The following is a 104,677-nucleotide window of genomic DNA, read 5'->3' as shown; positions in this document are numbered from 1 at the left end:
ATATTTACTTAGTTTTTCTCTGGGAGGAAGTCAGACCTCTCCAAAAATATAATCACAGTCAACTGGAAGAGGCCAGAACTCAGAACTGAGCCAGGCCCACCCCTGTGAGCACCGCCACAGGCACTCTGAAAGCTGCACACATCCACCTGGTGCACCGGCAGTCGTGACGTAATGCTGACCATCGCCCCCTGGAGGATGACTTTGCCAACGCATTGGATCTATTGCGAGACCCAGGGACAGTTTGTTTGGTCATTGCCACTCAGCCAAACTAATTATCAAGAACGCCAATCCTAAAACTCCCACTGGAGATTCTTTAGGGTATAGTGGTGGAATCACGGTTGGAAAGCTATTTTGGTTTAATTTTATCTTTTTTTTTTCAAATTTTGGTATGACTATTATAGGGTTAAAATGAAACACATACACAAAGCCAATAAATAAAAAAATTAAAAACCACACTCACAAAAGTAATAGCTAAAATTTTTTTAGTGTCTGCTTTGTGCCTGGCACAGTTCTAGGTGCATGATAATATTATATCAAAACTTGGAAAATATCAGAAGCAAGTAGAAGGAGATAAAATATGCTACTCTGCTTACATAGCAGACTGTCTCCAGAACTTTCTCTGTGTTACCTAATGTGGGAAATAATACTGCAAGGGAGATATTACTTAAGTCATTTTACTGTCCAGGAAATGAGGCCCAAGGGGTTAAGTTCCTTGCCCAAGGATTCCCTGCCCTCAGGTGGACACTGGCCCCAGGCCTGTGAGGCACAAAGCCAGTGATCTTTCTGAGATTACGTGCTGCATCCAGAAGACTGTTTACCCTTATACACAAGCCTCTAGTTTCTAAGCTCCTAGAAGACTTGAAACTGCACATTTCCCATTCTCCAAGTTTGTTTTCTTTCTTGGACTTTAGACAGACACTGGGAGTCTGTCCTTTGATTGCAATGTTTTTGGTTCCGTTATTCTTAGTTGGCTGGTTTTAGGTCAAATACCTATTTTTGTGATTTTAAGCACAATTCTGTCTCTTTTGCTCCAGTTTTTAATATACAACTGCTCTAGGGCAATACTGGAATGTCAGAGACCAAGACCACTGTTTTTCACTTTCAGCTATTAGTGCCCTTCATAAGGGAGGAGGGGAAGGGCTGCTTGTGATTGGGGAACCCCCATTCTGCGGTGCTCCCCAGCCGTAGCCCTGACCGTTTGGCACAGCGCTCGCTGGCCAGAGGCCGGGAAGCTTCAGCCAGGTTCAGCAGTGATGGAGCAGAGGTGTCCGTTGGCTGTCCTGGGGTAGCATTCAATTCCCCTATCTGGAGGCAGCAGCAACTTTTTGCAGTCACAATTATAATCATTAATTACTGTTCTTTCTCCCCAACCTCACAGTGGGGTCCTCCTCACCACTGTTTCCCCAGAGCCCAGCCCTGGTCTACAAGAAACCTAGCAGTAGACTCGCTCAATACCTGTTAAATGAACGCCCTTTGCATCCCCAGCCCAATAGCACCACAGCCCTACGCTTCTCTTTCTCCCCTCCCCATCACAAAACCTTGCCCAGGCTCTGTCTATCCTGGGCCCACTTTGCTTTCTCCGCTCTCTGTACCCACGGGGAATGGGGGTCTTTTCAGTGAGTTCCGGTCCTTGGATGAAAGGGAATTTTGTGTGGCAGAAAGGCTGGCATCCTTGGGTTCCGGGCTGAACTCAGCCCAGCCATGCCAACATCACTAGACTGGGGATCTCAGTCCCTTCCTCTGAAAATGAAGAGGTGATATGTAGGGTTCCTAGTTCAAGCTCTAAAAGTTCCAAAACAGCCCCTTTAGATAAGGAAGTGGCAGTGCAGGGGTGTGTGTCCTACTACCAGTTCTGCCATGGGCTGGCCCAGTCTTCAAAAAAAAGACATTTAAATCCCCAAATGGAACTAGTTGTCTCGTCTATAAGGTGAGACTAATAATGTTGATGCTACTTACCTACTTAGCACAATGGACAGGGCTGTGCTGCAGAAAGTGCCCTGAACGTACTGTATTAAGGGAGGTCTTTAAGCCTCCTCAGCTCCAGGGTTACCGGGTTAGCCTTCTCCTCTGCTGAGCCCTCCCCCACCTTCCACCTCCTAGAGATGCAGGCCAAGTTCCTCAGTCCCCTACGGGTCTCAGCTGGCGACTTGAAGCTTTTACACTGAAAAGGCCACCCAAGGAGGAGTTGAAATGCAGCAGGAATTCGTCAGTTGCCTTGAGTTGAAAATGTTGCTGCATCCCAACATTGATTGCAGAGGGCCCTGTTCCCTCAGTAAAGACAATTTTAAGTTTAATGCTCCCAAGATCAAGTATAGAAGTACATAAAAGCTCTTCTCAGTAGTACCTGTGAATCCTGGGCATTCACACAAGTGGGCAGTGACGCTGGAATGGCCTCAACTGCTACCAATTCTTTCTGCAGGGGCTAAATCCAATAAGCAGAAATGGATGTAAACGGGATTGTATAAAAGCTTCACATTTGTGTGCCTGGCCAATTAAATAAACGCCAGGCTTTCCTTTAGCAATTGGACTTAAATGAGGTTTAGAAACTACTCCTGACTTTGCACGTGTTTAGTAACAAATTAAATAACCCGGAGGGCTAAGATGTTAGAAGACTCCCGCTCGCGGACGCGCCTCTCCATCTGGAGCGCCTGGGCCCACCAACTAAACCCTTTCTCGGTTCCGTGTGACACACTGAATCTGGGGTGATTCCCGGTGTCGTGGAGCGGGGCGGCGTGGAGATGGAAGAGGCCGCACCGTGGGCGCTGGGAGACTGAGGGAAAAGCCAGGACACGACCCGTGGCAAGGCTGAAATGGCCTCCCTTGCCGGCTGCCATGCTTCTGGAACTTTGTCCTGGCGCAGGCCTGGCAGCCCCGCTGCAGAGCCCCAGCGCCCGCGCCCGGGCGGGCCTCCCCTCGCCCGGCGGCCGCGCCGGCCCTGCTCCCTCCCAGCCTCCGCTTGCAGTTGAGGTCGCCTGCAAGGTACAAGGTCACTGCACCAAGTCGGGAGCCCCCTGGGACGCCCGCCTCACCTTGAACTTCTCGGTTGCAAAATTCCTAGTCTTACCCCGCACACACCTAGCTCCTCGCTCCTCGCCGCGGAGAGCGCGCCTTTCTTGGCCACCCGAGTCGCCCCCGGGTGGAGGACCCGGCTCAACACACTCTTCTTGGAAAAACAAAGATGGAAGCAAATTTCAAGCAATAAAACTTGGCTATAAAATACGGAATGTCTTGAGAGAACCATACGTGGTGTTCAGGTTTTCCTAATTAAAGCAATCACTGTCCACCACTCCTCCAATCTTGAATCACCAAGTTGACAGAGTAATTGATTTACCTTTTTTTTCAAAAGTGAATCTGGTATTTTTAACCTGCAAGCAAGGATAGAGCTATTAAGGCTAAGTAAGCACAGTTTTACAAGACTCCACCTTTTCCATTCTCTCGATTGTTTCGGGTGCTTCCCCGCAGAGTTCGGGCACTGTAACGCCCCGGGCCGCCGCCCTGCCCGCCCGAGGGCCCTCCCCGCCCCCAGGGGTTTGCTGTGGAGCCGGGAGAATTCCCGGAAGGCCGAGTCTCAGGCGCAGAACACTCATTAGGGTCACCAAGCCCCCAGTTTCCCGGGACACCTTGGCTCCTGCTTCTCCTGAGACTTTGTGGGGAAAGCATATTTCTCATCTGGGTATTTTTCATTTTAAATTGCCACTTTCACTTTAGTAAATTAATGTTTTCCTTTGGGTGTTTTGACAATGACTTTCTGAATTAAGCTATGCTAACATTTTTTTTTCCCCTAAACTGTTAAGAGCTGTGGACTACAGGAAGATGGCACGCTTCTCTTCCAGGTATGAGCTAATCTTGAATGTGACTTTTTGACTGCTAGAGATTATTATAATAGTTTAGGAAATAATGTTCCACATCTATTGCTTGGACTTTGTCTTGCTCAAACCTTAAAAGAGTTGCCAACACCACTGCCGGTTTTCCTCGAAAGACCTGGAACTTCGCACAGTTATATCTAACTTTGCCATTGGCTTTTAACATTTTCAATCATATTAATGTCTTTGCCTATGAAATAGTGTTTTCCTAGTTTTGTGTAGGGGAACCGGGAGGGGAATCGGGCCCCAGGACGTGCAGCCAGGAGGAGCCTATAGAGAACAGTCATGGTAGAACATGGAAGCCCTCACGTCCGACTGCTGGCATCCCCGTCGTCCAACAGCAGCCCTGGCTCTGTGCCATGGTCACTCACAGACCACTGGCTGCACACCAGACCCACGACATCAGCCCATGACATGACCTGAACACGTGTTTGTTCACCCACCCCTGGGTGGGGGAACGGAGGAGGAGTCCCATCCCGCTGCCCCTTCAGCCTGACCCCTTCTCCATGAAGCCAGCCCCGGGGCTGGCCGGAGAGCTGCCCTGTGGCCACCTTCGCCCTTCCCGAGCTGTATCTCTTTGAAGCCTGAGGACATGCCTGGGCAGACATGACTGGACTCAGCACTCTCACCCTGAATGTCTGGAAGGACCCCAGCAAGTCCCTTGCCCAGAATAATCTCCCCACCAGTACCACTGCTGGAGAATCTTCCCTGCTGTCATTTTTCTTCAGAGAATGACGTGGAAGACCGGTGAAAATGCTAGTGTGATCCAGGGCAGCTTACTAACTGGTGTCCACCTCACCAGCCAAGCAGGAACTGCTTATCTGAAAGTAATGGAATATGGATCAGATTTATAAAGGAGTTAGAAAATGTCAGGCCAAGGGACACAGGAGCCCAGGCCATGTCAATTTCACAACCCTTATCCTTTGCAATGCACCATTCTAAATGAGGTCCTTGAAGATAAACTTCCAGAGGGACAGGCTCCAATGCCTCCATGTTGGTGCATCACAAAGGGGTCCAGTGTGCCCAGACCACCTGATGGCATGCAAAGCCTGGGAGCAAGACCTCTGGCAGAGTTAGCACAGAATGCTTCTCAGAGAAGGTCCAGTTCCTGGCACTGTACCAGGTGGGGTCTGTGGTCGGCTGAGGGACATGGGGCCTGTGGGTCACTGATTCTGCCTGCCTCTCCCCAGGCTGCCCAGCTCCCACAGCCTGCTCACCTGCAGGCCTCCTCCTTCGCTCGGATCCCGCTGTCTATAGCAGGAGCAGCACTGTTTGGGGAATGCTCCATGTTTGTCTCATGTCTTTTGTTATGTTTGTTGCACTGCTTGTCACTTTTCTTAATCTTCCTTGATAACGCATTAAATTAATGTAATTGAAAGCACTTTGTAAACTAAAAAGTGTCCTACAAAATCTGTATTACATTTTTATGGTTGCGGGACTCACAGTCATGACTCAGGACTCTTAACCTCTCCACTAGGTCAAGAAGCCCCTGGAAGTTGGGATCAGGCCTGGTAAAGGGCTTGCTGAGAGAAGACGGGGAGGGGGGGGACGAAAGATGCTCCACTGCTTCCTACTTAACAGTCTGCTGTGGCCCTAGCAGAGGGGGCTGAGTGTGCCCAAGATTAAAGCCGCTCAGAGACGCTGAAGTAAGAGGCACAGCCCCTCTGTGGGCTATGCATGTAACTTCCAGACCTCCCCTGCATTTGGCCTAGCCAACCAGAGACCTTTTTATTTATGGTGATCATAGTTTACAAAAAAAAAAAAAGAGAGGTATTATGATCTTCGAGGGTAGCATCCTTAAGGGATAATAGGTTCAATATTTGCAGTCAGATCTGTCCTCAAAATATTGAGTGGAAAGGTTACCACATGTTTGTAATCTTGGCCATGTGCACCTACTGTGTGTACTCAGTGATGTGGTATTGGGTGCTGTACACTCATGAAGGTTTCTCGTCTGCCAGTCAGTCCTGGGCCACCTCATAATTGAGGTTAAACACTTGCCCTGCATTTCACAGCTAATGAAGTTGAGCTGTCAGGAGTCACAAGGAGTAAATTGGGTTCCAGAACCCACGGTAGTAGACTCCAAGCCCTAACTCTCTATTGAGCAAACCCCAACTACCCCATTTTTAGTTGGTCATTTATTTGGTCATCTGTTTTTTAATTGACCACAGTGGCTAATAGTTGTTTTCTATTTAAGTATCAAAGATTTAACTTTGAATTCTCTACTTCGTCCCTATTAAATTGATGATCAGACATGTTGACATGTTTTAGTCACATGTAGATCACACTACACAATGTTACTCATGTTTTATGTAGATATTTACAAGTTATGTTTAATGTGCCTAATATATGGGCCAATTTCAACCAGATGCAAACATAACAGCTTCCAGAGCACCTGCATGCTTTGAGATCAGAGTTGAGGCCCAGCTCTGCCATTTACAGCTATGGGATCATGTGCGTGTTATTCAGTCTTTCTTGCCTCAGTTTTTATGTCTAAAACAGGAAAGATAAACCTCACGTGAGGATTTTCAGTGAGGACCACAATATAACATAAAATGCTTCATAATATAACATACATATTAATTTCATCTTCTGCTTTCTCCCTCTTGTAGAAAATTAGTCTCCTATGCTTAAATTTAAACATTCTATCTTTTTACTATTTTTACACTCCTTCTGACCACGAAGTGACAGGATAACTAATACGTCATGGGAAATGCGCTGTGGGATCCTGAGGGGGTGGAGCTCGCCCTGCGGGGCGTACGGAAGAAAGACCATCGTGACGTTAACGGGAAGCCTCACCACCTCACCAGCCCTGGGAAGGCCTTTCGTGACCCAGTCAGTCTAGCCCAGAAGAGCAGCCAGGTAAAGGATGTAAACACCATGTGACCCACATAAATATTCAGGTGTCACAAAACCGACATTACTAAAAGATTGGGATCAGTTGAAGAAATGTTTTGGTTGCCCTCACTCCCGCTGATTTCTGACTTACCGACCTTGAACTTGCCCATAAAAGGTCTAAACACTGTTGAGGGGCAGCCCTTGCATCTCAGCAGTGAATGAAACCATCTTCTCCTGACAAGGGGCTTCTCAGAGCCCCGTCACAAAGGGCAGAGGTAGCCCTTCCTGGGGGCTCTGCCATACCTGCAGGTGTGTTTCCTGCCATCCTTTTCTGGCCAGTGACTCATACCTTCCACTTCCACTCAGTCCCTACACTCAGGACAACAGCCCCCCTTCCTTATAAATGGGTGGTTTCGCAAAGCCTCATTTGTGAGTCTGTCAGCTGGACCAGGTTCCCACTTTCCTGGAGCCAATTAACTCTTGATAGTTAGGATTCCTGGTTTGCAGGCCGGTTTGCAGGCTGGGTTTTCCTTGGCCAGATTGGTGGAGGGTTTTTAAACCTGGGCTGTTATCTTCTGCAAGACAGCCCTCTTTTCATGCTATTTATTCCATTCTCTCCTAACCCCTCCCACCACCACTTCTAATAAATCAGCTCTCAGGGCAAAGAACAAGCTGTGCTGAACGTAATGTCTCAAAATCCAACTGGGCCTTGGCCACCCCTGGAATTTTCTTCCATCATTTGGGGACAGCCCATGGTCAAAAACTGAAGCAGCATAAATCCCCTATTTCCAAGAAAAGAGAAAGAAGAAAGGCCCTATGTGATGACAAAGTAATAGTAATAGAAGCGATGTCTCCATCTACCAGGATCTCGTCTGGGACAGGAGCTGTGGCGGGGAGCAGGAGACAGCGGGGAAGGTAGCTTTATGTTCCGAATGCTCTGCCTGGTGCACATTTCATGAGACTTCTCCTCACCTGTGGCCCCTGCTTCTCTCCTGTCCTCCAAGGACTGCTTCAGCCATACAGCTCTCGCTCCCGCCCTACTTGGCCAGACAGAGCCCAAGAAGGAAGTCGGTGGAGCCCTCAACCCAGAAAATGCCCCATGTCCACCTTATTGGGCTTTCTCAGGAGTAAATGTGACTAGAAACCCACCAAGCAGCACCAGGCTCTGCAGCAGCCCCAAGGCTCACTTCAGAAAGCCCCAGACCCAGGTGCTGAGAGGGCTTAGAGGCTACGGCGCCGCCACGGTGCAGGCACGCCCAGAACCAGGTCTTGGCTTGTCAGTACCTTTCTCCTCTAAAAGGAGCCAGGGCTCCTTGGAGAAGTGACTGATTCCAGGACTGGGACAGGGAGAGTACAAGATGAGACTGGAGCATCTTGTGCCAGAAAGTGAAAAAGAGCTCAAAGGATGATGGAGACACATCAAAGGGACACAGAAGCCAGCTTGAAGGGGTTTCTATTGGCCAAATCTGGGACAAGTTGAGAATCAAAATTAAAAAGGATAATGGATTATAATCCACTGAATAAAATAATAATTTATGACTCCATACCGATAATAAAATAGATGTTTAGGTAAGTAGATCAGCAGGCTCATAGTTGAGAAGAAGAAACTCTTTTCTACTGTAGGATGTCAACTACTATAGAAGGAAAAATGGTGTTAGAAGATTACGTTTGCAACCGTCATATAAAAATTGTTGCAGGCAAGAATTATCAGTGTATGCTAAAACTAGAGGCTGAAGGTTTAATGAGCAGCAAGATATTTGCATAATCTCACAGCATCTCCCTACAAAGTACTTACTCATTTTAAAGGGAGAAATAGTAACTTTAGAGTGGAGAAAACTGGCAGTACCACATTAATCAAGCGATAAAGGTTGACGCCACCAATATTGGAACAAATGGCCATGTTGTGCTTCCTGCTAGGCTACCGCAAGCAGGAAACAACATCATTTCTGTGGCACTCATGCCAAAATCCACAAACTGAATCTAATGATGGTGAAATATCAAGAAAAAGTAAATTGAGAGACATTCTGCAAAAGACTGGTCAGTGTCTTCAAAAATCAGTGTCGTGACAGGCAAAAAGAAAAAAAAGTGGGGGTGGTGCTGAGGAACTGTTCTAGGTTAAAAGTGGCTAAAGAGACACAAGTGAATGTAGTGTGTGATATGGGATTGGATACCAGGAAAAAAAATTGCTATGAGTTGTACTGAAAAAATCTGTAAAACACTTGTATATTAGGTAATAATTGTTAAATTTCCTAATTTTGATCAATGTATAGTGGTTATACAAGGTAATGTTCTTGTTCTTAGGAAATACACAATGAAGTATTTAGGGGTAAAAGGGCATAATGTTTGCAACTTACCTTCAAATAGTTCAAAAACGAAATAGAAGGATAGATAGATTATGTATATATATGTATATATATACACACATATACAGAGAGAGGTAGAAAATGCTACAGTAAATCTGGCAAAATTAACATTTGGTTAATCGTGGTGAAGGATATGGGAATTCTTTGTACTATTCTTACAGGTTTTCTGTTAAATGTGAAATTATTTTAAAATAAGAAGTTTTTTGAAAAGCAAAGCAAAACATGATAAGTGAAAAGAAAGATGCTACATTGCATATATGCGAGGTGGGGATGTAAAATGGCATCACCCTTCTGGAACATAGTTTGGCAGTTTCCTCAATCACTAAACATGTGCTTACCATATGACCCAGCTACCAAGCTCTTGGGTGTTGATCACAAAGAAATGAAAACTTTTGTTCACACCAAAGCCTGTATACAAATGTTCACAGTAGCTTTATTGGTAATAGCCCCAAACTGGAAACAACCAAAACATCCTTCAACAGGTGACTGGTTAAGCAAACTGGTGCACTGACACCATGGAATACTACTCAGCAATAAAAAGGAAAAAGCTATTGATACACACAATAGTTTCGATGGGTCACCAGGAAATGATGCTGAGTGCAAAAAGCCAATCTCAAAAGATCACATACTGTGTGATTCCATTTATATGACACTCTTGAAATGACAAAATCATGAGAATAGATTAGTGGTTTCCAGAGCATGTCGGGAGTTGGAACAAGGGAAGTGGCTGTGACTATACAAGGGCCATCAGAGGGATCCTTGTGATGGAACAGGTTTGCATCTTGACTGTAGTGGTGATACACAACTATACATATATGATAAAATTGCATAGAGCTACACATGCACACACACACACATTGCAGGTGAGACTGGGAAAACCTGAAGAAACCCTGTGATAGTGCCAACGTCAGTTTCCTGGTTTTGATATTGTGCTATAGTTATGCAAGGGCTTAACACTGAGGGAAACTGCATGGATGGTGCACAGGACCTCCCTGTACATTTTTTGCAACTTCCTGTGAATCTATAATTTTTCCAAAATAGGCTGGGCGTGGTGGCTCACGCTTGTAATCCTAGCACTCTGGGAGGTCGAGGCGCGAGGATCGTTCGAGGTCAGGAGTTCGAGACCAGCCTGAGCAAGAGCGAGACCCCGTCTCTACTAAAAATAGAAAGAAATTATATGGACAGCTAAAAATATATATATAGAAAAATTAGCCGGGCATGGTGGCGCATGCCTGTAGTCCCAGCTACTCGGGAGGCTGAGGCAGTAGGATCGCTTAAGCCCAGGAGTTTGAGGTTGCTGTGAGCTAGGCTGACGCCATGGCACTCTAGCCCGGGCAACAGAGCGAGACTCTGTCTCAAAAAAAAAAAAAAAAAAAAAGACAGAGCATGTGTGTGCTGCTCTGCTATGACTGCTAGTGACCCTGCTCCCAAAAGACATCCTGTAGGGAGGCTAGCCTGCACGCTGTTGTATCTTTTTCATTTTGTCTGATAACCCCTGTCTTAGTCCATTGTGTGTTGCTATAAAGGAATGCCTGAGACTGGGTAATTTATAATGAAAAGAGGTTTATTTGGCTCACACTTCTGCAGGCTGTACAAGAAGTGTGGCCCCAGCATCTGCTTCTGGTGAGGGTCTCAAGCCCTCCCATTAGGCCCCACTGCCAACATTGGGGGTCAGATTTCAATATGAGATTAGAGGGGTTAAATATCTAAACTTTAGCCACCCCCAAAACTTTTTATGTAGCCTCAACCCCCTTCTTTATGTATCTCATCAGTAGGGAACGGAGGGTGGAAGTACAAGGGCAGAGACACACAGAAGTCTGGGTGTGGCATTTAAGCAATGAGTCAACTCTATGTGCTAAAGCTTACACTGGATTAAGGGCTTTGAAGTCACTCATACCACTGGATTCACAAACCAACCTGTCACTTACTATTAACAAGATCTCAGATAAGGTGCTCACCCTTTTGTGCTTTAGTTTTCTCATCTATGAAATGATATGATAATAGTACCCATATCATAGGATTGTTGTGTGTGAGTGTGTGTAGCTTAGAACAGCACCAGACACCTAGAAAGAGTTAATAAATGTTAGTTGTTATTTATAATACTAATAAAATAATTGCTTAATATTATTATGTCTCTCTACAGGTTTTATCATTCCTATTTTACAACGAAGAAGCTGAGACTTAGCAGAACTAATTAACTAGAATGGGTCACTTAGTGACAGGACAAAGTTCTTGCCTTTCCAATATGCCTATTTGAGTAAGTGTGTATAGAAACCCTACCAGAAAAAGGAGAGGGAAAAAGCTCAGAAAGCAGAGAAAAGGAAAAAGAATAGCTTCTATTCCAGGAGGAAAGTATGCACAGTTGACCCACGAACAACGAAAGGGTTAGGGTGCCCATGCCCCACGCAGTTGAAAGTCCACATACAACTTTTGAGTCCCCCTAAAGTTAACTATGAATAGATTACTGTTGACTCCAAGCCTTACTGATAACATAAACAGATGATAAACACATATTTATATGTTATATATGTATTATATGTTGTATTTTACAATAAGGAAGATAGAGAAATGTCATTGAGAAAATCATAAGGAAGAAAAAATAAATTTACTATTTATTAAGTGAAAGCGGATCATCTTCACAATAAGCAGGAGAGGAGGAAGGGGAGGAGTTGGTGGGTCTTGCTCTTTCAGGGGTGGCAGAGACAGAAGAAAATCCACCTATAAGTGGACCTGTGCAGTTTAAACACATGTTCTTCAAGTGCCAACTGTAAAAGAACATCTCAGCTGACTTAAACCATAAAGGAAAATAATTTTCACCCTTAACATGAATTTCTAAGGCTGGGAGCATCTGGGATTGGTGAATTCAGCAGCTCAGCAATGTCATCAGTAACGTGGGTCTTTCTGTCTTTCTATTCTGCCAATTTTAGTGATGGTTTAGCTGCTGTTATGGTCCCAACACGACTACACCATTTCAAGGGTCATAAGAAGACACAACAAAATCCAAGGGAGAAGAAGACTCCTCCCAACATGTATTTTTTAAGAAAAGGAAATCTCAACCAGGGCCTCCACCCCAGGAGACGCCATCTTCCAGCACACGAACTAGAGTTGTGTTATGTGCCCAGGGAAGCATGCAGCTGGATGGAGACAGGGGGTGGGGATTACCCAAGCAAAACTGAGGTTCGATCACAAGGGAGAAATGGACAGTGGCTCTTGGGTCGTAATCAATATCCTTCTGTCACCAAGGAAATCACCCTTCTCCTTTGACACTCCCTTATCAACAGGCAAAGTAACAGTTTCAGGACTAAGCAACAACACAAATCGTACAAAGGTTCAGCCAGAGCAGACTTTGTTTTTGACAATCATATTTGATATATGCATGTATCAGTCAAAGAGTCTAGATCATGATGCCATAATAAGGCAACCCACATTTCTGAAACAACTGCAGCAGTTTATTTTTTTGTTTCAAAAACCTCCCCCGGTTGCAGCCAACTTTCCAGGGCCGTCAAGGTCTCACTCAGCATCTCAACCTTACACAGTCTTGCAGCATCTTCAGGGTGCACAGCAGTAGGAACATGGAAAATCTAACACCAGCTCGTAAGTGCTTTGGCCTGGAAGCGGCACATGTTACCCCATATCCCAGCACTTTGCTAGAACTAGTCCCATGCTCTGGTCAGCTGCAGGGAAGCCTGGTAATTCAGTCATCCATGCGTCCAGAAAACAGAAGAGAGCCAGAAACATCCGCAAGTAGTAGTAATAAAGTCAACTGCAGCTCCAGTCCAGGAAGCAAGCTAGGAAGGGGCTCCTGCCCCAGATGGGCTGAGGCACCAGAGAAGGAAACTTGACACAGCCAGGACCAGGCTGGAGCAAGAGCCCACGTACTTTCTTTATCACAACTCTCTCCTCTGGTAGGACCTTTGTCATTCAGTAGCAGTAGCTTGGTTTCCAGTGGGGAATAGCTTGAGCTAATCAGAACAATTTGAAATTAACCCATACAGTGAAAAATGCAAAACTTTGCACAAATCAAAACCACAAACATAAGTGGAAGCATGCTAACTTGGCAAATCGTTGGGCCAGGCCCCTCCTAAGCTGTGACATCTGTTAAATACAATTTTGAATGTTTCCTAACCTATAGTGTCAACAACACTGATTCAGAGCAGAAAGACTTTGTCCTAAACATCTCTCCCCTCTTCCCCACGCAGCCATAAACCCTAAACCGTAAGTGAGCACCTTGGGAACAGGGCCAAGTGAGTGACTTTGGCTAGGGAGGCACGGAATCAGCTACGCTCACCACACCCACCCCTAAAGAGAAATTTTATTCTGTCTCTAGAGTCTTCTTAAACTTCTCAGAGAAAGTCCGTAGCTAACGTGGATTAAGGGCACACCCTCGTTGTCAGTAAGATACTTGGCTGCAGTGCACTTGGCAGTCATTGGTCTGTTTGAGAAGACCCTTGTAGGCATCTATCCATTAAATAAAGTATAAACACAGAATGAAAATTTGGAAACTCAAAAGGTTGTTGATTTCAAATTCTGCTGAACTGGGAAACTTGTAAACGGTTGTCCTTTAAAGTAAACAAATTATAAGGCAAAAACATTCCTGCTAGTGGATTGGGTAGGCTTTTTCAGATCACTTGTGAGCCCAAGGGGAGCAGCAACACTTAATTTTATAAGCTTTTTCTTGGAGTGCTTGCTAATGGATTCAATAAAATTTGAGGAATCTAATGTAACCACAAAGGCTTTTCCAGCATTTAGCGTGCCCATGAAAAAACAAAAGCAAAAACAACCCAATCCTTCAAGATCATCTTCCACCTATTAAATATTCAGCCTCACTGTGGATTTTCTAACAAGGAAATGGGTATTTAAACGTGCACTAGAAATATTTTACTACCATTTTAAACCTATCTTCTCTGTGTATAACATCTGTCAGCAGAAAAACACTAAAAGGAAAATGAATATTTTTTGCCTTTAAATATATTAATACTTCAGTGATATCAGCTACAGCCCCCACACTCACCCCCAAAGAGAAATTTTATTCTGTCTCTAGAGTCTTCTTAAACTTCTCAGAGAAAGTCCATAGCTAACGTGGACTAAGGGTACACCCTCGTTGTCAGTAAGACACTTGGCTGCAGTGCACGTGGCAATCATTGGTCTGATTGAGAAGACCCTTGTAGGAGTCTATCCATTAAATAAAGCGTTGCCCTTAGCATCAACACTGCGAGTTGTGTAACCTAAGTCATAACCAGGCTCGGTGGTGGCAAAGCAGGGTTTGATGACGACCTGGACTGGCTGTTCTCAGACAAGGGTCCATTCCTGAAGTTTAATGTGAGAATACACTGTGCCCCTTGAAATGCCATAAAGGACACTATCAACTGAGAAGCCCTTCTTGGTTTGATGCCTTTTACTGGAAAACAGTCACTGTTTCTGACCCCTCTGGGGGAGGCCTGAGCAGATTGCAAAATGTCATCACCCAGCTCTATCCATGGATTAGCGGCTCCAAAGAGCTACATGCCTCTCTAAGTCATCCTGTAAGGTGACCCCAAAGTGTGACTTGTCACACCATCCCAGGCTCCTTCATTCCCCCGAGGAGTCGAGGGCAGCTTTGCCCCGTGCACCGAGGATTCATGCTCACAGATAATCCAGACCATGTTCTAAACATTAACTCTGTTTCCAGCCAAGTCATGGCCCCTGCAGGACCTGCCAGAGCAGAAGCTCACCAGCCCCCGGGGTGGGCATGGGAGCAGGGAAGGGCACTATTTTCACCAGGAACAAGGCCACCATGTCCCTGGAATGAGATCTCTATAATTCTGCTACTAATTTGGTGCCTGTAACCTTGACAGGCTAAGGCATTTCTGTAACTCCTCCACTCTGCATATAAAAGATTGAGGCTCTGAGGTTTCAGGACCAGGCTGTGGCCTTTGTGAACCCCAGACCTGAGGAAACAAGCGCTGCAACACTTGCCTTCCTTTACACCACACCAAGACAACAGCAGACTCATCTCAACGGTAAAGGATGTTGAACCTGAGTGTGCCTGGGGTGGAGGTTTAGCTTACACTTCTGGGGGGAAGGGAAGTCATCTTTCCTTCTGAGCCCGCTTGCTTGCACCTGCTTGGGAATGACTTAGGAATCGTAATGGGGCTTTTCCATACCCACTTTCTATGATATAATCATGCATTCAAAACAAGTCAAACTCCATGAGAAAGCCAGAAATCAGCATCCAGTGTTCACTTTACAAGGCTCTAATAAGATGAAACACAGTGAAGAAAAAACAGCACATATTGACTGAGAGATGCTGAAACCCCAAAGGGACAAATGCCCTCCAGGAAGGTTCAGATAGAGATGTTCCAGCACAGTGGGCCTCTCAGAAGACCAACACTTAAGAGGACGCGCCGTAGTGTCGGTCTCCGTGATTCTGAAGCAGTGCTTCTTAAACTGTAATGTGCAAGGATCATCTGGGATCAGGTTAAAATGCAGATTTTTGTGTTGATAAATTCTGCATTTGACCAACTCCTAGGTGCGGCCAGTGCTGCTGGTGCATGGGACAATGGGGTAGCAGGGCTCGGTGGTGTTTCGGTGACAGTAAATGCTATTTGAGACTTTTCAATGACTGAGTCTCATCAAATCAACAAAATGTCAAAATACATTTTACTAAAAACGTTATCTATTCTGTTTTTTAAATTTTTATTTTTATATTAACACACAGTGAAAAAATAATTATTTTGTGCCTGCTCAGTTCTGTGAATTTTAACAGACATACAGCTTCACGTAACCACCACCACAATCAGGACACAGAACAACCTATTGCGCCCCCACGTGCTATGCCTTTGCGGTCATACCTCCCCCATCTCCAACTCCAGGCAGTCATTATAGTTTTGTCTTTTCAAGAATGTCATATAAATGGAATCATAGAGAATATATAAGCCTTTTGAGATCGGCTTCTTCCATGCAGCATGATGCCTTTGAGAGTCATCCAAGTTATTGTGTGTGTGGACAGTTTGTTGCTTTTAACTGCTGCACAGTATTCTGTCCTATGGATGTTTGACAGATTTTTCTCCATTGACCCATTGAAGGACAGATTTTTATCTGTTCACCCATCTTTGGCAATCACCAATCGAGCTGCGTAGAGATGTGCAGGTCTTTGCTTGAACATAAGTTTGCATTTCTCTCTGCTAAATACCTAGGAGTGGAATTGCTGTGTCAAATGGTGGGTAAACATTTAACATTATAAGAAAGTGCCAAACGGTTTTACAGAATAATACCTGTGCCATTTTGCATTCCTTCCAGCAATGTATGAAAGTTTCAGTTGCTCCACACCCATCCTCTCTAGCATTTGTCAATATTTTTTATTTTGACCATTTTTATAGGAATGTAGTGACATCACTACATGATTTTAATTTGCACTTCCCTAATGGCTAATGATGTTCAACATCTTCTGATGTATTTATTTGATATCTGTGTATCCTCTTTGGTGAAGTGTCTATTCAAATCCTTCACCCATCTTTCAATTAGGTTGTTTGTTTTCTTACTGATGAGTTTTGAGAGTTCTTTATACATTCTGGATAAAAGTCCTTTGTCATCTATGTGATTTGCAAATTTTTTCCCTTCACTTTGTACCTTGTCTTTTCATTCCCTTAACAGTGTCTTTTGTAGAGCATAAGTTTTGAATTTTGATCAAGGCCAATTTATTAATTGCTCTCTTTCCATTTCACTTGAAGAGTGTTTGCCTTACTTCTTGGAGCATTTTTACAATAGCTGTTTTAGGTCCGTTAGATTATCACATCTGTGTGATTTCTGTTGGCATCTGTTGACTTTCTTTCCTCATGCTAGTTGAGATTTTTCTGGTTCTTTGCTGAGTAATTGTGAGTTTTAGCTGGACATTTTGAAAATTATGTTCTTACACTTTCCGGTCTTGTCTATGTCGTTTGGAGAATATTGATTTTGTTGTTTGTTTTAGCAGGCAATCCATGTGGTTGGGTTCAGGCCTCAAGTTCCAACCAGCCTTCTGTGAGTTGTGGTTTCAAAGTCAGTTGCCTTTGAAATTCTTCGCAGTGCCACATGCGCCCGGGGCCGGCCCCTTAACTGGAAAAGTCTGGTGTGCTGGCTGGGATCACAACCACGCATGCGCAGCTCGGAGGCAGCCGCCACCAGGCGCTCAGGCGCAACCTTCGAGGGGTCTCTTTCCTGAGGTCCGCCCACCTCCGAGGTATCCCTGGTACTTCGCAATTCTCTGGACTCCGCTTTTTCAGTCCTTTGGCCAGGAATGTGGGACTTTAGTTACCCAGTTCTGCAGTGCACTCTCTGCAACTGCACTTACATCTGGGCCAAGTTCCAAGGAGAACAAGAGAGAAAATAAGCAGCAAGGGTCAGCTCCACGCTGTTAGGGCCACCGCCCTCCTTCAGAGAGCAAGACTTTCTGGCCTCAGGGTCTTGTGTCTCTGCAAATCAGGCTGCCATGCAGTTCTGTCCATGCCTCCCTCACCTTGGAGGTTCCTGGAAAGCCAAGTGTTTTCCCCTATTCTCTGAGTATTAGGAGCCCCCTTTCTCCCTGGAATCAGAGGATTTCTTGGAACTCTATCTGTCCATGTTCCCACTTACCGGTTTCTGGTTGCCTTGAGCCTACACTGGGGATACCAGAGTAAAAGTGGAAAATTTAGCGCCAACCGATGGCAACTGTTTTCTCCTCCAAGCTACCTGCTACTATTTGCTTTGCGGAGGCTTCAAACAGCTCACCCTGCATTCTGTCCCGAGCTGTGTTCTTTGGAGGGACAGGTTAGAGGGCGCTTCCTCCATCTTACCTGGAACTGGAGCCCTCCTGTTCTATTTCAAGCCTTGATCATAAAGAAAAATTTTAAAAGTCATTAAACATACTTTTTGAAATGTGAAAAATAATCACAAAATAGTTGCTTTTATGAGGTATTGGGTTTGCAAGAAGTATACAGGTATTATGCACAATCGGCCGGTATCTAGCCAAGAGTCATAAGAACGATCAGTATGAGCCAAAACTCTTTTCTAGAAAAACAACTCTCAGATTTCTCCACTTGGGTTTAATACTCTGAGCAACCCGAGACTTGGGAAATTAAATTGTTGGCACGGTGTCAGGGCTCCGGAGGGACAATGCTCCTATTTCAGTGGGTGCGCTGACCGCTAGGGGACTCCTGGTGCAGCACAGGGGCCTCGCGGATGGTAAAAGGGCAACAGGTTTTGTTCAACTGAATGGATGTCTTCACATCACCTCACGCTGTGGCTCTCTTTAAGCATTAATTAATTAACTTTGTGAAGCAAAATTCATAACTGTCATTGAGGTTATTATGGCTTTTCCAAGTTGGCGGTGATTGACTGGAAGCCGTGGTCCTAATTCTCTCAAACACCAGATTGGGTGGTGTTTTTGGCTGAGGAGATACAGAGGACTAGAGCTATTTATTTATCGAGGACAATCCCCTGTGCTTCCTAAGGACTCTCCAAGTGTTGACAATCTCCTCACCATGCTTCTGCAAGGAGAAGCAGTTGTCCTCATTTCAGACGCCAGGAAACCAAAACACAAGTACTCACAGAAACACGTGCTTTACCTGTGAAGGAATGCGCTAAGGGATAAGTCACTACCAGAGTCCCCCAGCAGGTTAGAGCCAGGGAACTGGGACGAATCTTTAGTCAAAAGACAAGAGAAGAAACTTTCCCCCTACGTTTATTGAGGTATAACTTATGTATGCTACAGTTCCCCCATTTTGAATGTAGAGTTCGATAAGTTTTAGCAATTGTACACCACTTTATAATCACCACTATAACAAGATACAGAACATTTCTGTTACCCTAAAAAGTGCGCCATGTCCCTTTGCAGTCAGTCTCCTCCCCACCCCAACCTCACAAAAGCCCCGATTTGCTTCTGTGGCTCTGGCTCTGCAGGGCTGTCATCAGCACAGCTGTTCACGCTGCATGTCCCTTCCCCCAGGAAGCACCCCAAGCCCCAGACAGGTCAGGGGACTCTCCTTGTGCCCCTATTCCAGTGCCTGTTACATGAAATGCCCATGACGAGTCTGTACTCACCTCACTCTCTGTTTCACCTGAAGTTGCCTCAGGAGGGACCCTGTCTTATCCCAGCATCAGCCCCTGGAAGTGAAGAGGGACAGATACCCTTAATTCCCTCTTTCTGCCTTATCTTATATTTTCCTAAAAGTGTATTTCTGAAGTTGTCATTAATTTTGTTTTGTTGAGGCCACAAAATTAGTGATAGCAGCTGCGACAGTTCTGCTCCTAGTGAGGACAATGACTGAAACAGGATAGTCTGTCTAAAAGTGAAATACATTTTTTAAAAATGTTGTACTTGTTTTCAGTATTGTGTCTCCAGCATCTTCCAGCAAAACAGCTGGTTAGTCTGTAAAATAACATGGTGAAGATGGAGGTGGACATGGACGTTGATCTTCAGCCGAGAGGGAACTCGGCTCTTCCTTGGCAAACATGTATCTTCCTTCTTACACGTGGGACCCTCCCAGTGAGTGGTGCAGTGAGGCCCCTCTGATGGATCAGATGTGAATGGACGTAGGACAAAAGCTCTTACTGAATGCTCCCTTGGGCAGGTCCTATGTGGGATGCTGTTTCACTGTTTGACCTAAGAACGGACCCCTTCCTGTCATCTAAGCATTCTTAAATGGTGGCCAACAGACCAGGGGCAGAGAAAAATAAATCTCAGTCACAGTTCCAAGAAGCCAAACACTTAATGTTATGTAAACAAAGGAGATTACACTTATTTGGGGTTGTCAATGACATTCAATTAGCTTGGGCTGGTGATGTCCCTGTGTCAGATGGCAGCCAGAAAATCAGAGGCCAGGACCAAGCTCATCATTATATTTATTCAGAACATTATAAATTGCCAAACACTTCCACATTTTGATCAGATTTGATCTTTAGAGAATTTGTAAAGATGAGGAAATAGAGGCCGTGAGACTTTATGTGACAAACAGAAGGTATGTCAGAGCCATGGAAACACAGTCTGGCTTCAGGCACATCTTCTTCTCCCGCCCCACTGTCCCCATCCGTCTGTGAGAGAGCTGTGACCCAGACCTTCATGCTGAGTTCCAGGCACATGTGTCAGGTGCCCCTTCAGTGCCCCCCCTGTGTGTCAGCACCCAGGCAACTCAAACCCCATCCTTCTGGCGCTACTCAAGTTCACTCCCCGTAGCCCTCCACACCCCTCCACAGCCAGCACAGCCAGGGGAGTCTCCACGTGGATTATGTAAAGTGACCTCCAGATCCCTTGGGAGCCCACCCGCTCTTGGTCATCTCACCCCTCCCACCCTGGTCACAGCTTCTCCCTGGGCTCCTCCCCTGCACCCACCCTTGCCCCTCCCATCTCATCCCCCAGAACATCTTGTAGAATGCAGGTCTGGACCCACCACTCCCCCACTGACAGCCCTTCCTGGGATGAGGTCCCCTCCCTCTCTGGGGGAAGCCAAGCCAACTCCCCCAGGCTCACGTGTCCCCATACCCCTCTGCAGGGCCCCACCCACAGACAGGAGCATTTGCAGTCTCTGCTGGGCCCACTCAGGTCTGGGAGCTGAGCAGAATTTCTTCATGGAAAAAAGTGGGCATTTGGAGTGTCACATGTCAAATGACAAGTGTCATTCCACACATAGAGCCCACATGTGCACACACACACACACACACACACACACATGTACCTCAAAGCAGCTTGCCCTGGGTGTGTCAGGCACTGGAACCATCTTCTATGGCAAGCCCCTTTAGTAAAGAGCTTGGAAACTTTCAGAAGTATGAAGGCTGCTCTCGCCAGTTATTGTTGGGGGACCGCAGGCAAGTTTTAGAACTCCTCAAACGTCTAAGCTATAAAATGACGAAGGTAACGCCCATCTCATGCAGATATTGTGATAACTGAATGGACGGAGGTGGACAAAATGCCTGGCGCACATTCCCTGCTGAGAAAATGTTGAGAAACGATTCTTCTGTGAGGAGAAAGGCAGGACAGAGGCGTTTGCCAGGTGCCCGGCTGTGGGCAGCCTGCTCGGGCACTGAGCGCTCCAGGTGGGCCGCTTCCGGGTGCACATCTCTGTGTCCTGCGGACTAGCAGCAGGTCCTGGGGGCCACACATGTCCTCCCATGCACACAGGTTCTGTGGCTGGCCAGGGTCCCCTCCTGTCACAGCAGGGTCTTGACCCAAACAGATGGCTGTACCCTGCAGAGTCCGAGGGGTGGTGTTTTAAAGGGGATGGGCTGCTCTCTTCTTTTCCAGGGGATGAACAATCAGTACGCCCGCCGGGAGGTCTTCTGCCGGAACACCTGTCACGAGCTCAAGCGCTTCTGGGAAAGGGAAATTGGCAAACAGACTTGCTACCGAGAGTCGGAGGAGCATCGTCTGGGAAGAAGTGCGCTGAGGAGGTATGTAGCTGTTTGCCTACTCTTAAAATTAACTCATTTTTTAAAATAGGTGTTATTTTTTAGGGCAGTTTTAGCAAAATTGAGCACAAGGTACAAAGTTCCCATTTGCCCTCTGCCCCCCACATACCCAACTGCCCCACTGCCAACATCTGCACCACAGTGGTACATTTGTGACAGTCAGTGAACCTTCAATGACATATCATTATCACCTGGTTTCTTTTGTAAAAGCAAATTTGATTTCCCCAGAAGAATGCCAGATGGATATCTTAGAGCAACAGTCCCCAATCTTTTTGGCACCAGGGGCGGGACCTGGGCAGGAGGATGGTTTCAGGATGTTTCAAGCACATTACATTTATTGTGTGGTCAAACCTCTCTGCTGATGATAACTTGTATTTGCAGCCGCTCCCCAGCGCTAGCATCACCACCTCAGCTCCACCTCTGATCATCAGGCATTAGATTCTCATAAGAAGCACCCAACCTAGATCCCTTGCAGAGTTTACAGTAAGGTTCAGGCTCCTATGAGAATCTAATGCCACCACCGATCTGCCCAGAGGCAGAGCTCAGGCGGTGATGTGAACGATAGGGAACGGCTGTAAATACAGATGAAGCTTGGCTCACCCACCGCTCACCTCCTGCTGTGTCACCCAGTCCCTAACAGGCCACCGGTATTAGTCCATGGCCTGGGGACTGGGGACCTCAGTCTTACAGGGCATGATTAACATTCTGTGCTCACAGTCCGTTAATTCTTATCATTATAAACTGAAACAAAATCTCTCCTTTCTGTCTCCATATCGCCTTTCTAGCACACAAGGGTTACCCTAAATGGGGGGAAGAGGGGGCAACAAATATGCCTGTGAAAAGCAATCAAGCAAAGGAGACAGTGACCAATTCTCAGTGATCATTTGGGTGAAAACACAGGATGCCCCGCGTGATTCCTGGGGGAGGCTGGCAGGGATCTCTCCCTCTGCCGTGCGTCCTTGTTCCTGCTGAGTCCAAACAGTGGAGAACAGTTACTCCTGTGTGCAGAGGAGGGTCACCGTCACCGTGGAAACGGTGCCAGCTGACTGCCCTCACACACACGCTGTGGGAAGCCACCACGGGTGGCAGTGAGGGACAGCCTGTCTGGGTTTTCTCTCCCCTCCAAAGGAGCAGCTCAGCTGGCTGGCTGTTTGCTGAGGCCACAGCTTGTGTACGGTAAGGGACAGTGTGTGCTGACCAGAGAGCAGGGCCCATGACTCATGGCTGCTGGGCTGAGAACATGCCCTAATTCACAGTGTTAAAATCACTGTTCCCTTCCCCAACCCTGTCCTGAGGAGAACCCAGCCTCTTCCACTTACAGAGACCTGCTCAGCCCTCTTCCGGGCCACTGTCCTACCCGCTGAAGTATAGCGTTAGGGCGTCACATCCCGACGTTCCCAGAGAAGTTGAGTTGAGTTGTCAGTCATTTCTTTGGTCCCCACCTTCTTCCTTCCCCCAGGCCAGGCCACTCAGAGTCCTGTACTGTGTGTGTCCCCCAGGGAATTTGCAAAAGGCCTCATGTGGAGTGCAACTGGCTGAGGAAGATGCAGAGACAGAGGCTCCAAGAGACGCACAAGCCAAGGGGTGAACAAAATAGGCTCTGAACCAAATTGTGCTGTTTGTTAAAACATTTATATATACATATATACAGCATCTATCTATGCATATAACGAAAGCCTGCAAGGAAATAGACTTTCTGGTTGGTGGGATGGCAGAGGACCCTAACTTATTTATCTTCCTCCCCCTCTTCTGATTTGAACCGGGTAGCCCAGCTCCAGGGGGCCTCTGCTCCGGTCACCACTCTGGGTTGTCCCTTCACAAAGTGGAAAAGATGGCCCAGATCAGTAGGCTGTTAGGAGGCTTGAAAATGAAAATGTACCTAAAGTACCCGGTGAGGCGCCTGGCCCAAGGTCAGGGCTCAGGAATAGCAGCCCCCCTCCCTCCTCTCCTCTCCCATGTAATCCGGGATCTAATATAGTAGCAGCAAAGTAGCAAAGGAAGACTTGGAGGAGAAAAACAAGACTAAGAGGCAGTGGCAAGAGTGGGCGGGGGCGAGAGTGAGCTCAGAGCCACGCTGAGGAGCAGACCCCTGCTGCAGCCGGGCTGCGTGGTCCACCCCTCTGGGTCTCTGGGGTGAGTTCCCAGGTCTCCCTGGGCCACAGTCTCCTCGTCGTTATTTTTATCATAGAGAAACAGACACTAAGAGAAGTAGGAGAGGTGTTGCAGAGTCACTGCCCTTTGAGTGTGGGCAGAGGGAGTGCGCCCCTCCTCTTCTTTCATTGCAGATGAAGCATCTCAGCTGCCGATGTGCACAGAGGTGTGCACAAAGTTTCCCTGTTTTGGAATTGGTCAGGGAGCCGGCACAGATGCTGCATCTCCCATCTGCCTGTTGCAGCATCTGAGTGCTCCTTTCTCTGGTCCCACGGGGCTCCCAGCTTCAGCTGGTTCACTTGGCCCCTGGGGCGCGGCTGCTTGTAGAGCTGGTGCGAGGTGTGTTGGCACACTGGAGTTGCCAGCCCCCAGGGCTGGCCGCCCTGTCCCCCATGACATCTTTCAGGGAAAGGAAAGTCAGGCGAAATGGGGAGAATGGATAAGAGCATTCTAGGGGGAAGAAATGACATGTGCACATGGCCTGAGGCAAGAGAAGAGCTTGTCACATTTGTGGAACAGAGAAATAGCCATTTTTACATATTTCTTCTGTATTCTCCGAAGTCCCCACTGCAGTGCTGAGCATACACTAGTTGCTCGTGACTGGCTGTATCTATTCAGGACCGTGGACTGGGCTCACTCTGAGCCAGGACCCTCCTCATTCCCTGCCAGGCTGGGATATCTCCTCTGCCCCTACCCCAGCAACTCTCCTCCCTCAGCAGACCCTTCTCCCATGCTGGCCTTTGGGTCCCCTTGTCCTTTGGCCTCTGGCTGGGTTCTGTCGACAGGTGGTGAGAGGACCGGAGGATAAATCCACTTGTGTCTTCCCCGCACCCTCCCTGCTAGGAGTCCTGTTCTAGCAGTGACCTCACGCCTCCTGGACTGCAGCTCCAGCCGGGGGCACCTCCTCCATTGCTGCAAGCTCCAAACACAAATGAAAACGGACAGACAGAAATAAACTACCGACGTTTGGCGACGTCTAATGAAAGTAAATTGGATCTAAGCAAGGATCATCAGTGTCTGCTAACATCAAAGAAAAAAAAAAAAAGAGATACAGCCAGACAGATATGATGGCCATCCATCCTCTCGCCCGTGAAGCAGTCTTTCCAAAGACAAATGAACCTGAATCTAATCAAGCCTCTAGTTTTACCTTCCCATTAACAGAACATACAGGACACAGAGGAATAGGTTAAAGTCACAGAGGAATACAGTCAGCAAAATCCAGACTGCGCAAGCTCTCCAGAACAATCGGGTTTCCAACAAATTGCAAGGGAAGGGGAAAGATGAGGGAGAACTTAAGGATTTAAAGAAATTTAAAAGATACAGCAACAAACAAAAATGTATGTGCTTTATTTGGATTCTGCTTCAACCAGTCAAACTATTAAAAACTGTAAGACAATCAGGGCATTATGAACTGACTGAATGTTTGATGAGATCGAGTACCTCCAGTTAATTTTTTGAGTGTGATGATGGCAAGGTAGTTTCTTTTTTAAAAAGTTCTTATCTTTTAAGGATAAAATAGCTAAATAGTTATTCCGTTTAAAATGTAGGGACAGGGTGATGTGGGAAACAAGATTAGCCACGAGTTGCTGAAGCTGGGGGTGGATACGTGGGGGTTCTAATCTTCTATAATGAAGGTTATTTTAGAAATTTTATCTTGAAAAAAAGAGCACTATTTTCCTTCCTCCTCAGCACCTCTTCATAATCCACATAGTCCCGTTAATTTTCTCTGTATATATTTTGAGGCTCTTAGCTGCATACATGTTGAAAAGTGTAATATTTTTTCATGGTGAAGTGAAACATTTTATCATTAGGCAGTGACTTTCTTTATCCCTTTGTTTGAAAGTCTTTTTATTGGTTATTAATATAACCACACAAACTTTGTTTTTATTAATATTTGCCTTATATATCTTTTTTTCCTCTTTTAATTTTCAGCTTATCTTTGTCCTGATCATTTAGGTGTGTCTTTTCTAAACAGCACATAGTTGGATTAGATGTTTTTCTAATCGGACATATTTCAGTCATTAACTGCTGAGTTTAGTCTTTTTACATTTATTATAATATAATTGATTTGTTTCTACCATCTTAGTTACTTAACGTGTTCTATTTCCCCTTTTCTCTATTCTTTTTTATTCTTTTCTTACTTTTTGAATTGATATCCATACCTCCTTAATGAGACAGGAACTATTCATATTTCACTAGTTTTTTCTCTTCTCTTCATCATTGTCTTCTTCTTACTTTCTTTGGGTTCATTCTTTTGCAGAAAAGTTCCCAATTTTGATCAAGTCTAATTTATCAAAAACAATTTTTATGGATTTTGCTTTAGGTGTTATATATAAGAAATCTTTGCCTATTTCAGGGTTGCAAAGATTATCTTCTAGGTTTTATTTCTAGCAGTCTTATGGTTTTAAGTTTTATATTTACATTAATAATTAATTTTGACTTAATCCTTTAATAAAATATGAGGTATGGATTATCCAGTGGTCCCAGCACCATCTGTTGAAAAGACTGTCCTTTCTCCACTGTATCACCTTTGCACTTTTGTTGAAAATCGATTACTCGTACATGTGTAGGTCTATTTGGGGGCTCTCTTTCTGTTCCATTGATTTATTTGTCCATTGGCACCAGCGACACACTGTTTTGGTTGCTTAGCTTTATAATAATTCTTAAAGTCAGGTAGTGTAAGTCTTACAACCTTTTCTTCTTTTTCAAGGTTGTTTTGGTTATTCTATTAATAGGTCCTTTGCATTTCCATATGAATTTTGGAATCAGCTTGCTGATTTCTATTATTTAAGAAAGCATACTGGGTTTGATTGAACAGAATTGAATCTATTGATCAATTTGAGGAGAATTGTCATTCTAGAGTCTCTGAGATATGAACACAATATATTTCTCCCTTTGTTTAGGTCTATTTTAATTTCTTTCAACAATGGTTTGCAGTTTTCAGTATATAGGACATGTATATCTTTTGTTAGATTTATCCCTATTTCATATTTTTGATGTCATTATAATTGATTTTTTAAATTTTAATTTCTGATGTTTCTTTAATTTATGGGTTATTGAGAATTGTGTTATTTAGTTTCAAAATATTTAGGAGATATTCTATATAGCTTTCTGTTATTGATTCTAAGTTAATTATTATGGTCAGAGAATATACTTTGTATAAATTCAATCCCTTTAAATGTATTGAGACTTGTTTTATAGCCCAGAGTATTTTCTATCTTGGTAAATATTCCATATACATTTGAAAAGAATGTGTGTTCTGCTGCTGTTGTTGGGGGGAATGTTCTACAAATGTCAACTTTGTCAAATTGGTTGATAATGTTGTTCAAGTGTTTTATATCCTTATTGATTTTTTGCATATTTGTTTCTTGATTATTGAAAGATGGGTATTGAAATCTCTGACTATAATTGTAGATTTGTCTATTTCTTCTTGCCATTCTATTACATTTTGCTTCATGTATTTTGAAGCTCTGTTATTAGGTTCACAAATGTTTAAGATTGTTATATCCCCCGGATGAATTGACTCCTTTATTACAAAATGACTCTATTTTTCTTTGGTAAAATTTTTTTTTTTTTTTTTGAGACAGAGTCTCACTCTGTTGCCCGGGCTAGAGTGAGTGCCGTGGCATCAGCCTAGCTCACTGCAACCTCAAACTCCTGGACTCAAGCGATCCTCCTGCCTCAGCCTCCCAAATAGCTGGGACTACAGGCATGTGCCACGATGCCCGGCTAATTTTTTCTATATATATTTTTAGCTGTCCATATAATTTCTTTCTATTTTTAGTGGAGACGGGGTCTCGCTCTTGCTCAGACTGGTCTTGAACTCCTGAGCTCAAACCATCCGCCCGCCTCGGCCTCCCAGAGTGTTAGGATTACAGGCGTGAGCCACCTCGCCCGGCCTTTCTTTGGTAAAATTTTTTGCTATGAAATCTACTTTGTTTGATATTAGTATAACCATTCCAGCTTTCTTTCATTAGGGCTATCGTGGAATTTTTTTTATCCTTTTGCTTTTAAACTATTTGTGTCTTCATATTTAAAGTGGATTTCTTGTAGGCAGCATATATTTTTATGCTGCCTTTTTAAATCCAATTTTACAATCTTTGCATTTTAATTAGATTGTTTATACACCATTAATATTGATTGGTATGATTTGGTTTAATTCTACCATCTTGCTATTGGTCTCCTGTTTCTCTCATCTGTTCTTTATTTCCTTTCTCTTTTTTTAATTAATTTATTTTTTTGAATCTGTTGCCTGGGCTAGAGTGCAGTGGCATCATCATAGCTCACTGCCTCACTGCAAAATCAAATTCCTGGGCTCAAGTGATCCTCCTGCCTCAGCCTTCCAAAGTGCTAGGATTACAGGGATAAGCCACTACATTCGGCCTCCTTTCTCTTTTTCTGCCTTCTTTTGGATCAACTGAGTATTTTTTATGATTCTATTTTGTCTCCTCTGTTGGCTTTTTAAATACACCTCTTTGTGTTATTTTAGTTATTGCTTTAGGATTTATAGTATACATCCTTAAATTATCACAGTCTACCTTCAGGTGATATTTTATCATTTCCTGTGTAGTGTAAGAACCTTACCATGGTAAAATTCCCATTTCTCCCCTCCTGGCCTTTGTGTTATGGACAAAGTACAGTTTTACTTCCATATATGTTATAAATGCCACAATACATCACTAACAGCTTTGCTTTCAATAGTTGATTATTTTTTAAAGAGATTTAAATAGTAAGAAAACAATTATTAATATACACCCATGTAGTTGCTTCTCAGGTGTTCTTCATGGCATTGTGTAGGTCCAGATTTCCGTCTTGTGTCATTTCCTTCTGCTCGAAGGACTACCTTTAACGTGTCACATAGCGGCAGTCTGATGGTGATGATTTCTTTCAGTTTTTGTATATCTAAAAAAATCTTCATTTGATCTGTTTTTTCTTTTTTATTTCAAAATTTTAAGGGGGTGTAGATGTTTTTGTTCCATGGATAGCTTTTATAATGCTTAAGTCAGGGCTATTAATGTGCCCATCACCTGAATAGTGTTTATTGTACCTGTTAGGTAGGTTTTTACCCATCCCCACCTCCCACCTCCACATCCCACCTTCTTAATTTCCAGTGACTTTTACTTCTCTCTGTGCTCAACAATTAGTTCCAAATTATTAGAGAGTACATGTGGTGTTACTTTTTCCATTCTTGAGATACTTCACTTAGGATAATTGTCTCCAGTTCCATCCAAATTGCTGCAAAAGACATTGATTTATTTCTTTTTATACTGAGTAGTACTCCATGGTACACATATACCACATTTTGTTAATCCGCTCATGTATGACGGGCACTTAGGTCAATTCTACATCTTTGCCGTTGTGAATTTGTGCTGCAGTAAACATTCGAGTGCAGGTGTCTTTTTGATAAAATGACTTTTTTTCACCTCTGTTTTTGAAAGACAGTTTTGGTGTACAAAGAATTCTAGATTTATAGGTTTATTCTCCTTGACTTTAAAGATAATTCACTTTCAAAGGAAAATTCAGAGGACTAAGATTAGAATAGTTTTAACAGACCCGACAGTCTGTTCACTCTCACTTATATAAATGAATAAATAAATAAATATAATATATATATTTAAATTTAGAAGTCCTCTGCCTATTTTTTAAAACCTGAACACACACACACACACACACACACACACACACACACACACACACACACACACATACACACACACACACCCCTTCAGGGAAAAAAACAAAAACAGGAAGGAAGTGTCCCTGAAGCAGCAGCCATGGAGATGAATGCTCCATCTGTATGTGCTTTGTGTCTATTTTCAGGCTCCGAGAAGAATGGAAGCAGAGGCTAGAAACAAAGCTGAGGCTGCGGAACAATCCAGATGACACTGAAAAGCGGGCAAATGTTGCCTGAGAGTTTCCTGCTTCATTGACACAAGAGGATGCAAAACGCTGAGGTCACGCTGCTAGGAGAAGTCCATGCAAATCCCTGAGTCCCCTTACTGTCCCAGACAGATCTCACACTATTGTTTCCCCTGCAAGTCCTTCCCCAGTGCTCCATGGGAGTCCTCTCTGCATGGGGGCCAGGTTATCATCCCAAATGTCTCTAAAGACAAGTATATTTGGCATCAAAGCTCCATGCAGCATACTTTATTTCCATATAATTATCTTCTGATTTTGAAATCCAAATATTTTAAATTCTAAGCAAACTGGGGGATTCCTGATCTCGATGGTCATACTTTAAATATTGCACTTGTAGTTTTGCCACACCATTTTACCTAGGAAACATAGTTTTATGTAATCTTTTCTCTTGTTTTCTTTTTATGAGAAGAGAAATGCACCTATCTGCAGAAATAAACTATTGTAAATAGTCATTAAAATGAGATATGAAAATAAATTGATCTAGTATTCTTTTCTCGTCATATAAATTTAATTGGCTTTTTAAAAAACATGTTTGCCAAGAGCAGTAATATCAGGATAATTTGAATAAAACTTGTTTGTCTTGCCAGGACTGTGTATGTGCTCTTCATTTTATTACTTTATTTTTTGGCTCCACATGTTTGCACTAGTCAGCTCTCTGTCAGCCCAGCCAAAGCATATCTGGCCACCCCAACAGAGTGTTTAGCACACAGATTCTGGACTTTGAAATGTCACGGTCACTCCCTCGCCATCTCTCAGCACCAGGGGTTTGTGCTTCTGAGAGTGCAAACCATAACTGGGCTGGGGCAACAATTTCTAACGACGGGAAGGGAGTTTTTTATAAGTTTAAAAAAAATTTTTTTTTTTTACTTTTAAATTTTTTTTGTTAAAAACTGAGACACAAACACACACATTAGCTTAGGCCTCCACAGGGCCAGGATCACCAATATCACTGCCTGGGCACTGTAGAACACCATCTCCCTAGGACACTCTTTAGATGGTATGGAAATTGACATCTCAGGGCCTGTATGGCGTTCTAGATGGGGATAGAGACTTGGCAGAAATCTTGGCTGCTTCCACACTGATCTCCAGGGCGAAGTATATGAGCCATCAGGGTCAGCTCAGACAGAACAATGAACTTGTGGCCAAAGAGGTGGTGAGAGGGAAGATGAGGTTTTGGATTTGGAAAGCCCACTTCCATGGGGAAAAGTTTGATTACTGGTGTGCTGACAAGTGAAATGGTTTATGACTATCCTGTCCCTGAGAATTAAAAAGGGCGTCTGCTGGGAGCAGTGGCTCACACCTGTAATCCCAGTTACTCAGGAGGCCGAGGCTGGAGGATCACTTGAGGCCAGAAGTTCAAGACTGGCCTGAGCAATATAGCAAGAATTTGTCTCTACAAAAAATAAATAAATAAATAAAAATAGAAAAGAAAGAAAAATAAAATAAAATAAAATAAAATAGAAAGGGTATCTGTCCTTTGAAATACTCAAGTATTGCTGAATTCTTGGGGCTCTATCCTGCTTTAGGCCAAATCTTCATTAGAGAGATTTTTATTGATATGTTTGGGTTACAAATGTTTTAGGTGCTTTCTTGTAAAATACATAAATACAAGTAGAATGAAATTACTCTTTAAGGACTGATACATAAAGTCACATTTTTGTGTTTACCTATGTGGATGCAACTCATCATTTTTAAAGCTCCGGTAGTATTCTCTTCTAGGAAAAACAAGTTCTGTGGAATCCGGTAGATGCAAAACATAGGGTTAGTTTGTTCAAGGTCTAAACAGAGGCCTGGAGGGTGAGTGAGACCTTGAAGCCCTCTCAGTCCATTCTGCCTCACGGGCGCGCGGTGACCTCTCAGAGATATGAATAGTCCTTGCTGCTGCTCCTCAGAAACCTTGTCTCCCTGCAGATGAGCAGACACTGCTTCCTTTTCTCTGATCTGTGGAAGGCTCACCAGGTTACAGCCCCTAGTGGGTGTGGGGCCAGCTTTGGGGGAGCCTGAGAAATGCAATGGGAGCAGGCTATGGAAGGGAGTTGTGGCAGCAAGCTCAGGCTTGGGGAAAGGGCAGGGCCACAGGGGCAGGAAGACACAGGACCCACCTCAGGGGGCCCCGAGGCGGAACATCAGCTGCCTTGGCATCTGGTGCAGCCCTAGGGATGGGAACAAGGGTCATATGTTGAGAGACACAAAACATATCTGTTGGGTGAATGAATGGAGTGTTTGCATATAGCACAAGCACATTGCTTTATGAGAAACTTTTAAATAATAACCCCATTCAAAGCAGGGCCGAGAGGACTAAATAGATGCTGCTCAAGGCTTATTTCCTGTCACTTTTAGCAGAGAACTAGCTTAGCTTTCTGAGTTAGTCAACATAAAACACGCTGATAGCAGTTGCTAAGCCTCAGGGGCGTCTCTTCTTACAAGACCACTTCTTGGCCAGGAAGCTTTCAGTATTTCATAATTGCACAAATGTTTCCATTTGGTCCAAAGAATGAGGGACTTCACAGGGGGGTGGTGCGTCTGGAACTTTTCCACGATGTGCCCAGTCCAGCCATGGCAGGCCTAAGCCTAACTCTGGGGTGTGCTTCTCTGCTCATAGTTTCCCCTTAGTAAACACAATTTCACCTGATGTCCTGTGGTGTCTTTAGTGACGCGGTCCAAGCCCCATCTTCTTGACAGTGGCTTCATTCGGGCCCTCCCAGACCCAGAAGGCTGACTTGGAAGATGGTTCCCAAGTGCACAGAGGACGTGAGGCAAGCAGAGGGAAGAGTGTAAAGCAGGCAGGGAGCAAACTGAGGGACAGGGGAGAGACAGTACAGCTTTCTGGGAAGACTCTTGCACAGGGTTTAGAAGAATTCACTCTTGAACATGGTAGTTTCTATCAGGAATCAGTCAGGAAGAAGAAGGAGGAGAAGAAGGAGGAAGAGAGGGAGGGGGCGAGGGAGGCAGTTCAGCAGAGCACATGTATTAATCCTACAGAGGTCTGGTTATAAAGGTACTGGAATAGCTGAGACGCCAGATGGGATGGTGAGGCATCCATCCTCTGTCTCCTTATTCGCAAATAGAATATTCCTGCATCCTGCATTCCTGTTCTTTTACCCATCTCTCTCTCATACTGTATATCTCATTTTTCTTAATAATTTGCTATAATATGGAGAGGGCAGGTTTTGCATATCTATGTATTTGTGCACACCAAGTGTGTGATTTGAAACCCTTCCCTTACGAATGCAGTAGAATCTGACGGATAAATAATGAGGATCGTGTTATTGGGCCTAGTGGGAAGTGAAGAAGGGTATTCTTGTCTGTCACATATATTCGCATGCCAGGCAGAGTGGCAAAGGGCAAACTTATCACTAGCCCAAAGCACAACCTGAAAGGCCAAATGTTTGCTCTCTGTGCCTCCAAAGTAAGTGGATAGGACAGATGGCTGTGCACAAAAGGACACAATTCTTCCTATAGGATGTTCCCACCCAAACCCTAGAACATAGATGCATTCATTTATATAAAATAGAATCCTATTCTACCTGTTTTTGTCATCAAGCAATTTATCCTAAGCAAATGCCCATTTAATGTACAAATACATTATCATGTTAATGATCTCAAGATAGTATAAATCAATGAACTATGATTTATTGACCAGTACTCAAGTATAGAAATATAACTCTAAATATCCGCAGTATGAACGAGCATCCTTGTCCATTTTTCTTTGCATGTTTCTCTAATGAAAAATCATTCCTAGAATGCAAATGCTAGGCCAAAGCATCTGGACATCATTAGAGGTTATGAAACTATTGAAAAGTGCCCAGCAAAAGTGAACCAATTTGCCTTTCCAGAGCCTTATATGAGGTGGGTGTACAGTCCACACGCATTTCCAGAGCCGTGTGTTAGCATTATTTGTAACCTTAGTAAATGTGATAAGTGAACAGTTATACTGGATGGTTCAAATGTTAATTTCCTTACATAACTGTAACAATGCTCCCATTTCCTTTGTCATTCACTTTTATACACACTATTTGTCATTGCTTGTAATGCTCATTTGTCCCCTTTCCTATGGTGAAAATTTTTGCCTTTGATATATGATAGCTTTCTAAAATTTTTTTTTGTTTTTTTTTTTTTGAGGCAGAGTCCCGCTCTGTCACCCTGGCTAGAGTGCCATGGCATCAGCCTAGCTCACAGCAACCTCAAACTCCTGGGCTCAAGCAATCCTTCTGCCACAGTCTCCCAAGTAGCTGGGACTACAGGCATGCGCCACCATGCCTGGCTGATTTTTTTATATATATATTTTTTAACTGTCCATATAATTTCTTTCTATTTTTAGTAGAGACGGGGTCTAGCTCTTGCTCAGGCTGGTCTCGAACTCCTGAGCTCAAACCATCCGCCCGCCTTGGCCTCCCAGAGTGCTAGGATTACAGGCGTGAGCCACCGCGCCCGGCCTAAAATACTAATTACATTCATATTTTATCTGTAATACTGTCAAAAACATTTCCCAATGATTTTTCAATTTTAATTTAATTCATGAGAATCTTGCTATGAAATTATCTCTTTACATTGTCAAATCTTTTATTTTGTCATTCTTTTACTTATATTTTCTGAGTTTGATGTCATGGCTCCAACACTCTAGGTTTACAGAAATATTTATTGATATATTTTAATATCTTTTGTTGTAGTTTTGTTATGTTGAATGCATTAATATTTTGAGGTTACTTTGGGAATGTACAACATACAAATAATAAGTTGAATTTTAATTTCCAGATAATTAACTAGCATCAACTTGTGAATTAACCATTCTTTTCTTATTGCATCAAAATCCCACACATTACCATATCATACCAAGAATATGATAAAATACTTTTGGATCTTTTTCTAGACTTTACATTTCATTTCAACAATGTATCTCTCTCCTTGATGCTGGTAAATGCCATTTTATTTTACCTTATTAATTATTGTAATTCATGCACTTACCCAGAGAAGTCCCTTCATAGTCCATGTTTACAATAATTATCCAGCTATTTTAGCACATTTGTTCTCTCATGTTTACTTTTCATTTATTTTAGTTTGATGTAAAAAAAGGACCTAGCAATAATCTGCTTGGAAATTCCTTGTATGTTATAATTGATCTTAGATAAACCAGACATCTTTATCACATGTAATCTTCACGTCCAATAAAGTGGATTGTATCTCCAAGTTTTTGAGGCTTCTTTTATATTCATCAATAAAAATGGGAAATTTCCATCACATATATCCTGCACATTTTGTTATGTTTACTTCCAAGACATTTCAGATACTTTGCTGCTGTATCTGCATAATTAAGTAGTTATTTAATAGGAAACAGCTAACTGAACTCTGTGATTAGTGCTAATCATTTTTCTCATATTTTACCTTTGTATCTATAACAATAATATTTACTTTCTCCATTACTTTCTTTTTATTCTCTCATGTTATCCCAGGTTAAAGTGGTGTTAAATAACTAGAATGAAAATAGATTTATTTCATTCCTTGTTCTGATGGATTTCCTCTTGTGCAGTGGTTCTTAAACTTTTTCAGCTCTAAACTTCCTTCTGAGAATAGTAACCTGGACTGGCTTTTTATAGTATCTGAATATAAACAGAGGAATTTTTATCACATAAAAGTGAGTAAAAATCTGTGTCACTTGTCCAATATTTATCTAAGGGCAGGGAAAGGACTGCTACACAGAGAGAACTTAATGTAGGTGGGGAAAAATAGAAGTTATTTCAGTTTTACATAAATGAGTCCATTGTATTCAATAAATTAGCTTCTTGTTTCATAATAAAACAGTCAGTGTTGCCAAATGGCCAAGATTATAATTCTTGGAGAAAGACAACTTGACTTTAGCTCCATGACTACAAGCTAACCGTCTAAATCAATTCATGTTTTGTATGGGGATAGTATTAATCCTCAGGGGGCAGGATATTGTGAGGAAGAAATTAAATGAGACAACTCTCATAAAGCCCTAAATTCAATTCCTGGCACTTAGTAAGCTCTTAATGAAGCCTTATTATTGCTGCTGTCGTCACTCTCATTAGTAGCATCATCATCACAGTAACAGAATTAGAACATGTGCATCTCTCAATACAATCTGGGGCATTTTATATTGTACAAGAATTAGCTGAAATTTGTCTGTAAAATCTTGTGGAGCTAAGATTTAAAATTTAGTTTCTTGAAACCCCCCTTGATTTCTTCAGTGGCTACTAAATTTTTTAATTGTCTTCTTTGTCCATGGGTTGCTAGCCTTTCTAATTGAATAATGAAATTACCATCATTATTAATTCATGGCTTTCCCACTGAATTTGACTCTTTAGCATTAGCTTTTTCTCTTTGACATACTCACACCAACCTCTTGTCAATATTTCAGCTGTTTCATAAACTAAAGATCAATTTTAGCAATTTTAAAAAGCAATTTAGGATGCTGAGATCTAAAGGCCCATCATTAAATCAGACCCGAGAGTGGACCACTAGATGCTGTGCTTCCTTCCTGTGGTAGGAGACGCGCGATTTCCCAGTGTTCCCGGACCATGGAACACCGAAAACCTTCACTGAAGTGGCCGGTCTCTGAATACCCATAGGGTTTATCTTTCATCCTCTAGAACTAATGTGCCTTAACAAGGTGTCCGGCACACGAGCCCTCTTTTGTTTGTTCTGTCTAATCAGCACGATGTCATCACTGTAATGAATTTAATGAGATGCTCAGTGGGATGCCCAGACAATCCAGATCTCTTCACACTATATCATGACAAAATGCAGAAGTGTGAACATAGCTGTGAGGCAAAATCACAAGTGAATATTATTGTCTAGTCTACATAAATGCAAACTGTTTTTGATGCATTTTATAATTGGAATGAAAAAGAATAAATTTGTCAAATTAATAACCACATATACCACGGACATGAAGCCTTATTAATCTGCTCTAGCAATGGTTTCACAGCTGTGATCAGAGCTACTAGTTGGCTGAGTTTGTAGTAGTCCAAGTCTTCAAGATCCATTCAGTTTTTGCAGGGTCCAGACTGGTAAATCAAACGGGGATATGATAGGTAATACCATCCAGTAATCCTTTAGGTCTTTAATGGTGGCACCAATTGGCGTTGACTTAAGGATGCAATTTTTTCTTATTTTCTATCTTAGCTGGGGGTACAGTTTTAGAGGTTTCCATTCGGCCTTTCCCACGATGTTAGCTCTTACCCCACGGGCCAAGGACCTGATGTGGTAATTATTCCAAGTGTAAAGTAGACCAATACCAATTATATCCTCATGAACTGTAGAAATGACCACTGGCTGGGTCTCCAGAACTGATAGACCTACAATAAACCGGACTTCATTTACCAAAGCCAGGACTTCATTTCTTACCTAGACCTCATAAGTCTCCACTCTAACAGAAAGGCCATAATGATATTTTGAGTCTTTGGGTGTTAATGTCAACTGAGACCCTGTGTTCAGTAGCCCCCAAGATGTCTGGAGGTTCCCTTTTCTTCAATATATAGCCACCCAAGAAAATGGCTATATGTCTCTTTGAGAAGAACTGGGGCAATCACGTGCTTGCTGCAGTATACATGATCCTTCCTCCTAGGGATTCAGTCACCTCTTCAGTTTATGGGATCTGGATCTGAAAATTAGCTATTTTTTTTTATGCCTCTAAAAACTTCCCTGGTCATGAATTTGGCCTATCCCCTAGGATCTTTTCCAGAGTGGTAAATCTCCTGTTTCAAGATGGTTCTTCCAAGTCAATGAATTCTTTCTTATTCAGTCTACATTCCAAGCTTCCTGATCAAGCACACTCAAAATCCAATACCAATGATAATCCCCTGGTGCCAGCCAGTGCATGCTAACTAATTCTTTCAACTACTTTAGTGTATAATTTCTTTCCTCCCTTATGAAAGATCCACTACATCTCCAGTCAAGTTATTCTAGGATTTAACACTAGTCATTGGACTGACAACCAGGAGAGAAAGTAGAATAGATAAGGAAGACACCTATTGTCTTGTTGGGAAGATCTTTATTATCTTCCCACATAAGGGGAAATGGGAAGTGCTACCTCTCACTAGCGCCACCTCTGCAAGCTCTAACTGTTCGGGCACAGGGGTGGGATGGAGCAGGTAGCCTTCAGGACTAGCATCCTCAAGGACATTCATTCAGGTACAACCATCCCATATTTCAAACTCTCAGGATTTCCTAGCCAAAGTCCTGATCTTACCATAAGAGAGCTGCTTTTGCAGTCAAACATTTCTGGATATCTATGGCTCTAAACTCTCAGATTCCTGGTCTGCCACTTAGCTGTGTCTGGTGTTCCACTGCAGGAGATAAGGCCTCTTTGTCAGCTGCTAAACATGTCCCCTAACTCTGACATTAAGCCTTAACTGCTGGTGAAACTGCTGGTGAATGGCACTTGGTGTCTCATTATCCCTGTATGTGGTATCAACACAACACAGCGGTAACTAAACAATGCCTGTCTTTGTAGGCATTTTTCCCCATATATATCAACCTGAAAGACTCCCTTTAGTATTTCCTGTAAGGCAAGTCTACTAGCAACGTACTCTCTCAGCTCTCTCTCTTTTTTTTTTTTTTTTTTGAGACAGAGTCTCACTCTGTCACCCTGGCTAGAGGGCAGTGGCATTATCATAACTCCCTGCAACCTCAAACTCCTGGGCACAAGTGATCCCCCTGCCTCAGCCTCCTGAGTAGCTGAGACGACAGGCACTCGCCACAGCACCTGGCTAATTTTTCTATTTTTAGTAGAGACAGGGTCTTGCTCTTGTTTAGACTGGTCTTGAACTCCTGACTCAAGCGACCCTCCTGCCTTGGCCTCCTAGAATGCTATGACTATAAGCATGAACCAGGGGGACAGTCTCCCCAGGTGCAGCTATGCCAGACTCAGGGTCTGTGCCAGCACCTCGGGCACCTTGGGGACTTGAGGACAGCCAGGTCTTCAGGACACCAGGGCCTGACTCACAGGCAGATCAGCTAAGTCAAAGCGCCCACACAAAAAACTTTTCAGACTGTGTGTGAAGAAAAAGTCCGCTCCATGGGCAGAGGTGCAGACTGTGTGCTTTTCCTAGAAACTGCCCCCCGCCCAGAATGCACCTGGCTACATTTTCACCGACTGGTAGCCAGTCGCCAGTGGGCTGACAATGTGGTCTGGCACCTGACGAGGGGACAACTGGAGGTCAAGCCCCAACCCCTGCAGGGACAAACATTGTGGCAGCAGACTACACAGGCCCACGCCCTCTGTTCATGACCGAGATGCCCACGGCAATGAACATCAGGGTGACCGACAAGCTGATCTGCATGGCCCAGGTAAGGACCAAAGCCACCTGGATACGTAATCACACGGGGCAGGGCAATCTACCTATAGCTCAAGACTGGGCCCAGATGGAAGCCTAGTGAGGCCAGCGCACGAGGCCAAGCCAGCCCGCAAACATGCTGACTCCGCAGCTGGGGACACAGGCCCTCCAGGGCGCACAGTCCGGCACACTGGACCTGGCCAGTCCTGGCAAACAGACTCTACAGACCCCTCCCCTCCTCCCAGCCACTGGGCACTGACTACAGCAGGTGCCTTTGTGGGTATGACACAGCAACCTGTTTGCAGAGGAGCGTGGGCCACACCACTTAAGGACTCCTATGTGTACTGCCACATATTTGAACTCCCGGAACACACCCGGTCAGACGACAGTGCTGCCTTCGTAGTTAAGAGTGCCAGCCGTGGGCAGCTCTCCGAGGCAGTTGTGGGACATTTCTTCCCCCCATCTCCCATAGGCAGTAGGTGCCATTAAAAGATGAAGGGGATTAAAATTTAAAAACAAAAAGAAACCTGAAAAAAGAAGGGGTCTCTAATTGTGGCAATTCTCCAGAAAAGTGCCACTCATTTAAACAAAATGCTTAATGACAAGGCAGGGACGGCGAATGAGAAAGGCCCACACTAGCTGTACCAGACCCTCCCCGCATGGCCAGGCTGCGTCCCTTTTCCCTCCCTCCTCTATGCCCACCTTCGGGAAACCAGGCTACAGGGACCTTCCAGCAGCAGGCAGAGCTGGGGCGTGGGAGTCACTAACCTGGTGCTTCTCTTACCTCCTGGCTGCGTTTGCTGGGTCCGGGTAGGTGTGGATACTGATAATAACGATCACAAATGTGACAACTCCTAAGAGTCCTGCTGGCGTGGTCCACACGCTAGGATGGTACGTAGAAATCACCCGCTATGAGACGGGGCTGCTGGGTCTCTGCCCAGGCTGGTCTCAAACTCCCGGGTCAGGGATCCTCCCACCTCAGCCTCCCGAGCAGCTGGGACTAGAGGAAAAGCCACCACGCTCAGGCACGGGTGAGGATCTTGAAGAGGGGAGCAACTCCACGGGTGGGGAAGGAATGTCTTAGACCTCAGGAGGGCAGATTTGGGGCCTGGACCATTGGCGCCTTGTGGCTCTCACCTGCAGGACACCTGGCCCAGCCTGTCGTCTCAGAATGCAGTGGTCACCTTGTCCCAGACGATCACCATGGCCCTCACAGGAGACCTTCAACTGAGGACTGTTGAGTTTGGAGGTGGAACAGCCCCCGCCAGAGCAAAGAGACAAGGTTACCTTCTGGACACTGCTGAGATCTCCCTCAGCTTTGTCTTGTTATTGCTGGCGCCCTGTGCTCTTCCTCTACTGCCAAAAAAAAATTTAAAACCTCCAAACAAAACAAACACTCTCTTATGTGCGTTTCCCAGACCACAGCTACTGCTCATCTGGTCACTGCACCTGCCAGCCCCCACCCGACCCTGAGGAACGGACCACACTGTCCCCACCCCACCGCTTCCCCCCCGCCCCCCGTGGACCTGGGGGCCAGGCCTCAGCCAGGGCACATGTGAAGACTTACTGGTCTGGAGGCAACTTCTGTGTGGGAGTGGGGGACAGGGACAGGCGGCCAGACACCTGGGCTCCAGGCTCAGCACCCAGGTGGCACCTGGGCTCTGGAGTGAGACCGTGCGGGTCTGGTGCCCACCTAGCTACTCGGCCCACTGCTGATCCAGGGGAAGAACACGTGCTCCTCCTTCCCCCCAGGGCCTCGGTTTCCTGGGTTGTGATCCCTGGGGCTTCAGTCAGGAAATGGAGATAAGGGGTCCTTAGGGCTCAGCCCAAGCCTGGCACCCTCTTCAAAGTGTCCAGACCCGGGCGGGCTGACCCGCTTGGCTGCCTTTCACAGCACAGGATGCTCCTGACGGCAGAACAGTGGTGCCGGTGCATCTCCTTACAGACCCAGTTAGGGGAAGAACTTGGCCAAGGTCACAGAGAGCCCAAGGTCACAGAGGGACCAAGGCCCTGGCAGCCCGGCCCCCATTCCAGGTTCTTGCCCACAACACGAGTAAATGCCGGGGTGTGTGTCTGTACAACCCTTCGCAAAGCCACCCAGGAAAGCCCCGACCTAATGTGAACTTGATCGCACTCTCACCCTCACTCTAATTCCACGCCTAACCCCTAAATCTAACATGACCCTGACTCTGACCTTAACCCTAATCCCTAACTCTATCCTTCATACTGACTTTGACCCAAACTCTGACCTTTCCCTTCCCCGGTGCCCACAGGAGGGCAGCCCCTGCCCTGGCAACCCCTGTGCTCAGCTGTCCCTCTGGGAGAACCCACGGCTGGGGCCACAGGCCTCCTTAGGGCCTGCTCAGCGAGCGTGTCCTGCATTCAGGCAGTGATGCGAAGGGCCTCTCCAGCAGCCTCTGGCCCCAGCACTCCCACCCCCTCCAGCCCTCTCTGGCACCGCAGTGCACAAGGGGCCACACACAGCGGGTGGCCTGGCTGTGCACTGGCTCCAGCACCCTCAGGTGATCTGAGTAAACAGAGGCATGGTCAGCACTCGGCTCCCTCTGGACGTCCACCAGCTCCCACTGCGGATGAGCTGCGGACCCAGTCTCTCCCAGCCTCCCTTCTCCCTGCCTGGCGAGCGCAGGTAGTCTGTTAGCGCCTTTTCTGGGAGGGGAGAGCCCTCCCTTCTCTGGCTGCGTTCCAGATGGTGCCCCAGACAGGGGACAGGGCTGGCACCAGGGCCCCAGTGAGGCTCGCTGACAGGGAGGGCGGCAGTCCCTCCAGGGGACTTCATGTGGCCACCTGTGCCCTGGTCCCTTTCAGGACAGCATCTCCATGAACCAGGAGTGGGACAGCAGCTGTGACGCAGCCACCACGTGGCATTCCTGCAGCTGGAGCTCAATGCAGAGCAGCAGAGCGGCGCGTGGAGGTGTCATGTTAGACTGGCATCACGTGCCACGTGTGGACGGGGCCCTGGTCTGGGAGCCTCTGGTGCTCAGGCAAGGTTGGCGCCCTGGAGCTAGGCAGGGCTAGAGCATGCCCATCTTTTCTTCTCCTCTCCTAAGGCTTCGGCGTCAGCTTCCCTTCTGCTCCCGGCCCCGCCCTTGGCCAGGCCTCCATTTCCCTGCAGCCCCGTCTGTCCCGGCCACGCCTGAGGGGCTGTTTGCACAGAGGCTTCCCCAGTCTCAGATGCGGACCTGCCCGGGGGTTCTGCCCTCCACAGTCGACGTGTCCCGCATCAAGCTGTGCTTCTGCCCTCGTGTCCCACTGCTGTGGCACACCAGCTCAGGTGACAGAGGGCTGCATGCCTGGGGGACAGAGGGGAGGCAGGCACTCACAGGAGCGGGGTGGGGTCTGGGTAGGGGCTGAAGGGAGGGCACGAGGGCTTCATGTGAGCTGGGCCTGCGCGGATGGGTCAGCCTGGGTCCTAGGGGGATGGAGGGCATTTCTGGGGGCAGAGCAGTGAGCCAGGGGAGCAGATGGGTCTGGCTGGAGAGGGGACGTAGCAGGCGCGGGGGAAACAAGGTGCAGAGTGGGGTGAGAGACTGCACGTGGGCCAGGGCTGCAGCCAGGGCTGGACAGGTCTCCAGGGCCAGGGCAGCACCCGGAGTGACAGCCTGGGACTCAGCCCTCAGCTGTCAGAAATCACCTGGCGGCTGTATTTGAGCAGCGTCTCCCTTGGCCCCTCTCCGCTCTGCCCCAGGTGACTGTGAAGTCCTGTCTGGGATCTGCCACGGAGGATTTTACCACTTCCTCGAGATCATCGCTGAGAGGAGAATCCCTGCCCTGGAGAAGGAGGTGGGAGCTGGGAAGGTGGAGGGCAGCGAGGGCTCGGGCTGGGACCTGCTGGGCTGCTCTTGTCATTGGTGGGATCACCGGGGCCCCGGTGTCCCTGCCTGGCAACCCCCACGTCCAGAGAGAGGACACCGGTGTGCTCTCAGGGCAGCCCAAGGGGTTCCTGCAGCAGCTGGGAGGGGCTGTCGCTGGGTGTGGACAGGCCTGCCTGCAGGTGACCCGTCTCCATCAGCTGCCCTGAGGCCCCACCTGGCTGCAGCTGTCCCTTCTGTCAGTGACGCGCTCACCGCGGCTGTCAATCTCCTCACGCTCTGACGCCAAGGACCCCTGACTGCCGTGCGGGTTTTGTTGTAAGGGTCTGACCCAGCCCTGGCTGTCCTGGGACTCTCCCAGGACCCTTATAAAACACTGCAGTCCCCACAGCCCTGTCCAGAGGCTCCAGTCCGGCTGGTGTCGGGTGAGACCCAGGGAGAGGGTGGGCGGCAGGGTCTTGTTAAATCGGAACTCCAGCAAGGGCTCGCGGAGCCCAGAGGAAGCCAGGAAGTGTGCTGGGGTCTCTGCAGCACTGCATGGGCCCAGGGCTGCCTGTGAAGTGGGGGGTCAGGCTGTCCTCCCTCTTCAAGGGACAAGAACCAGCTGATAACAGTTGGACGGGACAGCGAGCTGCCGCAGTGCGGGTAAGTGTGAACACACACGGCACCCTGGACATCCTGGCTCTTCCTCAGTTCCTGCCCCTTCCAGGGACCTTCCTAGGGACACCACAGGCTCCTGGCAGAACCAGAGCTGAGGCCATTCATTCAGGCTCAGCCAGAGAAAGGCTCTCCTGCTTCCTCAGGGACGGGAGGCGCCTTTCTTGGAGCCTCCCTCGGCCCTTTGCTCACAGGTTGGCGGTGGTACTTGGTGTGCAAGAGGCACCCGTGCAGCCCAGCCAGGAGCAGTGGCCGGGAACAGCAGAGGGACCTGCTACAGCCCAGGGCCTGGCAGCGGGAGCGGAGCGAGCCCAGCAGCGGGCCCAGCCTGTTCTCCAGGGGCGCTCCCTGCACTGATCCACCCTCTCCCAGGCTTCACCCCGATCCCTTTGGGACACAGCCCCACTGCCCGTGGCTACGCGTCTCCTGTTAGGGCAGGGGGCATCCTGCAGGTCACTCGGCCCAAGCCCCTCGATGTGGAGAAGAGAACCCGAGGCCCAGCAGGGTTGGAGCTGGCCTAAGCCCCAGCCCCTGCATCTCTTGGGCCCACGCTAGAACCACTATTTAAATAAAATCCTCCCCTCCCAAAGGTGCCCTGCAGGGTCCTAAGCCCGAGGTGCTTATTGGTCCGGGTTCAGGAAGGCCTGGGGTACCTGGCTGTCCTCCCACAGGCAGGCCCACAGAGGTCACCAGTGTGTCCTCATGGCCAATTGGGGCCTGCTGGCAGTGAGGGTTTACTCTGCCGCCCCCAGCTTGCTCCGCCCTGCCACCTACACTGTGGGTAAGTGGACTGCAGCTGGTGGACCCCCAAGCCCACCCTGTCGACTGCACACCCGGCGAGGGTTAGGGCCTGCCAGAGGTCACCCAGCAGGCTGGGGTGGAGCAGGGGCTCTCCTGCCTCAGCCAGGGGCAGAGCTGGGAAGGAGGCAGGTCCCCAGGAGGCCACTCTCATGGGAAAAGGGCCCATTGAACAGACTGGTCACTAGCGGCTCAGAGCCCTCTGACCAGGAGTGAAGAAACAGGTAAGAGACCAACAGTGACATGGGAATTTCAGTTGCAGCCCAACAGACTACAGTCAGACTTCCAAAGGACTCTGGACTTCAGCAGCGTGGATGGAAGGTCATCTACAGACCACCCACTGCACCATTTTACAGATGGCAACACTGAGGCCCAGAGAGGCTCAACAACTTGGGAGCAAGGCTCAGGCCAAGAGAAGCCTGGGGCTCCTCACCCCTAGACTGTGATCTGCCACAGGTTGAGGGGGTCATCGGAGACTGGCCTAGTGGCCAAGGGAAAACCACCAGCCCGTCACCCCTCACCCTCTCCCCAGTCACAGCAGCAGCAGATCCTCCCAGTGTGAAACAAAATGCCCCTCTCCTCCAAGGGCCCATCCTGCCCTTTGCCTTGGGCGATGAGGGACCGGCTAGGCGGTGCTTGGTCCCAAGTGAGGTGTACAGCGGCCCCTCTGAGCCCAGCACTCTGTCCAGGAGAGGCCAAGCTACCAGAGCTCCCTGGAGTCCCAGTGGCCGGGAAAGCGGTGCAGCCTCATGTCTTCCTTCTGGATGTGCTCGTAACAGGCCTGGCGGGAGAGAGGCGAGGCTGGGGCCAGCTGGCCTACCTGCTCCCAGACACATGCACGGGATCTGAGGCCCAGCAGGCGGGCGCACCCACCTCCCCGGTCGTGTCTCCAGCTCAGCCCTCAGCCACAGTCTGCAAGGGAGATGGGGCCTCCCTCTCCCACTGTGCTCGGGGATGCAGCCTGCTGCAGTCATGACCCCAGGGTCCCCAGGGTCCCCAGGGCTGGGATGCACCGTAGGACCCCTACTCAAGCCCTTTTAACAAGGGCAGGACCAGGGGCGCTGTGAAAACCCTTCCCATGGAGACATGTGAGCAGTGAATTTCAGCTCATCCCCACAGTGGTGTCCGGGGAAGGAAGGGGTCTACCCCCTGGCCTGCAGCCTCCGTCCCTCACCTCCAGGGCTGTGAGCAGGAAGTCATACAGGCCTCCTGTGTGGATGGGGTCCATCATGTCACGGATCAGGTGGATCTCGGCTCCCAGGTGCTGGATCCTGGAGAACCACCCCTCACCAAGACAGCCAGGGAGAGGAGCAGGGAGTCACAGACAGGCGCCATGCAGCTGGGGGGGGGGAGCCCTGACCCAGACGGCTAGACCCCAGGGGTGTGGCCCTGGCTCTGCCTCTGGCACCTACAGGACCCCGGCTAGGACCCTCCCCTTTCTGGGCCTCAGCTTCCCCCTCTGTACTGAGAAAAGCTGCATCCATAAACCCTGATGTTCAGAGACTCAGAGAGTGTCTTGGTTGGGGGCACGGCAGGGTGGGCATGGACCCTGCTGCAGCCCATCCCCAGCTCCTGGCCTGGCCGGGCTCACCGGGCACGCGACACCACGTAGATGAGCAGAGGCAGCAGGTCATCCATGGGCAGCTTGTGCTCCCTGCCCAGCACCCGCGACACAGTGGCCTCAATTTCCCCGTATGTCCTCTCCAGCACCTCCAGCTTCTCCCGGGGGTCCACCGTGGTCCTGCAGCGAGTAGCTGGCTCCAGGTCAAGGCCCTTGGGCTCAGTCCCAGCTGGGAGCCCCCAGCCCTCCCCAAGGCGTGGACTCACATGATCTTCTGCAGGCACTCGGTGGCTGACAGGAAGCACTTGTCCCTGACCAGGGAGTACCTCTGCGTGGTGGGGGGGGCTGGATGAGGCTCTGACACCCGCTCCTTCCCAGGGCCTCAGCAGGCCCTGAGCCTCTGGCCACCCACCCTTCCCCACCGCTGGCTTCAGCACAGCCCTGCCGGGAGGGCTGAGCAACCCAGGGCAAGCCGCAGCTCCACTCTGGGCCTGAGTTCATACAACCGTAAAATGGGGTAAGTAGTCTCCGGGAAGTTGGGAGGATGGAAAAGGAGAAAGAAGGCAATGGCCACTGGGAGCCACGCGGTTCTGAGTACCCACGCCAGCGGCTCCCTGTTGAAACCCGGGCTCCTGGTCCAGCCCTCGAGTTTCTGACTCAGCAGGCGGGTCCAAGAATCTGCTCTTCTAACAGGTTCCCGGTGACCCCGATGCTGCTGGTCTAGCAAGCACATTTTGAGAACAACCCCGTGTGTCCACTTCACCCTCGCAACGATCCTGTGAGGTAGTCCCAGTGCTGGCTCCCTTTTACAGCTGGGGAAACTGAGGCACAGAGCGCAAGTGTCTTGCCCATGGTCACACAGCCAGTGACGGGCAGAGCCTGTGTGGAGCCTGGTCACTGTGGGCCGGCAGCCGCACCCTCACCCACACAGGGAGGGCAGAACAACACATGACGCCGCCCCCTCCTCTGTCCCTCCCCCGCTCCTCTGAAGCCCCCACCCAGCGATTGATTGATCAGATGATCACTCAGGGTTCCGGCCTCCCTCTTACCTGATTGGTCGTCAGCGTGAGGTCCTTGAGGGGCCACAGGTGCCTGTAATTGAAAAAGTGAGCCAGGAGGCTTTGCCAGGACAAAGGGGTAGGGTCTGAGGTCAGAGGGCAAATTCCCGGTGCCACTGCGTCCCCCAGCAGGGCTGAGCACAGGAAAGGGGAGGAAATGAGCCTGAGGCAAGGGGAGAGCGGAGGGCTCCTAGGCACTTGGGTGGGAGAGGAGGGTGAGGGCGGCCCTGCTGGCCAGAGGCCTGCGCGGGCGAGATCGTGGTGGCCGAGCAGATGGTGAGAGCTGAGAGGTCCGGACTCTGTTCCCGAGGCCTTGGTGGGCCCACGCAGGGCGGTGAGCAGGAAGGGTGAAGCCCTCGTGGGACTCAAAAAGAGCGTGTGGAGGAAGGGGCGCGGAGGGGAGGGAGGGACACTTGGGAAGCCCCTGGCAGCCGAGCCTCTGGGCTAGTGACTGGTCAGCTGCAGGAAACATTCGCTGAGGTGACAGGGGAACCAGGGATGGGAGGAAGCACTGTCCCCGTGTGACAAAGGAGACCTCGGCATGGGAGGGGAGAGAGTGTCCATGCCCTCCCTTGGGGACGGGGTCACTCACAGCATCAATGGATCAGAGGGGTGCTGAGGAGAAAGGGTGTTTGTGGGACTGGGGCTAGAAGGGAGGCCCTGGGGTATGGTAAACACCTGCCTGACCTCCCAGAGCAGTCCTCAGTTTCCCCCAGGGACCTCCCCTCCCCACTCTCAGTTCAAGTGCTCAGGGCAGGGACCTTGCCTTAGTGGGGGATATTGGCTGTCAAGAACAGCCAGCATTCGGGGTGGACTCAAGACCCAAGCCAGGCCGGTGCGGGGCTCTGGGCGCTCTGCTGGAGGAAGCGCCAGCTCCCTGTGGGAACTGAGCTGGCAGGGTATAAGCCTCGAGGGGCTGATGCCATGTTTGTCACCACAAGGGGGAGCCAGAGAAAGACCAGCAGAGAGAAAGGGAAGGCACTTCCCATTTGTCATTCAGTTGAGCACCTAGATCCAGCCACACCTGAATGCATAACCTTAGACCTTCATGGGTATGTGAATCAACGAACTCTACCTCCCTTGTGTGCTGAAGACAGTCTTGTACGGAGTGTGTATTGTCTGCCACGCTAGAGCCCTGGCTGACATGCCATGGGGGGAAGGCTTACTTCTGCACCTCCAGGAACTCCAGCAGCTTGGTGTCAGGGAAGAGGCTCAGACTGGTGATGCCCTGGCTGTAGAGGCTGTCCTCCCGCTCGTGAAGCAGCAGGTAGAGCGTGAAGAGCTCTGAGTAGAAGCTGGGCAGCACGAGGGGCAGCACCAATCCACATACACGGAGGTCTCTGAGGGAGACAGGGACGGGGGCAGGGTCACTGCTGGGGCCACCCCTCAAAGAGCCCATAGAGCTCCTGGTCCCACAACAACCAGTGTCCCAGCCTCCAGCCTCCCCCTCCCTAGAGCACCCTTTCCAAGCCTGTTCTCATCTCATCCAACTGATAGCCGTGGCTGCCTCATTCCTGCATTTGACTTGGAGACCTAACGTAGCAGATGGGGTAGGACTGCGATCCCATCCGATTGAAAGGAAATCCCAGGGCCCCTGATGGACAAGCAACTTGCAGCAAAGCTCTCGGCAGCCATTCCGGGCTAGTCCAGTTCTGCCTCCTGGTTTGCTGTGCTTCCTAGGACTCCAGGGGAAGTTCTCCCTAACGTCTAACCCCATTTCCCATGCCTCCTGCAATGCAGTGACCGAAAGGCCTCTCTGCTCAGGAACTTCTCCAGGCCTGGAATCTGAAGGCAAATTGTAAGGTTTGCTCCAGAGACTGGGGAAGACAGATTTAATGACCCACCTAACTCCGGCATGACTTCAGGCTCATCCCCCAGCAGGCCTCGATTTCCCTATCTGTGTGCGGGGGAAGGAGGGTGCCTCGGGAGCTGCTTGCCCTCTGCACACTGAAAGATGAGGCTGGGATCACACGTTTAGAACAAAGATGTGCTTAATGCATTGTAGCAGTGCCCTCTTCCTGGTTGCTCACAGGACAGAGGTCATGGGTCATTCTGATCCGCAAATGATCAATGAACAATGCTTGTTCAATAGTGTGAATGCCCAACACTTTCCCCAAAGTACCCCTTTCCCCTGAGGGAGGACGCAGGAGCAGAACCCGTAGAGGCATGGACAGGTCACCTTGTCTCTGCGTCTTCCTCCTCCTCCTCCTCCTCATCCAGGGCCTGGCCCTTATGCTGTAAGGCAACACGCAGCAGACCCCTGCAAACCAGTGAGAGAGGAATGGTGTGGCTGCCTCCTCCCACAGAACCAGAGCTCCACCTCTCAGTCACCACAGACGACAGTAGGTAGCCTCTGACTCTCAGGGCCGTGGCCCGGGGCCTGCGGAGGCCAGCCTCCCAAACCACAGCAGCTAGAAGGCCGGAGCTACAGGAGGTAAGCAGGAGAATCCTGGAACCCCAGCGACATAAGGAACGACAGCATCTTAGGCTTCCATTGGTCATGTTTGATGGGGAGATGGGGTCTGAGTCCAGGCTCAGGCTCAGTCTACAGTGGGGTTAGAGTGCTGCTGGGGCCTGGTTGGGGCTTGGACCGTGGCTGAGGGCTGCAGCTGGGCCCTTGCTATCACCTCCCCCCCCCAACCCCTTTGCTCCCCAGCTGCTCACTGACCAACCCTCTGGTTCTTCGTTGAGTCAGACGTGAGGCAGAGGCACCAATCCTACCAGGATGCCAGGCAGAGCTGATGCTTGGAAAGGGCAGCACCTCCCCACCTGAGGTCACAGGGCAGTGACTGTTCCCATGTGCCACCGAGCTCACCTGTAGGTGGCCCAGAGTTCCTGGGCATGCTGCTTCACCTCCTCCTGGGCCAGCCCCTGCAGGTGCTTGTTGGCCCCAACTCCTGCGTACGTAGCCTGGAAGGTCAGCATCAGCCTCTGCAGCAGCTTCCCCAGGGGGTGCAGTGAGTTGCTCAGCGCCTGGGCAGGTGCGTAGACAGAGAAGACGTACTCAACCCCAGGGTCTGGAGCACAGCATGCCCAGAAAAGTCCCCCAAGACTGCTCCCACTTCACAGATGGGAACACTGAGGACAAGGGCCCAGAGGCCTGTCCCCTCCACTCAGCCCCTGCTATGAGAAATGGGAAGCCTTCCCCACCGTCACCCCCCTCGGCCGCCCACCCCAGGGCCCTCACCTTCCTAAGGTACTGCTGCAGGGCCTTGGGCTCCCGGTGCTGCAGCAACTCCTCCAGGCTGTCCTTGATTCTGCCCACACTGTCCTCGGGCTGGGTCCTGGGGCACCACACACACAGTCCCTCACCCACGCTAGACCCAGGCCCGTCTCCCCACTCTGAACTGTGGGTGCACACACACCCACACACACCCGGGCCTCACCTCTCGCAGCACAGGTAATCCTGGGACTTGCGCAGCTCCCTCGAGCTCTGCACGTGGAAGCCCAGCAGGGCCTCCTGCAGGTCCCCAGGGCAGCCAGCAGACACAAAGTCCCGGAAGGGGCCATAGACTCCTTGCCAGCGGTTCTCCACGGGGAAGGCGCCCAGCCCCAGCTGCCTGCAGTGGGGGAGGGGGCGATGGGGGCAAGGAGAGATGGAGCTGCGGTGGGCAGGACCCTGTCCAGGCCCTTGGAGGGGTGGGGTACCAGCCTGGCCCAGGTTCAGGCCCCAGGAAGGGTGGATGGATCAGAGCATGCAGATGGGGCTGACCTCCATGGCTCCAGGAGAAAAAGGGACAGAGAGAATTTACCCTGCCATGGAGAAGAGAGACAGAGGCACACGAAGTCCTGAAAAGATGGAGACAGAAGGTGGGCAGATCTGGAGAGCTGGAGGCCAAGTCCAGAGAGTGGGTCTTGGCCCAAGAGAGACTGGTGCCCAGAGTCTGAGATTCTCCTGCCATGATACCCCACTCTGCCTGCCCCCATAGCCAGTTCCTTCCTGTGGTTGACCCCACTCTGGCCAACAGGCTGGGCCTGGCTGTATGTCAGGACACTGTCTGGACACTGTGTGTACATCAGTGTATGTCTGGACACTGTCCAATGAACCCTGCCCTCCCAAGCCACACTCGTAGGTTAGCCTACACCTGCACCCCACCTGGGCTAGGGCCTGCCCCTAGGGATTGCTGTCCACTCCCAAATCCTGCTGTCAGGGAGAAGCTGCTGCCTGGGACCACTTCCCACTAGAACTGCCACCCACAGAGATTCCATCTGTGCAACAGCAAGTCCTTCTCAACAGATATGGCAAGAGTCACCACCTGAACTACAGTTTTCCAAGGAAGAATTCTGTCCTCATGGGAAAAGAAGTCTATCCCCCTCTCAAATACCCTTTGATAGCAAAAGCAATTCCACTTAGCAAGTTTTCTTCTTCACCTTGGCTGCCAGGAAACTCAGGGCCAAGCTAATGCTCAGTCATAATCTTTGTAGGGCCTATCTGCATATCCCTTTCTTTTAAGATCAATTCATGCTTTTATTTTCTTTTTTTTTTTTTCTTGTATGTTTGGTTTGTAAACTGTCTTGTACCCTTTCTAGAAAAACAAAAATAGTAGGGTCTAAGCAAAGCCTACAAATAACATTTTTCTCCAGTTTAGTGGTATAGGGAGTTACCTCCATGTAGCCCTTGAGTCCAAGAGTCTCTGGCTGGAGGGTTATGTGCCTTGGGCTCTTCTCTGAACTCTCTGAGGTGCTAAGAGGAGGTATAGAGAGGCCCCTCTGACGAGCCCTGAGTCCTTGGGGTGGAAACGTAGATACACCCCCAGACAAGCTCCAAAACGTCCAGGCAGATGGACCAGGTTCTTACCTCTTGCAGATGCTGCTCAGGTCCGGTGGGAGGGCAGACGTGTCCAGCACACCGTGTGTGTGCAGTCCTCTCCCTGCCCCACTGCCAAACGAGCCCTCCAGGGTGAAGCCATTGGGGAAGGTGACCTTGCCCTGGAGCCAGGAGAGAGAGGCAGAGATGTCTGTCTGTCCAGCTGCCCTTCCATCCAATCACGACAGGCCTCGTGCCTGTCTATGTGGGCCAGAGAGGATGGGTGGGCTTCCCACCATCCATTCAATCTTCCCCACCCCAAGGGCTCATAAGAGGTGGGCACAACCCCACCCCTACCAACAGCTATGCCCACCTCTCAGGGGCTCACCTCTGAGGCAGGAGAGGGGAAAGAGGGGGAAGGGACACGCAGGGAAGAGTGGGGAGAGCCACCGCTGTGGGGCTGGGCTGGGGGTAAGGCCAGAGACAGGCAGAGGCCTGGGGAGGGCAACTCCTTGCTGCATGGGGCTGCCCCATTCGTAGCACCTCTGCTCTCCATCCAGTCACTATGAAAGCAAAACAGCCCTCACCCTTCCAAAGGCCCCAGCAGGACACTGAAAAACGGTGACTCCAGGGACAGCTGCCCAAGGCACTGGTGGTGGAGGAGGGAGGGCATTCTGAACTAGGGGGGTTCAGCCAGGAGACCACCAGTACCCTCCGGATGCAAGGCAAGTCCCCTCTCAGCTTGCTCCAGAATCCATCACAGGTCCATGGCAGAGAGCAGTCGCTGTGCCCAGCCTTGGAGGTGATGGAGGTGGGAGAGGCCCTCCCCTACCTGCCACCCTCTGCCTGCACCGCCTGCCCTCGGTCCTGGGGGCAGATTACGGACCCCAGCCAAGCCTTTGGCAGGGTGTAGAGTAGGGTCGCAGTGGCCCTTACCTTCCCCCTGAGGGTCAGGTCCTTGGTGAAGGTGCCCTCGTACAGGGAGTCGTCCTCAGAGAGAAGGATGCCCGGGCCCTTGGGAAGGAAGCCGGGGAGGGTAGGAACCGCGGGTAAGAGAGGATCAGGAAACTGGGGGTGCGGAGGGGACGGCAAAAGAGGGAAGGTGGATACTGATCCACGGGGAGAAGGGCCCTGAGCCCTGTCACACCCCCAGGCTGTGTCTAAGTGGGACCCTAGTCCTTGGCCTGTCCCGCACTCGCCCCATGGACCTCATCCCTGGGTGTCCCTAAACAACACCCCAGACCTGGCCCCGCAGCTCCAGCAGCCTCTTCAGGAAGCCCCACAAGCTCAGGAGGTGCTGGGCTTTTCCTGAACCGTCCCTGCTTCCTGCTTGTCCCTGGCCTTGGGGACGGTGGAGCAGACCAGGTTCCCTTGCCACGTTGGCTGCCAGGAAGCTCAGAGCCAAATGGGATACAATTTGTGTTCAACTTATTTCTGAATCTATTTTGTGTGCCTATTCTTGCCTCTTCTTCCTCTTCCCTCGTAGGCCTCCTTCAGTCTCTTCCAGAACAAAGCAGAGTGTAAACAAACAAATCATAATAACGGGTCACAGCCATGAGGCCAGAGCCCCAAGCGCTGGTGGGCGTGGTGCGGTGGAAGGGGAGGGCTCTGAGGGGGCCTCTGCTCTGCCACTCCATAGGCGTGACACTGGGCAGCTTCTCTGGCCCCTCTGAGCCTCTCATTTGTCATCCATACGCTAGGAATGATAATGACATCAACCAGCAGGGCCCTGGGAGGATCCTATGAGATCCTAGCAGGAGGCTTAGCAGAGCCAGGTATCGAGGTAGGGGCCCGCGAATGTCGGTCACTGAGGCTACTGGCAGCATTACCACGAGTGGCATTCTTGCTATTTCACTGAGTCCGCAATAAGAACTATTAACCTGAGTTGCTGATGGGGAAACTGAGGCTGGGTGGGCGTGGATCTGGCCAAGGCCAGGGTGGGTGACAGAGCTGGGGTCCTGCCCAGGTTCCAGCTCCCTCCAGCACCCAGGAACACAGCCCCCTTCTTCATCTACCCCTGAAGAGCCTCACAGCCTCAGGGCCCCCAGAGCAGACGGGGTGCGGGGAGACGGGTAGCTTGGGACACACACAGGTTTCCCCACTCACCACCATCTTGTCCGCATGGAAGGTGCCCTGGTAGCAGACGCCCGCCTGGGTGACCACGACCCCCGGGCCATGGCGCTGGTCTGCCTGCCACATGCCAATATAGCGCTCGCCCCTGTGGCAAGAGAGGGTGGCCAGAGGGGGATCAGAATCGTTCCCATGCACCTTCTGGGTGCTCCACTGCCATGCGGTTGGTGTGGGGATAAGGAGCAGGGACATCACCTGAATCCACTCAACTCAGACACAGGGCAGGTGAGGTCAGGACCCCCAAGAGGACAGAGGGTGGAGGAGGGAGGGAGGCTGCCTGGAGAGGCCACCCTGGGAGGCTGCCCAGTGGACGTGGCAGGAAGGACAGACGGAATGGGGGTGCACTCCTGTGTGTACAAAGCCATGTGGGCAGGAGCATATGACAGATATGTGGGGACATTCGGGGGTCCAGAAAGGCTGGCGGGGTGCACGGGAGACACGGCAAGGCTGTGATGGCCAGGCCAAAGACCCGGGGCTCTGTCCCACGGCCCAGAGAGCCTGACAGGGCTGCAGTCCTTAGATGGCAGCAGATCAGGGGTCAGAAACTGCTCTCCGGCACCTTGAGGAGGGGGCCGGGGACGGGGTGTGGCCCTGCGGCCAGGATGGTCAGGGCTCCCTCATTCCGAGCCTCAGCAACAGCCCAGCAGGCAGAGAGGAAGGGAGGGACTCAAGAGAGACCCTGCGGGGACAAACAGGAGCCTGTGCCCTGAGTCAATCTGGTCTGTGAGGGTCCTCCTGGCCCCTGACAATGGGGGTGGTGGCTGAGGAGCACTCACCTGTCACTGTCATCCTGGATGCCATAGCCGCTCCTCTGGCCCTTCTCCCAGTGGCCCGTGTACCTGAAGGGTTGGGCGGCCTGCGGGGGGCTCTCAAACACCCCAAAGCCATGCCGCAGGCCCTCCTGGAAGTAGCCCTTATACACCTCTTCGGTGCCGTATCTGGGGAGAGTCACGAAGAGCTGGCCCAGCCGCACAGAGTTCTGCCCAGAGGACGTGCCATCCCCCGCCGCCTCCCACTCCCACCCCCGCCAGCCGAGGGTCCCTTACGAGGGTCACTTACTCACAGATGCCATAGCCACTCATTCTGCCCTCCCACCAGTGGCACTTGTAACAGTCGAACCTGTCCTCGGAGGCCTGGGGCAGCAGGCGGATGCCAAAGCTGACAGCGCCGTAGGGCAGGTGGGGGATCAGTACCAGGGCCACCTCCCTGTGCACCCCTCACCTGAGACACCTGTCACATCCCCTCCCTGCCACCCAGGAGTGTCCCTCCCCCAGCGAGCTTTCCAGACCATAGGGAGAGTCTCAAAGGTACTCAGCTCCCTCTTCTACCAAGGGACCCCCCCAGGACACCTGTCTCTCCACCTGCCCCTGTGCACCGGGAGCACCTTCTGGCCCGGTGCCACTCCCTCCGTGACCTGGAGCTGGGACCAACCTGCTATTCAGGGCCTCAGGTCCCCTTGTACAAGGAAGGGAGCTGGACCAGATGGTCTCTAAGTCCTGCTTGAGGTTTGGGAATTTAGGATGGGGCCAGACTGGTGACAGCAGCGGGGAGGGAAGTGCCCCCCTGCCCCCCACCCATGCCAGCCTCAGCCCAGGCAGCCTTACCCATGCTCCAGGCCCTGGCGGAAATCCCCCACGTGATTCTGCCCATCCGGCCACTTCAGGGTTCCCCTGGAACACAGTCAAGGCCCAGGGCCTCAGGCCCACCACACTCATCCCTCAACAGCCTCAGCTGCAGACTTTCTCAGAGGCCCTCCCTTCCCCCTTGGACTGGACTCTTTGTCCCCACCCAGCCTTCTTGCCTGAGCTCCAAGACCCCCAAAGAAAGCCCTTTTAGCCCTTCTCTGTTCCTGGCACAATTGCACCAATAGCCTCATGGGATACACTCACCATATTCTATAAGGAAAGCCCAGGAAACATCTAGGTTCCCTTTTCCCCTTGACCAACAGGAAGCTCAGAGCTAAACTTCAAACTCAGGTTAAATGCTAGTCAGTGGGGTTTCTACCATCCTCCTCCCATATTCTGATATGGCATTGTTTTTTTTCTGTATTTTTTTCCATAAGCCTCCGTAAGCCCTTTCTGGAAGTAGGTAGGGTATTAGAAACTAATGGATGTGCTTGAGAGTGTAACCTTGCGAGTCCCTCCTGCTCTCTGGGCTTCAGTTTTCCCCGCTGTAGCATAGGGGGGAAGGGTTTTCTGCTTGTGGCTGAGGCCAGGCCCACCCTATCACCTGCCCTGAGGCCCTGGGCAAGTCATGCCAGACACGGTGCCGCAGTGCCTGCACCTCTGAAATGGGTAAAGAACACTCGCTAGAAGGTTCTTGTGAGGACAGAGAGAGAAAGAATGTGTGCAAACCATTCGCCACCACCAGACAACACAGGAGGATTCTTCTTCCACCCTCCTAAGAATGGAATGGCACGACTGCGGGCCCCGCAGGCCACCTGGTGGCTGCCCCTTGCTCTCTAGGTGTCACCACCAAGACGTTTTTGACACAGACCTACTCTGGGCCAGGCCCTGTCCAAGAGGACTTAAGAGAGACCCTGAGGGACAAAGAGAATCGACCCACTGACCACTGGACAATAACAGCCTTCGGTGCATGCCCTGAAGGAATGAGGTCCACGAGGCGCCATCTGCCCCTCAGACCCCCCGGGGGAGCCCCGTCTTGACGGCCCAGAGCTCCAGTCACTCACTTGCCGTGGGGCCTGCCCCGGCACCACTCGCCCTCGTAGGTGGCCTGGCAGAACCGGCCCTCCGCACGGAAGGTGTGAGCCGTACAGCGGCAGGCAGGGGGCTCAGAGGGCTCCAGGCCCGCCCCCAGCAGGGGGAAGTCCTTCTTCCCACGCAGGGCCTGGCATACAGCCTGGGTCACCTTCCACTGCCAGACTGCCTGGTGGGGACAGGGAAACACAGGACAAGTCACTGCTGCTGGAGGCCTCCCCTCTAGGAAGCCTTCTGGGGCAGCTCCAGGTGCCACCCCCTCCTTTAGCAGGCTGAGATCCCTGTCTGCAGTTTCAGGGTCTGCCCAGAGGGGTCGAACACGACCACAGGACAGGCCTCAGCACAGGCCCCAATTCTGGCTTCAGAGAGAAAAATACCCTGTTCTCTTTGGCATTCTGGTGCCCGACCCCAGGCTGACCCCTGACTTCCTCTGACCCTGGCCCCAGAGGCCTGCTAGCCCCTCGCCAGCACTCCTGTGGAGCCCCGCAGTGCTGCGCACTTCTACCCTGCTGTTCCCTGTCCCCTGAACCCACTCCCCCAATTCACAGCTCACCCACACTCACATGGCCCTGGGGGTCCTTGGCACGAAAGGAGAACTCTTCTTCAGGTGTAAGGAGGTGAAATGTACACCTAAACAGACGGAGGTGGTGAGTAGGCCCTAGCTCTGTGCGGGAGGGTGTGGGTGTGGGCAGGTGCCATGGGGGTGCATGGAGGGAAGGCCCAGGGCGTCAGCAGAGGGGGTCGCTCACCCGTCCTGCCCAGGATCCACCCACACCAGCTTCAGATCAAAGGTGTGGACATTGTGGCCCTGGAAGAAGATGGACACAGGTGTCATCCAGAACCCAGACCAGAGGCTCACCTGCCCTCTGACCCAGGCTTACCCCAAGCACCAACCTGGTGGCCCTGAGACTGCTCTGTCTGGTGTTCCCGGTACAGAGTCCCTCACCACTCTGGCCTGATCCCCATCCTAGGGGCAGCTTCCCCATGTCCTTTCCACCCCAGAGCCTGGCCAGGGCCCCAGGACCAGCCTCTTATCCCCTGTGGCCACAAGAGTGGTCTTCGGGAAATGCAGCTCAGACCCTGTCCACCCCCACTGGAAACCTCTCTAAGGCTCTCACGCCCTGGGGGCTGGGACCACTGCTGAGCCTAACATTCGAGACCCCACAGACCACTCCAGGCTCGCGTGTTCCTAGCTCTCACCCTCTCTGGCCACTCCACACTGCACCTTCCTGAGTTTACCACAAATTCCCTCACTCTGGACTTCTGCTCATGCTGTTCCCTCTACCTGGAACGCCGTCCTGCTCTGAGAGCCAGACAGAAGGTCCCTTCCTCTGGGAAGATGTTGGCCTAGGCAGGCCAAGCGCTGCTCCACGGCCAGAGGAGGAGGAGGCGTGAGGCCCAGACGCAGGCCAGGGACAAGAGAGGGCTCAGTGGAGACAACAGCACGTGCAAAGGTCCAGAGGTGGGAAAGGACACTAGCACATTAAGGGACAGTATCTCGTAAGTGTACCTGGAGCACACAGTGTGAAGTCGGGGGTGGAGGGAACTCAAACTAAATTGGAACCAACCCCAAACCGGGCTTCAGGAGACACGGGTCTGGACCAGACACGTAGCAGCCCTCCCTGGCCTCAGCCTCCCTGTCTGCAAGGGGCTTTCAGGCCAACATTCTAAGGGGCAGAGAGGACAGTGCTGTGCACCTCACAAGGGCAACAGGAGTTCGGGGGGACTCAGCACAGTCAAGAGGCTCTGGCCGCGTAACAGTCCCAGCCCCCAGGTCTGCCTCCTCCTGATGTCTGTCCTGCTCCTATGGGCACTTCCCCCTGGGGGCCTTCTCGTCCAGCCTCCCTAGTCACCACAGGCCACTCCAACTTCCCTTCGGGGGTTCCTCTGTTATCTGAGCACAAAGGAACTAAGAGTTGTCGGGAACCTGCGGTAGGACAAACTCTCTCACGGCACTCCCCACTTTCCAGGTGAGGGAACCAAGGTGAAGACATCTGACCAAGGACAGCGGCTGGATGCACCTTGGCTGCCTTTCCCCTCAACCCACGCCCTTTGGGGACGGCCCCACTGACGGCCCCACCCCAACGCTCCCCTTTCCGTCCCCGCCCACCTCCCCAAGCCCAAGCCATCAGTCCCAGCAGGTTGTCCCTTTCTTGCTCCTTTTTCAACCAGACCCCAGAACGCTGCTGTGGCCCCAAGACCCCAGGTCAGCCCCACCCCAACCTGCAGCAGGACGAGGGCATCATCAAAGAGCAACACGCGCTCAGCCCGCAGCGGGGTGACCGTCACGGGGACGTCCTGGCTGTCTTGCAAGAGTCGGCGAGCAGGGGTGCAGAGCACATCCTGGTGGGGCAACGAGGGAGGCGCAAGGCTGCCAGCCCCTGCCAGCCACTCTGTTCCTCTCCCTCCACCCCAGACACCTCCCGGAGGCCTCCTCCAATAGACCCGGCGTGACCCCCAGGTCAGTGACAGGCACTGGGGCTCCAAGATATGGGGGTCATTTCTGGCCTTTCCCAGTGGGGTGACACTTCTCTCTAGAGGCTTCAGTGTCCTCTCCCACACCCCACCCCCCTGCCGTGGCCCCAGCCATGCCCCCTCAACCCTCATCTGGGATTCTGCAATCCCTGCCTCCCTTCAGCAATTCCTGTCCCTTCTACCTGTTCTAATTCTCCACACTGGCCCAAGCCTGTCACATCCTCATGGGGCACAGAGGACTCCCTCCCTGCAAGGGCAGTGCATGCCATGGTGGGCAGTGACACATGGGTGTGACTGGTGACATCCCCAGGGGCAGAGTCAGTTCTGCTGGGGAAGAAGACTGCTTCTTCCCCAGAGCCAGTCAGGGCCTGGCCCAGGAGGGCTCAGCAGACGGATGAGGGTGTCTAGACAGCAGGCCCTTGCAGCCACCAGCCCCCTTCCAGATGGGGAAACCAAGGCATGGAGAACACAGAGAGCAGCTGAAGCCACCCAGCAGCCCCATGCCCAACGTGGAACCCCTTTCTGACTGCCCCACACTCACCCTTTGCCGGCGGCTCAGGGTGGGCCACAGGGCCTGTGTGGCCACTGCCTGGTCCAACGCCTGCCTCAAAAAGGACTGTAGGTTCCCAAAGAGGGTGGCCGCGTTCACCACCAGCTCCCGGGCAGGGTGGTGCTGCAGGGGGACAGGGCAGCCAGTGACGGTGGGCAGGACTTTCCTCCACCCTGGGATGGTTGCCCTGGCTCTGCCCTGGCCCCAGCTGGTCAGGAGGCCTGAATCTAGGCCAGCTCCTCTTCTCTTGCGGGAGTGGGGGTATGAAGGGGATTCCAGAGGAGTCTGGACCATTCCATGACTCCCCAAGCTGGGCCCTGGGGCCCTGTGTCCTCACACCCAGTAGACAGTTCTACGTCTGCTCTCTGGTCTCTGCTGGCTCCACTGGGGCAGGCCCATGTGCCTCAGACACCCCAGGGCAGGGCCTGACCCACTAAGTTTCCCCAGGGCAGGACCATGTCCCCTCAGTACCCCAGGGCAGGGCTGTGACCCCCTCAGGCCCCACAGGCACGGCCAGGTCCTTCTTGAACTAGGGTTCCTGAGTACTGGCTGGGCCCCCTAAGCCTGGGCCTATGTCTCCCCTCCCCCACTTCCCCACAGGCTGCTGTCCCTGCACCCACCTCCGGGACAGTGTCCGCGAGGCTCAGCAGGAGGAGCACGTACTGCTGCACATGGTGGGTGAGCGGCTGGCGGAGGGCCTGGATCAGCGCTGTGCCCACCGAGCCCTTTGAGCCCACGCCGGACAGGAGCTGCCGCAGCGCCTTCAGCTGGCCCCGCCAGAACTCACTGCGCATAGGGAGGGCCACACACCCCCTTCACCCTCCCCTCCTCCACCCACACCCACCGCCATGGCCTCCCTGCCCCGGCCCCAGGGCCAGCCCCAGCCCCAGAACTTCTACCCTGTCAGACCAATGACTCAGGATGGGAGCTGCCCTTGCCGGAGGTTTAGTAGCACTATCTCAGAGTTTGAAGGGACCGCGGGTGACAACCAACCAGCCTGAGTGGGAATGGCCCTCCTGCCCTGCCCCAGGCCCGGCAGTGGCTGTCTGGATCTGCTCCTGGCCTCACCAGGCCTTCCTCCCTCTCTTCCAGTGTGGATCAGTGTAGACTTCTTAGAGCTGGGAGTCCTCCAGGATGGATCATAGGCTGTGACACCCGCTGCTCTAGGGATGGGGCTTCCCTGCCTCTGCCCTCGCCCGGACACCCTCACCCAGCCAGGGGCCCACTGAGGCAGCCCCATGCTCACCTCCTCCTCTTTGCTGCCTTCTGAAAGGCCTGCAGCACTATGCAGCTCGTGTAGGACTCAATGTACCTGCAGGCAGCACAGGGGACACCTGCAAGCCCAGCCCCAGCTCCAGCCCCAAGGCCCTGGCCTCCAGGGCCCCCAGATCTCACCCACTGAGCAGTTACAGCCCAGAGAGCCCAGACGGTGGCCTGACTCTGAGTACTGGTGACCTCAAGGCCTGACCAGACAAGACAGTTCTAACTTGCAGTCGTTCTCCCCTGGGAGGCCCCAACGCTCAGGTCTGGAGTGTCTGAGCTTGCTGCCAGGCTAACACCCAAGCCCAGGTGAGGCTAAACCCAGGTGAGTCGCACTCCAGGTGAGCACCAACCCCGGGCTGAACCCAAACCTTTGCCTAAGCCCTGACCCGGATGAGCCTTCATGGCAGGCGACACTCTGAATCCAAGGCCAGGCCCCAGCCCCGCCTCGGTGGTCTTACTCTATGTAGACCTGCAGGACGTGGTCAGCACCTCGCAGCAGCAGCAGGGATTCCAGGCCAGTGGAGCCGGGGTGACGCAGCCTCTCCCGCAGCGAGTGCAGGCTTTCCTCCGTCACCTCCCAGAGCTGCTGGGAGCTCCCGTGCAGCTGCTGTAGGAGCCGCAGGCACTCTCTACTCTGGGGCTCCGAAGGCTCTTGGGCTGGGGCGGGAGCACAGCCACACTGAGTGGGGGACATGGCCACCCCGTCCCCCAGGGAGCACAGCAGTCCGGTGTGTTCACACGAAGGCCAGCAGAACCCCATAGCCCTGTGGCTGCAGCGGGGCCGCATCCCTGGGGACACGGTTGGTGTGTCCTAGAGCTCAGCAGGGGAGGGGCAGGCTGGAGCAGTGGCCAGCACCCCTGAGGAGTACACAGGCCCACGCCCACCTCCTCACAAACAGGCAACTAAGCACACACACTAATCCCCCTGTGTCTCTGGCTTCCTCACCCTCCACTCCTCAGATCCAGGATGTGGAGTCCACAGGGTCACACGACCAGTCCTCTGCCATTTCTCACATGCACAGAGTCCCCCAGAGGAAGAGACCTGCCCAAGGGCACTCCACAGGTGAGACTCAAGCTGGAAGTAAAACCTAGGTCCCTGCCTTCTAGTGGGGCTTTTCCCAGCACCCTCAGGCGGCCAGCGGGGAGTGAGAGGAGAATTCAGGCAGGGGGCTGTCTCCAGGCCCATGCCCTGGGAGAGGGGAATTTCATCTCTGTGCGTAGCCAGGTCTGGGCGACAGTGCAGGTTCATGGCCTGGCCCCTCAGGGTCCCTTTAAGAAAGGAGCAGCCAGCAACTAGAGGCCAGGGCCCCAGTTCCACCAGGAGATGCTGATACCAAGCGTCACCCTCCCATTTAAGGGTGAATAAAGCTGTGGCTCACACAGTCCAGCAAGGTAGGACTCCTGTCCCTGGGATCATTCCTATGTCCCCCCGCCCTCCCCACTGGGGAGCCTAGACGCACTTACCTGCAGACAGCAGGGGCTGCAGAACAAGGCTGTTGACGCGGGCGAGGGTGGCTGAGAAGACCTCCTCTAGCCGCAGCAGGGCTGCCTCCTCAGGGCTGCACATGGCCAGGGTGCCCCACTCAGGGCTTCCTAGGGGGACATAGGTCATGGTCAGATAGCACTGGCAGGAGCAGGGTCAGTGCCCATCCTCTCAGGCCGGTGCCCGCGCACATCAGAACTGAGCAGTGGGCACAGCTCAAAGGGGAGTTTCTGGACTGGCCACTGACTCCTGCTCTGCCTGGGCCCAGTTGAGGGGGGCCTGAAAGAGTGGGAGAGAGGGCTCAGAACTTCCAAGGGAAGCAACCCTTTTTACCCAAAAGGGTAGATGCTCTTCAAGCCCAGTTCTGGCCTGCTCATTCCCCTGCTCAAACACCCACCATGGATCCCAAGTGCCCATCTCTAGTGGCACTCTGACCTTAGCCCCCTTTCTACTGAGTCTCTGCTCAGGGACTCTGCAGTCTCTGGTAACAAGGACATGCTGTCAGAGGAGCCCAGCCTTGTCTTCGAGACCACGGCTCAGAGCTCCCTTTACCCAACAAGGCTGAGTAGGCAAGAAGAGGTCTGGGGCGATGGAGGGAGTCTGGAGGCTTCCTGCCAGAGCCATGAAGGACAGGCAAGGATGAAGAGGAAGGGGGACATGGCATGCAGGAGGGGGATCCGTGAGATCGAAGGCTCATGGGTGTGAGCCCAGCCTCTGCGGGTGGCCCACCAAGCACACCCTAACTGGCCAACAGAGGAGCTAGACTTTGCCTGAGTCGACCATGGAGAGTCATGGAGGATTTCAGAGCGAGGTAATGGTGGGGTCCAAAGTCAGATCTGGGGAGAAGAACTTGGTAGCAGGTGCAGAGGAGATGGTGCCGGGCAGTGAGACAGGAGTCAGTGTGGATGGGAGCCTGGAACCCCCCCAACCAGCCTGAGCCTGCTGGATGAGACCCACTCAAGAGGCAGGGGCCGCTGGGGTGGACAGATGGGCTTGAGCCCTGGGATTTCCTGTCCTGGAGTGAGGGACCTTCCAATCAGGCAGGGATCACCTGCGAATGCAGTATCCTGCCTGGAGTGGCCTGGGCTCAAGCCCAGCCCCACCACCCCCCACCCCCGGCAGGCCGTAGCCTCTACTCAGACAAAGCCCTCCCACAGGACTCTGGGGCTGTCACTTAGCAAAGGAGTTCATCTGAGGGTGCAGAGTTGCAAGGTGCCTCTCCCTGGTCTGACACTCTGAGGCTTTGGAGTTAGCCAACCTGGGTGAGGCAAGCGACATAATCAGGACAGCCGATGATGGGCAAGTGACATAGGCAGACCCAAAAGGGCAAACAGGAAGGGGTCTCAGCCCTCCCAAACCCACGCCAAAGATGCCATGGAGCATCCCAGGCCCCTGGCAGAGCCTGCAACTCCCAGGGAATTGGCTCTGGAGCAGAGTTGGGCGAGCGCCTCAGAATTCTGGCCAAGGGCCCGGGGCCCAGGCATTCCTGCCCCACCTTTCCTGCCGCTGCTGCTTCTCGAGGGTGAGGTTGCTGGAGGGAGAGGCGGGAAAGAGAAGCCACTGGACCCCCAGCTGCAGCCATCTTCTCTCTCTGCTGGCCCCTGCAGCAGCCCCAGCCCCCCGGAACACAGGGGCTCCAGGTCAGCTCAGGCAGACCACGAGAGAATAGCAAAGGGATTAGGGGTGTGGAAAGTGTGGTCTGGGCCTACCTAACCCTCACCCATGTCTCCAGAAACTGATAGAATGGAAAGACTCTTTGGGGTGACATTTCCACTCTCAGCTGGAAGTCAGCTGGAGTCTGAGCTGAGAGGCGAGGACACCCAGGGTTGGTTGGGTGGGCGAGGAGGAGGATGAGACCAGGATGGTGCAGACTAGGAACCACATCAGGGCAAATTAAAAAGATACTGCAGTCAATAACTCACTGCTGGGAGGCCTTAAACACCAGCATCCTCCACACTCACCTGGGGACGAGGCATCCCTACCCCAGCCAGTGCCAAACCCTCAGGCTTCTTCCCCCTCTCCCTCCCTGCCCAGTGTGTCCCAGGACCCATGGCCCATGCCTCAGCTGCTCCCCCAGGAAAGGCTTCTGACCCCCTACCCCGCTGTTCAGCCCTGGCCATGCCCCAGCTTACCCACAGCCCTGCTCCTCTCTGGGCCTCAGTCACCCTGCTATGAAATAGGGGTACCACCAGATCAGAGCTTTTCAAACTATTTTAGTTGTTCCTCAAAAGGACAAACTGACCGAGGGGAGCTTCTCTGAGTGCGGGGACCTCAGACTCCCCTATCCACAAAAGCAGCCTGGGACTGCTGGGGGTTGGTTGGTCGCAAACACTAACTCTAGGGGCCTTTCCACACCTGTGCCCCAAAGGGATCTCTAAGCCTGGAAAACTGAGTCACTTTGCCCAGAGGAAAGGGCAGAAGTTAAGCATGGCTGGTGAGGCTGTGGGTGGGGGGAAGGCTGCAGCTGGGGTGGGTAGTCTGGTCTGGTGGCCCCTAGGAGCCCTGCTCCCAGGCTAGGGAGTTTTGGGCTGAATGCTGGAAGTGACAAGTGTAAGTGCAAGAGTGAGGCCAGGCATGAAAGTGCATGAGTGTGCACGTTAGCAGGGAAGGAGGAAGATGTGCTGAGCCTTACAAGAATACTCCCCTCCCCAACCCCAATCCCACCCCCATCCCACTCCCCTTGGGTCAGGGGCATGGCTTCCTCACCCTCTCCCTCCCTCCAGTTCAAAGGCTCCTTACTGGGGAAACTGAGGACCGGGAAGGATGGGAGGGCCCAGAGACATTATCTGTAGAGCATGTGCAAGACTCAGACCCAGGCCTCTGGCTCCCAGCCCCACCAGGCTCACCTGAGCTAGTGGCTCAGAGAGACTGGGCTACTCACCTGAGGCACAGAGCAAGTTCCTGGCAGGGCCCAGCCCCATAGCTGTCCCCAGGCAGCCCTGATACTCACCATGGGGTAGGGCAGGGTGAGGACAGAACTGGCCAGTCCCAGCGTGCCCAGGTGAGTCAGCTACTGTCCCTGTGGTGATCTAACCAGTGGCCAGACCCACTCTCTCCTCTGCATTCCTAGCCTCTGTCCACACTAAGTCCCTCCCAGGCAGGGTCACTGGAGCCTCCCTGCCCTCTCCCAGGCCTGGCCCCTCAGGCCCCTCAGCCGCACCCTATCATGGCACTCACTCTGGTATTTCCTGGTCTGGACAGGCAAGGAAGTTCTGCTTGCTGTGGAGGCTTTTCCCTGGACTGCCCTGGAGGCCCCTTAATCAACTGACATGTCCAGTGGTGGACAGTGGGGAGAGGGACTGCCCAAGGGACAGGGAGCTGGAGTGTCGCACCTGATGGCTCAGTCTCCTCCTCCCCCAGCACCCTTCCTCTGCCCCTCCATGACTCCAAGCTCCTTGCCCTACGGGCCCGCAACCCCGCTCCAGTCGCACACGTCCCAGCTTCCCTTCCTCTCCCTGCCTAGGCACGTTCAGTCACTGGAGTTTCCCAAACACTCGATCCTGGTGCGGCCACCAGGTATTTGCCTGTGCTGTTCCCGTGCGCCAGCTTCCCAGCTTCCGCCCCAACCAGCGGGCGTCACCTCCTTCTGGCAGTCTCTCCTCCTGGGTGACGCCCCGCGGCTCGGGCCAGGCCCCTGAGCACTGCGCGCTCGTGCCCGGGGTGCTGTCCCTGCGCTGCCCCTAAACCCGTGCGGGGTGACCACGGGGCAGGGACGACGACGCAGAGAACCCCGCAGAGACCCTGGGAGTCTTCTGACAAACTCAGTCGGGCCCGGGTGTGAGAGCCACCGGGGACCGAAGAGTGGTGGAGGGACCGCGACGCGGTGGCCCGAAGGAGTGCGGCGGCAAGAGCCCCCACCTGGACCAGGGGAGCTTGGCGCGCAGGGCCCCGCCCACAGACGTGCGACCTCTGTCGCGCCCTTACCTGTGCGGTGCGGGTTCCCAGCGCCGGAGTGCCCGCGCGGCTCCGCAGGCCACCGCCCCGTCCGGGGGCTCCGCCGCGGGTGTCGCTCAGGGCTGGGGGCCCAGGGGCCCGCTGGGGGAGGGCCGGCGCGCGGCGTCCGCCCGCCCCGTTGCCCGAGGTCTCTCCCGAGTTCTCCTTCCGGCGTCCCCGGGGCCCAGCGCGGGACTGGGGCGGGGAAGGTGGGGCTCGGCCGCTCCGCCCGCCCACGCTCCCACGCCCACAGCCCGCCTCGCCTCCCCGGCAGGCTCCGGGGCCGGAGGGACAGCCTCGGCTCCCTCGTCCTGGAGGGTGCCCGCCGCTACTGACGCTCTGCGCGCCCGGGGTGCAGCCCGGTGACCTGCACGGTCCGCTCTGAGTCACAGAGGCCGCCCCAAGCGGCGCGCTGTGTGGGTTCGTCAAACAGAGGGGTAAACTGAGGCGGCCCTGCAGCCCCCTGGGCTGGGCGTCCACTGTCCGCCGCTCCGGTAGGCGTGACCTTGAGAAAGTCCCCGTGCCCCCATTCCGGGGTCTCCACATGGACCGTAGAGCGTGAAGCCGGCCCGTACTCTTCCGCGCCAAGGCCTGTGACCTTGGCAAGGGTGGCCGAAGTTTAGTCCCAGACTGACCTCTGGGGAGAGGGAGGGACCATAGTTCAAACTGTAACAAAGAAGCCAGCTGTATGCAGCCTGCAGCCTGGGCCGGCACCCATCCACTGACCGGCCTCGCTGAGCGCTCTGCCCCTTTCCCAGCTGGGAACACTGAGGGAAGAGGCCCCTGGTGCAGAGGCTGTGGAAGAGCAGGAAGGCCGGCCCAGCTGCCTCCACTCAGGTCTGAGGCAGAGGGAGGTAGCCCCTGTCCTGCCAGGCGGGAGAGAGAGCCCCAGCTGAGGTAATGGGGGCCTGGGACTTGCCAACCTCAACCCCCTGCAACCTGGGTTGTCTGTTGCCAAGTGGGAGCTTGAGGTCTGCCCGCTGCCCCTTAGCCCCCGGCTTGAGGGTTTCCAACCCTGCACCTCTCCCCTGCGTGAGCACAGGCCCCCAGTGACCTCACCCTCTTGCCCCACATTGCTCTCCTCCCAGGTCCTCACCCCTCCCATGCCCTAAAGGCCCTGCTCCTCTGGCCCCTGCCTGCCGGAGGTATTGCTGGGCGCAGGGAGTGAGCGGCCTGCATCAAAGGAGGCAGGACTTGGTGTCAGCCCTGACTCCTGAAGTCTCCCTCTGGCCCTCTGGGAGAGCCTCCCCACACCCTCCACCCTCAGGCTCGGGACAATGACGCCCCCCCCCCAGCCCCATTCACAGCTCTAATGGCCTGTCAGAGATAGCAGAACATTCTGGAAAGAGGTGTGGGCCTTGCGCTGCCTTCCTCTTGCCATGTGAGCATGGGTAATGGGTGGCCTCTCTGTGCCTTAGTGCTCCTGCTGGTGGAATGGTCTTCCCTGCACCTCCTTCACGGGGCTATGTGAGACTCTGGGAGGAGGGGCATGGTGGGTTTGAGGGGCTCCTTCAAGAATGAGCAGGGTTTTAGTGGATCTGTGGGTCCCCGGAACATGGGTATGGACAGGCAAGGGGTCCCTGGGGCTTGGGAGGGAGGGCAAGGGCTGGAGAGTGGCCATGGCCTCAGGAAGAGTGCACTTGTGACAAACAGGGGCAGGCAGGGCAGGCCCCTGAGCAGGACACATCTGGATTTGTGTAAAGTGTCCCTGGGCCAGCCCCTCTCCTCTCTGGGGCTCAGTTTCAGCATCTGCACATGTACTCAGGGGAGGCCGTGCTGCCTGGCTCCAGCAGGAAGGGAAGGGCTCCCTCTGCTTCCTCCCCAGAGCCCAGACTTCCTGTTCAGCCACATCTAGGGGAACTGGGTGGCTGACTGAGCCCTGGGCGGGGGACCAGTCTTCCCCCACTCACTGGGAGACCTCACAGGATTGTGAGCCCAGTTTTACTATCTGCCAAGTGGGGCAAGACTTGCTCAGCCTCTTTTTCAACTTGTCTGTGGCTTGGGGCAAGGTAGGGCCTCTGCACCTGCCCTCAGTCCCCTGAAACACAACCAAGGGCCCCTTCCCAGTCCCACCACAGATGTGTACACACCTATCTGTACCACTCCCACACCCACTCCACACACACACAATCCCCCAGTCAGGGAATGTGGTGGTGTGTACCCACACCTGTGCCACATGGACCCATCTACTATGGGACTCTTTTGGCAGGGCTTCCATGTTGCACAACTCTATTGGTGGCCTGTTCATGCGCACACATGTACAGATCATGTGCCCATCCATAGGGACACAGACTTACACACTGCTCCAGGGAACACACTCATCTATGTCAATGGTGCTTGTGCTGCTGGAGACACTGAGACTCGCACCCAGACACATACAAAGCCACGTGCAGAATGCACATGCACTCCATCTACGCCTCTGCCTTAGCACACAAGCACATGCTCATGCGCAGAGCTATTTTGGGCAGGGCCTGGGGCCAACAAGGTCAGGGACAGCCAGTTCCCAGCAGGCCCCAGCCTGTCCAGCTCCCACCCCCACCTCAGGCTGAGTCCCTAATGCCCTGGATCCCAGCCTAGCTTTGTGCCTGGCAGATCCCCACTCCTTACCCCCAGCTTTCCCAGAGCTAAACCTTGAGCCTCAGGGTTTCAGGCTCTAGGAGGGAGCTGTCCATAGGGTCCCCTGGCCACTGGCCACTGCCTTGCCCATAGCTTCCAATCCAGGGCCCCTGGAGGCTGGACTGGCCCTAGTCCCTACAGGAAACCCACAGGCGCTAAAAATAGTACAGGAGGGACAAGCAGGGTTCTGCAGGCCAGCATTCATGCCATCATGCATGCAGGGGACACTGTCTTCCAGGGAGCCAGGCTGGGGAGCCGGTGGGTCCAGAGCTGCCCCACCACAGACCTGTACGCCCTTCACAGGGCTGAGACTCTGGGAGGAGTGATGTGGCCAACTGCAGGTGAGGTGCAGGGGCATGTGGAGGCCTCCTAAGAGGCAGAGACAGTATTGGACAGTGGGCAGTGCCCTGGGTTACAGGCAGAAGGCTGAGTTGGAAGCCCCAGTTCCTTTGTGACCTTAGGCAGTGCACAACCCCTCTCTGGGCTTCGAGTCCTCATGAGTAAACAGGGAAGAGGAAAAGTCACACCAAACGCCAAAAAACTCTCCAAGATGGAAAAGACTTTAGCTTTCAGGGTGTTCGTCTCAACATGCTGTCTAGTATTGGAGAAGTGGGAACACCCCAAATGTTCAACAACAGGGCACTGATTGAACATGGTATTGTTAGGTTTTTATACAGTGTAATATTATGCAGCCTATAACAACAATGACAACAATAACCATCGCAACTAGCATTTAATGAAGGCTTGCAATGTGCAGGGGCATGACACTGTGCTGTATCTATTTGATAGATGAGGGATCGAAGCTCAGAGAGGTTAAGTAGCCTGCCTGAGGGTTCACAGCCGTCAGTATAATCATGTCCCAGAAGTCTTAGTGCAGTTTTAAGCTTTAGTAACTTCACAAGTTATGAAGTATAAAGCTACAAATTTATAAGAAACATAATTTGAAGTTTAATTATTTAAATTTTCTTGATGCTCATTTAGTTTTGTGAATTTTGAATGACTTTTAAATTCTTTTCAATGTTTGCCCTCTTCAGGTGGCAAAAAAGGAAATTTAAATGAACTTTCAAGTGGTGTTTCTTATAAATTTGTAGCTTTATACTTCTGAGGTTATTAAGGCTTAAAACTGTACTAGACTTTCAGGGCACCCTGTTATTTTAAGTCTGAGTCAGTTTGACTTCAAAGCCTGTGTGGTAATATTTGACATGGCGGGGGGGAGCTGGGAGGGGTAAATTGATGGTGCTTGGTTTGGGTAAAAAGCTGTGGATACAAAGGCATATGAGAAATGGTATATGGCGAGATCTCAGCTGTGTTTAAGAGTCTGCAAAGTAGAACCCACATAGAGCAGTGACCATCTCAGGGGACAATGGAGACAATCTGTATTTCCTTTCAGATTTCTTCACTAGGCTTGCCCTATCTCTTGATGGATGGAAAAGATGATGAACTTTACAGGAAATAATGACCCCCCTCTCCTGGGCTGACCAGAAAGTGGGAGCCATGTGAGCAGCAGAGGACTGGTTGTCCCATTCAGACAAGCCAGTGCCCTACATTCATGTCACTCTCACATCAGTCTGCTGGGAGTCCTACCTTCTGCATTCTATAGATGAGGGAACAAAGAGAGGGGTAATGCTTTGCCCAGTGCTCCTGGCAGGCTCACTAACCTCCACCCTGTCCAGCCTCTCTGACCCCATGTCCTGAGGGTGACCTCCCTGGCTGGTCAGTGTGGCTTTGCCTAGCCTGGCCCATGACCGATGGCATGAGGAAGTGGGGGGTGGAGAGTTGCAGCAAGTGATTGGACTTTAGTGGAGTTTCTAGCCTGGCCAGGGCATGCCCAGGAAGGACAGGGTGGCCCAGCCCACTCAGTCCCCATCATCGAGGGTCTCCTCAATGGGTCCCCTGGGCCAGCCATCCTTTGCCAGGTGCTCTCCCATTTTCCTGCCTGCCTTGTCATCTCTAGGCCCTGATGCTTGCAGGTGTCCGCAGCTGGCCCACTGCTCCCACTGCAGCCTGCCTTGGTCCTTGTCCATCTATGGCACTCCCAGGCTGGAGCCCTATAAGGCTCTTGACACACTGGGTCCCTGGTTCTGAGAGCAGGCCTTGCCAAAGGGAACCAGGCCACCCCTAGCCTAGGCAGGTCTCCACTGGTGCTCTTGGTGATGAGAGTACAGGGGTCCAACCTTTGGGCTGCTTCTCCTAGCACTCAGCAGGCAGGAGATAGATAATGAAGCAAGGAAGGAAAGGAGGGAGGAGGGTGGGTGGGCCAGAGGAGAGTCCTCCCCTCCAGGCCTTGTACTCCTCAAGTGTTCAGCTCCGCCCCCAAGTCTCCACAGCCCCCAGGACTTCTCTCCATCCCTGGGGTGTCAAGGCTCACCTGGGGGTCAGGACCAGAGTGCAGTGTGGGCCAACTTCAGCGTGGGGTTGGGGTCTTGGCTTAGACTGAAGCCAGAGTCAGCAGGGCTCAGGCTAGGGCAGAGGCTGAGGTAGCCAGCCTCAGAAAATTGTCCTCCAACCCTTCCAGGGGCAGCCCATCTTCTCCTGTGGGGCAGAAGATGCTGGCTCCTTCAGGAACCTTCTGTAGCATTGGCAGCTGGTAGCTCTGACCATACCATCCCCTGCTCCCCATCCCCCTCTCCAGCTCTGGTGTCCAGGGTGACCAGAGCCGCCTCTGGGCAGGAAGCCAGGCCAGAAAGCCCAGGACATCCCTGAGCGCCTGTCACCATGGCAACCTGCCCGCTATGCCCCCCCATACCCAAGTCCACTACATTTCTCAAATGCAACACGTCAGAGTGGGAAGGGCCTTCTAGATCAGCAGATTCCAGCCCCTCCCCTTGTCCCAGTTGGAGAAACTGAGTCCCGAGTGGGGAAGGGAGGGAGACCTGGTGATTAAGGACCCAACCCCAACCTGTCTCCTCTCCCACCCTCCCCCACCTCAGTGTCCCTGCGATGGGGGATGGGGAGGCTGGAGTCTGATCTCCCAGGAGGGGGCGGGCCCTCCACCCACAGAGATGGGGGCGGGCGGCACAAGAACCTGACACCGATGATGAATAAATGATGTCCCCTCTCGCTGCTGGCAGCCAGAGCTCGCCACCAAGCTCGCGACCGCCACCGCCACCGAGCACCGGCTGGCCAGGGGGCTGCACGGGGCGGCCCAGCCCGCCCGTCCATCACTCGGCTCCCGCGAGCAGGCGCAGCGTGCGGAAGATGGCAGGGCGGCGGCGAGGCGCGGGGCCCCTCTGGGCGCTGGGCGGCGCCGCGCTGGGGGGCTACCTCGCAGGGGTCGCCGGGCAGCTGGTGGAGGTGAGGCAGCGCGGAGAGGGTCGGGGTGGCTGTCTCTTTCTGTCCAGGAAGAGGGGTGGGGACCGCCTTTCTGATCGGGAGCTGACATTATCACCTTCCTCTTGCCCTAGGAGACCCAGTGTAGCCGGGGGACACAGCCTTGGCCCAAGCGCTGCCAGGCTGTGGGGAGACTCAGCCCCCACTCTTGGGTCCCTGGTATGAGGGGAGAGCACAGCCCCTGACTTCTGGAACATTAATTAGTCCCATGGGAGAAACTCATCCTGATCTTGGGGATTCCCAGTCTGAGTAGGGACACAGTCCTGCCCAGACTGATGGGGACATTCAGCCCCTATCCTCCAGTCTTTGGTGCCATTGTGGAGGGCAGGGGGTGCACAGCCCTTGGTTTCCTTGACCTCTAGTTTGATGGGAGAGATCTAGACCCTGAACTTAGGGTCTTCTGGAGGAAACAGCCTCTGCTCCAGAGATCCTCCAGGGCTCCTTGTCTACTGGAAGAGACATGGCCTTGGGAAGGAGGTGAGGGCATTCCCAGTTGGAGGGTAGGAGCGCAGGATGAGGAGACTCTTTACAGAGCAGCCGTGTGGAGCATGGCTCCAGGAAGGGAAGGGCGGGCAGGGCAGGACCCAGGAACTGGGGGGTCTGACTTGTTCCTGGTGGTAATAGGGAGCTATAGAAGGTTTCTGAGCAGGGGTAAGTCATGATGAGTTCTGGTTTAGAAGAAGGAGCTTCTGAGATAGCCCATAAAGAGGTAAAGAAGATGGCTGGGGTGGTGGGACGGGCCTGGCTGGGGCCAGGAAGGGCTGGGAAGGGAGAGGTGGGGGCCATATGCAGCCTCCCTGTCCCTTGTACCCCACTCCTGCTAAGCCTGGAAGGGGAGCCACAGAGGGAGAGGGCAGAGCAGATGTGGAATTCTGGAAGCCAGAAGGAGAAGGCCAGAGCCAGGGGCAGGGGCAGGGTGAAGCGGGGGATGGAGCCTGTGCAGGCAGGGGCAGAGCACAGGGAGCAGGAAACAGAAATGCAGGAGGCAGCCAGAGGCACCCAGGGAGACTCGAGGGGTAGGTGCTAGGGGACAGGGTGGGATAGGAAGGACAGAACCGGGGAGGATGTAGGACACAGTCCTAAACTGGAGGGTCTGAGGGGGACAGAGGGACAGAGCCCTACACCCCAGTGTAGCCTGTCCCTCATGCTGCTGACAAGGGTGTGTGCCAGGAGGCTGGGCTGGAGTTAGGTGTCAGCTCCAGTGTCCCTGTAAGGGGAGCCAAGCTGGCTTGAGCCACATGGGGTGTACTTGCACCCCTCACTGGCTGCCCCGAGGCCTCAGGTGGAGAAACTGAGCCGGCCTGGGTGCAGTTAGAGGCTGGGGGTGGGGATCAAGTCAGTTCTGAGCCAAGGACTCTCTGCCCCCAGCCCCAGGAACCCATCTCTCCCATTGCATTTGGAGTCTGTCTGCCTGCCATCTGCCTACAGCCTGAGCAAGGCCCTAGCCCTTCAGGAAGCCTTGGAGACATGGGCAGGGCTGGGGTCCAGGTCACCACCCACCCTGGCCCTGCAGGCATCACAATTACCCTCTGAAGGAGGTGGGGGCCTCCAAGCTTCAGAATTGAGGCCCCAGTAGTGCCCACCATAAGGAGATGGCTACTACCTGCCACCATCCACCCAACACCCCTGTCAGGAATAGGAATGGGCCCCGCTCCACCCACATCAAGCCTGGAGCTAGAATGCGTAAGGAAGTGAGCACTCAGCTGCCTTGGCTCGGAATCTGAGAACTTGACTCCGGCCCTCAGAGTCTTCAGGTCATACAACCTAGCGGGCCAACATGCCCTGATCTCAGGGATTCCCTTAGAATTCGGGAATTCTGCCACTGCCATGACCCTAATGCCATGGACATGTGCCTGACCACATGCACATGTGCTCCAGCCACACTGTGCCCGACCCCACACGTGTTCCCCAACCCCTTGCACATGTGTCTGACCCCACTCACATACATCCAGGGGACGAAGCTGAGGACTGTGTCTTCTTGTGGATTTGGCCGTCAGGTTGGGTACAAAGAGCTCCCGAGTGGCTCCTGGACCTACCCCACTCCAATTACAGACAGAGAAACTGAGGTCCAAAGGGAAGAAGGGTCCCACCCTAGTTCACCTTGGTGAGAGGAAAAGAGCCGGGGAATCATGCACCAATCCCAGGCCCACAGATCCTCTGGTTACCTGGGACAGGTGGCCGACCCTCTGAGTGTCTCCAACCCATGCCAAAGCGCGGGGCTCATGAGATGAAGAAGCACCTGGCTCCTGATAGGTGCCCAGTCCATGTGTACGGACTGGGGAGGAAAATGGGCGGACGGTGGAGCTGTAGGTGGCCTCTCCTTCCAGAGAGCTAGAAGGGACTCCTCATGCCTGTCCTTATTTAGTTAATTAAGGGACAATGTCTTGCACAGATGCTCCAGGGTCTTCTCTCCCCGAGCACTGACCTCTGTCCTTGCCTCTCAGCCAAACTTAGTGACAGAGATAGGATCATAACCTTCTCTGGTCACAGACAGGTCTTGCTCAGATTCCACAGGGCAGGGCCCTATCCCCTAGATATCCAGGACAGGGCCATATCCCCTCAGACCTGGGACAGTGCTATGTCCCCTAGACACCCAGAGTAGGGCTATGGTCTCTAGACACCCAGAGCAGAGCCATGTAGCCTCAGACCTAGGGCAGCACCATGTGCCCTAAACCCTGGGGCAGAGCCATGGGGGCAGGGTCGTGTTGCCTCAGTCCCCCAGGGCAGGGTAATGTCCCGCGGGGAAAGTGGGAGGTGGTTGGCTGTGGTCTGCTCAGGCTTGCTGCAACCACACTTATACCTTTTGGCCTCCAGATGTCGCTACTGCATCGCAGACAATTTATTTATCTAGTCCTGTCCTGTGAGCACGCTTACCTAGCCTACCAGTAGGGGGTCCGGCCAGGTGGCAGAGCTGTGGGGCCCTGACTCCCAGCTCCACTCCCCACCCCCCACTGGGGAGACAGCAGAGTGAAGCACCAGCACAGCACGGACCTCACTTTGTCTCTGGCCTTGGTCCTGAGGCCCCATCAGCTTGAGTGGGGCCTAGGACTGGAGTGGGAGGTGTCCAAAGGGACTATGAACCTGGCTGGGACAGGCTGTCCACGTTTGCTTCTCCAGGCCTTGGTTTCCCCAAGCATCAACCACCCTCCCACTTCAAGGCCCTGGCTCCGTGGTCTGGGGCTCTTCTCAGTTCTGCTCTAAATCTGGACCTTCCCAAGGTCTAGGGTGTTGGCAGTGAATGTCTAAGACAGATTTTAGGAGACTCTAAAGTGCTTGGGCTGGGCCTCTCTCGGCCGGTCTCACCCTGCTGGCCTCTGCTGGGCTCACTCCCCTCTCTCCTGACCCACAGCCCAGCACGGCCCCGCCCAAGCCCAAGCCGCCCCCGCTGACCAAGGAGACGGTGGTGTTCTGGGACATGCGCCTGTGGCACGTGGTGGGCATCTTTTCGCTCTTCGTGTTGTCCATCAGTGAGTAGCTGCTCCCTGCTCCCTCTGCCACACCGCAGTGGGAGCACAGCACCCCCTAACCAACCCCCCCAACACCATCCCTGCAGGCTCAGAGCAGCAATTCCGGGCAGTGCAAGCAGGCCAGGCGCCCACAGCAGCCCTGCCATGGTTTCTGGCCCCTCCTGATCCACACAAAGTCCCCAAGGAAGGCTGACAGACCAGTGGTGGCCTGAAGTATTCTGCTGGCCTCAGAGAGGCAGCCACATGGCAATTATGGTAATTATAGGGAGCGCCACTGAACCAGGACAAGGACAGAGATGTGTCACTTTTCCCGTGGCTGGCCTCCTGATGCTTTTCCTGCAGTTTGGTCAGCTGAAGGTCCCCCCATCCAAGGGCCAAGGACCCAGCAAGGCCACCCTCCACCAGAGGCTCCCCGGACACCCAGCAGATGTGGCTCCCAGGCTTTGATCCCAGGCTTCGAATCCTGCCTCATAAGACACCATTTTCCCAGAATGACTCACACTTGCTTCAATTAAAAGCAGGAGATCCACTCTTCTCCTGGGGTCTGGGAGCTTCTTGACGCAAAGTCACAGCAGAAACAAGCTTGGCCCGCTCCCATTAGCCCTCCTTCTGGAACGGGGTCTGGAGTTGGGGAAGGGGGCAGAAAGGCACGTGAATTGCGGCCAGGTGGGGAAGGCTGCCACGGCCCAAGGCAGGGTGTGACAGAGGTTCCCGCAGGCGCAGGCGGGAATGGGGGATGCAGACAGCACAGGGAGAAGCAGCCCACTCCCCTGCAAAGGCGTCGTAGAAGAGGGTCCTCCGAGCTGCAGCCTGGTGGGAGGACCAGTGGGGTTTTGCCAGGTGGGAAGGCCGGAGAGGCATTCCGGGCAGGGGGAGGGTGTGAGCAGAGGCTGAGAGGAAGCACGGCCTCCACACAAGGTCTCAAACGAGCCTTACTGGACATTTACTGAGTGTCCCCAGGGTGGGGAGGCTAAAGCTGCACTGATGTTCTAGCTGGAGCTGTTCCAGGAGGAGGCCCCTGGAGGGCTGGGTGGCCCACAGAGGGCCCATCCAGATGTGAGGGGCTCGAAGGAAGACATGACATCTGATTTGCACGTGCTTCTCCTGGCACCAGAAGTGCCCTCCCATGAGAAGATATCTGCCCTGCACACCCTGCCCCCCATCTGAGCAAGAGGCACAAGGGGCTGTCTTCTGTTCCCAGCTGAGGCCAAGAACCAGTCAGGCATCTTAGTGGAGACCCCACAGACAGGTGCCTGCAACCTCAGCCCAGGTGTCCAGAGAGGGAGACAACCTACAGCCCCAAGAGGCAGGGATGGGGAGTCATCTGCCCACAGGAGCCACAGGAGCAGTCTAAGGAGCAGCTCTGGGGCACCCCAGGGACAGGGGCAAGGGTACTATGGGGCCTCAAGACACACAACGGCCTCTCTCCTGCTCTGCTCGGCCCCGGATGGTGGAGGTGTCTGGGGCCACACAAGAAAGTTGCACAGTGTCAGACCTAGAGGCATTTGAACATCAACCAGACAGATCGTCCTCTAACCCCATTTCCTAGAAAGGGTATGGGTTAGTCCCACAGGCCCCTGACCAGCAGGTCAGCACTTGTCACCTTCCATGGCACAGCACCAGGCAGTGGGGATAACACAACCCTATCTCCTGGGGAGGAAACATCCTCCCTGCTTCCCAGTCTGCCTGGGCCTAGGGCGTACAGCTGTTAGCGGACCATCACCCCTAGAACCCTCAGGGAAGGGGCTGGGGCTGGATGGGGCACCTCTGGGGTTCTTGGGGACTTGTGTCCCAAGCCTATCCCTGGGCCCTGGGACTCGATCCAAAGCACTTTGTTTCTCCCCTTCTTTGAAGAAAAGCAACCGGGCCAGGCTGGGTGGGGCAGGCCTGGAGTAAGGGGCAGTACCTGTGCCCTGCTCTGGCTGCCAATGGCCGCCCGATGAGCTCCCTGTGAAGCCTCAGCTTCCCAGGGCCTGGGCCCCGCCTGCATGGAGCCTGAGGGGGCGTGGTCCCAAGGAGATGCCTAGTGAGGTAGCTAGAAAAGGTGGCCCAAGCCAGGAGGGTCAGGGTGGAGGACCAACATTGGGTCTCAGGTGTGTGCACAGGGGTCTGGAGAAGGCCAGGACCCAGCTCTTTGGATAAGAAAGGCCTGCTGTCTACTCCAAGAGAGAGGTGTACAGTCGGACCCACTGCTGTGGCCCGCATGCAGCACCCCCTCCCAGTGTGTGCTTGGATGCTGTTGGCTCCCCAGTCCATTCATCCAGGAGTCCAGTCCTGTTCCAGCAGCAAGGGCTTTGAGACCACCCCATTCACCAGTCATTTTTCTTTCCTTTGGTGAGTCTGGGTGAGACTCAGTGGGACCACTGTATTTGGCTAAAGGGACATGGCCTTGGTTGCACAAAATGGCCCCAGAGGGTGCTCCAGCCCAGGCTACATAGATCTGATGCATCTTCCCCAGAATAGGCCTGGCTTGTCCTGCCTGGGCCAGCCTGCCCCCAGGAGTCTGCCAGGAAGTTATGTCTGGTCATCTGATTTATAATAGGAACCAGCTCCATCCCCTCCCCAGGGGCTAGGGCCAAGGTGGTCAGACTGTGGGGGCCTTAGAAAAATAAACTCAGTCCAGCCAGGTCCTGGAAGCCCTGACCTGCCCTGCCCATCACCGACAGGCCAGTTCCATGCCCCAGCCCAACTGGTGTGGGTGCAGCTGCCCTCGGCCGGAAAACCACTCCTGGAATAACTCCGTCTGAGATGAACACGCCACGGGTCTGTGCCCTCTCGCCAGCTCCCTCCCCAGCCCAGAGGAGCCCAGGCTTGTCCTGGGGAGGCTGGGGAGGACACAGCTATGTCTTTTGAAGTCTGAGGCAGCTCTGGCTCTGCTCTCAGGAGCCTGGGAGGAAAAACTAGCTTACACCAGAAGCAACCCAGAGGCCTAGGTTGGTTGGATGGCAGGATGGCCTTTAGAGAGCTTGAATCACAATGCAGCCCTCTGCCTTACCCTCCAGCAACTCTGAAGCTAGTCAGAAAGACCCTCAGGACCAGGACTGGCTACATAATTTATAGAGCTCGCGCAAAATCAAAGTACAAGGCTCTTTGTTCAAAAGTTATTAAGAACTTGACAGCAGAACATTAAACCAAGCACGGGCCCTTTAAGCACAGGGCCGTTTGCAACTGCGTGAAGTCAGGCCTGCTCAGGAAAGCCACTGTAGCAGCCCTAGGGTCCCTAAGGGTTTTGTCAAGACACTGGGCCTCCTGCCAGTCTTTTGGGTGAGACGCTTATAAGTGGATGGAGGCAGGCCTGAAGTTTGGTTGCCATTCCTGGGGTGTCTGAGGCTGAGCACCGGGCCAAACCTGCCTTCCCTACAGTTATCACCCTGTGCTGTGTCTTCAACTGCCGCGTGCCACGGACCCGGAAGGAGATCGAAGCCCGGTACCTGCAGCGAAAGGCAGCCAAGATGTACACAGACAAGCTGGAGACTGTGCCACCCCTCAATGAGCTCACAGAAATCCCCGGAGGTGAGTAGGCCCTGCCCCCAGCACCAGCTGCTGTCGGGTCCTGCTGAGCCAGCCAGGTCTTCAGTCCTGCTGCCTGCAGTCTCCCTGCTCCTCCATTTCGCCCCTCCTCCCCTCCACTATAACGGAGGGACAGCAAGTTCAGGAGGGGGCCCAGCCCTGTCCCAGGAGACCAGAGCACAGAAACCCGTGAGAGTGATGCAAGTAGAACAATGAGCCTATTCTCCAGCAGGAGAGGTCTGGAAGAAAGAAGGAAGTAGAGGGCAGAATGTGGAAGGTTCTGGGGCCCTCTCCCTCGAGACCGCTGAGCCCCAGGACCTTGCCTCACCACTACCACATGGCCTCTTTTCCCTACCCCACAGAGAATAAAAAGAAGAAGAAGGACAGCGTGGACACAGTGGCCATCAAGGTAGAGGAGGATGAGAAGAATGAGGCCAAGAAGAAGAAAGGAGAGAAATGAGCAGAGCATCCTGGAGGTGGCCGCGGGGGCTGGCAGGCCCTGGAGCTTGAGATTGGGCCAGGGTCCAGGCATCCTGGACTCTGAGCTCATATGCAGACCACAGAGGCTGTGGGCAGATGGGCAGGGGGAGGCCCATGGCCTTATCCTCAAGGCCCATCAGGTGCAGGACAAGACCACACTGGGTGTCTGGCCTCCCAGCCTGGACTCCCATTCCTTTCACCCCATCCACATTGGCCCTTTCCTCAGCAAAGCTGGCCTTGGGCCCCTGTCCCTCTGCAGACGCAGAGTGGCCTCACACTGCTCTCCCCACACAGACGTGCCTCCACCCCACCTTTCCCGCCAGGGGCAGCAGGGGCTAGGAGCAGCAATGGGATGTGGGCTTCCCTTCTGGCACAGATGGCTGAACTGCATGGGTCGGGGTGTGAGGCCACACCCAGACTGGCCATGAGGAAGGAGACGGTTACTGGGGGAACTTGTGGCAGCAGCAGGGATTCCAGTTAAGGCAGGTGGCAGCTCTGATGGTGAGGAGACTGCCCCAAGCCTGGCAGGAGTTCCAGCCCAAGGGAGTGCGCAGAGGTGGCCCTGGAAGCAGAAACGCAGGCCTGTAGGCACCAAGCTCAAGGCATTGGGACCCCCTCTTTTACACGTTGTGATGAAGCCGAGGCTGCTGGGAGGCCACATGAGGCCCAGGGGCTCAGGCTCAAGGCTGGGGGCGGGGGTAGGGGTGGGCCAGAGGGAGCAGGGAAGAAAGCTGGGGCCTGGAAATCAGGGAATATTTGAGAAGCCGAGGGTGACCTTGGACTATCCTGGAGGCCCTTTCTCTGCCCAGCTGTGGTAGGAAGTTTCATGGCCCCAGGGGATCAGGGCAGGGGGCACAACTGGCCTTCCACCCGCTGAATATAACAGCCCCCAGCTTCCTCGAAGCTTCCTCTTCTACCACTTCCCACTAGGGGCGCCTAAAAGAAGCCCCTCTGCCCAGAAGACAAAGGCCCAAACACCACCTGGTGGAGGGGGGAGCTGCACAGAGGGGCTCCCGGATGGCACCAAACATCAGACTGAGGCCCTCAGACCTGGGCCTGAAGACTAAGGAGACACCAGAGGTTTCCAAGCCAGGGAGCCTGCTGCAAAAACAGCCTGCAGAGATTTGTAAATAAAGCCGAGTGCCTTCTCAGACCCAAGCTTAGAAAATTGCCTCCTGCAATGACCCCTTGGCGTGCTCTGTCCCTAGAGCATTTATGTGGACGGTGGTACAGCAGTTGGTGACAGGTGGCTCAGGCCAGGCTGAGGTTCCCTCCCGGACTCTTCTCCACCTGAGTTAGGATGAGATAGAAGGGAAATGGTGGCCAAGAGGCTGAGGGGCAGCTGCAGCCCCCCGGGCCCACCCAAGGCAGGCATGGCGGAGGGTAAGCTGCCTGCTCTCCAGGTGCTGGGATGACAAGGTGGCTCTCAACGCTCCCCTACTCGGCCCCATGGCTCTCAACAGGACTTTGATTGCCTGATCCCAGTGCTGGGGACACCAAAGAGTCAAACCTGCTCCTGACTTGGACCCGGATCATCACTACATGAGAAGGGGAGTGATCCAGGCTGACGTGAGGAAAGCACGTGACATGGGGGCTTAGGGGCAGTGGGAGGCAGAGACTGCAGAAGGCCCTGCCATGGAGGCTGAGTATTCTGCCACCAGATGGGAGCAGCTGGCTGCCCTCTGCCCTTGGGGGTCCAGCCTATGGGCTTCCCATATGTAGGGTTGGCAAAGGTCATTCTACTAGACAGGCCAGAAGCCTGTGTGGCCAGGCAGCAGAAGTCCAGAGGGACAGGGGCCACTCCAGGTCACAGAGAGCAGCAGTTGGTGAAGACTGAGGGAAGTCCAGTCCATCCGCCCTCCCTCTGCCATGGGGCCTCCATCAGCCCTTTATGGGCAGGCACACTGCTAATGGCAGGGTAATGTCTGATCCCAGTGGTCACCTGACCCCGTCTCCAGGCAGGGGACAGGGCTGGAGGGTCAAAGTTCACTATGGCTCTTTGGGGCAATGAAAGGGTGTGTTCCAGCCTCTGGTCAGAAGGCAGCCAAGGTCAAGGACAGCCTGACTCCCACCAAAGTACCACAGAAAGAACACACTCACCTTCCAGCCCAGACAGAGCTGCACCCTCACCCCAGCCTCAAGCTGTTTCCTGGCAGCCTCAGCTTTGGCCTGGTCAGTATGTTCTAGGCCCTCCATCATCTGACTGCTCCATCATCTGACCCCTTCACACTCCAACCACCTTCTGCAGGAGCCACCTCAAATCTTTGGATGGAGGCAGATCCTGGGAACTTTGCACTTTTCAGTATAAACTGCCCAGAATTCCCCACCCCACCCCCTCTGATTCACCTGTCTCCCACTAGAGCAGGCCCATAGAGTGAGGGGCCTCCAAGGCCCGAGAAGGAGGCACAGGAAAGAGAAGAGTTTAATTGAGCAATTGGTTTCTGCCCTGCCTTGCAGGGCTATGAGAGCTGCACCTGCAGCATCCTGGGCACAAGGGCAAGGGGTCCTGGTGAGGGAGGACACACCAGGGAGGGAGCAGAGAGTGTCAGAGAGCAGCAAGGAGGCTGAGGGGCAGCGGTAGCACCAGAAGCAGGGCCCTGGATGGGGCCAGCATGGCCAGGGGCTGCCCGCTGAGACGGTCCCAGATCCAGTGTTGGTAGGAGGAGATGTACAGGTAGATGGGAGGGGCCTGGCTCTTCTGGCAGCCTGCGCCCCAGCTGACCATTCCCACCAGGTACCACGTGCCCTCCATGGAGCAGACCAAAGGCTCCCCAGACACCTCCTGCAGGGAAGGGGGAGTAAAATGGGTCAGGGAGGCCAGGTGAGGCCTGAGGGAGATGTGACCCAGTCAGGGACAAGTAGGCTGCCCTCACACAGGTCCTCCACAGCCCCCCAGTGTCAACACAGGGGAGAGGCACTCTGGACACAGATCTTTCTCAAAGGGCTTCATCTCCCCTCTTTAGCACCGACCCTCCATCTCTCCCCACCCCCCCACCCCTCCAACCTCTATGCCCACTCCTGACCCCTGCCTCTCTCGTCCTATCCTCTACCCCGTGCCCCTTGCCCGTCTCTGATGATCCCCTCCCCACCATTCCCTGCCCCACCCTGCACCCCTCGGGTCCTGCTCCACGCCCCTCCCCATCCTGGCCAGGTACCCTTGGAGGTGAGTGAGCCGGGAGGTGTGCTTACATAGCAGAACTCTTCCCTGCTGACATCCTTTGCACAAATCATCTTGGAGTTGATGATCTGAACCAGGGAAGGGATTTTGGAGAAACTGTGGTAGAAGTCGTCACATTCCTTGCTGTTCATGATGGTGACTTCCTTCTCCTGAATGGTCCGGAACTGGGGCCACACGCCTATGGACAGGGCCCCGTTCAGGTGCCACCAGCCTCGTCCCCATCCTCTCTCCGCTCCCCCCCACCTCCCCAGCCTCCTCTACTTGCCACACAGCGGCCATGGAGATCTGCCCCGGCACACACCCCACTCTAGCTGGTACCCCTCAGGGGCCCTTGCTACAGAGGCCCCAGAGCAGGCTGCCCTCATGATCTGGCCTGGCTGGACCTGCTCTTGCTTCCTGCAGAGCCCAACCCACCGAGTCCTCTTAGCATCCCCTTTACCCCCACCTCAGCATCTTGGCTTTGCCATTCCTTCCATCCAGAATGCCTGCCAAGCCTCTCTCAGTCTAAATCCCTCCTGTTGGTCAAGCACTTCCCCACTAAGCTTTCCCAGCCCCCTCCTCAGATCCCAGGCACTGCTTCCTCTTCTCCCCTCCCCCACCAGTGTCTGTGTCCCTTGCCCGAGCTCCTAGAAGATAGGAGATTTCAGGCTGTTCCTAGCCATTCCCCAGACAGGCCATGGCAGGGTTGACAAAGTCACCTCTACCTCCTTCCACGTAAGCTAAAGCCCCTGTGGGCTGTTCTCGGGTAAGATGGTTCCCACAGGGAAGGGCATCTCGCTTGTGGGTTACAGGCTCCCTGACGGGACTGGGCATTCCTAGGCTCCGTCAGGAAATGAACCACTGGATGGGCCTGAAAGACTATGCCTACTCTTAGAGCCTTGCTCCTAATTGGGGTAAAGAGGGACTGAGGCCCACTGAGGGGAGAAGGGAACCATGAGCAGACCCCAAGTGATGCCCGACCTCCAGGTGCAGACTGCCCCTAGCCGGCCATGAGGGGTCTTCTGGGAGCATTCTCCAGACACAGAACCCCACTCCCCTCGCTTCCTACACTGCTTCGAGTTGTGGATGCCCTGGGCTTGTGTGCGGACTGCGAGATATTACTCTCTGCCCTCTCTGCTTTCGAGGGAGTTCTGTTTACATGCCCTGGCCTGGCTGAGGATTCGAGGGCAATCAGGGTCCTCTGAGGCCTGGATGGCTGTGATGTGTCCACTGCTGAGACCCTCAAGAGAAAGGAGACCTCAGAGATGAGAGCCCAAGAGGAAGGCCCCGGAGGCAGCGGGCTCACTGGGGAAGGTGCTCAGAAGCCTCTGTCATGGTGGCACCCTGGCCTGCACCCAGGTCCTCTCTCACACCCCCACCCTGGTCTGGGGAGGCTCTGACTCACCATCAGCCTTGGGAAGTCCCCAGCCCGTCACAGTGCAGACGGAATTGTCCTTCAGCACATAGTCCAAGCCAGGCAGGCAGATTGGCCAGACATAATTGTTGTACTGGAGCATTCGCTTGAGCTTGAGGAGGCCGATGTTGTTGTGCTGGCCGACCCAGGACCAGTACCCGCCGCTCCTGGTACCTGCTGTTCACAATCACCTGGAGCACCGGGATGTCAGACGTAGTCTGCGTCACCTGGTCAATCCACGGACTCCCCACTCTCACTGAATAGGAAACATCACGCCTAGGGGAACCATGAGGGAGCCTGCAGTCAGCTCCAGGCAGCCCACCCCCACCTCCAACCCCTGCCGTCCTGCCCTCTGAGCAAATCCTGGCAGGCCACCCACCGGTTTCCAGCCTGCTGAGCCTACTCCTCACAACAGATGTGAACAGGGCCCTGCGCTGTGTGGCCAGTCTTCACAGCCCTTCATTTTATGGAGGGGGAAACTGAGACTCAGAGAAGCCCAGTGACCTGCTCAGGGATGCACAGCTAGGAGGCAGTAGAACTGGGATACGGACCCAGTCTGCTCTGGTTCCAAATGCTGGACTCTCCTGGGCCCCGAGAGGGGCAGAGGCCCTGTGGAGTCGGCCATGGCTTTGTTCTCTGACTGCCATCCCTGGCACTCTCCTTGAAGTCTCTGTGTTGGCCCTTAGGCCTGGAACATGCTCTCCACTGGTCAGCTCTCACAGCCAGCACAGACGTTACCCTCACGCCACTCCCTGGCCTCTGAACACCAGCATACCCATTCTTCTGTCCTCACACCGACCAAACTCCCTTGTGAGCATCTATCTTCTCCCCTACTGAGCTGAGAGGAATGGTCTATCCCCTCTCTGCCTCCAGTGCCCAGGCCAGGGCCTGGCTCAAAGGAGTATCAAAGACTGTTGATTGAAAAAAGGAGGGAATGAGGAAGTGGAACCAAAGGGGGTGGAATGAAAGCACTAGGACCTTCCTCCTGAGGAGAGGAGGTGTGAGGCCAGACAAATGGCTTCTGAGCCTCCATTTCCTGTCTGTGGAATGAATGCACAAGACTGAGGGCCAGGTGAGGGGAGCACAGGGTGGGAACACTCAAAAGACTGGCCCCTGGCAAGGAATTTGCAGAACCCAGCCCCCACCTGCTTGGAGCCAGGGTGAGGTGGGGCTGGGATTGTGGGGTTCCTAGGAGGGCATAGCTGTGACAGCTGCTGACAGACCAGCTGGGCTGGGTAACTGGGCCTCTCCACCCACCCCACCTGGGCCCCAACTCACTGGATCAGGCAGTGGGCCACAGTCAGCACCCACTGGGAGGCAATGATGGTGCCTGCGCAGACATGTGTGCCGTTGGCCTGCACACTGACCATCCATGGCCACCGCCGAGCCATGGCCTCTGGGTACCTGAGGGTGGGGTCCGGCTCGTAGGAGAAGCCACAGGCTGAGGAGGAAGGTGAGAGCTTGATAAGGGATGGGCCCTTCCCTGTACCCCCACCCTCTCCACCTCACCTCCCACCTCTCCAGCCACTGGCCTGCACCATCCAAGTGGTGCTCCTTTTCCACTTCTCACCACAGAAGGATGCTGTCCACATGGGGACTGGGGTCTCCAGCCTCAGGAGGGCCTCAGCACGGCCCAGGTATCTCCCTCCCTGTTCTCATAGCCTGGGCCCAAAAGCATCCCCAGCCGGCCAGCCCGGTGTACCACTGGCCCCTTTGTCCTGCCCAGCACACCATCAGCTCCAGCCAAACTCTTCACAAATTAATCTGTGTTTCCATCTGGTTCTATCCTCACCATGACCCCAGCTTCAGCCAAGGCAGACCCCTCTCCCTCCTCTGGGAACCCGCTCCTGTGATTCAGTGAGAGGAAAATGGACAACCCAACAGAAAAATAGGCAGTACGTATGAACAGGCATATCTCAAGGAGGAACCCCCAGCAGCAAATGACCACAGAGCTGCCCAGCCCTGTCAGTCTTCAGGGAAATGCAGACTTGAATCACAAGGAGGTTCTGCTCCGTACCACCTGCCTGGCAAAAACTAATGTCTCTGATCCCGAGTTCTGGTAAGGATTAGCACCCTAGAATCCACCGCTGGTGGGAGTGTCAATTGCTGCAGCCACCTTGGGAAGCAGTTTTTTAAATCGAAGATGCACATATCAACATCCCTGCAGTCCCGCTCCTAGGTGTTCTCCAAATGGATTAGTAGACAGAACAATCAACATAAGTGGGCCATGACAAGAAAGAGAATGTTAGAGCACTGCTAGGTCCTGTCCATGAGACTTTCTGTGGCAGTTAAATGGTATGCAGAGAGTCCCAGGATAAGTATTTCTTATGTGAGTCTCAGTTAAACATGCTTAAGCCACTACTCACGAGAACATCGTACACGCAGGCCCTGCAGACACCACAGGAAGCTTCACACAGCCCGGTCCTGAAAGCCGTGCTGCAGAGCCCCAGGGTCTCTGGCTGGGAGCCTGGGGCAGGGGCAGGCCGAGTCAGGGCCTGGAGCAGGAGAAGCCACCGGCCCCACAGCCAGCTCAGGGAGGCGGGAAATGCTGCCCATCCAAAGCTCTTCTGACTTTCCTGCCTCCTACCTCGTCCCAGAAGGTCCATTCCTCCAGGCAGGACCAGGAACTGGCCCACAATAAGAGCTCAATAAACACTAGTAGAAGGAAGGCGTCTTTTACCCCCACTCTCCGCCCCTTCCTCCCCTGTCCCTTCCGCTGCTGGGATCAGAGGTCTTTAAGACCCCTCAGCCATCTTCCTGGCCCTGTGGAGTCCACAGTACTCACAGTGCTGTAAGACGGGTTCAGAAACAGGGGGCTGCGTCGGGACGGTGGTCGGGGAATCCTGGGCAAGGCGAGGCAGGTCTGAGGGACAGGTGGCCTTGGGAGAGCAAAGGACCCCGGGGTCGGCCGGGTCGGCCCCCGGAGCTTGCTCTGAGCCTAAGCAACCTGCGGAAGGACACGAGCGGATGAGACGGGGCTGGCGAGGCCGAGCGGGGCGGTGGGGGCACGGGGCTCACCAGCGGGCCGCGGCAGCAGCAGCAGCAGCAGCAACGAAAGGGCGCGGGCGTGGGTGGCGGCAGACGTCCGTGGGCCCCGCCCGCGGCCCCATACCCCGCAGCAGGGCTCCATCCCACGGTAGCGGCGATCGCGCCTCTCCACCGCGCTCCGGTGCGCGTCCCCGACGGCGCCCCCCACTGGCCGCACGCCGCAGCTGCGTGTGGGCGCTCCCGGCGGCGGCCTGCGCGGGCGCCCCCCAGGGGCCATCCTCCACGGCGCTCCAGGTGCCCGCCCGCGAGGGCGCCCCTAGCGACCGGCCAAGCCACCCTTTCGCCTTCCAAGCCCTAGTCTGGCCGGGCAGGCCGGCTGCCCGCCCTGTTTCCAGCGACGTCCTCCCTCCTCGGCCCCTCCTCTACCTCCGCTGGGCCAAGCAGTTTCCTGGGGTCGCTCGATCTAACCTCGGTCAGTTCCTGGACCTCCCCACCCCTCTGCCAGTTGCCCTGGACTGGTTCATGCTGTCCCCCTCCATCTCACGTACTGAGATGAAGACCAAACCCCTGGGACTCTCCAAGTGGCCCCCATCTTCCCTCCAGCCTGGTAATAGTAGGACTTTGCCCCAGCACTGAAATTAAGCAGATTAACGTGGTTTAAGTAATGATTTGTAAAGACTGCATCACTTCAAGCTACTGTGTGCCCCCCACCTCCATTCGGCAAATGTCCTTGCTTCACCGATTCGTCTGTGTACTGCTTAGGAAAGATGGCACCGGCGAAGGGGCCGTCCACAGAGAAAGAGTGATGGTTACCACTAAGCCATTGTGGGAGCAGGAGGTCACTTTGCATGTTAGCATTTTGATGGTTCAATGCCACAGATAGATAATACATTTAAAAAGTAGTGTAGGAGAGACACCAGGCTGTCTATTCCAGTCTCTGAAAAGACAGCACCACTCCCCTCTGGGGCCCCACGGGGCAGGGTGGCTGGCTGCTCTGAACCTCAGGTGTCCTGAGTCTGAGGGGTCCCCTTACTACCTCACACAGGGGGCAGGGCTCCGTCCTAGTCTGGCTGGCTTTGGCCAGCCTTCTTTGCTCTCTGGAGTCTGAGGGAAGTCGCTGAAAACATCTCAGGAGCTCAGGGTACAGTCCTCTCACACATTCACCATACAAGCAGGCACTCTGCCCTGTCCCCACACCACCCACCCCTGCCAGGGAGGCAGGAGGAACTGGTCAGATTCTGCAGACCCCTAGGGGAGGATAGGAGAGGTTGGGAGAGGACCGTGGGTTCTGAAACATGGTCCACAGCATGGGTCTGTGATCTGGCCATTGTGAGTTTCTTGGGAAAAAGCCAACCCTCACAGGAAGGCCTGAGGGATGTGTTCATCAGATACCCAGGACTGTAGGCCCCTTAGGGATTGCTGGAGTGCTGGCATAACTAAGCAGGTGCTACAACCCCACATTTGACAGAAGCTCAGAAAGGGGAACACTCTCCCAAGGTCACACAACAACCACAGGACAGACATGGGGTAAGACTATTAGGGAAGGCTCAGTTTGAGACGGCAGCCAGGATAGTGGGGGTGAGGGATGTTCTGAAGGGCTCTGGCCAAAGTCAAGAAGAAAGGTGATGACATCAGTGGCTCAAAGTTCAAGAGAATCTTCATTGAACAACTGAAAACACAGTGGCTCTGGGACCCTCCCCCAAGGTCACTCTGCTCCGCCATCCTGTGCAACCTTTGGTCTCTACTTCTGCTGAGGGCAGAGCAGAGAGGAGGGAAGCAGCCTCCGGGAGGGCTGGAAAACACTGCTCACAGGAGCCACAGGGAGCCCAAGGAGACCAGCAGGATGTAGCCCAAGCGGAAGATTGGGCTCAGGAAGGCAGGGTCGGCCCTACTGAGGAACCTCATGTCAGCGATCTGAGTCCTGATCCAGTTGGTGAAGTAGGAGGTGCTGGTGTAGATGCCTGGGAACTGGCTCTTGCCGCAGCTAAAACTCCAGCTCACCACTCCCATCTGAATCCAGGTCTTGTTCACTTGGCAGACAAGGGAGCTGCCAGAGTTAGCCTGCAGAGGAGAGGAAGGGAGGGGATATGTAGCGTAAACATGGGCTCAGGAGGGCTCCTCAGCCTGAGCCTATCAGGCCCGTGCTGTCCCTGAGGGCAAGCTCAGTGACCATGGTCTGCTGGCCTCTGTCTTCATTCTCCTGCTAACTACTCTCCGACTGTAATTCCCTAGTCCCCTCCTCTGTCTTCTCCTCACATTTTGGTGGGTCTCCAAGGTGTTGCCCTTGGCCACCTTCTTTCATACAACCCAGCTTGCAGAATGAGCTGTTTGAAATATAACCAGCCGCCCTCTTTTTGTGCAGACATGGGTGCAGCATATGTAAAAATAATGTTTACAGTGACATGTCAAAAGATCATAGCTGTTACTTCTGGTGATGGTGGGTTTCTTATGATTTTTTAAAACTTTATATGCTTCTATAATGTTGGAAAATTTTATGTCAGGAAAATAACTCATTATATTTAGTTTTTAAACATAATGCAAACCAAGATTTACAGGACATAATCTAATAAAAAGTACATAAGACCCTTGAAGAAAAAATTAATAAAACTATGCCTGAGAACATAAAAGAAGACCTATATTAATGTACAGATATACCATTGTTCATAGGCGAGACAACTTAAAACAATGTAAAAATGTCAGTTTTCAGGTTCCTGCAGCATGAAAGACAAGATACCCAATCAACCTATTGCTAAAGATAACTAAAAATGTGGGATTTAAAAAAATCATCATTTTAAATGCATGGGTGAGCTGGCAAGAACTCTTAAAAATAACAGGCAGAGAAAGATTACTGGGGGAGGTATGAGGGCATTCGTGGCCAGGAGATTACCCCCTTGGCAGCTCCCTGACCTCTTAGCAAGGCAGGGACACATCCCCTAGAGGAAGCAGAGAGGTTTACATCAAATAGATTCTTAAATTGAAACTTTTAATGGGACCTGGTGTTTAATAACTGAAAGTGATTGAAAATTATGAACTCTGTGCAAAATGATGTTTGGGGGAGGAAGGAAGATTTGACATAGGGAATGTGGGGGCAATTGTTTGAAAGAATAAAACCATTTAATGTGAATACCTTAACAAATTGAGACTCCTCAATAAACAATTACAGGAGGGGATGTGGAGCACAATATAATCTATACAAATTAAAATACACACATAGCAACACTATGTATTTTACAGTGATACAGACATCTTTAAGAGCATGTATTAGAAAGATTTGAGTAGGTGTCTTTTGGGGGAGGGAAAATGGAAGATGAAGCTAGTGATAACTAAGCTGATGATGATGGTGTGAGGGCCCTTGCTTGAAGATATGATTGACTGGACTCTACAGTCCCAGAGAAACAGAGAGAGAACAGAGAAGAGAGAAAGGGATTGGGGGTGGAGAGAGAGAGAGACAGAGAGAGAGAGAGATCCATTGTATGTAGACATTATCTTACCACAGCAAAATAAAACCAGAATTCAATAACAAAATGTGAACCATTCCACCAGTGGAAAAAAATTAACTTTCAAAAATATTAAAGTAAAAACAGAATTAAAATCTACAATTAGAATAGAGAATGATAAGAACATCACATATTGCATGGGATGTGGGCACACAGGAGAGTCCTAGTCTAAAATACTTTTACTATCAAATAAGAAAGAATGAAAATAAATTATTCATTATCATCAATTGTTTATCAGTGCACATTCAGCTCAATATGCTTGAAATTAATGAAGACAAAAGGGGATAATTTATGCATTAGAAAGGAGAAAAATCATAGATTTGAGAAATGAAATGAATAGCTTGTTCTTAAACAACAACAACAGAATAGATAAGCAACTTGTAAGTCTTACCAAGAAAAACAGCAAGAGAAGGAAAATGCAAACACTTATGGTTTGAGTAGAAAAGAAACTAGTACCACATTCAGGGAAAATACACCTTCTCAGAATCTCAAGACTGTTTACAGCTTCCTCTTTATTGATTTAAATTCCGCATGAAATGAATAATTCCTAAGAAAATGCAAATCATTTAAACTAATTTAAAGTTTGACAAAAAGCCTGACAAGTCCAATCACTATAGACAAAACAACTTAAAATCTTGCCCAAGAACTGACCGGGCTCAGTGGCTCACACCTGTAATCCCAGCACTCTGGGAGGCTGAGGCGGGTGAATCGTTTGAGCTCAGGAGTTCGAGACCAGCTTGATCAAGAGTGAGACCCTGTCTCTACTAAAAAAATAGAAAGAAATTAGCTGGACAGCTAAAAAATATATATACAGAAAAAATTAGCTGGGCATGGTGGCGCATGCCTGTAGTCCCAGCTACTTGGGAGGCTGAGACAGAAGGATTACTTGAGCCCGGGAGTTTGAGGTTGCTGTGAGCTAGGCTGATGCCATGGCACTCTAGCCCAGGCAACAGAGTGAGACTCTGTCTCAAAAAAAAAAAATTTATTGCCCAAGAACAACCACTCAAAGGAGACCAGGCCTACATGGTTTCACAGGCAACCTCTATCTGATGTTCAACAAGGAGATAATTTGTTATTTCAGATGTTCCAGAACATGGACAAATATTTTTCAAGTGAAGCATAGTCCTGATACTATAATTTGACAAAGGGGGTGCCTTCCTCAATTCATCCTAAAGTGGAGCCCAGCCTCAGTGGAGGGCAACAAAAATAACAACACGGATTGTGCCACGTGGGATTATTTGTTCCCCAAGGCCAATACCTTTCCGGGGCCCAGTGTTATCCCATGTCAGGCCCAGAGCCCAGCACACAAGGTCTATTGGATGAATAAATAAATTAAAACATGTTCTAAAAAAAGATATTATGAATCTGAATACAACAGATGAATGAAATAAAAGTACACTGTGACCATGGAGGAGTAATCCTGGAATGCAGGGTGCATGGACAAGAGGAATCTGTTCAGAGAACTAATTGAGCACACTGAGTTAGAGCATGGCGCCATCTTGATAAAACAGAAGATTCATTCCTGAAATACAATGTCATTGCAAAACAGAAGGGAATGGCTCTCTCCTCCACAGATTGTATGCCAAATTAGCACCATGAAATGCTTCATGATGAAGAGTGAGAAGCATTTCCATCGAGATCAGCAACAGGAGAGACCATAGGTATGACTCCTGGCTTTTTTGAGGAGAAAGACCCAAAACAATGAAAAAAGAAAAAATAGAAATGAAAGAGGTGAAATCATTACTAATTGCAGCTCACATGAGTGTAGGCCTGGAAAACCTGAGAGTCAACTATAAACTTCTAGATATAATAAAAGAGTTCAATAAGCTGAACTCCCAGACACTTTCAACAAGAGGATAAGTCTAGGGGATGGAAATGAAGAAAGTTAAATTGCAGGAAGTCCTAGACCTGCTAAGGAGGCTGTAGACATTGACTACCTCTATGTGATAATTCAATTTTAAATATGTATGTGGAAAATATAATATGACCAGTAGCAGAATGAAATTTACATATTTAACTTCTAAACCACTAAAGGAGATAAGTAGAGTGAAGGGAAAAAAATCAAACTAAAACATAAAGTGGGGGAACAAAAGAAACCCCAGTCTTCTTGGTAAGTGCATTAAAGGACAGTCTCTCAGATGTGTTGAGAAAAAATAGCTTACAGCTTTATGTTGTTTACAAGAGATGCAACCAAAACTAAATGACATAATGTCTCCTGGAAGACAGTAGTTTTTCTGCAATACAGTTCTGGACATCTGCAATTAGACAAGGAAAAGAAATAGGCATACACATTGAAAAGAAGCCAAATTTATCATTATTTGCAGATGATATGTCTCTGGTCCTATAAAATTAAAGAAAATCAGCTAGATCCAGAAAGGTTGCTTATTACAAAGTGAATACACAAAAATATATAATATAAACAGAAAATATAATGAAAGAAAATATACTGTTCACAATAAGAACATAATATACAACATCAAGGAATAGACTTTAAGAAATAGCATGCAGTAATCACATGGTGAAATCTACAAACTGCTACTCTATGAACATAAAGAAATAGAGCAGAATAAAAGAGTCTGTTTTCCCTAAATCTATTAATTTCCACTGAAATTCCCATGTGGATTTCTTTTTGACATTATTGTAAGATTGTTCATTTAGAATGAGCATGGGAGAACAGCCAGGTAAAAGAAGAAGAATGAAGGAAGACTTCATGCTTCCTTTGCTACATACAAAAAAGAATTATAAAGCTACAATAATTTAAAAAGAGATGTAGTGGCATAGGGATGAGGCTGTAAATGACAGAAATACTCCAAAATAAGATGGGAATTTATAATACAATAAAAGGGGCATTTCTAATTCATAGCTACAAATACATAAGTATTCAACAAAAGATTTTTACATAATGGGCTACCCATCTGGAGAAAAATAAAACTGCATTCTCTCTCTTGACCTTCCAGATGAATCAAAATTAAAATGCTTAAAAAAAAATCACTAGAACATGATGAGTAAGTAATTTTTTAATCTTAGGGTGGGAAAGGTATTTCCAAGAACATCCAAAAAACCCTAAAATCATCAAGAGAAATAATGATAAATGTGAGCACATAAAAATTTTGCATAATTCTAAGGGGAAAAATCCACACTGAAGAAAGGTAAATGATGGACAAACAAGTAAAATATTGTAAAGCATTTTACAAAGTGTTAACACTTCCAGTACCCAAAGGGTTGGAGTAACTTCATTTTAAAATAATTTGAGACTTAAAGAAAAGTTGCCAGTATAATATTTTTACCCAGGCTCACTAACTGTTAATGTTGTTTTACTATATATATATTTTTTAAGACACAGGGTTTCACTCTGTCACCCAGGCTGGAGTGCAGAGGTACAATCATAGCTCACTGCAGCCTTGAACTCCTTGGCTCAAGCGACCTTCCTGCCTCAGCCTCCCAACAGCTAGGACTACAGGCATGAGCCACCGTGCCTGGCTCCTGTATTTGTTTTGTAGTCTCTCTCTCTCCATATGTATGTGTATATATATATATATATATATACACACACAAATATATGTTTATGAACCATTTAAAATAAAGTTGAAAAATACATACTGTTCCTTTACCACTAATTACTACAGCATATAATGTCCAGAGTTTTTATAAATCAATAAAAACAAAAGTAGTTTAATAGAAGAACATGAGCAAAAGACATGGAAATGTGTAAATGGTATATTGAACAAAGCAAGCATTTTATTTGGACTCCCTTTGTTCCTTTAACATTTATTTAGAAGGTGTGTGATTTCTCTGATCCTGGGCAAAGACTTGAGCAGAACCAGAACTTTTTGCTCATTGTGATTAAGGTAATCACAGTCACTATAATTGCATCAAGTGTCACAAAAATATTTCAGTTCAGAAATCAGCAGATCCATTTCCATGTAGTAATCACAATGTTAGACTTGATCTAACATTGAAGGAAAACTAACAGGAAAACTCCCCACTGCCATCTGGGACTTTGGCAAGCAGGAAGCCTGGGAAGGGAGAGGAGAGGGCTACCCTCCCCCACCCCCCACCCCCACCGCCACCCCCGTCCCGGCTTCCACTCCTCCTACCCCATCTTGCTACCCTGGTCTTCTGCACCTGCCAACGTTAAAGCAGAAGAGTGAAGAAGAAAGGAGAACTGTCTTAACCCTCTCCGGGCCACTCATACTCTCTCACCCTGGAGGAGATTTACAGCTGACTCTCTCTCTAGCTTCAGGGGCACACGTCACACTCTGACAGCACACTCTCTGAGCAATCCCTCTGAAACCACTTGCAGTAGACTTGAACTGTGGGACAGGCGCCCCCCATCCCCTTAAAGGGAGAAAGCTGAGCTCATAAGAGCAGTTCTCTCCAGAGAAATCCTCCTCACAAAGTCACCTCCTGCTCTATCCTCTTGACCCTTCGATACACACATAGTGGAATACCAGTCACACGACTCTCTTTGAATTCTGATACTTTATGTATTTTGATATCTTTGTTGAAACTTCCTATTTAATATCCTGTTACACAAGTAATTTACACACATTACAACAAAAATAAGAACATTATAGTCTACCAAAACCACAGAAGTTAATAGATAATGCCTAATGTTGGTGATGATACAGGAAAGGGGCATTCGTATACTGCTAGTGTTAAATCTTTGGGGAGGCTAATTTGTCAATATCTATTGAAACCCAAAATTTATATACAACTGATTTTATAATTATACTTCTAAAAATTTATTCTAGATAAATGCTTGAACAAATGTGAAAAGATAAATGAACAAAGATTTTTACTCTGGCATAGTAAAAAACATACTGAAATGAGGTCAAATGTCTGTCACTAGGAGAATGGTTAAATAATTGTGACATAGCCATATGAGAGAAGTATTATTCAGCAGTTAAGGAGAATGAAACATATTTATTTGTATAGACATAGAAATGAATCCAAGATATATTTTATATAACAGTCTTTTGTTAAAAATCAAAACCAGAAAAAAAAAACTCTAAGACTTACTCAGGGTTTTATATGTATAGAAAGAAGTATTAGGGATATAAACTAAACAGTCTAGAGTGGAAATTTCTAAGTAGTTCAATTACAGGGAGATCTCATTTTCTAATTTTTGCAAGCTATGTATTCCTTTCTTTTTTACAAAATGTGTGCATTTTCTTCCAAAATCAGAAAACATAATATTTTTAAATAAAGTAGTGACAATAGAATCACAACAGTAAAAATTAAGAGGTGAATTCAAAGTTTAAATCAAAGGTGATTACACAACCCTAAATGCTTTAAACATGAAACAAAAAAGAGTAAATCTTTCTGCTCAAGAAAACATAAAAAGAAAACCAAATCAAGCCCAAGTGAGAGGAGACATATTAGTACAGATAGAAAATTATGAAATAAATGTTAAAAAATTTTGTTGCCACTGCACTATAACCCAGGCGACAGAGCAAGACCCTGTCTTAAAACAAACAACAAAAAAAACCACATACCAGGCTACCAAACAAGTCTCAACATATTCCATATAACTGGTATCACTGTAGAACTCACTTTATGACTACAGGGAAACTGAATTGTAAATCAATAACAACAACAAAAATTTGCACGGGTCAAAATGAAATTACATAAAATATTTAGAACTGGATGACAAAATGCTACATATCAAAATTTATGGCATAAACCTAATATAATATTTATAGGGAAATTTGTAGCCTCAAATACTTGTGTTAGAAAGGAAGATCAAAAACAAATTATCTAAGCATCCAACTCAAGAATTAAGCCCTCGTGTATGTAGAACCTATGTGATAGAGATGGTGACTGGCAGTGCAGGAAATGACTTTTACAATTAATGGCACTGGGACAATTGGTATCCACACGAGGAAATAAATAAAAATAGATTATTATCTTACAGCATTCACAAAATGAATGCCATGGGGATTCAAAATGTGAAAATTCAAAATTTCCAAACTTTCAGGAAAAATAATATAAGAGAATATCTTTGTGACCTTGGGAAAAGGAAGGATTTCTTAAATAAGACACAGAAACCAGAAAGGAAAACATGATATATTTGACTAAAATAAAATCTAAACTGCTGTTCAGCAAAGGACAATATAAACAAAATGAAAAGATAAATTGAAAACCTGGAAGAAGATATTTACAGTTCACACAATGAACATAGAATTCGTATGCAGAATATTTAAAAATAATAAAAAGAACAAGGCAAACACTAAAAAAGTGTGCAAAGTATATGAATAAATGAGTCACAGAAGAGGGATCACAAATAATGAATAAACATATGAAAAGATTCACAACTGCGCTAGTAACTGAGGACATGCACCTTGCAACCACAATGGGGTACTATTTCTCATTCATCAGAATGGAAAACATGTTATCGTCTAATACCAAAAACTGGCAAGGATATGGAGCAATGGCACTCTCACATAGAGCTGTTAGAATATACATTAACTCAATCACTTTGGGAAACAGTTAGGCAATGACTATTAAAGATGAAGGTAAATATAGCCTACGATGCAGGGTACATCCTGTTGAGAAATTCTGGAACAGGTAAATAGGGAGTTCCATGCAGGGTACATCCTGTTGAGAAATTCTGGAACAGGTAAATAGGGAGATATATGTGAGAATATTTAGGGCAACAGAGTTTGTGATATGAAAAAATTGGAAATGCCCTCAATGTTTATAAACAAAAGAATGGACAAATTGTGGCACATTCACAAAAGAGAATATTATAGAGCTATTAATTAATGAATTAAAGCTGTATGTATCAATATGGATAAATCTCAAAAACAATGTTGAATAGAAGATGCAAGTGGCAGAAGCGTGCTTGCAGAATGCATGCCATTTATGCAAAACTGGTTCTGCTAGCACCTGGCCCAGATGCTGGCATGTGGCTGACATTTAGAAATGTTAAATGACCTGAGAAGTACTACCATTATTACCATTGTGGTGGACAGGGACAAAGAATATTTCGCCCCTATTTTACGGACTGGGAAACTGAAGCTAAGGGAAGGAGTTTTTTGTTAAGATCTCCCAGTACCACGTGAAAAGGAAACCATGACCCCTGAAAGCCCCCTCCTTGCCTCCACACCACATGCTCCACACCTGACAGGTATCCGAGCCCCATTCTGAGCTGCCACAGAGCACATCATTCCCAGTGAACTTTTCATCCTTGGAGAAGAGGAATTGGTACCGTCGATAGCAGATTTCATTGTTTATGATCTTGACGGCCACTTCCTGAAGACTGTAGGGGGACTCTGGGGTCACTGAAAAGAGAGAGAGCCTGCCTCATCATCCCCCCACCTTTTCAGCATATCTCTATCTCAGAGTTGTCCACATTCCCTAATGTGGGAGTGAGGGCCACTTCCTGGGATAGCGATTTATAAAAGCCCCAACCCACAGCCTGACTTTCAGAAAATCCCCAGTTCATTAAAAAAACTAAGTGAAAGTCTTTCAAGGGGCTTGGAGCAATATGCACACATCACATGAGGACAAAGAGAGATTTCCCCAATAATTCAGGTTCTATGAGAGTGAGGAGATGAGCACTGCTCCACGGCCACCAAAAAGGTGGCAAAACCCTAGAGTCCAGAGTTGTGGCACCCCCTGGAAAGCATGACCCCAAAAAGGCTCCCAGATTCTAGGACCCCAGGGTAGCACCAATAAGGACCAGACCTCTGGGAATTAGCGGTGGCTCAAGGTAACCGGTGAGAGTGATGGCTAGAGAGGCCTCCTCAATGCCTCAGTATCTCCTGAGGTCATGGCCCTCGTGCCACCTGCAGATGGGGAATCCCATTAATAGCCAAGGATTAATTTCCTGCCATGCTGCAGGGTGAGGGCTTGGCATTGGATTTAACTTAGCTTTGGAAACTGAGGTCCATGCAGGCCCCGTGTGTCTATACACTATAATACTGTATATATCTTTGTATCAAGAGGTCAGCAGAGTGCACGGCACACGTAGGTGCTCAGGAAATGTTTGCTGACTGAGTGAACACATGAGCCCCTGATAAGGCTGTGTAACGAAGAGGCAGGTATCTTGGAACCTCAGCCTGCCTTCACTCACCTTTTTTTTCTGTCCTTCCCCACCCGATCACCCAACACATGTTTCCGATGTATGGCTTCAATCTGGTGTTGGGGAGGCAGATGGGCTGGACCAGAGGGGACCAGAGGATGGGGTCCCTGACCTTCAGGAGGGCAATGTCCCCGGAAATGTGATTGTTGAAATCCTTATGAATCACGATGCTAGTGAGCGGGAGCTGAGTGCCATTTTCTGGGAGGTGCTGGACTCCCACCATCACGGAGTACTTTGCCGGGTCCTTGGATCTGCAGGGTCACAGGTAGGAGGAGGCAGATCGCCAGCAGTAAGGCCATGAGCGGTTAGAGAGACAGGGGCTGAGCACAGGGCTACCCAGCTAGGTCCCCTACTCCCAAATCCCCAAATACACCAGGGCCCCTCAGGCTGGGAAGCAAGGTCCCTGGGCTGGGCTGGCCACCCTGACTGACCTCTCTAAGCAGTGCGCGGCTGTGAGGACCCACTGGCGATGGATGAGGGAGCCGCTGCAAATGTGCATGCCCAGAAACAGGATGCTCACCTGCCATGGCCACTTCCCTACCTCCACCATCTTCCCCTTCACCATCCTGCAGGATATGTTGGTGTGACCGCAGGCCAGGAACCAGGGCCCTGAGGAAAGAGGCTCTCAGGCAGCAAAGGACTGCCCTCCCAGCCCCGTACACAGCAGACTGTTGAGGCAGAGGGAGCTGCCTGTCAGCCCTGTCACAAGCAGCCGCTGCCATGCGCACACATGGGGAGGGGCTTTTCCCACTTCCTTGAAACTGCAACCAGAGACCCAGAGGCAGCAGGTGCCCCACATTATAAAAGGAGCCCTCAAACAATGGGGACCAGAGAGCCCTTCAGGGCTTGTTAAGAGCCATCACCCAAGGACTCATCCCTGCCCATACTTTACACAAACAGATGGCTGGGGGAGTGAAGAAGAGAATCATCAGCGAGTGAGCTGTCACCTGGGGGTAGGTGACAGAGCACAAGTGGCAGGGCTGTGTGTCTGCTGTGGCCAAAAGAAATGGAGAGATGTTGCATTGTGCAACCCCAGACCCACCTTGATACTGGCCACAGCCCTGGGGCTGGGGTCTTTGTGATCACACGAGGAAGTGAGCAAAGATGCTTATCCAGTCCCTGGCAGCAGGGGTGGGAGGAGAAGAGGCTGTGCTAAACTGGATATGAGACGAGATTTTAAACTGGACCAGTCTGGATTGGCACTGGTGTTTAATAATTAAACATCATAAAGGATAAGAAAGGGAGAAAGATTCTACAGCAAGGATTGGAGACCAAGATTAAAGAAAAAATGAAAAGGTATCTTATCCTGCCTGCTATCAAGTTCGGGCTGGTCAACAAACTGTTCCATGTGATCATGGACCTCCTCTCAGAGGTGAAGGTGGACATGAATCTACACCTTCCCAAGCTGTCATGGTTACAGAAAGCGTTTCCCTGGGCAGCACGGCTTGCAGTACCAAGCAGGGTGTCAGGAACCAGCGTCAGCAGCCAAGGCTAGTCCTGGCCCCCCGGGGTCTGTGGCAAGTGGCGGTAGTGGAGGGGATACAGGAATAGACAGGCAAGACTAGTATCTGTGGTGACCTGTGCACAGAAGCAGAGACATCCACCGGCCCTGGCTCATAGCAATCCCTCCGAGTGTCACAGACCGTTGACGTTTGGGCTCACTAATCCTGGATGTAAATGGCCAGTTCCCTTGCCACAGACTTCCGTGGCTAGATGCGTTCACCCTGGACCAGTGGCCTTCCACAGGGATCACAGGCCCCCCCGTTCTCCCACACTTCCACGGAGTGCTGCCTTGCCCTGCCCCTCACCTTCCCGTCCTCCTCCATGGCCAACTCCGCCACTGTCCTATTTTCTGTCTCCCCCAGAGGGAGCCACCTTTTCAGCCCTTCTCACTGTGGCGAGTATATGGCTACTTTTCTGTTTCTGATGACGGCCTGCCCCAGTCGAGACTGGTCCACGCTGAGAGCAAGAAGAGGGCTCCCAGAGGCTTGCCCTTTCCTTCCTCACAAGCTGAGGCCCCGCGGAGCCTGCAGAAAAACTTGACCACGTTAAAAAGTGACAGCTCCGGGGGACAGGGGTGTGCTTCACCTGGGCGCTCCCTACTCTCAAGTGAGTTCCCCAGAACTCACGTCCAGGATGACGTTGACTCCAGTCTCCTTTCCCGAAACCTTATATGGGATTTGTAGGATTCACCCTGGAGGTGCCAGCACCAAGCACAGCAGCCAAATCTGGGGGGAGCCATGATAGATTAATTGGGGGTACAAAGCATCACAGATCAACCTTGACCCAGGCACAGTGTCACCATTTCATACAGAGTATTCAGGTTCGAATGGATTCCACTGCAGACCGCCTCCACCTCTTCTTGGAGTTCCAGAGCCAGAGCACTCCACTTACAAGCAGTACCCTGATGTCATTTCCCACACTCACACGTGGTCACAGGGAGACATCTATTGGCCCCATGACCTCTGTCCCCATAATGTCATGGCCCCACAGCCGTCCCACATCATCATAGGCACAGAAGTATGGAGCTGCACACATCCTCATCGCCCCAAAACACCACAGATGCCTGAAGGCAGCACAGCACAGTTCAGAGTAGAAACGACCCACTCATTCATTCGTTCATTCAGTCACTCAGTCACTCATTCAGTGAGGCACTAGTCTAGGAGGGGGAGTCACACAGTGATGGGGGCCACATCCGCATTCACAGATGCCCCCCAGCATGTTCTCTGCCAAGCAGCAGAACGGGCAACTGAGTTGACGCTGCTACTACAAAATCACCTGTGGTAGTCAGTTGGGGTGGGAGCCTGAGACCCTCTGTTACTTGGGGTCCCAAACTTTTCACCCCCAAAGAATCTACTGAAAACTGGTATTGAGTCCTGGCTCCACCACTCACAAGCCACTCATAAACCCTGGGCTTCCTACTGTGAAATGGGGTCACTGGTAGAGCTCCCCTCACAGAGGGTTGAGATGTAACACTGTCTCAATGGGGCCTGATAACAGTGGACGCTCACATAGCACTTCGTCATCATCACAAGTCTGCTGCTCCTGTGACTGTCTCCCAAACAAGCTCATTTGTTACACGGATGTCCGTTTGTTCCTCCATTTTTAATAAGGTTCTTTCCTCATGTGTTCGTGGTCACCCTGGAAATTGGAACTTCCCCGGCACCTTATGGGTCCCCAGTCTGCTGAGGATGTACCCATCAGGATCTGGACAAATGGAGGCCCTCAGGCATGAGGACAGCTGACACAGGCACCGAGGCACACAGTCCCCCTCCAGCCTCTGCCCCATGTTCCTGAAGCCCTACCTTCAACATACGGCTGATTGGCTATTCTGGCAGAAGGAACCGGAGATGTGAGAAGATCCCCTGACCCACATGTCATGGCAAGCAGATGTCCAGTCCTCACGGCTCCTTATAACCGGAATGGGGGGAAGGGGGAGGGGCGTCTCCACTGCTTGAGGATTCTAGAACTCTTGGTTTGTTCATTCGGGACAGCAGGGAGTGGGCCTCTGCCCCAGGGCTAGGGATTTACCTGGCTGCGGCAGCAGCAAGACTCTACGAAGGAGGCAGGATGGTCATGGCAAGGCCCTGCCAGGGCCTCAGGTGATGCTGCTGTCAGGAACCTCCCTGCAATAGGCCTCCTGCTGCCTGGCCTGAGACAGTGCCTTCGGGGCCCAGCTCTTAGCACTGCACCCAGCGCCCAGCCTTGGCCTTGATGGTGCCCCTGTGCCTAGTTCTGAGCCTGTGGCAGCACCACATGTCCAGCTTGTGACAGTGCCTGGTGCCCATCCCAGGTCCTTTGTGAAGCCCCTCTGATGGCCTCCTTGGAGGTGTGGAAAACAAGGCACTACAGGGGAATGACAAGTTCCTGTAGTGCGTGGCTGAGGCGGAACTAGAATTTTCCTTTTTCCCTCAGGGTGTGTGTTTTCAAGAGAACAGCCCCTGGGTGGAGGGACTCCAGGTGTGTTTGGCCTGGGCAGGTGGCTTCCTGAGAGGAAGCAGCTTGTAGACTTGGTTCTTCACGAATCAGCAGGACAAATGACATCTTGGGACACCTCCCCACCACTCCACTGAGGATCCTTCCTCCCAAAGAGCCCACGGTTCTCACACTGTCATGAAGACAGACCACTTCCGATGCAGCCCATCGTCAGTGCTGTCAAGGATGTGGGGCGATGCTGGGGGAGATGAACTGGCTTGACCACTGTAGAAGGCCGCTGGGAATCACTCAGCAGAGCAAAAAGTGTGCCCAAGCCACGAGCCGTGGTGCCACTCCTGCACATATGCCCGAGAAGCAGCATGCACGCGGCAGGAGACACACACAGGACTGTTCGTAGCAGCACTTTTGGGAAGAGCCCCAGCTGGACACTGCCACCCACGGTGGGACAGAGGCACAGAACCCTCCACAGCCGTGAGAATGGACGATCTACGGCTCACATAGTTGAGTGGTGACGCTCATAACCCTATTATGGGTGAAAGAAGTCAGATACAAAAGGCTACAGACTGTATGAAATTCAAAAACACGTAAAACAAATTAACTTTAGGGATATCATACAAAATCAAGGAAATTATTAATATTATCACTATAATCAGATTCCCTAAGAAAGGCGGAGAGAGAAAGAGGAGAGAGAAACTCGAGAAGAAGAGAAACCCTATCTACTCTTCTGCCTTTGTAGAAAATAATACTTTGGAGGGAAACAGTCAATCAATCAATAAAACAAAATAAGACAACTGAGTAAAGATCAAGCACATCGGTGATCACAACCAGTGTGAATGCACAAATTCTACTAAATACTTGTAAAAGATAAAAATTCTTACATTAAGTAAAAAAAAAAATACCCACTCAGATGATACTTATTAGAGACACACCTAAAATAAAGTGACATAAAGAAGGTGAGAGGATAAAGGTGGGCAAAAACATATTCAGTATATGCAAGGAAAAGTAGCAACGGCAATGTTCATCTCTGAAAATGATTCCAGACAAATGATTTAAACAGAAAAAAAAGTTATTTTATGTTGTAAAAAGACAAATTGCAATGATATGTAACATCATAAAATTCTGTCCATCAGTAAAATAGCATCAAACATATATCAAGCAAAATCCATTAGCAATACATAAGAAATTGAAAAACCTCACTTTTTAAATTGAAAAACCTCACTTGTTGTGGCAGAGTCTCCTCCAACTCACTATGACTTTGAGGGATGAAATATCTATAAAAATCAACCGCATATTTGACTACTCAGAAAGCCACAATAACTTCCCTAAATGCTGAACTAGTGTGGGCCACATTTTTTTATCATGATGCAATTAAACAAGGATTTTAAACAATGATTTTAAACAAAATAAGCCAAATCATTTAAAAAATAAACCTTACCAAATTAATTTGAGGAAATAAACACACTCTATAAATTATTTAGAAAATACTAATAATCAGAGCAAAGCATTTTTTTTAAAACTTCTTAGGCATGTCCAAGGCAAAGTCATAACCTTAAAGACATTTATTATTGAATAACAAAAATGAAAATAAATGAATTATATACTCAAATCAAGAAACCATAAAACATATAAAAATAAACAAGAGGAAAACCTGTAGCTAACAAGTACAAAATACAGCATTATACTTTAATCAATTAGAAGAACAGCCAGAACGAAGCATGAACCCTGTAATGGATCTTTGAAAAAAACAAGTAATATTAAATAGGACAAAAGGCATATTTTATATTGACAAGGTGGAATCCACTAAGATGGAAGAGCAGGCATGAACCTTGTACTCCTAACAACACAGCTTTGAAACATATAAAGCAAAAATTGTTAAAACTGCAAGAAGTAGCCAAATAATTTTTGTGGCAAACCTCTAAGAAATCAACAGATTATGTAGCCATAAAATATTTGAGGTGTTGAAAGGATTTGAATAACACAGTCAACAAGCCTGATCCAATCAGTTGTAGCTCAAACTTTGTTCTGAAACACACTTTTGAACGCACATCAAACATTCACTGAGACTGACAAAATAGTGGGCCACAAGTAAAACCTCAATAAATTCCAAAATACAGAAATAATTAAATCCATATATAGTCATGTATTGCTTGGCAATGGGGACACATTCT

General features: G+C 51.3%; 5 protein-coding genes across 11 annotated transcripts; 2 read left to right on the top strand and 3 right to left on the bottom strand.

Annotated features, from left to right (window-relative positions):
- Window positions 1-21,269: 21,269 nt before the first annotated feature.
- On the top strand, window positions 21,270-29,519 carry FAM240A (family with sequence similarity 240 member A). The gene is made up of 2 exons (XM_045530477.1): window positions 21,270-21,439; window positions 29,429-29,519. Exons 1-2 carry the CDS (start codon window positions 21,270-21,272, stop codon window positions 29,517-29,519), a joined length of 261 nt encoding a protein of 86 aa, XP_045386433.1.
- Window positions 29,520-44,347: 14,828 nt separating this feature from the next.
- Window positions 44,348-66,209, bottom strand: ALS2CL (ALS2 C-terminal like). 7 transcript variants are annotated; one of them, XM_045529960.1, is made up of 26 exons: window positions 66,017-66,202; window positions 62,074-62,202; window positions 61,068-61,266; window positions 60,593-60,658; window positions 59,967-60,132; window positions 59,338-59,469; window positions 58,545-58,664; window positions 57,071-57,129; window positions 56,885-56,951; window positions 56,294-56,490; window positions 55,209-55,274; window positions 54,664-54,762; window positions 54,381-54,542; window positions 53,581-53,692; window positions 52,411-52,488; window positions 51,526-51,656; window positions 50,114-50,287; window positions 49,915-50,011; window positions 49,543-49,700; window positions 48,907-48,987; window positions 47,894-48,067; window positions 46,719-46,761; window positions 45,936-45,997; window positions 45,700-45,849; window positions 45,283-45,379; window positions 44,348-44,889 (listed from the first exon to the last, which is right to left on the bottom strand). In XM_045529960.1, exons 2-26 carry the CDS (start codon window positions 62,174-62,176, stop codon window positions 44,809-44,811), a joined length of 2,874 nt encoding a protein of 957 aa, XP_045385916.1. In that variant the 5' UTR covers window positions 62,177-62,202; window positions 66,017-66,202; the 3' UTR covers window positions 44,348-44,808. The 7 variants fall into 7 exon arrangements, with proteins under 7 accessions (XP_045385916.1, XP_045385917.1, XP_045385921.1 ...); XM_045529961.1 differs by lacking the exon at window positions 66,017-66,202 and adding an exon at window positions 65,270-65,360; XM_045529965.1 differs by lacking the exon at window positions 56,294-56,490 and having other exon boundaries at window positions 54,668-54,762.
- A 5,630-nt stretch (window positions 66,210-71,839) lies between these two features.
- On the top strand, window positions 71,840-79,880 carry TMIE (transmembrane inner ear). Its single transcript, XM_045529898.1, has 4 exons — window positions 71,840-71,935; window positions 75,321-75,438; window positions 78,802-78,951; window positions 79,311-79,880. Exons 1-4 carry the CDS (start codon window positions 71,840-71,842, stop codon window positions 79,406-79,408), a joined length of 462 nt encoding a protein of 153 aa, XP_045385854.1. The 3' UTR covers window positions 79,409-79,880.
- Window positions 79,881-81,921: 2,041 nt separating this feature from the next.
- Window positions 81,922-87,264, bottom strand: PRSS50 (serine protease 50). The gene is given in 8 exon segments (XM_045530476.1): window positions 81,922-82,210; window positions 82,618-82,784; window positions 83,991-84,156; window positions 84,158-84,275; window positions 85,278-85,440; window positions 86,362-86,466; window positions 86,785-86,946; window positions 87,018-87,264. Coding segments are annotated over 8 exon segments (1,365 nt in total). The 3' UTR covers window positions 81,922-81,973.
- A 1,409-nt stretch (window positions 87,265-88,673) lies between these two features.
- On the bottom strand, window positions 88,674-99,138 carry LOC123623407 (serine protease 46-like). Its single transcript, XM_045530475.1, has 4 exons — window positions 99,005-99,138; window positions 98,565-98,824; window positions 97,610-97,770; window positions 88,674-89,048 (listed from the first exon to the last, which is right to left on the bottom strand). The coding sequence occupies exons 1-4, from the start codon at window positions 99,136-99,138 to the stop codon at window positions 88,794-88,796; spliced, it is 810 nt and encodes a 269-aa protein (XP_045386431.1). The 3' UTR covers window positions 88,674-88,793.
- Window positions 99,139-104,677: the final 5,539 nt, after the last annotated feature.

Source organism: Lemur catta, chromosome 18, assembly GCF_020740605.2.
Source record: "Lemur catta isolate mLemCat1 chromosome 18, mLemCat1.pri, whole genome shotgun sequence".
Classification (NCBI taxonomy): Eukaryota; Metazoa; Chordata; class Mammalia; order Primates; family Lemuridae; genus Lemur; species Lemur catta.
This window is presented reverse-complemented; position numbering and strand designations above follow the sequence as displayed.

Bases quoted from the DNA above. Each gene is read 5' to 3' on its own strand.
- FAM240A (XM_045530477.1), top strand. From the start codon at position 21,270: ATGGGCTGCTCTCTTCTTTTCCAGGGGATGAACAATCAGTACGCCCGC. The intron at 21,440-29,428 runs GTATGTAGCTGT...GTCTATTTTCAG, and splicing joins GGAAGAAGTGCGCTGAGGAG to GCTCCGAGAAGAATGGAAGC.
- ALS2CL (XM_045529960.1), bottom strand. From the start codon at position 62,176: ATGTGCAGCCCTGAGGAGGCAGCCCTGCTGCGGCTAGAGGAGGTCTTC. The intron at 58,665-59,337 runs GTGAGTGTGGGG...TTGCCCCACCAG, and splicing joins CCCTGAGCCGCCGGCAAAGG to GATGTGCTCTGCACCCCTGC. The intron at 52,489-53,580 runs GTGAGTGGGGAA...TTCCTTCCCAAG, and splicing joins TCCATGCGGACAAGATGGTG to GGCCCGGGCATCCTTCTCTC.
- TMIE (XM_045529898.1), top strand. From the start codon at position 71,840: ATGGCAGGGCGGCGGCGAGGCGCGGGGCCCCTCTGGGCGCTGGGCGGC. The intron at 71,936-75,320 runs GTGAGGCAGCGC...CCTGACCCACAG, and splicing joins TCGCCGGGCAGCTGGTGGAG to CCCAGCACGGCCCCGCCCAA. The intron at 75,439-78,801 runs GTGAGTAGCTGC...CCTTCCCTACAG, and splicing joins GCTCTTCGTGTTGTCCATCA to TTATCACCCTGTGCTGTGTC.
- LOC123623407 (XM_045530475.1), bottom strand. From the start codon at position 99,138: ATGGTGAAGGGGAAGATGGTGGAGGTAGGGAAGTGGCCATGGCAGGTG. The intron at 98,825-99,004 runs GTCAGTCAGGGT...GTGACCCTGCAG, and splicing joins GCCGCGCACTGCTTAGAGAG to ATCCAAGGACCCGGCAAAGT. The intron at 97,771-98,564 runs GTGAGTGAAGGC...CTCTCTTTTCAG, and splicing joins GGGAAGGACAGAAAAAAAAG to TGACCCCAGAGTCCCCCTAC.